This window comes from Salvelinus alpinus, chromosome 2 (genome assembly GCF_045679555.1).
Source record: "Salvelinus alpinus chromosome 2, SLU_Salpinus.1, whole genome shotgun sequence".
Lineage (NCBI taxonomy): Eukaryota > Metazoa > Chordata > Actinopteri > Salmoniformes > Salmonidae > Salvelinus > Salvelinus alpinus.
Genome location: NC_092087.1, coordinates 127,437,543 through 127,581,721, shown reverse-complemented (window position 1 = coordinate 127,581,721; position 144,179 = coordinate 127,437,543). Strand labels below are relative to the sequence as shown.

General features: G+C 44.0%; 3 protein-coding genes across 7 annotated transcripts; all 3 read left to right on the top strand.

The window, feature by feature from the left end:
• Positions 1-58,723: 58,723 nt before the first annotated feature.
• On the top strand, positions 58,724-59,647 carry LOC139542497 (myeloid-associated differentiation marker homolog). Its single transcript, XM_071347977.1, has one exon. It carries the CDS (start codon positions 58,724-58,726, stop codon positions 59,645-59,647), a length of 924 nt encoding a protein of 307 aa, XP_071204078.1.
• On the top strand, positions 59,648-128,986 carry LOC139568709 (testis-expressed protein 2-like). 5 transcript variants are annotated; one of them, XM_071390737.1, is made up of 13 exons: positions 59,648-62,596; positions 64,529-64,618; positions 100,156-101,707; positions 109,807-110,007; positions 111,045-111,369; positions 111,637-111,881; positions 112,040-112,207; positions 112,937-113,036; positions 120,484-120,610; positions 124,093-124,206; positions 124,379-124,588; positions 124,972-125,092; positions 125,209-128,986. In XM_071390737.1, the coding sequence occupies exons 3-13, from the start codon at positions 100,181-100,183 to the stop codon at positions 125,368-125,370; spliced, it is 3,300 nt and encodes a 1,099-aa protein (XP_071246838.1). In that variant the 5' UTR covers positions 59,648-62,596; positions 64,529-64,618; positions 100,156-100,180; the 3' UTR covers positions 125,371-128,986. The 5 variants fall into 5 exon arrangements, with proteins under 5 accessions (XP_071246838.1, XP_071246839.1, XP_071246836.1 ...); XM_071390738.1 differs by lacking the exon at positions 59,648-62,596 and adding an exon at positions 63,560-63,744 and having other exon boundaries at positions 64,526-64,618; positions 124,099-124,206; XM_071390735.1 differs by lacking the exon at positions 59,648-62,596 and adding an exon at positions 63,561-63,744.
• A 274-nt stretch (positions 128,987-129,260) lies between these two features.
• On the top strand, positions 129,261-140,566 carry ccdc40 (coiled-coil domain 40 molecular ruler complex subunit). The gene is made up of 18 exons (XM_071390733.1): positions 129,261-130,129; positions 130,396-130,507; positions 130,662-130,801; positions 130,920-131,003; positions 131,415-131,634; positions 132,220-132,377; positions 132,662-132,784; positions 132,971-133,092; positions 133,556-133,799; positions 134,180-134,362; positions 134,924-135,169; positions 135,434-135,647; positions 136,025-136,194; positions 136,640-136,731; positions 137,000-137,120; positions 137,429-137,617; positions 139,527-139,685; positions 139,962-140,566. The coding sequence occupies exons 1-18, from the start codon at positions 129,941-129,943 to the stop codon at positions 140,229-140,231; spliced, it is 3,036 nt and encodes a 1,011-aa protein (XP_071246834.1). The 5' UTR covers positions 129,261-129,940; the 3' UTR covers positions 140,232-140,566.
• The last annotated feature ends 3,613 nt before the right edge of the window (positions 140,567-144,179 follow it).

The following is a 144,179-nucleotide window of genomic DNA, read 5'->3' as shown; positions in this document are numbered from 1 at the left end:
GGGGAAGAGGAGATGAGAGAAGGATGGTGGACGACTGTCCCGGACAAGGCCCCCTAGAAATGAGGAGATGTGGTTCATACACATGGAGTCATGTCTTTATCAGATAGTTTGTCCTTCTTCTTATTGAAATAGCTGACCTCAGACTCCCTCTTTCCCTCCTCTATAGATCCCTTTCTTTTCTTTCTTATCTCTCTCCGAGTTTTGCTGGTCATACAGACAGAGCTGTCTGTGTCTGGGGCTTTCATATCAGGCAGGGTGCGATGCTGCTTCATCCTCAGTTCTCCCTGTAGCCTACAGTCCTCAATGCCAGTGGCTTGTCTCACAAGTCCGTGGTTTGAAGGCTTTGCTACACCCCCAAGGTCTGCAGACCAGGTGTACTCCCATAGTGGATCAAATGAGTGAGCCTGGAATCCAAGCTATTACTCTAAATGTCTGGGGGTACACATAGACAATGAAGGTCAGGTAACCGCTAGATTTAAGGAACATAGACCTACCTACACTTTGACGATCACTCTACTAATACCCTCGTCTACTTTATTTGACCATAGGTTTAGCATGTGTGATTTCCCCCCCCCCCCCCCCCCCCAGTAAAAACCCAACATTTGGCCATTAGTTTGTTTCGACGAAATGTGCACACGAAGTGGTTCACCTTCACCCACCCCCCCGTCCCTCCCCCCTGTCCACCCAGTCCACTCCTAGTGTGGCACCCCATGGGCAGTGATGGTGGGGAGTGTGGATGAAGGCATCCCACCAAAGTATAATGAGTAGGGGGCCGCTTTGATTTTTCCAACGCTTTCATCTTCAGACAGGGCCCTCCGCTGATAGTCTCCTCTCTCGCTCTCTCTCTCTCTCCTTCCCATTTCTCTTCTTGCCTTGATGTGGGATGGTAAAGCGAGAGAGTAAGTCTCTAATATGGTCCCCTGTTCTTTAGCAGTTACTGCCACGTTTAAATCACATCTATCCTAACCCTGGTTCTTTAGTTGGGGGACTATCGTAAGTCCACAGGAACAAATGTGGTCTGTTTTATGTTGGCACGATGGCCTGTTTTTGCCTGTTGTGAGCTCAAAATCATTCAGATTTTTTTTTTTTTTTACTAATTTGAGGAAACAAAATAGTTTTGCAGTTTTTGAGAGCATAGCGAGACACTTTGAGGCTCACGATTCTGCAAGATTCCCTTATGAAAAAAGATTGCCATCAGAGTTCAGTATAACTGCAATACACTGCAGTATAACTGCAGTTAGAGTGCAGTATATTTACAGTATGCTGCAAATACTGTGTCCAAAATAACACCGTTTTTTTTATGGCAGTAATTTTGCAGTTCAACTGTAGTATACTGCAGTTATTCTGCAATTACTGAGTCCAGAATACCACAGTCAACTGCAGTTACTGCACTTTTACTGCAGTTTCAAAACTACAATCTTCTTTGTAACGGTTTGGACAAAAAATAAGAAAAACTTAAAAGGAAAGCGAGAAAGAAAACATTTGTTCTTTTTTAAAGTCTTGCACCCTCTGTCTCGTTCTAATCCCCCATTGTTTCAGACCCAAAGAGAGGGACAAAGGAGTCGACGATCAAAACAAATCACTATCAAGCTATCAAACGAGCGCCACCCCGCTCTGATTCCCGAACGCAGACTGCGGGAGAGTGAAAGAGAGCAAGGAAAGAGACCAAGAAGAGAGTTGGAGTCAGACGGGTCGCATATTGTTTCCAGTCGCTTTGATGCGGAACTTAAAACGCCGCCAAAAAAATCTAACGACTCGTGGATGAAGAAGGAGAAGGAAGAAGAAGAAGAAAACGAATTGAAAACATGCTAGGGTGCGCCCTCACTTATGTGATGCTGGCTTTTGTTTCATTAGTGTACCGGACGATAACCTTATTACGCCTGATCTGAAATTAAACCCGTGGACTGCTGGCGCTTTGCTTTGAAGCCTCGACTGTCTCTTTCCTGTTTGTGCTGCAAACGCAGGTTGTGGTGCGGTGATAAAATACGTCTGAAGGATATTAAAGACTCGAAAGTCCCTTGGCTATTCACTGGCACATATTTGATGCTGTTCTTTGCACTCATGGCTAAATTAGCATATCGCTTTCAAAGGGCCCCCCTCTGACGAACGTAATCCTTTGCCATCGAGTGTTTGCTAAAAGTCACCAGTGATAGAAGTACACTGTGTTCACCAGTGACACATGAAAGTAACCATAACCCGATTAGCGATGATGACTCAAATTTGTTTTTCTCTCCTCGCCTCTGTTCCCTTTCTTCTCCATCATCATCACCCTTTCTCCCCTCTTTTTTTTTCTCCTCGCGTCTTTGTCTCTTTCATTTTGCGGCACACAATCAGTCCCTTTCATAGTTGTCTTTTCGAGGAGGAGTTTGGGGTGAGGCAACGTAACCTCTGCTCTACGTCGACCTTTACTAAATCGCCCCGATAAATGTACTTTATCTATCTCGTCTATCTGTTGGATCCTTCTCCTTCTTCCCTGTCCGTCTCCTCTTTGAATTCAGGCCGTGTGCAACCCGAGGAGATGAGGGCGCCAAACATGCGGGGGCAAAACATGCGAGGGCAAACGTGCCTAAATTCCACGGTAGACAAACAGAAGATGCAGAGTTAAACTGCGAGGCACATCCTCTCAGTCTCATCATGGTGCTGCTGAGTACATCAAAACAACAGCGGTGACAGGCCCCACTGTGATCTATTATTTAGCCCCTCTCCCTATTTGATCGCGAGTGTGATGATGATCATGCAGATTAGACTCTCGAGCTAGCGTTAGCGTCGCTATCGCTAACCCCATTTTGTATCGTTTCGGTGACAGTTCATCGTTTTTTTTGACACTCGAACAGTCCCAGATCCCACCCGCTTTCTTCTCCGGTCATTTCCAATGTGATAATCCTCTGAAGTGTCGATATTGTCGACCGTTCAATATCACAGTGCTGGCCTTTCAGCACTAGTGTTTGTGGTCAGATCAATAATTGAGGTGTGTGTTTAAACAACGCAAACATGAGTCAACCGGACAGCATGTCCCTGACAGGCATCCTCTGAACTGTGCATGTGCCACCTGGTATGTTGTGGCGACAGTGACATTTAGGTCGTCAGGTTTTGGGCAGCAGAGAATCCCAGATCCGTATTGACTCTCATGGCTGTGGTGTGGGACTGGCTCTTTGCGGTAAGGCAGTGTGAGTCAGACTGACAAGCAGCAGGGGCTGGAACCTGAGGATCAGGGGGAGTGAGGGGCAATGGTATGGGGGCTTGGGTGGAAGGGAGGGGGGTCGCGAGAGGGTGTTGAAAGGAGGCCTTGGGGCTCGATCCCTTCCTTCCTCCCTCCCTCTCTTTCTTCGATGAAAGAGAGTCGCGGACAGTGGCACCTGCCACAGGCAGGGCAATAGGATGGAAAAGTTACGTGCCACCTTGGAAAGGCTGATGAGAAGCAGACACTTTTTGATACTCGGATGCCTGCTACTACTCATTCCCACTCCTACACTTGCACAACCACTAAGTAGTAATAGCAGCATAGTGGTGTCTTAGTACAACACTCTGACCAGTGTTTTTAGGTACGTTAGATAACTGTGAAGCATTTTAAAGTGTCACTGTTTAGTGTGGCGAAGGGTTTGGGGGTTTCACCTCGGTGACAACGTGTAGTTTGTTTTTCTGGTTTCTGTTGGCAGGGCTCCAGTTACTTCCCCGAGTCCACTCTCTCTCTATCAAAAAGAGGCAAAAACATTATTCCAGGTAATTCATTAGAGGAATTATCCCGGAGAGGTTTGAGGGACACAAGAATACAGGCTAATCCCATTTGATTCCAAACTCCAACCCCGTTCCTTTTCACCTTAACTCGGCCGTGCAATTGTTCACTTGGAGAGAGAGAGAGAGAGACAGAGAGAGAGACAGAGAGAGAGGGAGGGAGAAAGGCTCTGTTCATAATTAGTCGAGAACCTCTATGATGAATAGAATTAGCATCATCTTTGTCCTCTCGCCAGAAATATAGGCCTAATTATCTGCATGTCCAAGGGAGGCCCTGTACACAAGGCAAGAGGAGGTAGCTAGCCAGGTCTGTATTCCGGGACCTTCTGCTGCCCCCGAACAAACGCTGCCACCGGTAAAGATGAAAAAGAGAGGTACTTGTGGACGAAACGGGGCCAAAGTCTGAAGTGCTAATTGAAGTTCTGACTGCAGATGGGTCTTGTTAATGTTCCATCAACAGGTCACGACGTAACCCCCCCCGACATGGCCCTTTGTGCCGTTTTAGGGCGAGGGTGGGGGGTGTAAGAGGGGGCGCCCCCCAGATGAAAGTGAGTACCCCTCCACCGGGTGCCCGTGCGCCAGCCTCTGCCTAACCCTCTGATTAAAATGCTAATGTGTCTCCATTGTGCTTTGATGTCTGGCTAACAATGGCGCTGGGTGATGGTGGTGGTGGTGGTGGTGGTGGTGGTGGTGGTGGTGGTGGTGGTGGTGGGGTTTGGGTTAGCGCAAGACGATGTAATTATTTATTTGTCACTGTGCGCTGATGCCCAGCTGAGCGCAGTGACAGTCCGAATCAATCATGTCACATGGAGGGTTTGCCAGCCAGCAGCCCCCCCGCCCCATACCAAGCCTGCGCAACCTTAATTAGCTTCCCATGGCGGCTCCCTCCGTAGCACCATAGCCGGTGAGAAAGAGGGACCAGAAGAAAGAGAGGCAGGAAATTCTTCATCAAGAGGTGTCATGACAAATAACGAGGTGCAAACACATTCGACCAAGTCCCTGGAGTGGGCCAACAAGTAATTACACAAATCTTGACCAAAAATAGTTGAACACACACAGACAGGCACTGCACACATGCTCAAAGCTTGGTTGAGATTTGATTTCTACAATGGCAACCTCACTTTTAAGTCATATTGTGACATGTATCGAGGGATGGGAAACACTCCATCACTCCTCCATGACTGTCACTAATATAGCTTAGCGATCGTAGCACTGTATAAGAATTGACTTGCTTTGAGTACTTCATGTTGAGGCTTCATCCGTCTAGTTTTTGCCACAAAACATCTACCAGCATTACCTGACATGAAGCAAGAGAGTGAGTGGTGTGCATACAGGGCATTTACTTATTTGATATCTATTTCACAGCACTGCTTCTGATATTCATTGAGTAGTTATGCCTAGACACCGATCTCAGCTCAGTTCTGCGTCTTTTCCCCCTGATGGTTAAGGCTGACTAGTGTACGCTCATATCCTACCCTACTTCTACCTTGGGTGTATCAAGGCTTGACATTAAGGCCTGCACGATTGCCCGGGGTAAGTCAACTGAACAAGAAGGGTGTGCTCTGTGGTTGCCTGATTGCATCGTATTATTATACGTATCAAGTTCATGTTAAGGTGAATCTAATTACAATCACAGGGCATATGTCAATAGACCTTATGCATGCAACAGCAGAGGAGAGAGAGAGGAACAGAGTGTCACAGAGGGGTTTTTGTTACCACAGTGCTACGCTGTCCATTTGGCATAATAGCACATCAATGCAACGAGCCACAATCCATCTCTCTCATATCAACACAACAGTCGTGGCCTTTTCTTATGCCTATACGATAGTATTGTGTGTTGTTTTTGTGTGTCTTTACATTGCGTTGTTGTGACCTGGGTTTGACTGTGTGTTTTTCCGTGCTGTTTACGTTGTTGTTTACTCAACTTTCATCAAGGTGTGACTGGCGTCTACAGTGACGCGACTCTGTTTCTGAGACGTGTTCTTAGCTTGAAACTGTCACCATTGTCACATACCTCGGTAGAACTGATGTTTAAGTTTGTTGTGTGTGTGTGTGCGGCGAAGCTTGAAGATATTCTCTACAGAGGTGTGTGTGTGTGTGTGTGTGTGTGTGTGTGTGTGTGTGTGTGTGTGTGTGTGTGTGTGTGTGTGTGTGTGTGTGTGTGTGTGTGTGTGTGTGTGTGTGTGTGTGTGTGTGTGTGTAGGGGGTTATATGAAGTAGGAGAGGAGCTTTTATCAGTCTCTGAGTTGGAAGTCTTTGAGGGCCTCTTCAGAAGCGTTGCATTTCTTTCCATTGTTCTATTTCCATCCCTCGCTTCTCTCCTGTCACATGTGAAATGACAAAAAGCCTCCGCCTCTTTTCCTTCCCCCCTTTCTCTTCCCCCTCCTGCCATGTTCCACCGGTGGTGTGGCACATAACCCACTTAGATTATTTTTTTAAAACACTTCTTCTCTGCACCAACTTTTACAGTGGCCCGCTGAAGGGTGGAGTTTATGATATCGGGGGGGGGGGGGGGTGGATGTGGAAAATTAAGTGTTCAGACGATCAAGAGTCTTTCTGTCTATTCCTTGTTTCACCCTGAATCACCCTGAATTTTGGGAATAGTAACAAAAGTATCCACTTCCTGAGGTTGTCCGGCCGTAGTTGAATGCATCCTCCAAAATCACACCGTCACTCTCCTCCAAGAATATTGTTAGAACTCCTTGCATACTCACCTACTCCCCAGACCATCCCAACTAGGAACTGCTATTTGTCTCGGGTTGCAAAATTCTTTTTTTTTAATCCTGGTTGAAGGATTCCCAGAATCAGGAGGAAATAAGCAGGAAATATCTCTGTACAATCACACTACTCAGCTTGCCAGGGTAAAGTAAGCCCTTGCCTGAGGGAAGGGAGGAGGGTGTGTGTGTGGGTGTTTGTGTGTGTGCGTGCATACGTGAACGCGTATGCTGGTGCATACGTTTGTGTGCTTGTGTGTGTCTTGCTGCAGCTTCTCCCTGACCTAGTCGTCTCCCATTGAGATGAGCCCTCCCTGTTGACGTTGTTGTGTGAGACTTTCACCCCGTGGTGTGCAGTAAACACAGCATCCTGCCAGAGGACGCCGCACTCCCCAACACCCGACACCTTAATGATACGTTGCAGCCGTCTGTCAGCAGAACCTGGCCCTCCCCCCGGCCTCCGGCTACAGATGATGCCAGTGTCATCTCAGAAATCTCTGCAAACAGAGACCTTTGAGAGCTTCCCCCGACTTTTGTCGTCTGCATTATGGCTCCAAGGCAAGAGAGGGTTTCAACACAACACATTTAACAAGGAAATGGATCGTTCGGGCATTTCCCTAAACATGTACTGCAGCAGGTGTGTTAGAATTGGAGCCAGACCTGCTCTTTTGCTTTTAGGCGGGGAATAATGGTAGTGATCAGTGATGTATTTTGTTTTATAAAGCATGAGCCACAACGTAAGTCATCCACGATGGGAGGAGCTGTACTCACACGCGCACCGGCCCCATTTTCAGCCATGCTTCTGTACGGAAACCCACCAACACACACACTTCCAGACATCCTGGTTTTGCCAAGCGACTGTTTCTCGGCTGTGCCCGTCTGCGCCTCTCCGTCCCTCTGCTGCTTCTTTCCCTCCCCCAGCAACCCCACCTGATCTGCTGTCCAACGTAATCAGATATGACACCAGCTTGTGCAAACAACAACTCGGGCATGTTATCTCCAACATTTAACATCCCCCCCCGTACCCCTCCCCCGCTCTCGCTCTCTCTATCTTTCTCTCTCGTTCTCGCTAACTTTCTCTCTCGTTCTCTCTCGTTCTCTCTCGTTCTGTCTATCTTTCTCTCTTGTTCTCGTTCTCGTTCTCTCGTTCTAGTTCTCTCTCTCTCGTTCTCTCTCTCTCTCTCTCTCTCTCTCTCGTTCTCTCTCTCTCTCTCTCTCGTTCTCTCGTTCTCTCTCTCGTTCTCTCTCTCGTTCTCTCTCTCGTTCTCTCTCTCGTTCTCTCTCTCGTTCTCTCGTTCTCTCTCTCTCTCTCGTTCTCTCTCTCTCTCTCTCGTTCTCTCTCTCTCTCTCGTTCTCTCTCTCTCTCTCTCGTTCTCTCTCTCTCTCTCGTTCTCTCTCTCTCTCTCGTTCTCTCTCTCGTTCTCTCTCTCTCTCGTTCTCTCTCTCTCTCTCTCTCTCTCTCGTTCTCTCTCTCTCTCTCTCGTTCTCTCTCTCTCTCTCTCTCTGTCTCTCTCAATGAGTAGATACAGAGGTGATTCAGTGAGCTCTTTAGCTATTTGGAGTGTGTTAGTATCCTGGTAAAGCCCTAGTTAGGTAGGAGAATAAGGGCTCCTTTGTTGGGTACAGGTGTGTGCTTGTGCCAGTCGGCCTCAGTGAAGGATGAGGGGAACAATGGCCCTCTGTTGGGAGACACCTGAGTCAGCACAGGGAGGTGAGAGGGCCCAATCACGGGGAGATTACACAAGAGCACAGACTTCATTAACTGGAGCTGGGGCAGAGAAGAGGGCAACCAGAGATAGAGGGAGAGAGGAGGGTGGAGAGATAGAAAGGGAGGAAGGGCAATGGAGGTATTTTGGGGATTAAGGTGAGGGGGAGAGATAATAGATATGGTCCTGTTTTCTTTGTGTGGTTGTATTTAACTGTGTGTATGTGTGTTACTGCACTTGTACAAAAACACTGCATAGTACTCTACCTCTTCCTTTAAAAATGTTGTGGAGGAGAAATCTCTCCATGGCGTACATCACAACTCCAAGCGGGCATTCCACAGCGAGATCTAAAGAACTATTCCTAGGGAAAAGCTCTTCTAGATCCCAACTCAGTTTTTAAATCTAATCCGTATCAACAGGTTTACCTTACTAGGTGTGGGAGGAATCCAACCACCCCATCTCTGAATGAGAGTCTGTTCTGAGACAGTATTTACACAAGGTCCATTCAGACACTCGGAACCAAAGGAAACGGCTATGTGTCTCTGTGATGTTGACTGTTGAATGTCCATCCCTGTGCAGGAGAGGACATAAACAGAGCTGGGGTCCGTATGGAAAATGTAGAGCGTCAGCTCGTTAACGACAGAGCTTTAGAATAACACCAAGGCCAACGGGAGTGACAAGGTACAGAGCGTGCTTTTCTCCCCAGGCAAGAAGAGAGAATCCATGGTCATAAATACCTAGTATAGACGGTTAGACACACAGCTCGACAAAATAATATAATTGGTTCAGAGTTTGTTTTGATATTTCAACCTGCGTGTGGTGATTGCGTTTGGTGTGGAGGGACAAAATCAATTTGCACACGATGGCGCATGCGGACGCACACGCGTGTCCGGTTTGGGCATGGCGTTAGACACACAGCTAGACGGTTAGACACACAGCACATATACAGAAGGGCATATGTGAGCTCTGATCTATGGAGAGCTGGATTAAATGTCCACATATGGTACCTAGATTAAATGTGTCCGTGTGGACGACAGTTTATAGGCAACACCAGCAGTAGATTAGTGTAGCTCGTGTGGACTACAGTATGTTAGCATTATACAGCATGGGACGCATCTAAAGATGGCGTCAGAGGGTAGGGCTGCCGTCTTATCGGCTCTTAATCAACCATCCTATTTTAATATTATTTTTTTGCGTTGTTCGTTACTTGTTTTGTCATAATGTTGCTTTCGGTCTCTTATGACCGAAAGAGCTTCTGGACATCAGAACTGGGAGTAACGGGTGTCGTCGTCGGATGAGGAATAATCGGACCAAAGCGCAGCGTGGTAAGTGTTCATGCTTTTTATTTAAACTGAACACTATAACAAAATAACAAAGAGAATGAATGAAACCGAAACAGTCCTGTCAGGTGCAGAAACACAAAACAGAAAATAACTACCCACAAAGCATAGGTGGGGAAAAGCTACCTAAGTATGGTTCCCAATCAGAGACAACGATAGACAGCTGTCCCTGATTGAGAACCATACCCGACCAAAACAAAGAAATACAAAACATAGAAAAGGAACATAGAATGCCCACCCAAATCACACCCTGACCAAACCAAAATAGAGACATAAAAGCTCTCTAAGGTCAGGGCGTGACACTGGGATTACTCTCCTCAAATTGGACGAGGAGTTCCTCTTCAATGAGTCGGACACGAAGGATATACTACAGATATACTTCAGGCGACGAGTGGCTAATCTGCCCTTGCCTTCCGTTCTGCTAGCTAACGTTCAATCGCTAGGAAAAAAATGGGATAAACTGAAAGCACGTATATCCTACCAACGGGACATTAAAAACTGTAATGTCTTATGTTTCACCGAGTCATAGCTATGCACTCTATTGGCAGGACAGAACAGCGGCCTCTGGTAAGACACGGGGCGGGAGCCTATGCATATTTGTAAGCAATAGCTTGTGCACGATATCTAAGGAAGTCTTAGGGTTCTGCTCGTCAGAGGTAGAGTATCTCACGTTAAGCTGTAGACCACACTATCTACCTACAGAGTTTTCATCAGTTTTTTTCGTAGCTATCTACATACCACCACAGACCGAGGCTGGCACTAAAACCGCACTCAATGAGCTGTATTCCGCCATAAGCGAACAGTAAAACGCTCATCCAGAGGCGGTACTCCTAGTGGCCGGGGACTTTCATGCAGGGAACCTTAAATCAGTCTTACCTAAATTCTATCAGCATGTTAAATGTGCAACCAGAGGGAAAAAAATTCTAGACCACCTTTACTCCACACACAGAGATGCGTGTAAAGCTCTCGCTCACCATCCATTTGGCAAATCTGACCATAACTCTATCCTCCTGATTCCTGCTTACAAGCAAATATTTATGCAAGAAACCAGTGACTCTCTCTATAAAAAAAGTGGTCAGACGAAGCAGATGCTAAACTACAGGACTGTTTTGCTAGCACAGACTAGAATATGTTCTGGGATTTTTCCAATGGCATTGAGGAATACACCATATCAGTCACTGGCTTTATCAATAAGTGCATCGAAGACATTATCCCCACAGTGACTGTACGTACATACCCCAAGCAGAAGCCATGGATTACAGGCAACATTCGCACTGAGCTAAAGGGTAGAGCTGCCGCTTTCAAGTAGCAGGACTCTAACCAGGAAGCTTATAAGAAATCCCGCTATGCCCTCCGACGAACCATCAAACAGGCAAAGCGTCAATACAGGACTAAGATTGAATCGTACTACACTGGCTCCGACGCTTGTCGGATGTGGCAGGGCTTGCAAACTATTACAAACTACAAAGGGAAGCACAGCCGAGAGCTGCCCAGTGACACAAGCCTACCAGACGAGTTAAATAACTTCAAGTAACACTGAAGCATGCATGAGAGCATCAGCTGTTCCAGACGACTGTGTGATCACGCTCTCCGCAAGAGTAAGAGGAAGGCCCTAAAAATTGTTAAAGACCCCAGCCACTCCAGTCATAGACTGTTCTCTCTACTACCGCATGGCAAGTGGTACCGGAGGGCCAAGTCTAGGACAAAAAGGCTTTTTTGTAAAAACAGTTTTTACCCCCAAGCCATAAGACTCCTGAACAGATAATCAAATGGCTACCCGGACTATTTGCATTGTGTGCCCCCCCAACCCCTCTTTTTACGCTGCTGCTACTCTCTGTTTATCATATATACATAGTCACTTTAACTATACATTCATGTACATACTACCTCAAATGTGCTCCCGCACATTGGCTAACCGGGCTATCTGCATTTTGTCCCGCCACCCGCCACCCACCACCCGCCAACCCCTCTTTTACGCTACTGCTCTTCTCTGTTCATCATATATGCATAGTCACTTTAACCATATCTACATGTACATACTACCTCAATCAGCCTGACTAACCGGTGTCTGTATGTAGCCTCGCTACTTTTATAGCCTCGCTACTGTATATAGCCTGTCTTTTTACTGTTGTTTAATTTCTTTACCTACCTATTGTTCACCTAATACCTTTTTTGCACAATTGGTTAGAGCCTGTAAGTAAGCATTTCACTGTAAGGTCTACACCTGTTGTATTCAGCGCACGTGACAAATAAACTTTGATTTGATTTGAAGACTTAAACAGGTCAACATTCACAATGCCGCTGGGCCAGACAGATTACCAGGACGTGTACTCTGAGCATGCGCTGACCAACTGGCAAGTGTCTTCACTGACATTTTCAACCTCTCCCTGTCTGAGTCTGTAATACCAACATGTTTCAAGCAAACCACCATAGTCCCTGTGCCTAAAAATACTAAGGTAACCTACCTAAATGACTACCGACCCGTAGCACTCACGTCTGTAGCCATGAAATGCTTTGAAAGGCTGGTCATGGCTCACATCAACACCATTATCCCAGAAACCCTAGACCCACTCCAATTTGCATACTGCCCCAACAGATCCACAGATGATGCAATTTCTATTGCACCCCACACTGCCCTTTCCCACCGGGATAAAAGGAACACCTATGGACTTCCTGACGGGCCGCCCCCAGGTGGTAAGGGTAGGTAACAACACATCCTCCACACTTCCTCAACACGGGGGCCCCTCAGGGGTGCGTGCTCAGTCCCCTCCTGTACTCCCTGTTCACTCATGACTGCATGGCCAGGCACGACTCCAACACCATCATTCAATTTGCTGATGACACAACAGTGGTAGGCTTGATCACCAACAACGATGTGACAGCCTATAGGGAGGAGGTCAGAGACCTGGCCGTGTGGTGCCAGGACAACAAACTCTCCCTCAATGTGATCAAGACAAAGGAGATGATTGTGGACAACAGGAAAAAGAGGACCGAGCACACCCCCATTCTCATTGACATGGCTGTAGTGGAGCATGTCGAGAGCTTCAAGTTCCTTGGTGTCCACATCACCAACAAACTAACATGGTCCAAGCACACCAAGACAGTCGTGAAGAGGGCACGACAAAACCTATTCCCCCTCAGGAGTCTGAAAAGATTAGGCATGGGTTCTCAGATCCTCAAAAGGTTCTACAGCTGCATCATCGAGAGCATCCTGACTGGTTCCGTCACTGCCTGGTATGGTAACTGCTCGGCCTCCGACCGCAAGGCACTACAGAGGGTAGTGCGTACGGCCCAGTATATCACCGGGGCCAAGCTTCCTGCCATCCAGGACCTCTATACCTTCGTCATAGACTGTTCTCTCTTCTACCGCATGGCAAGCAGTACAGGAGTCCCAGGTCTAGGTCAAGGAGGTTTCTAAACAGCTTCTACCCCAAAGCCATAAGACTCCTGAATATGGCTACCCAGACTATTTACATTACAAATGCCCCCCCCCCCCCTGCTGCTACTCCCTGTTATTATCTATGAATAGTCACTTTAATAACTCTACCTACATGTATATCATTTCCTCAATTACCTCGACACCGGCGCAGTACCGGTACCCCCTGTATACTGTATTGACACAGTACCGGTACCCCCTGTATATAGCTCCGCTATTGTTTTTTACTGCTGCTCTTCAATTATTTGTTATTCTTATCTCTTACTTTTTTAGTGATTTTCTTAAAACTGCATTGTTGGTTAAGGGCTTGTAAGTAAGCATTTCACTGTATTCGGCGCATGTGACAAATACATTTGATCTTAACTTAATTAACCATTTACAGTTTTTTGCGATTGCTTACACACTTGTTGCGGAAATTGGCTCATTGTGTCAAAACTCTACACACGAGCCAAATAAGACACAACACTTGGAGATAAATATCTCACTTCTATGTCAGAATGAAACTCTGCCATCAAAACCTAACAATCGTTTCTCAAAATGGCATTTTTGCAACAAAATGATTGTCACGTTCTGACCATAGTTTGCTTTGTATGTTTCTATGTTTTATGTCTAGGTTGTCTATTTCTATGTGTTTGGTAAGGGCGTGAGCTGGGGTGGGCATTCTATGTTGTTTTTTCTATGTTTGTATTTCTGTGTGTGGCCTGGTATGGTTCTCAATCAGAGGCAGCTGTCGATCGTTGTCTCTGATTGAGAATCATACGTAGGTAGCCAGTTTTCTCACTATGGGTTGTGGGTAGTTAATTTCTGTGTCTGTGTTTCACCATACAGAACTGTTTCAGTTGTTTGTTCTGTGGTCTTGTTATTTTGTTCTGTGTTCATTTGATTTATTAATAATCTAATTATGGACACTTACCACGCTGCACATTGGTCCGATATTTCCTACTCCTCCTCAGACGAAGAGGAGAACCGTTACAATGATACACACATGCACCATTTGAATTACTCTTTCAAAGCAGCAACAACACACTGATGTACTTTATACAAAACACTGCTGTCTTTAGTACTTTGTATACCTTTCAATTATCATACAGGCTTCTGTGAAAGATTGTTCCAGGACATCTACTCACATTTCAATGAACACAAACATAGAAAGGCTTTAGAAAAATATATACAGCTTCTTTTTTTGCCATTGCAGGTTTTTACAACAACAAAGAAAAGTAGAATTACAGTAGAGTAATCAATACAATATGTTACTGTAATCTCACGGAAACAAAAAGAATTACAGTGCAATGGTAAACAAAAAATAGTACTGTAAGGGATGGGGTGGATGGTTTATGGATCCCGCCTTCTGTTAGGGTCTGGCCACATCACCTCATCACAAGCAATGCCATCCCTGGCTAGGCAACGGGGAAAATATCGCCTTGCGTGCCGTATCCAACCCTGGTCTGACCCCATCTCAATGTCTCTGCGTGCCTCTTCCATTGCTTGCAGAAGAGGCAGGCGAGCATGTGGTTGATGGTCATACACTTTCCAACGCCAAGCCCAAAATAATTCCTTAATCGGATTGAGAAATGGGGAGAAAGAGGGCAAGTATACAACTGTGAAGTTATTGTGGTTGGTGAACCAGTCCCTGAACAGAACAGCCCGGTGGAAACTAACATTATCCCAGATGACAACCAACCTGGGCTGCTCTGGTCCGTCTTGTACATCTGCATTATGTAGTGCATCCAGAAATATGATTATGTGTTGCAGTATTGTAGGGACCCAGGGTGGCGTGGTGATGGAGAACTCCTTGCAGACTAATGGTGTCACACAAGGTGCTATTTCCCCCGCGCTGCCCAGGAAATTCACAACGGCTCTTTGTTCCATAACATTTCGGCCCCGGCGCCTGGCTTTAGCTACATTGAATCCAGCTTCATCAACGAAAATGATCTCATGGGGCTGTGCAGCTGCATCAAAGTCCAGGACTCTATAACAGAAAATGCATACACTGTACCGTGAATATGGTGTAACTAAAAACACAGGACTACAATGTCAACATTTTCACACAAGGATGGGGGTGGGGGGGTGGGTTGGGTCAGACACATTCAGTCAAAACTACAAGCTACAGGCAAGGCAGGTGCCTAGGTCACATACGGCTTGGTCTGAATGCATCTATGCAGTGCCAATAGGACGCAATCTACTGCCATTACTGTAATACAGTATAGTACAGTGATACTCACCTGCACGTTGTCATAGCGAAGGTCTCTGACTCTAACGCTGTTCCTCACAGCGGCTTCATCGCAGGTTGGTGTTGACAAAAGATGCAGTAGAGTGTCGACATACTGACACGGTTGACATTATGGAATGTTGTGTGATCTGCGATGATTTGCTCTCGTAGGCGGATGGTGTTGTTTGCCAACACTAGATTGACAACGGCCAGTTCCTGTTCATGGGTGAACAGACGTTGCCTTCCACACTCAGGAGGTCGTCTGGCAGCTCTGTAGAAAATGCAAGAATATGATGTCATTGGTTAGGTTCTTTATCACATACTGTACTGTCATACTGTGCACAGTAACATCAAAACTGTGTTACATGTACTTCACAGTACTATACCACCTTTTTTGTTGAGGAGCATAGACCTAATACTGTAGGACTACATTGTGTTGTACTGTGATGCAGAATGATTCTTTGTTCTTGTCCTCGTCCTCCTCCTCTCTCTTCCTCTTCCCCTCGCTCTCACTGCCTCCATGTTTACAAAGTTCTCACAAAAGAGGTGAGCTTACCTGAGGTCTATTTGTAGTGCTGAGGCTCAGACCAATTGGTGTTCAATTACTGTATAAGTCTTTTCGTGTGTGTGTGTGTGTGGGAGTTGCCATTTTCAGGTATGTTTATGCATTTTGAATAGAAGTGTTTTCCCGATGATTGCAAGAGATTTCATTCTTGAACGAAGTGTCTAATGTAAGAAACGGCGTGTAGTGTTTTGCAAAGTGCGTTGCAGAATTGCAAACAAAGTGCAAAGCAGAAAATGTGTCTGTACTTTTGGTGCCTTTGTTTAAGGCCCGGTTACAAAAGTTCAGATTTTGATGCTTTTGTCTAAGCATTCACTTTCAGTGTGTATGCCATCAGCAAAAACGGTACATTTTACATTGACGTCAATGGGAGATTTGCACAAACGTTCAGGTGACACGCATGTTTCCCAAGTTAGGTTTCAGCCTTATGTAGACCCTTATTCATGATGAGAGTGCCTCAATACAAGTCTGAAGTGAGTGACACTGGGACTAGACCGAGACAGAGGAAACGCACAGATCAATTTCCCTGAGTGTTATTTGCTACAAGCAGTGGGAGACATCTTGCCAGGAGGAGGTCCCTCTCATTTTGAGCTTGTCTCTCTCATTACAGAGGAACTGATAGTTCTGCCGTCTTGCAGCGTTGTGAGAGGGGTGAAACACACAGGGATATGACAGGAACCATTACACTTACTGTAGATTACAGACACTGATTAGCGTGGCGGGGAAGTAGAGGAGGGGAAGGCATCCTGGGCTTCCACGTCTTTCGTCGCCAAATTATGACAGGTGCGTCACACGAAGACAAGGACTTGGAAGAGGAGGAGGAGGCGTGTTGACAATATGACAAAAGTAAATTGCATCAGACACTGAGGAGTCAGCGGGAACCTCCTACAGTATCTCTTTCCTGAGTCTCTCTCTTTCTCTCTGTCGCTCGATTCTCTTGCTCTCTCCCTCCCTCCCTCTCTCTGCTCAGTTCAGAAAGGCGAAGCCACCTTCCTTTATTCGGAGAGAAAGCTGTTCCTTTCTCAAACTCCTCACACATGAAACGCTAACTGTATGTAAATGTCGTCTTTGATTCTGTTTAATATATCCGGGGTACAAGGTATCAGAATAAAGAGCCTTTTTCTCTTTACCCATAAAGCATTGAAGCGAACGGGACAGTGGCTCCCCTGCTGCGAGGATAATGGGGAGAAATTGTTTTTTTGCCATGAGATGATACGATAAAGTAGAAGTGTGCTTTTCAAAGACTCCCCCCCCCGTGTTCGTTTTTGGAGAGCGAATGAGAGAGAAAATTGTTGCGCCCTAATTGAATGATTGCTGATTGTCGGAGGCTCACCTTTGATGATTAGTTTTTTTTGCATATGTAAATGAGAGCATGGGTAGAAGACAGGTATGTCTAGTTGTGTATTCAAAGTATGCTGGAAGTTAAACTATGTTAGAAGTGAAGTTTACACAGACTAAGGAATGGGTTGGAAGATCATGAGAGAAGTGTGTGTGTGTGCGTGAGCGTGTGTGTCTGCATATGCCAGCGTGCATATTATGTGTGTGTGTGTGTGTGTGTGTCTGCGTGTATATTCCTCGACATCGTCTAAGTCAATGTGTGTGTGTGTGTGTGTCTGGGAGGACAAGGAGCTGTGGGATGAGAGGGTGAGAGGGGTTGTTAAAGCCGTCTGTTTAAAAGGGAGCTGCAGCCGTGTGACCTTTTCAGCCTGGCCAGGGCTTGGTTTACATACAGATCAAGGGGCTGGGCCTCTCATCTGTGGCTGGATGAGGAGAGGCTGTCATGGGGTGCAGGGTGAGGGGGCTAAGGATGAGGGGCAGCGGGTGTGGGGTGAGAGGGGTGGAGGCTTAGGCTGAAGTCAATGGGCATTGCAATATATCTGTCACCACCAAAGCGAAGCGCCATCTATGGATAGCACACACTCAGGAAAAGCTATACAGCGGACTCTGTGTGTGTGCGTGCTCGCATGTGTGGGTCTGTGTGGCTCCATGGGGTTTTCGATGAGAAACATTGCATTTCAAGAACCTCAAAACAAACTATGGATACATATGTTATATACAAACCTCACCAAACAAGGCTTTTGCCCGTCTTGTAATGAAAAACATTGTCATTTTTCTTCGGGACGCCAGGGCTCTGTTAGTAATTCTTCCACTGAGGGGTATTCTGTTCATAACTCCCACAAACCATTTCAACACTCAGCCAATCACAATGGAGACCACAGGGCATGTCTCACAATATATATTTTTATCCATCTTTCTCTTTTTCCTCTCTCTGTTCTCACACACACTTTCCACCACCAGCGTTGGCTTGCTGGTGTTTGATGCCACAGTCTCGTTGACCGAGCCATGGTTGAACCACACTTGATTCAAATGTTGCCATGACACATCTCCTCAATTGACCAAATATGAAGAGAAGGGGTCGGTCAGTCTGCATTTTGATGATGTCATGGGGTCCATTCACAAAAGTCTCAATTCCTATTAAGTCGAAAACACATCACTTTTAATGGGGTGTTGGGCTGGGAAATTACAGTGGAATAGAGCCGCCACCACCACCACAGTATCCTACAGGCACCATTTCTGTTATTGTTTGCTTTCAACAATTACAATAACTGAACTAAGAGTCTGCTTAATATACAGCATGTGTCATTTAGAAAATGTTTTTCTCCAAAGTGACTTCCAGTACAGCGTGCTGATACATTTTCAACATGTGTATGTGATCTTTGCGAGATTTGAACACACAACCTTCACATTGCTAGTGCCACGCTCTTACCAACTGATCACACAGGACGATTACTTCATTTCACAGGACTTGAGTTGAGCTGCTCAGGTGTACAGTAGCTCACAGATATACTATGGTACCACCCCACAGTAACATATATACTGTGACACCACCCCACAGTATCAGATATACTGTGATACCACCCCACAGTAACATATATACTGTGATACCACCCCACAGTATCAGATATACTATGGTACCACCCCACAGTAACATATGTGCTATGATACCACCCCACAGTCAGTATCAGATATACTATGGTACCACCCCACAGTAACAGATATACTATGGTACCACCCCACAGTATCAGATATACTATGATACCACTCCAGGGTAACAGATATACTATGATACCACCCCACAGTATCTGATATACTATGATACCACCCCACAGTAACAGATATACTAAGATACCACCCCACAGTAACAGATATACTATGATACCACCCCACAGTATCTGATATACTATGATACCACCCCACAGTAACATATATACTATGATACCAACAGTAACAGATATACTATGATACCACCCCACACTAACAGATATACTATGATACCACCCCACAGTAACATATATACTATGATACCAACAGTAACAGATATACTGTGACACCACCCCACACTAACATATATACTATGATATCACCCCACAGTAACAGATATACTATGATACCACCCCACAGTAACATATATACTATGATACCACCCCACACTAACAGATATACTATGATACCACCCCACAGTATCAGATATACTATGACACCACCCCACAGTAACAGATATACTATGATACCACCCCACAGTAACAGATATACTATGATACCAACAGTAACAGATATACTATGATACCACCCCACAGTAACATATATACTATGATACCAACAGTAACAGATATACTATGATACCACCCCACACTAACAGATATACTATGATACCACCCCACAGTAACATATATACTATGATACCAACAGTAACAGATATACTGTGACACCACCCCACACTAACATATATACTATGATATCACCCCACAGTAACATATATACTATGATACCACCCCACACTATCAGATATACTATGATACCACCCCACACTAACAGATATACTATGATACCACCCCACAGTATCAGATATACTATGATACCACCCCACACTAACAGATATACTATGATACCACCCCACAGTAACAGATATACTATGGTACCACCCCACAGTATCAGATATACTATGATACCACCCCACAGTATCAGATATACTATGATACCACCCCACATTAACATATGTACTATGACACCACCCCACAGTAACAGATATACTATGAAACCACCCCACAGTAACAGATATACTATGATACCACCCCACAGTAACATATATACTATGATACCAACAGTAACAGATATACTATGATACACCCCACACTAACAGATATACTATGATACCACCCCACAGTATCAGATATACTGTGATACCACCCCACAGTAACATATATACTATGATACCACCCCACACTAACATATATACTATGATACCACCCCACACTAACATATATACTATGATACCAACCCACAGTAACATATATACTATGATACCACCCCACACTAACATATATACTATGATACCACCCCACAGTAACATATATACTATGATACCACCCCACACTAACATATATACTATGATACCACCCCACACTAACATATATACTATGATACCACCCCACAGTAACAGATATACTATGATACCACCCCACACTATCAGATATACTATGATACCACCCCACACTAACAGATATACTATGATACCACCCCACAGTATCAGATATACTATGATACCACCCCACACTAACAGATATACTATGACACCACCCCACAGTAACAGATATACTATGATACCACCCCACAGTATCAGATATACTATGATACCACCCCACAGTATCAGATATACTATGATACCACCCCACAGTAACAGATATACTATGATACCACCCCACAGTATCAGATATACTATGATACCACCCCACAGTATCAGATATACTATGATACCACCCCACAGTATCAGATATACTATGATACCACCCCACAGTATCAGATATACTATGATACCACCCCATAGTATCAGATATACTATGATACCACCCCACACTAACATATGTACTATGATACCACCCCACAGTATCAGATATACTGTGATACCACCCCACAGTATCAGATATACTATGATACCACCCCACAGTATCAGATATACTATGATACCACCCCACACTAACATATATACTATGATACCACCCCACAGTAACATATGTACTATGATACCACCCCACAGTATCAGATATACTATGATACCACCCCACAGTAACATATATACTATGATACCACCCCACACTAACATATGTACTGTGACACCACCCCACAGTAACATATATACTATGATACCACCCCACAGTATCAGATCTACTATGATACCACCCCACAGTATCAGATATACTATGATACCACCCCACAGTATCAGATATACTATGATACCACCCCACAGTATCATATATACTATGATACCACCCCACAGTATCAGATATACTATGATACCACCCCACACTAACATATGTACTATGATACCACCCCACAGTATCAGTTATACTGTGATACCACCCCACAGTATCAGATATACTATGATACCACCCCACAGTATCAGATATACTATGATACCACCCCACACTAACATATATACTATGATACCACCCCACAGTATCAGATATACTATGATACCACCCCACAGTATCAGATCTACTATGATACCACCCCACAGTAACATATATACTATGATACCACCCCACAGTATCAGATATACTATGATACCACCCCACAGTAACATATGTACTATGATACCACCCCACAGTAACATATATACTATGATACCACCCCACATTAACATATATACTATGATACCACCCCACAGTAACATATATACTATGATACCACCCCACACTAACATATATACTATGATACCACCCCACAGTAACATATATACTATGATACCACCCCACACTAACATATGTACTATGATACCACCCCAGAGTAACATATATACTATGATACCACCCCACACTAACATATATACTATGATACCACCCCACAGTAACATATATACTATGATACCACCCCACACTAACATATATACTATGATACCACCCCACAGTAACATATGTACTATGATACCACCCCACACTAACATATATACTATGATACCACCCCACACTAACATATATACTATGATACCACCCCACACTAACATATATACTATGATACCACCCCACACTAACATATGTACTATGATACCACCCCACATTAACATATATACTATGATACCACCCCACATTAACATATATACTATGATACCACCCCACAGTAACATATATACTATGATACCACCCCACATTAACATATATACTATGATACCACCCCACAGTAACATATATACTATGATACCACCCCACATTAACATATATACTATGATACCACCCCACATTAACATATATACTATGATACCACCCCACAGTAACATATATACTATGATACCACCCCACACTAACATATATACTATGATACCACCCCACAGTAACATATATACTATGATACCACCCCACAGTAACATATATACTATGATACCACCCCACACTAACATATATACTATGATACCACCCCACACTAACATATATACTATGATACCACCCCACAGTAACATATATACTATGATACCACCCCACACTAACATATATACTATGATACCACCCCACAGTAACATATATACTATGATACCACCCCACAGTAACATATATACTATGATACCACCCCACACTAACATATATACTATGATACCACCCCACACTAACATATATACTATGATACCACCCCACACTAACATATATACTATGATACCACCCCACACTAACATATATACTATGATACCACCCCACACTAACATATATACTATGATACCACCCCACAGTAACATATATACTATGATACCACCCCACACTAACATATATACTATGATACCACCCCACACTAACATATATACTATGATACCACCCCACAGTAACATATATACTATGATACCACCCCACACTAACATATATACTATGATACCACCCCACAGTAACATATATACTATGATACCACCCCACACTAACATATATACTATGATACTACCCCACACTAACATATATACTATGATACCACCCCACAGTATCAGATATACTATGATACCACCCCACAGTAACATATATACTATGATACCACCCCACAGTAACATATATACTATGATACCACCCCACACTAACATATATACTATGATACCACCCCACAGTATCAGATATACTATGATACCACCCCACAGTAACATATATACTATGATACCACCCCACAGTAACATATATACTATGATACCACCCCACACTAACATATATACTATGATACCACCCCACAGTAACAGATATACTATGATACCACCCCACACTAACATATATACTATGATACCACCCCACAGTAACATATATACTATGATACCACCCCACACTAACATATATACTATGATACCACCCCACACTAACATATATACTATGATACCACCCCACAGTAACATATATACTATGATACCACCCCACACTAACATATATACTATGATACCACCCCACACTAACATATATACTATGATACCACCCCACAGTAACATATGTACTATGATACCACCCCACAGTATCAGATATACTATGATACCACCCCACAGTAACATATATACTATGATACCACCCCACAGTAACATATGTACTATGATACCACCCCACAGTATCAGATATACTATGATACCACCCCACAGTAACATATATACTATGATACCACCCCACACTAACATATATACTATGATACAACCCCACAGTAACAGATATACTATGATACCACCCCACAGTATCAGATATACTATGATACCACCCCACAGTAACATATGTACTATGATACCACCCCACAGTAACAGATATACTATGGTACCACCCCACAGTAACAGATATACTGTGATACCACCCCACAATATCAGATATACTGTGATACCACCCTACAGTAACAGATATACTATGATACCACCCCACAGTAACAGATATACTATGATACCAACCCACAGTAACAGATATACTATGATACCACCCCACAGTAACAGATATACTATGATACCACCCCACAGTAACAGATAAACTATGATACCACCCCACAGTAACAGATATACTATGATACCAACCCACAGTATCAGATATACTGTGATACCACCCCACAGTAACAGATATACTATGATACCAACCCACAGTATCAGATATACTATGATACCAACCCACAGTAACAGATAAACTATGATACCAACCCACAGTATCAGATATACTATGATACCAACCCACAGTAACAGATAAACTATGATACCACCCCACAGTAACATATATACTATGATACCAACCCACAGTATCAGATATACTGTGATACCACCCCACAGTAACAGATATACTATGGTACCACCCCACAGTAACAGATATACTATGATACAACCCCACAGTATCAGATATACTATGATACCACCCCACACTAACATATATACTATGATACCACCCCACAGTATCAGATATACTATGATACCACCCCACACTAACATATATACTATGATACCACCCCACACTAACATATATACTATGATACCACCCCACAGTATCAGATATACTATGATACCACCCCACACTAACATATATACTATGATACCACCCCACACTAACATATATACTATGATACCACCCCACACTAACAGATATACTATGGTACCACCCCACAGTAACAGATATACTATGATACAACCCCACAGTATCAGATATACTATGATACCACCCCACACTAACAGATATACTATGATACCACCCCACACTAACATATATACTATGATACCACCCCACACTAACAGATATACTATGATACCACCCCACACTAACATATATACTATGATACCACCCCACACTAACATATATACTATGATACCACCCCACACTAACATATGTACTATGATACCACCCCACAGTATCAGATATACTATGATACCACCCCATAGTATCAGATATACTATGATACCACCCCACACTAACATACATACTATGATACCACCCCACACTAACATATATACTCTGATACCACCCCACAGTAACAGATATACTATGGTACCACCTCACAGTAACAGATATACTATGATACAACCCCACAGTATCAGATATACTATGATACCACCCCACACTAACAGATATACTATGATACCACCCCACACTAACATATATACTATGATACCACCCCACACTAACATATATACTATGATACCACCCCACACTAACATATATACTATGATACCACCCCACACTAACATATATACTATGATACCACCCCACACTAACATATATACTATGATACCACCCCACACTAACATATGTACTATGATACCACCCCACAGTATCAGATATACTATGATACCACCCCATAGTATCAGATATACTATGATACCACCCCACACTAACATACATACTATGATACCACCCCACACTAACATATATACTCTGATACCACCCCACAGTAACAGATATACTATGGTACCACCTCACAGTAACAGATATACTATGGTACCTCCCCACAGTATCGAGACAGGGCTGCCGACACCATTTGCCATCGTTTGTTGCCACACCGACAAAGACCGCGTGACTACACTGGCAACGATGATCCAGCGGGGCTTGACAGCAGAGCACACATGAAAGGAACGGAGGGATGGATGGAGTGTGGGAGAGGAGGGAGAGAAACGAGGGATGAACAGAAACACACAGAAGGATCATGCTGTTCACAGCAGCAGGTGCAAGCGAGAGCGAGGGAACGGGGGGGGTGAAGAGAGAAGTTTCGTAGAAGAGAGAGGGGGACGCGGGGGGGGGGGCAGGTAACATGTATCGTTCATTGGCTGCAACTACTACACCATCAAGTCCCAGAGAGAGAACCCCTGCATGGGTCGAAATGAAGCCAACCCTGTTTGATGTGGAACCACTGAGGTTTTAGTTATAAATGCTTGAACTTGTGGTGGTATGTGGTGATGACGTTCAATGTCACAAAGGGTGGTGGTGGTTTAGAGTATCAAATATAGAATGATTTTTTGGTTTATATGGTTTATATGATGTTGAATGTAAAAAGAGAAGGCAGCGGATGCCACCAACGTGGACGCCACCAATGTTGTCATCAGTTGCAAATTCATAACTGTTCAGTTTCCACAATATAAAATGGCTGCCGTTTGTCAGACTTGGGTATTGAAGGAGCCATTATCCATTTAATCTACAGTTAGTTTTGCCTACATACGGGCATTTCATCTTTATGAAGTCATTTTCATTGGCTACTACTTTTCTCTGAACTTTTCTGATATTTAGCCCTGCAAAGTAGAACAACGAGTGCTAACGTTTTAGCCTATTCCACTGGGGGAACTGGTGCCCTGCGAAACATACTGAAAACCTACCCAGTGATATGAAGCTAGAGAAGGAAGAAGAAATCAAATTACAGTAGATATCAGTCTGGAGGAGACAATTCTCTCTCAAAGACATGGCGTTGACAGACACCAGGAGAACAGGCAGGGGAGGATAGCTAAAGATCTTTCCCTTTGATGAGACATAACAATATCCAAATCCCCAACCGCCTCTTATTTAAGTTACTGAGGACTCTAAAAAGGGAAGTTCTCCAAAGTGGCTCAGAAGCTTGCGCTTTAGGTGAGGGGAGGGAAGGAGAGAAGAAGAAAAAAACGAAGATAATGTTTATGCATTAGATTTTCAAAGCGCTTTTTTTCTGCAAGGAAATTCTGATTCAAAGGTGTACTTCTTGCAGAAAGATCTGAGGGTTTTTCTCCCTCCCTGTTCTTGCTTGAGTGACAAAGTCTCTCTGTAGCTTAGCTGAGGCTTTGTATGCATATAGTTTCTGTGTGTGAGTATTATATATAGCTATATCAACCACGCGGACTGAGTGATGCATAGCTCCATACATTATGGATGACCTTTTTCAATAGGCAAACTACAATTTGCATGTGACACTAGAAGGAGCAGTAACACTAGTACGTGTGCTTGTTAGGTTATTAGGCAAGGAGGTTCTACTCCCGTACCTAATAAATATCAGTACTGTAATCTTACTCATCTCAATATAACCTCTCACTTCACAATCTCATCACTAAGTCACCACCAACGCAATGTATCCCTTTCCAAGACATCACAAAACTATGTCACTACCATCACAATCACAAAACTGTCACCACCATTGCAATGTAGCCCTTCCATCAGAAATCTATGTCAATTGCATCACAAATGATGCCTGATATCAAAATAATAAAAAAATATACAGTGAGGGAAAAAAGTATTTGATCCCCTGCTGATTTTGTACGTTTGCCCACTGACAAAGAAATGATCAGTCTATAATTTTAATGGTAGGTTTATTTGAACAGTGAGAGACAGAATATCAACAAAAAAATCCAGAAAAACGCATGTCAAAAATGTTATGAATTGATTTGCATTTTAATGAGGGAAATAAGTATTTGACCCCTCTGCAAAACATGACTTAGTACTTGGTGGCAAAACCCTTGTTGGCAATCACAGAGGTCAGACGTTTCTTGTAGTTGGCCACCAGGTTTGCACACATCTCAGGAGGGATTTTGTCCCACTCCTCTTTGCAGATCTTCTTCAAGTCATTAAGGTTTCGAGGCTGACGTTTGGCAACTCGAACCTTCAGCTCCCTCCACAGATTTTCTATGGGATTAAGGTCTGGAGACTGGCTAGGCCACTCCAGGACCTTAATGTGCTTCTTCTTGAGCCACTCCTTTGTTGCCTTGGCCGTGTGTTTTGGGTCATTGTCATGCTGGAATACCCATCCACGACCCATTTTCAATACCCTGGCTGAGGGAAGGAGGTTTTCACCCAAGATTTGACGGTACATGTCCCCGTCCATCGTCCCTTTGATGCGGTGAAGTTGTCCTGTCCCTTTAGCAGAAAAACACCCCCAAAGCATAATGTTTCCACCTCCATGTTTGGCGGTGGGGATGGTTTCTTGGGGTCATAGGCAGCATTCCTCCTCCTCCAAACACGGCAAGTTGGGTTGATGCCAAAGAACTCCATTTTGGTCTCATCTGACCACAACACGTTCACCCAGTTGTCCTCTGAATCATTCAGATGTTCATTGGCAAACTTCAGACGGGCATGTATATGTGCTTTCTTGAGCAGGGGGACCTTGCGGGCGCTGCAGGATTTCAGTCCTTCACGGCATAGTGTGTTACCAATTGTTTTCTTGATGACTATGGTCCCAGCTGCCTTGAGATCATTGACAAGATCCTCCTGTGTAGTTCTGGGCTGATTCCTCACCGTTCTCATGATCATTGCAACTCCACGAGGTGAGATCTTGCATGGAGCCCCAGGCTGAGGGAGATTGACAGTTCTTTTGTGTTTCTTCCATTTGCGAATAATCACAGAAACTGTTGTCACCTTCTCACCAAGCTGCTTGGCGATGGTCTTGTAGCCCATTCCAGCCTTGTGTAGGTCTACAATCTTGTCCCTGACATCCTTGGAGAGCTCTTTGGTCTTGGCCATGGTGGAGAGTTTGGAATCTGATTGATTGATTGCTTCTGTGGACAGGTATCTTTTATACAGGTAAGAAACTGAGATTAGGAGCACTCCCTTTAAGAGTGTGCTCCTAATCTCCGTTCGTTACCTGTATGAAAGACACCTGGGAGCCAGAAATCTTTTTGATTGAGAAGGGGTCAAATACTTATTTCCCTCATTAAAATGCAAATCAATTTATAACATTTTTGACATGCATTTTTCTGGATATTTTTGTTGTTACTCTGTCTCTCACTGTTCAAATAAACCTACCATTAAAATTATAGACTGATAATTTCTTTGTCAGTGGGCAAACGTACAAAATCAGCAGGGGATCAAATACTTTTTTCCCTCACTGTATATATATATTTCACCTTTATTTAACCAGGTAGGCTAGTTGAGAACAAGTTCTCATTTACAACTTCGACCTGGCCAAGATAAAGCAAAGCAGTGCGACACAAACAACAACACAGAGTTACACATGGAATAAACAAACATGCAGTCAATAATACAATAGAAAAGGTCTATATACAGTGCGTGCAAATGAGGTAAGATAACGGAGGTAAGGCAATAAATAGGCCATAGATAATTACAATTAAGCAATTAAACACTGGACTGATAGATGTGCAGAAGATTAGTGTGAAAGTAGTGCAAAGGAGCAAAATAAATTAAATAAATAACAGTATGGGGAATGAGGTAGTTGGATGGGCTATTTACAGATGGGCTATGTACAGGTGCAGTGATCTGTGAGCTGCTCTGACAGCTGGTGCTTAAAGTTAGTGAGGGAGATACGAGTCTCCAGCTTCAGTGATTTTTGCAGTTCGTTCCAGTCATTGGCAGCAGAGAACTGGAAGGAAAGACGGCCAAAGTAGGAATTGGCTTTGGGAGTGACCAGTGAGATATACCTGCTGGAGCGTGTGCTAGGGGTGGGTGCTGCTATGGTGACCAGTGAGCCGAGACAAGGCGGGGCTTTACCTAGCAAAGACTTCTAGATGACCTGGAGCCAGTGGGTTTGGCGACGAATATGAAGCGAGGGCCAGCCAACGAGAGCATACAGGTCACAGTGGTGGGTAGTATATGGGGCTTTGGTGACAAAATGGATGGCACTGTGATAGACGGCATCCAATTTGCTGAGTAGAGTGTTGGAGGCTATTTTGTAAATGACATCGCTGAAGTCAAGGATTGGTAGGATAGTCAGTTTTACGAGGGCATGTTTGGCAGCATGAGTGAAGGATGCTTTGTTGCGAAATAGGAAGCCGGTCCTAGATTTAATTTTGGATTGGAGATGCTTAATGTGAGTCTGCAGGAGAGTGTACAGTATAGCCAGACACGTCAGAACCGTCCAGAGTAGTGATGCTGGATGGGCGGACATGTGTGGGAAGCGATCGGTTGAAGAGCATGCATTTAGTTTTACTTGCATTTAAGAGCAGTTGGAGGCCACGGAAGGAGAGTTGTATTGCATTGAAGCCCGTCTGGAGGTTAGTTAACACAGTGTTCAAAGAAGGGCCAGAAGTATACAAAAATGGTGTTGTCTGCGTAGAGGTGGATCAGAGAATCACCCGCAGCAAGAGCGACATCATTGATGTATACAGAGAAAAGAGACGGCCAGAGAATTTAACCCTGTGGCACCCCCATAGAGACTGCCAGAGGCCCTGACAACAGGCCCTCCGATTTGACACACTGAACTCTGTCTGAGAAGTAGTTGGTGAACCAGGCGAGGCAGTCATTTGAGAAACCAAGGCTGTTGAGTCCGCTGATAAGAATGTGGTGATTGACAGAGTCGAAAGCCTTGGCCAGGTCGATGAATACAGCTGCACAGTATTGTCTTTTATCGATGGCGGTTATGATATCATTTAGGACCTTGAGTGTGGCTGAGGTGCACTCATGACCAGCTCGGATACCAGATTGCATAGCGGAGAAGGTACGGTGGGATTCGAAATGGTCGGTGATCTGTTTGTTCACTTGGCTTTCGAAGACCTTAGAAAGGCAGGGTAGGATATATATAGGTCTGTAGCAGTTTGTGTCTAAAGTGTCTCCCCCTTTGAAGAGGGAGATGACCGCGGCAGCTTTCCAATCTTTGGGGATTTCAGACGATATGAATGAGAGGTTGAACAGGCTAGTAATAGGGGTTGCAACAATTTTGGCGGATAATTTTAGATTGAGAGGGCCCAGATTGTCTAGCCCAGCTGATTTGTAGGGGTCAAGATTTTGCAGCTCTTTCAAAACATCAGCTATCTGGATTTGGGTGAAGGAGAAATGGGGGAGGCTTGGGCAAGTTGCTGTGGGGGGTGCAGAGCTGGTGACCGGGGTAGGGGTAGCCAGGTGGAAAGCAAGGCCAGCCGTAGAAAAATGCTTATTGAAATTCTCAATTATCATGGATTTAGCGGTGGTGACAGTGTTTCCTAGCCTCAGTGCAGTGGGCAGCTGGGAGGAGGTGCTCTTATTCTCCATGGACTTTACAGTGTCCCAGAACTTTTTGGAGTTTGTGCTACAGGATGCAAATTTCAGCTTGAAAAAGCTAGCCTTTGCTTTCCTAACTGCCTGCGTATATTGCTTCCTAACTTCCCTGAAAAGTTGCATATCGTGGAGGCTATTCGATGCTAATGCAGTACACCACAGGATGTTTTTGTAGCTGGTCAAGGGCAGTCAGGTCTGGAGAGAACCAAGGGCTATATCGGTTCTACATTTTTTGAATGGGGCATGCATATTTAAAATGGTGAGGAAAGCACTTTTAAAGAACAACCAGACATCCTCTACTGTCGAAATGAGTTCAATATCCTTCCAGGATACCCAGGCCAGGTCAATTAGAAAGGCCTGCTCGCTGAAGTGTTTTAGGGAGTGTTTGACAGTGATGAGGGGTGGTTGTTTGACCGCAAACCCATTACGGACGCAGACAATGAGGCAGTGATCGCTGAGATCCTGGTTGAAGACAGCAGAGGTGTATTTGGAGGGCAGGTTGGTTAGGATGATATCTATGAGGGTGCCCGTGTTTACGGATTTGGGGTTGTACCCGGTAGGTTCATTGAGAATTTGTGTGAGATTGAAGGCATCAAGCTTAGATTGTGTGATAAGCATGTCCCAGTTTAGGTCACCTAACAGCACGAGCTCTGAAGATAGATGGGGGGCAATCAATTCACATATGGAGTCCAGGGCACAGCTGGGGGCAGAAAGCGGTCTATAGCAAGCGGCAATGGTGAGAGACTTGTTTCTGGAAAGGTGGATTTTTTAAAGTAGAAGCTCAAATTGTTTGGGCACAGACCTGGATACTAAGACAGAACTCTGCAGGCTATCTCTGCAGTAGATTGCAACTCCACTCCCTTTGGCAGTTCTATCTTGTCGGAAAATGTTATAGTTAGGGATGCAAATGTCAGGGTTTTTAGTGGTCTTCCTAAACCAGGATTCAGACACGGCTAGGACATCCGGGTTGGCAGAGTGTGCTAAAGAAGTGAATGAAACAAACTTAGGGAGGAGGTTTCTAATGTTAACATGCATGAAACCAAGGCTTTTACGGTTACAGAAGTCAACAAATGAGAGTGCCTGGGGAATGGGAGTGGAGCTAGACACTGCAGAGACTGGGTTACCCTCTACATCACCAGAGGAACAGAGGAGGAGTAGGATAAGGTTACGGCTAAAGGTTATAAGAACTGGTCGTCTAGTACATTCGGAACAGAGAGTAAAAGGAGCAGGTTTCTGGGTACCGTAGAATAGATTCAAAGCATAATGTACAGACAAAGGTATGGTAGGATGTGAATACAGTGGAGGTAAACCTATGCATTGAGTGACGATGAGAGAGATATTGTCTCTAGAAACATCATTTAAACCAGGTGAGGTCACCGCATGTGTGGGAGGTGGAACTAAATGGTTAGCTAAGGCGTATTGAGCAGGGCTAGAGGCTCTACAATGAAATAAGGCAATAATTACTAACCAAAATAGCAATGGACAAGGCATATTGACATTAGGGAGAGGCATGTGTAGCCGAGTGATAATTGGGTCAGGTGAGTAGCTGGGCGAGCTGGAGACACGGTGATTCAGACAGCTAGCGAGCCGGGGATAGCAGGCTAGCAGAAGGGCCTTAGAGGGACGTCACAACGAAATAAGTCAGTTGTAGCCCCTTCATGCGGTTACGTCAGCAGATCAGTTGTGATGGATCAGCAGGGCTTAATTTAATAGAAGGTTCCAGGCCAATTCGCAAAATCGGTATAGTAGACAAAAAAAATTGGCTGACGGACTTCTTCAGCTAACAGTCCGGTGTGCTCTAGACAGCTAGCGGGCAGCGGCTAGCAGGCTAGCAGATGGGCATTCAGGGGACGTCGCGACGAGAGAGCCAGTTGAAAAAAACCCTCGGACGGATTACGTCGGTAGTCCAGTCGTGAAGGATCGGCGGGGCTCCGTTTCGGCAATAAAAGGGGTCCAGGCCAATTGGCAAAATAGGCATTGTAGCCCAAGGAGTAGCGGATGGACATCTTCAGCTAGCTGGGAGATGGGTCTAGCATAGGCTAGCTCCAGGCTAATTGGTGCTTGCTTCAGGACAGAGACGTTAGCCAGGAGAAGCCAATGGGATAGTAGCTTGCTAGCTGCGATGATCCAGGTGAAAAGGTTCAGAGCTTGCGGTAGGAATCTGGGTATATGGAGAAGAAGAAGTCCGATACGCTCTGGGTTGAATCGCGTTGTGACTCAGTTGGTAGAGCATGGCGCTTGCAACGCCAGGGTTGTGGGTTCATTCCCCACGGGGGGACCAGGATGAATATGTATGAACTTTCCAATTTGTAAGTCGCTCTGGATAAGAGCGTCTGCTAAATGACTTAAATGTAAATGTAAATGTGCAGACTGGCAGGAGTTGTCCGGGCTAAAGGTTAGCTGATGACCGCTAGCAGTGGCTAGCTGACTACTAGCTAGTACTTTCTGTTGGGGGTTCCGGTTCTGAAATAAAGAAAATAGCAGATCCATACCACATTGGGTGAGGCGGGTTGCAGGAGAGTATTTTGAAGTTCAGGTTAAAACTTCTTATGGCTGAAGTCCCATTAACGGGATCAATATGACAACAGCCAGTCGAAGTGCAGGGCGCCAAATTCAAAAAACAGAAATCTCATAATTAAAATTCCTCAGACATTCATGTGTCTTATATCATTTTAAAGGTAATCTTGTTGTTAATCCCACCAAAGTGTCCGATTTCAAATAGGCTTTTCAGCGAAAGCACTACAAACGATTATGTTAGGTCACCACAAAACCACAATAATCACAGCCATTTTTTCCAGCTAAAGATAGCTTCACAAAAACCAGAATAGAGATAAAATGAATCACTAACCTTCGATTATTTTCATCAGATGACACTCATAGGACTTCATGTTACACAATACATGCATGTTTTGTTTGATTAAATTCATATTTATATAAAAAAATCTGAGTTTACATTGAGGCGACTAGATTCACTAATGGGAAAAACATCAAGTGACTTTGCATAGCCACATCGTTTCAACAGAAATACTCATAAATATAGATGATAATACACATGGAATACACATGGAATTATAGATATACCTCTCCTTAATGCAACCGCTGTGTCAGATTACAAAAAAACTTTACGGAAAAAGAAACCCACGCTATAATCTGAGACGGCGTTCAAAAGTAAAACACCACAGCCGCAAAGATGGCGTCAACATAAACAAGAAAATATATGATAAATATTCCCTTACCTTTGATGATCTACATCAGAAAGCACACCAGGAATCCCAGGTCCACAATAAATGTTTGTTTTGTTCGAAAAAATCTGTTATTTATGTCCAAATACCTTCTTTTGTTAGCGCGTCTGGTTTACATATCCAAACGCTAATTCTGGTCAGCGTTATATTGGACAAAAACTTCAAAAAGTGATATTACCGGTCGAACAAACATTTCAAACTAAGTACAGAATCAATCATTAGGATGTTTTTAACATATAGCTTCAATAAAGTTCCAACCGGAGTATTCTTTCTTGTCTTCGTGAGCAATGGAACGCAAGTGAGTACCATGAGGAAAAAGCATGATCAGAAAATGGCTGCTTGATGGACACCTGACTGATTCTGCTATCATTCTCTCCCACAACATCATAGAAGTCTCATTATAATTTCTATTGATGGTTGACATCTAGCGGAACCCCTAGGCAGTGCACAATCATTCATATGTCAAGGGGATTTCATTAGGGACTCTGGTGAATACATACAAGCTCAGATTTCTGACTTCCTGTTTTGATTTCAACTCAGGATTTTGCCTGCCAATATGAGTTCTGTTAATCTCACAGACATAATTCAAACAGTTTTAGAAACGTTAGAGTGTTTTCTATCCAATACTAGCAACTATGACTGAGGAGCAGGCCGTTTGGTATGGGCACCTTTCATCCAAGCTACTCAATACTGCCCCTTCAGCCACAATATTTTTAAAATACAGTGGGGCAAAAAAAGTATTTAGTCAGCCACCAATTGTGCAAGTTCTCCCACTTAAAAAGATGAGAGAGGCCTGTAATTTTCATCATAGGTACACTTCAACTATGACAGACAAAATTAGATTTTTTTTCTCCAGAAAATCACATTGTAGGATTTTTAATGAATTTATTTGCAAATTATGGTGGAAAATAAGTATTTGGTCACCTACAAACAAGCAAGATTTCTGGCTCTCACAGACCTGTAACTTCTTCTTTAAGAGGCTCCTCTGTCCTCCACTCGTTACCTGTATTAATGGCACCTGTTTGAACTTGTTATCAGTATAAAAGACACCTGTCCACAACCTCAAACAGTCACACTCCAAACTCCACTATGGCCAAGACCAAAGAGCTGTCAAAGGACACCAGAAACAAAATTGTAGACCTGCACCAGGCTGGGAAGACTGAATCTGCAATAGGTAAGCAGCTTGGTTTGAAGAAATCAACTGTGGGAGCAATTATTAGGAAATGGAAGACATACAAGACCACTGATAATCTCCCTCGATCTGGGGCTCCACGCAAGATCTCACCCCGTGGGGTCAAAATGATCACAAGACCGGTGAGGAAAAATCCCAGAACCACACGGGGGGACCTAGTGAATGACCTGCAGAGAGCTGGGACCAAAGTAACAAAGCCTACCATCAGCAAGGGCATTGAAGATGAAACGTGGCTGTGTCTTTCAGCATGACAATGATCCCAAACACACCGCCCGGGCAACGAAGGAGTGGCTTCGTAAGAAGCATTTCAAGGTCCTGGAGTGGCCTAGCCAGTCTCCAGATCTCAAGCCCATAGAAAATCTTTGGAGGGAGTTGAAAGTCCGTGTTGCCCAGCAACAGCCCCAAAACATCACTGCTCTAGAGGAGATCTGCATGGAGGAATGGGCCAAAATACCAGCAACAGTGTGTGAAAACCTTGTGAAGACTTACAGAAAACGTTTGTCCTCTGTCATTGCCAACAAAGGGTATATAACAAAGTATTGAGATAAACTTTTGTTATTGACCAAATACTTATTTTCCACCATCATTTGCAAATAAATTCATTAAAAATCCTACAATGTGATTTTCTGGATTTTTTTTTCTAATTTTGTCTGTCATAGTTGAAGTGTACCTATGATGAAAAGTACAGGCCTCTCTCATCTTTTTGAGTGGGAGAACTTGCACAATTGGTGGCTGACTAAATACTTTTTTGCCCCACTGTATATGAGAAGAAGAAAGATATAAAAAGATATATACACGGGACACGACAAGACGAAGACAAAAGAAGCCTGACTGCTACGCCATCACAATGTCACCACCATAACAACATATCACTTTCACTGTATTGCCATCACATCACAATACAGCCACAGTATAAGTCTAATATCTCTACTCCCTATTCCAAGTCATTTCCATCAATACTCCATGATGTGTGGCTTCTGCTAAGTAAAAGTCTTAACTTCGAGACTTCAAGAGGTTGAGCGTACTTTAAAACGGCTGCAAGAACAAGGGAAGCGAGAGCACGCATAGTGCGTAGTGCTGAGCACAGCTACAATGCATACAGTATGTGTGATTAAAAATTCAAATGAGCGCCTTTAGAATCAATGGAAGGCTTTGAGGGCCCCTAATGAGGACGATGTATGAAGTTAAACATTCGGAGTCGCTTGAAGTGCCACCATGGAAGAAAGAAAGACCGAGAAAGCAGGGGAGGAAAAGGGAACGATTCGCAGCTTTGATGCAGGGATTTCACCGTGGGGCAATGGCTGGCTGGCTCCGCTCGGGATCCGGAGATGCTTCGGAGCTGGGATGTTAGCGACTTTCCCCAAGACACCGTTTCTAGCAATCCCTCGCCAACACTCTGGGAGGACTGAGGAAGAAGACGGGAACGAGGCAGAAGGAGAGGGAGCAGAGAGAAAAGAAAGGAAGAGAAATACGAAAAGTAAAAGTAGTGGTTCGTGAGGAAGAGAAAAAGAACAGGGATGTGATGTGAAAAATGAAGGGATGGAAAAGGAGTAACGAAAATGAAGACGGGAAAGGGCACCTTTTCCCGCTCATCCCTACACCCCTCCCATACTCACGAGAAGAACATTGGTAGGGGTGGGCTTGATTAACTGGGACAGAGGGAGAGAAGTATTAGTGCACACACACACGCAGAGAGACTGGGACTGTGGTATACTTCCATCTCTCCTAAGCAGTGGGAGTCTAGTGGCACTTCCAACTTGCCCTCCATTAAAAGCCAGAGAGTTCTGAAGAGGCCTGTTGAAAAGAAACCTGTGTATTTATGATGTAAATAAATGTTGTTCCACTCCTTTATTCGTCCCTTTTCCATTTTGACGGCCTTTGAAATGTCGTATGCACATCCAATTTAACTGACGCAGAGGCTTTCTTTTGCCCCCTTTTAACATATGTAATTATATTTGGCTGCATATTTGCCCTTTGTTTTTCGAATCCGATCGTCACTGTTGAAATATTTGAACCGCGTGTGCATGGAGTTACAGTACCAGTCAAAAGTTTGGACACACCTACTCATTCAAGGGTTTTTCTTTATTTTTTACTATTTTCTACATTGTAGAATAATAGTGAAGACATCGAAACGATGAAATAACACATGTGGAATCATGTAGTAACACAAAGTGTTAATTAACAAATTAAAATATATTTTATAGTTTAGATTCTTCAAAGTAGCCACCCTTTGCCTTGATGACAGCCTTGCACACTGCTTCACCTGAAATGCTTTTCCGACAGTCTTGAAGGAGTTCCCACATATGCTGAGCACTTGTTGGCTGCTTTTCCTGCACTCTCCGGTCCAACTCAGGTGATTGTGGAGGCCAGGTCATCTGATGTAGCACTCCATTACTCTCCTTTTTGGTCAAATAGCCTTTACACAGCCTGGAGGTGTGTTGGGTCATTGTCCTGCTGAAAAACAAATGATAGTCCCACTAAGCGCAAACCAGATGGGATGGCGTATCGCTGCAGAATGCTGTGGTAGCCATGCAGGTTAAGTATGCCTTGAATTCTAAATAAATCCCAGACAGTGTCACCAGCAAAGCACCCCCTCGCTTCACATGGGAACCACACATGCGGAGATCATCCATTCACCTACTCTGTGTCTCACAAAGACACGTGGTTGGAACCAAAAATCTCAAATTTGGACTCATCAGACCAAAGGACAGATTTCCACTGGTCTAATGTCCATTGCTCGTGTTTCTTTGCACAAGCAAGTCTCTTCTTATTATTGGTGTCCTTTAGTAATGGTTTCTTTTCAGAAATTCGACCATGAAGGCCTGATCCACGCAGTCTCCTCTGAACAGTTGATGTTGAGATGTGTCTGAAACTTGAACTCTGTGAAGCATTTATTTGGGCTGCAATCTGAGGTGCATTTAATTGCCGATTTCTGAGGCTGGTAACTCTAAGGAACTTATCCTCTGCAGCAGAGGTAACTCTGGGTCTTCCTTTCCTGTGGCGGTCCTCATGAGAGCCAGTTTCATCATAGCGCTTGATGGTTTTTTGCGACTGCTTTCAAAGTTCTTTACATTTTCTGGATTGTCTGAAAGTAATAATGGACTGTTGTTTCTCTTTGCTTATTTGAGCTGTTCTTGCCATAATATGGATTTGGTAATTTACAGAAATGGGCTATCTTCTGTATACCACCCCTACCTTGTCACAACACAACTGACTGGCTCAAGGCACACCTGTTAAATAAAATGCATTTTAGGTGACTACCTCATGAAACTGGTTGAGAGAATGCCAAGAGTATGCAAAGCTGTCATCAAGGCTATGGCTATTTGGCTATTTGAAGAATCTCAAATATAAAATATATATATATTTTTTTTTACACTTTATTGGTTACAACATGATTCCATATGTGTTATTTCATAGTTTTGATGTATTAACTCTTATTTTACAATGTAGAAAATAGTAAAATAAAGAAAAACCCTTGAATGAGTAGGTGTGTCCAAACCTTTGACTGGTAATGTATATGATTTTAGTCAGGTGGTTTGAGTCGTTTTTCTTTCAGCACCATTACTTCAAAGAAAACTATGTGAAGTTTTCTTTAAGGTCTTTCCTCTATATCCGTTTAAATATTTTATTTCTGTTACCTCTTATATTGAGGGTACATATCCACTTTAACATAACCAGACTGTATTTGACACCATTTAAAGTTAATGTTTAACTGAATATTCCCATGATGTCACATGTACACTTTGGCAACCGTTTATAGGATGGCCTGGATGACCTGTCTGACTGTCGGCCGAGACAAAAACGTCACTCTGACCCGCCTGACACACTCTGACCCCTTACCCCCCTTCGCCGCGATGAAAGACGTGACGTCTATTTATTCTTCCTCCCCCAATCTCTGGACTTATGTGGAAGAAGAGAGGGAGGAGGTGTGGAGGGGAGGGGTGAAGGGGGTTCAAAGCTTCCAGCTGGAGGCAGCAGTGGCTGAAGGAGGAGGGAGGGTGGAGGGCTGGAAGGGTGGAGAGATAGAGGGGGAGATTGGGGTGTGGTGGAGACAGCTGGATCGCAACCGTGGTTCACACGCTCCTGGACCTGATACCCACTTGTCAGGGCCCCCTCTCTCCCCTCCAACCCCTCTACAATGCCTAGATAAAGCTACTGTGACAACCACAAGGGCCACCGGCTGTGAACATGGCCCCAACACACACACACACATACAGTGAACACATGCATACACGAGTGGACATTTCTGATTTCTGGTGAGCTCATTCGCACACCATGGAGTTCTGCACCGCAACAATGTTGTAGGGAAAGTTACAGCGTTATGTTTCATGCTATTGACTGGGTGTAGGATACAGATTGATGCATGGATATTGAGTGAAGATTTGCGGTCTTGTGAAAAAAAAGGCATCATGACAGGAATGTGTGTGTGTCTGTCTACAAATATGATGCTTCAAAGTGAAACAAATGTCACAAACTTCAAAGGATTTTTGAAAGTGATGGCATTTGGAGAATGTGGATTTCATATGCTTCACTACTTGACAACAGAGGGCTAGTGCGTCATTTTAGAGCTTCAGAGAATTAAGCATTACAAAGCCATTTTGTGGAATCTTCTGTTAGAAGAAAGTGTTGATGATTAATTCAGTGGAATAAAGTGTCTCAACCCTGACATTAGTATTAGCAGTTAAACCATCAAAAATCACAGTTCAGGAGAGGAAAAAAAAGGCGTCAAGTTAGGTTAATGGAAGTGTCAGTTTGATAATGAGGCCTTAACGCCGACTCACTCAAAAGGTGGCCATTTTGTTTCTGGGTTCAAATCAGGGTTCAAGATGGTGACAAAGAAACACAATAGCCAGCCACTTATAACAAGTTCACGGCCTAGAGCTTGTCCCAAGACTCCGTTTTCTACAGCCATCTTTGAACAGAATTAGATCTACCAATTGTTATGTTTACCTTTGGCCTCTTATTGCGTTTGTGCGTGCCAACAAAACCCTTGCGCACAATGCACTCCCCCATCTCCTAAACTGTCAGTCATATTAGAGAGTGAGGATGCTAAGTCTGTCCAATCCCTCCATTTCAATAATGTCTCGCTTGCCCCCTAGGGCTGGATATCGTCATGTGCGTATTGTGAGGTGATACTCTCCAAACAGTGCTGCACTGTAAACACTTTGGGATTGAGATACTTATTACAGCTTCCCCCATACACCCCCCCCCATACACCCCCCCCCCCCCCCCCTCCCCCCCCCCCCCCCCCTTCAGAGGACAGCCTATAGATTGAAAGATATGCTTTGTGTCTCATCCCTTCACTCTCCGGCCCAGCAAGACACACACGGTGTGTGTAGCAGTGTGTTTTGTGTGTTTTGTGACTGTTGTCGTGCCCATCCTTCATGATTGAGACTTAATAAAGCCTAATCCGATGCCACGTTGTCCTCTCTCCGTTCGCTCGCTCCCGCTGGCCGCGTGTCTTGAATGTTGCTGTAGAGAGAAACATCTCAAACCGCCGTGGCGCACTAGGGGACACAGCTCCACCGATTCACCGTCACACTCACTAGATCTCGCCCTCCCTGCTTCCTTCCGAACGAGAGAAGAAAAGGCCTTCAGAAATAATAGGAATAGAACTATTTCTCTCTCCCTCAGACACAACAGCAGTTCGCCCAAGCATTGTTTTTTCTCTCTCTCTCTTTTCAGTGAAGAAAAAACAACACAAAAAAAACGAGGATTTGTCGTTGTCGGCGGTTGAAGCTGCCGCAGCCGCACCTGGCGACGCACGACTGCTCTTTGATCACTTGTCGAGCAAAATCCCGCCTCTGGATTAATGCGAGCTCGGGAGGAGGGGATGGAGGGACGTGGAGGGAGGGCGAGAAAGAAGGAGAAAGAAAGAGAACTTGTGCCTGAAAGGGAGCCCCTGTGTGTTTTAGTGCTTTTAATAATACAACACCTACCTCCCTTTGCCTGTAATTAGAATCAACATGAATTTGCTTATGGCTAACCCCCAGCTACCCTCTGCTCTCCGCACAAACTTCGCTTTTGGAGACACATAGAAATGGTCTTGAGAGCTAATGAATGTTACCTTTCACACATGCCACACAAACATCTGTCTTGCGGTGAAGTTGACTGTTGCAAACCACAAGGCATAGTTGTGTGTGGGGCCGTCTCTCTGTCTATCTCTGACTTGCTTTGTCTCGAACTCACACTTAGGCTATGCACTTGCCTACAGATATATGTACACCCATACACACAAATAGTGTATAGGCCTTCAAATCTGGCAGTTCAGTAGGCCTGTACACTAATACATTATATTACACCATGAATATGCAATTCATATAAAAGAAATGGTATGAATTGTACTGTTGACTAGTTTTCTTGATACACTAGTTCAGGGGCAATTTAAATTTGAGCCTGGAGGTCCAGAGTACTGCCGGTTTTATTTATTCCTTGGTAGGTAATTGACCAATTAATGATTGGACTCCTAGGTCTGAATCAGTCCCTGATTGGAGGATAAGAATGAAAATCAGCTGTATTTCTGACCTTGATGTCCAAATTTGAGAAAGTGTCACTAGCTCATTTTGTAATTAAGAAGTGTAAGAAGTGAGAGGACCAGCTGTAAAGGGTGAGTTTGAAGGAGAGAATGAAAGAGAGAGAGGTAGAAAGGCAGAGGTCAGGGCCCTGTTCAGTGGTAGAAAAAGTACCCAATTGTCATAATTGAGTAAAAGTAAAGATGCCTTAATAGAAAATGACTCAAGTAAAAGTGAAAGTCACCCAGTAAAATATTACTTGAGTGAAAGTCTATAAGTATTTGGTTTTACATTTAGTTAAGTATCAAAAGTAAACCGAATTGCTAAAATATTGTCAAAATGTAGTACTTTTGTCGTACTTTTTTTGTAGTACTTTTGGGTGTCAGGGAAAATGTATGGCGTAAAAAGTACTTTATTTTCTTTAGGAATGTAGGGAAGTAAAAGTTGTCAAAAATATGAATAGTAAAGTACATCTACCAAAAAAAACGACTTAAGTAGTACTTTAATGTATTTTTACTTAAGTACTTTACACCACTGCTATTAACGGGAGATATGGAGGTTGATGCCCTGTACTGAAACAATCCAATCTTCTCCAGGTGTCAGTGAGTGTGTTAGTCTGCTCCAGACTGTGTGCGTGTGTGTCACATGTGTGTATGTGCCTGAGTGCATGTTCATCAGTGTCACGGCTGACTAGGTGTGTTGGTAGGAATCAGGTGCAGAGAGTTCCAGGGAAGAAATGCACTTTAATTCCATCACCGAAAATAGTAAATGCCCAAACACAGGGCGCAAAACACAGACCAACCCAAACACAGGGTAAACACGGTCCTGAGCACAACAACACCTTACGACACAAACGTGAACACAAAAATAATCCCGCACAACAAAGGGCGGGTACAACACGCTTACATAGGGAAGCAAATCAAGAAAACACAAATCGGAACAGGTGCAACTAATAAGACAAAACTAACAGAAAAGGGAAAAGGGATCGGTGGCGGCTAGTAGGCCGGTGACGACGACCGCCGAGCACCGCCCAAACAGGCGGGGGAGACAATCTGCTCCGAGAGGTTGCTGGTTCCAAGCCCCGAGCCGATTAGGTGAAAATATGTCGATGTGCCCTTGAGCAACTTAACCTTAATTGCTTCTGTAAGTCTGCTAAATTATTGAAATGTAAAAGTAAAATGAGGAACTTTGAGGATACCCTAGTCCATCAGTCCCCTTGTCTTCTCTTGGTGAGTTGTCTCATGACAGGTGACAACGGCAGGCTACACCCCATGCTGAGGCAAGCTCAACTGGGCCTCTCACAAACGATCCCTTTACGTGGTCTTCAAATTCAAAGAGACAAACCAAGCTTAACAAGTGAGCTCGACAGAGTTAGCGCCTAGCGTGGGAGCGACCTTGGACCTAGCATTGGAATCTAGTTCATTTGACAGCTGCCTCTGAGGCCTCCTGACTTTAGCAGTGCTGATGCTAACAGAGATGTTGAGGATGGATGCGTATGCTATGTAGGCTAGGCTAGCTCTGCTGTCTGTTGAGTGGACAGTGAGGTGAGGACAAGGGGCTAACAGTTGTTCTAGTTGTCCAATCTGCCACTAGGGTGGCATAGGGAGATCAAAGGGAAACGAGGATGGGCCGGATCGGCATGGCAAATGGGGGGGATCGTCACGGCAGCTAGTCCCACAGCGATTTCACCAGGGGGGACTACCATCACCAAGACGGCACGCAAGCAGAAAGGGGCCAGGTCTGTGCACTGAACAGCCTATCCACACGTCCAAGCAACTTCCCTCACTCGTGCAATATATTGGGCCTGTTAAATATTTGAGGTGTCTACGTGCCTTCCTCCCTTTACACCAGCACCAGGCTTCTACAGTACATTATGTCCCTCCTTCCTACCATTCTGGGAAACGCTTTCTCCTCAGAGTGAACGTGGTGAGAGAACGGGGTCCGCGAAGGAGTTCTCCTTTCTTCATTACAAGTCGTCAGAGAGTGTTGAGGTTTGTGTGTACATGGGTACATGTGTTTGTACGTACATGTACGTGCATGTGCGTGTGTGTACGTGGATACAGTGCCTTCGGAAAGTATTCAGACCCCTTGACTTTTTCCACATTTTGTTACTTAACAGCCTTATTCTAAAATTGATTAAATAAATAAAAAAATACTCAGCAATATAACCACAATACCCCATACTGACAAAGTGAAAACAGGTTTTTAGAAGAAAAAAAAACATTTACATAAGTATTCAGACCCCTTGCTATGAGACTTGAAATTGAGCTCAGGTGCATCCTGCTTCCATTGATCATCCTTGAGATGTTTCTACAACTTCATTGGAGTCCACCTGTGCTCAATTCAATTGATTGGTCATGATTTGGAAAGGCACACACCTGTCTATATAAGGTCCTACAGTTGACAGTCCATGTCAGAGCAAAAACCAAGCCATGAGGTCGAAGGAATTGTCGTTAGAGCTCCGAGACAGGATTATGTCGAGGCACAGATCTGGGGGAGGGTACTAAGCAAATTCTGCAGCATTAAAGGTCCCCAAAAACAGTCTTAAATGGAAGAAGTTAGGAACCACCAAGACTCTTCCAAGACCTGGCCGTCCGGTGACCAAGAACCCGATTGTCACTCTGACAGACCTCTAGAGTTCATCTGTGGAGATGGGAGAACCTTCCAGAAGGACAACCATCTCTGCAGCACTCCACCAATCAGACCTTTATGGTAGAGTGGCCAGACATAAGCCACTCCTCAATAAAAGGCACGACAGCCTGCTTGGAGTTTGCCAAAAGGCAAAGACTCTCAGACCATGAGAAACAAGATTCTCTGGTCTGATGAAACCAAGATTGAGCTCTTTGGCCTGAATGCTAAGCGTCACAACTGGAGGAAACCTGGCACCATCCCTAAGGTGAAGCATGGTGGTGGCAGCATCATGCTGTGGGGATGCTTTTCAGTGGCAGGGCCTAGGAGACTAGTTAGGATCGAGGCAAAGATGAACGGAGCAAAGTACAGAGAGATCCTTAATTAAGGTTCACCTTCCAACAGGACAACGACCCTAAGCACACAGCCAAGACAACGCAGGAATGGCTTCGGGACAAGTCTCTTAATGTCCTTGAGTGGCCCAGCCAGAGCCTGGACTTGAACCCGATCGAACATCTTTGGAGAGACCCGAAAATAGCTGTGCAGCAATGCTCCCCATCCAACCTGACAGAGCTTGAGAGGATCTGCAGAGAAGAATGGGAGAAACTCCCCAAATACAGGTGTGCCAAGCTTGTGGCCAAAGGTCCTTCAACCAAGCACTTAGTAAAGGGTCAGAATACTTATGTAAATGTGATTTCAGTTCATCTTTAATAAATTATCAAACATGTTTTTGCTTTGTCATTATGGGGTATTGTGTGTAGATTGATGAGGGGAAAAAAGCATTTAATTAATTTTAGAATAAGTCTTTAACCTAACAAAATATGGAAAAAGTAAACGATCTAAATACTTTCCAAAAGGCACTGTATGTGCATGTGTGCATGCATGTGTGTGTTCATGCGTGTTTGCTTGCACATTTGCGTGTCTGTGCATCCATGTGTGTAACCCCTTTATGATTGATGTGGTGTTGTTTCATGGGAACCTGCGTTTGGGTAATCCCGCATTTGGCTGGAGAGGGCTTCTCCAAACAAACCCGTCCAATCTAAGACCCACTGCTTCTCAAGTGGCTCCTGGCTCTACACGCCAACCCTCACCAAGACCCAAGTCTCCCTTTCTTTCATTCTCTCCCCCTTCTCTCCTTTCTTCCCTCATACGTTTCAATATAAAACAGCAACCTACCATGAGGCAACCCCCCCCCCCCCAATCTCTCTCTTTCTTTCAGGAGAAGAGGGGGAACGAGAAAGGAATGGGGTGCGGAGAAGCCGAGGCAGCGTGGGATTGTCAAACTGAAAAACTAGCTTGCCATTTCTGTGGGCCCCTGAATAATAGAGGCTGGCTGGCAGAGCGGTCTGGCTGCTGGTCAAACAAGAGAGCGGGTGTTGGAGAGAGATCCTATTGGACTTTATAGTGCTGCCAATGTGGATATGAATTCCATGGGACCTACCCTGGCTTGGTGGTAATGCTTAAGGGTGATGTTTACCTTAGAAACAGATCTTGGGTCAGCTCTGTAACTGTGCTGTTTGTCTTGTTACAGTCGACCAGTACATTCTATGGCCACAGAAATATGACAGTCTCGGCAAGCTACAACAGGCTATATTGTCGTTATTACTGTGCTGTAGCCACAGTAGAATTCAATAGATTCTTGACATTATGTGTAGCTAGACGCAACTCAGAATTTGAATAACGTCTATCACAATTCAGAGAAGACAGAAGTGTACATGTGTAGGAGCTTCATTTGATCACTCTTTTGTTGCTGAGGATTTTCCAGTTAATAGCCAAACCATCATTATGGACTCAAAGTACAAAGCCTGTTTCTGCAGGATTATTTTGCTGGGACAATACTGGTCAAATTAAGATCCTGTAGCTAACTTGCCTGAAATCCAGACCTGTTATGTGCTAACATTTCAGTCCTACTCTGTGTCATATGCCAAACATGTATGCTAAGTTTGGCATTACAATGAGTGGAATGTTAGCACAAGCAGGCTGGTACCCAGGCTAGAAATGTACTATATGTCCCTACCATAATGTGGCTATGACTGAGATGAGCGCATCACTGTACACTAGTAGTCTGTGCGGAGACTGCGCACTACTGTGTTCCTCCCTCTCCGACCATGTAACACTCTCCATAAACTAAAGAGCCATTGCGTCTTATCCTCTTGTTCTCATTTTAGTCATTTAGCAGACACTCTTATCCAGAGCAACTTACAGTGCATTCCTCTTATGATAGGTAGGTGGGACAACTGCATATCACAGGGGGGCAGAACAGAGTGCTTGGGTTGGGGTGTAGGGTTTGAGCATAGCTTGAAGGTAGGGAGGGGATGGTTCCTCTTGCTGCTCCGTAGGCAAGCACCACGGTCTTGTAGTGGATGTGAGCTTCAACTGGAAGCCAGTGGAGTGTGCAGAGAAGCAGGGTGCCATGGGTAAACTTGGGAAGGTTTAAAACCAGGTGGGCTGCAGCGTTCTGCATACATTGCTGGGGTTTGATTGCACAAAGAGGGAGCCCAGCCAACAGCGAGTTGCTGTAGTCCAGACGGGAAATGACAAGTGTCTGGATTAGGACCTGCGCTGCTTCCTTTGTGAGGTAGGGTTGTACACTACGGATGTTGTAGAGCATGAACCTGCAGGAGCGAGTCACTGCTTTGATGTTTGCAGAGAATGACAGGGTGTTGTCCAGGGTCACATCAATGTACTTTGCACTCTGGTAGGACGACACCGGAGTTGTCAACCGTGATGGAGAAGTATTTGAGCGGGCAGGCCTTCCCTGGTAGGAGAAGCAGTGCTGTCTTGTCGAGGTTGAGCTTGAGATGGTGGGCCGACATCCAAGCTGAGATAACTGCCTGGAACGCAATGATGCATGTTGCCACCTGGGTGTCAGAAGGGTGGGTGGAAGGAGAAAAGTAGTGGAGCGTCTTCCAGACAGCAATGATAGGAGATGATGTGAGGATACGACAGAGCTGAGTGACTTGGTGTATAGAGAGAAGAGGAGAGGGCCAAGAACCGAGCCCTGGGGGACACCAGTAGTGAGAGTATGTGGTGTAGACAGAGCCTCTCCACGTCACCTGGTAGAAGCGAAGTGTGCAGTTTGCAATCCAAGAGTGTGCAGAGCCTGAGACGCACCGCCCTGAAAGGCTGGGGAGGAGGATCTGATGGTTCACGGTGTCGAAGACAGCGGATAGATCTAGGAGGATGAAAACAGTGGTGAGAGAGTCAGCTTTGGCAGTGCGGAGAGCCTCCGTGACACAGAGAAGAGCAGTCTCGGTTGAGTGACCCGTCTTGAAGCCTGACTGGTCACGATGATCGTCAGTGAGATAACGAGGGAGTTGATCAGAGACAGCAAGCTCAAGTGTTTTGGAAAGAAAAGAAAGGGATACAGGTCTATAGTTTGACGTCAGATGAGTCGAATGTTGGTTTCTTAAGGATGGGAACTTCTCAGACCATTTTGAAGTCAGAGGGGACGCAGCCAGTGGTCAGGAATGAGTTGATAAGGCAAGTGAGGAATTGGGAGAAGTTCTCCAGAGATGGTCTGGAGAAGGGGACCGGGTCGAGGCGCAGGTTGTCGGGTGGCCAGACCTCACTAGTCATAGGATTTCACCTGGAGAGAGGGGAGAAGGCGTAGGGTAGTTCTGTGTGAGTGGAACCAGGGAGGAAGAATCAGGAAGGAAGATGGATTTAGCAGAAAGGAGAGATGATAGGATAGAAGAGGAGAAAGTAGTGGGAGAGAGAACAAAGCTTGCGATGGCCAATTACCATCTGGGTAGGGGCTGTGGCTAGGGTTGGAGGAAAGGGAGAGAAAAGGAAACAAAGTAATGATCAGAGACCTGGAGGGGGGGTTGCAGTGAGATTAGTAGGCGAGCAGCCTCTAGTAAAGATGAGGTCAAGCGTATTGCCTGCCTTGTGAGTTGTAGGGGATTGGGAAAGTGTGAGGTCAAAAGAGGCAAGGAGAGTTGGAAATTAATTAATCAAAGGCAGACGTCAGGAAGTCGCCAAGTACGAAGAGCCATCAGGAAAAAAGCTCTCCAAGGGCACCTGGTGGGTGATAGATGACAACAATGTTAAGCTTGAGTGGACATGTGACAGTGACAGCATGGAATTCAAATGAGGAGATGGACAGGTGAGAGAGGGAGAAAAGAGAAGAAGAAATCTCCAGTTAGGAGAAATGAGTAGCCCTGTGCCACCACCCCAATGACCAGATGCTCTTGGACTATGAGAGAAAACGTAATCCGACGAAGAGAGCAGCTGGAATATCAGTGTTCTCTGTAGTGATCCATGTTCTCTTCAGGGCCAAAAAGTCCAGGGACTGAATGGCAGCATAGGCTGATCGCAGATCGCCAGTTCTAAACGCTGCCAGAGACCCGGAATTCCACATGGGTTGTGTGTGCAGGGTACACTAAATTAGAAGGGTTGCAGCCAAGGGGTGGGGAGCGTCTTTAAAGCCTACTGGAGAATCAACACAGAGTTGCCAAAGCTACAAAAGAGTAAATGATATCATCAGAAAATAACTAAGTAAGATACTCCCGTGAAAGAGTGGTTTGGAGCTTTGTTTTGGCGACGGTCTTGCATTCGTTTTGCCGATGAGACTGACACGACCTCCGCTTACAGCTGCTGCTGAGAAACCAGGGGAGACTGAGGTACTAACACTAATTGCCTAGCAGAGGTGAAGAGCACACCACATTCTACTAATTGCTGATTGCCTAGGAGAGGAGAAACCACTCCCCCTCCAATACAGCCACTGATTACCAAAACAAGTTACAAATTGCCCTGACCCTTAACCCTAGTTGATATGTCAACAATCATCTGCAAATGATGAGCAGTCAACAGTTCACACACCAAGTAGGCTAATGGGAAGACGGGCAATACTGAAAGTAGATGGTCCTAGCGAGCAAAAAGACAGTACTAGACAACAGATAAAGACAAAAATGATACTTATCACTCCTGGTGATACCAGGAGTCCTCTAGCTATAGAATGAAGCACACGTCCTCCATCTCCTCGTCCACGTGGTGCTCGATACATCACTGGTGTTGACTTCACCAGTCAATGTGTCCGTCCCAAATGGCATCCTAATCCTTACATAGTTTTGACCAGTGCCCTGTGGGTCCTAGTTTGCCCATAGTGATTAAATACCTAGTTGGCACGACAGTCACTCACGTCCCCTTACTTCTCCTCCTGTCTGATTTGACAGTTTCCTGTCTTTAGATGGGTTCAAAAGCACACACAGAGCTGTACATCAGTGTAGAGAAACACTGTGACACATTCACACAACCAAGATAACAGAGATGGCAGTGTTTGTCAGTGCTTAAGTCCATTCTGAAATCCATGAGATTGAAACACACCTTTCTGAGGATTCGGCAACGTATGTCAATACGATGTCCAACATGACAAAAAACCTACACGTGGTCCAGAAATCTGGTAAGAGAGAAGATTGTACTATAAACATTTCTGTATGTTAAGTTGAAATATCCAATACACTGGTGTCGTTTTTGGTGAAGGGCTCAGCTTAATCCGGGGAAGCAGACCGTTTTTGAAGTCAGTAACTGCAGTCCAACCATGTTCAGTGGTGCAGGGGCTGTGCCTCAAAATGGCACACTATTCCCTATGTAGTGCACTACTTTTGACCAGAGCCCTAGGGAATAGGGTGCCATTTGGGGCACAGAAGAGTAATGTGTGTGTTGTTCCTCAGGTCCTAAAGGTAGAAGGCTCTTCAGACGTGTGGCTCTCAGCTTTGGACAGCTGTGTGTTCTACCAGTCCCTCTCGACACCTCCCTGCAAGGATTTCTATGTGTCGTGTGGTTTTTGAACTTTAAATACCGTATAGCTAGGCAGAAAAATTTAGACAAATCTCTGGCACAATGAAGATTTTTTTTTGTTGTTAAAAGTGAAATAAATAAAGCAGAACATTATTTGGACCTTTCTTTTTGAGGGTCTTACACGATAAAGCATGTTTTTCTTTCTTAGTGGTGACATAACCGACGAGCTTAAACCCCATTGGATAGCAGCACCAGGCCTGTTGCAATGGACAGGACAGTTTGTGGGTTTTTAAAATAGGTTATCGTCACCTTTCTCTCATTTTAGTCTTGTCACATTTCACCCAGTGTAGGCGGCATTTGATCATTATCGTCTAGGTATCGTCATGAGAAATCAGGGTATCGATGACAACCTTCTTCATAGTCATGGTTGACGAACTTTCTCGACTGATCCACGGCTTCCTATCTTCTCCTGGACTATATTTTTGATGTTCTCAAATGATGTTTGTCTGTCTATTACTCCTCTGACATCGATGCAGTCAATGTCAGCTATGGCTGAATAATCAACGGCGTCAGCTTGTGCAAGAACCATTACTTTAGAAGCTTTGATACTTTGTGGTGCCGAATTGAATGAAAATCAAATCAAATTGTACTTGTCACATGCGCCGAATGCAACAGGTGTAGACCTTAGAGCGAAACGTACAAGCTCTTTCCCAATGATGCAGAGTTAAACAAGAAGATAAAATACAAGACAAATAAAACACACAAGAATTAAGCTATGTACAGGGATTACCAATACCATGTAAAATGAATTGAATATCTCAACCCAGGTAGTCTGGTCTCTTATAAGGCACTGACCAGAAGGGAGGTGAGCGAAGCCACATAACCAGGTTTGAGAGGGTAACTCTAGTGATGTCATAACCCAGGATTGAGTGGGTAACTCTAGTGATGTCATAACCCAGGGTTGAGTGAGTAACTCTAGTGATGTCATAACCCAGGATTGAGTGTGTAACTCTAGTGATGTCATAACCCAGGATCGAGTGGGTAACTCTAGTGATGTCATAACCCAGGGTTGAGTGGGTAACTCTAGTGATGTCATAACCCAGGGTTGAGTGGGTACCTCTAGTGATGTCATAACCCAGGGTTGAGTGGGTAACTCTAGTGATGTCATAACCCAGAATTGAGTGGGTAACTCTAGTGATGTCATAACCCAGGATTGAGTGGGTAACTCTAGTGATGTCATAACCCAGGGTTGAGTGGGTAACTCTAGTGATGTCATAACCCAGGATTGAGTGGGTAACTCTAGTGATGTCATAACCCAGGATGAGTGTGTAACTCTAGTGATGTCATAACCCAGGATTGAGTGGGTAAGTCTAGTGATGTCATAACCCAGGATTGAGTGGGTAAGTCTAGTGATGTTTGGGCCGTCTGATACAGCTGCAGTGTCAGACAACCTAACAGCTGCTGACCCCTAGCTGTGTGTGTGTGTGTGTGTGTGTGTGTGTGTGTGTGTGTGTGTGTGTGTGTGTGTGTGTGTGTGTGTGTGTGTGTGTGTGTGTGTGTGTGTGTGTGTGTGTGTGTGTGTGTGTGTGTGTGTGTGTGTGTGTGTGCGTGCGTGCGTGCGTGCGTGCGTGCGTGTACACTTGCCCCATCCCAGAGGAAGGTGCTGATCTGGTGTGTCATCTGATCACTGTAACAGAACTCTGCTGCGGAACTTCACCATCCACCTTCACTAACCTGTATTTGTTTTATACTGATCCGAGTCCAGTTGTTCTGTAGAGTTGATCCATCCTGTTTTCCAGTGCAGGGGAGACAAAGATCTGTTCTGGTGTCAGTCAATCCTGTAAACATACTTTTTTGGCCCTACCTGTTTTTCAACTTGGGCTACCCTGAGAACATTCAACCATTCCGTAACCACAACATGACGCCACATCACTGATACGGAACCAGAGACTTCACCTTTACATAGAAACAGTATTCCCGCAACACGGCTATAGGAGCCTGCGGCCTAACTGACGATTGCTCAAATATCCCCTTTTCGATCTAAAGCGAAAAAGGGGATATCACCTTTAAAGTCATAAAGGGTTATTTTAAGAACATTTATGTAACGTCTCAAGCAGATCAACTGTCATTATATCACACTGAGGTGGTTACATGAAGCACACCTAGTATTGTTTGTGGTTATTGTGTTTCATTGTGCTATTGTGTGAATATAACTATTTTCGTATTCCAACTGGCGAAACATATTATATCTAATGAGAGAGAAAAATTGTTGTATGTATCATTGGAATCATTACAAAGTACCAGCAGATAAGAGCTGAATTGCTTTATTCAATTAATCATTTTCTGATTAAAAAGACAACGTTAGTTGCTCTCTTCAGTTAGAGGGCGCCCTCTATAGACTGGAGGACTGTATGCGGAAGAATGCCCAATCCCATATCAACCCCTCCCCTACCCCTCAGCATTTGTAGGTCATGATGAAGCATTTACCATATTCCTTATCCAATCCTCTCAGGTCTCCACAAGTGCATGAGAGTCGGGGTAAGGGATAGAAGCTAGTGGCTGTTTTGGGATGAGCACCACATGAATGTTCAGTTACAATGACATCCCCTATTCTATTGTTCTCCCAGTCATCCCTTTTGTCTAAAGCCCTGTTTGTGTTCCAGTCTTTTCAGTGAGAAAGATTATGAAATGCAAAGGAAAAACAGTGGAGCTTTACACTATGATACGCTACTGGAAGCAAGGTGACATCAGACAGAACGAGGACTTTACTGCTTACCCTACCGTGAACACATGCGAACACACACATACATTCACACACAACAAACACACACCTCCTGAAGCCTTTGATTTGATGAAATGAAAGGTTCCTAACAAAACTAAAGGGGGCGGCGTGTTTGTGTGTGTGTCACAGGAGGCTGCTGAGGGGAGGACTTGCTCATGATAATTGCCAGAACAGAGTATATGGAATAGCATCAAACCATGTGTTTGATGTATTTGATACCATTCCACCTACTCCACTCCAGCTATTGCCACGAGCCTGTCCTCCCCAATTAAGGTGCCACCAACCTCCTATGGTGTGTGTGTGTGTGTGTGTGTGTGTGTGTGTGTGTGTGTGTGTGTGTGTGTGTGTGTGTGTGTGTGTGTGTGTATGTGTGCGTGCCTGCATTCGTGTGTGTGCATGTGCACACGTGTTTTGGGTTCACGTGTGTGTGTAATGCGTGTGTGTCGTATGTGCATGTGTGTGTGTGTACGTGCGCACCTGTGTGTGTACGCGTTTGTGTGTGTGTGTGCGTTTACGTGTGTGTGCATGTCGTGTGTGCTTGCGTGCGAGTGTGTGTGTGTGTGTGTGGGAGGTTCTGACCAAACCTGATGCTGCCCTGTGGCCTTATAAGGCCCGGCAACTTCAATAGTGCTCTTCATGTCCGTATCGACCGAAGTAGACAGTGTGTTTACAAGCCCGCCTCACGCGTTCACTATACACTGTGACAAAGCTTTGATGTCCCCTTCCAAAAGCACACACACACACACATGCCTGCTCCCAGCCCCAGCATGCAATACAATGTTGTTTGGTTTAAAGCGGAGAACAGAGGCGATTCTCTGCTTTTAAATGATTAGTTCCTAAGTCGGCCGTAATGATATAGTTTGACTGAAGTGTGCAGTTTATTAACTGCATAAAGACGATGTTATTAGTGCTGGGGAGAAGGCAATCGGCGGGCTTCGCCTTTCAGCTTAGCAGCGGGAGTCTGTGGCTCTTTGATCTGAATCATTGCTAAATGTCTTTGTGCGATAGAGGGAGCCGCTGGAACCAGCACCGGGACCGGGGCCACATCAATTATTCACTCTCCTCTGCTTTTCCTTCCCTTTCTTTCCCTCACCCTCCCTTCTTTCCTCCCTTCTTCTCTCTTTCCCCCTCTCTCTCCAAAATGAAAGAGTTGCTCATCTCTTTTTGTGTGTTAGTTAGGCTAGTGGGGGACAATTCCTCCTCTTTCTGTGAGGTGGCTGTGTCCTTGTGGGTAGTCGGTGGTGCCCTTGTTCGTTGCTGTGTTATACCATCTACGGCCGTCGATAGACATACTCAATAATTAGGGCCCTGATTTTCTTTCCTGGTCAGATCACATGGTCCTGGCAATAGTAGATAGTTAATGATATAGATCAGTCAGTGTCTATGACTCCTTATAATGCATAGCGGTAAAGGATACATAGCACTGACAACTGCAGTGCAGAAACTTGCACAGCATGAGAAACAATTCTACACGACTCATGTGAAAGCCACATAAAGGATACAATCTACTCTCAGTTCTCTGGTTGTGTCTTACATTCGGTTTCAGAAAGACACAGTTCATCTTTACACTTGGTAAACCCAGTTTATTCACTGTTGTCTAATGCCTATAGTCATTGTCTGTATTCATTGGTTACCTATTCCAATCAGTATTTCTATCTGAATTTTAAAACATTTACGTGATGTTATTGTAATGTGTATGAAATATTGATTCAAATAGACTGCATGTCAATATCAAGTTGTACACAGAAACTATGGTTGTCTATAATGAGTACATTTGTATAAGCAGTATGAGAGTTCACCTCATAGTGATACATTGGGGGTCCCCTCCAAGCCTGCATTAGTACGAGGTCTGGCTGTTTTATGAGAGCCCGTGTAATTCATATATCTACCACATTGTGGCACTGTTACCCAAATGACCTCCTTATACACAGGTAAGATGGACCACTTTTAGCATTGTAGATATTGAAGATCAGTCATACAACAGATGCACCTTTCTCGACAAAGTTTCTTCAAACCAAAACTGATACCGATTCATCCTGAGATATTCGACTCCATCCTACATAGAACGAGGGAAGCTCCATCACCACACAGTCAGTTCAAGAAATGAATGAACATGTCAATTCGAAATCAAACTCATTGAAATCAATGGACAATTTCCACTTTGAAATTAAATTCCAATTGAACTAATTATAATTGTTTTAATTCATCCCCAACCTTGAAGTGCTAAAGCCTCATACATTACTTCCACACAGCGCGCTACCTCGCATTGGCATTGGTAGGTGTTTCTGTTGTTTATCTGCTATTGTGTGTCTTTGTGGCGTGTGTCTTCTCTTGTCAGAAGGCCGTTTTTGAACTTGAGCAGTGTGAACACATGGGAATTGATGTATCCCGTGTCTATATATAACACAGAAAGCAGGTTCAACAACGGAAGTGACTGTGTCGGATCGTGACAAGACTCTTTGTGTTTGTGTACAAAGACACACACACACACGCATAAACAAACGGACGCACACGCGCACGCACACGCGCACACACACACACACATCATACACAGAGTACACCAAAGGTGGGACCAATTCACTATTATTCCAGTCACAAGCAAGTCTCAAGTCACAAAGGTTCGAGTCTCGAGTCGAATCCCAAGTAGAACGGGGCGAGACTCGAGTTAAGTCCAAGTCGTGCATTCTAAGAGCAAGTCAAGTCGAGTCCAGTCACACATTTCTCCAAGTCAAGTCTCAAGTCAAGTAAAAAAATGTACACACACACTAACAAACACATAAACACATAAACTTACAAACACACTCAGACCCACTTACTCACAAACACCCAAATAAACACATGCATATGCAGAAAAACAGATGATATACTGTTCGTACACACACACACACACACACACACACACACACAGACACACGCACACACACACACACACACACACACACACACACACACACACACACACACACACACACACACACACACACACACACACACACACACACACACACACACACACACACACACACACACACACACACACACACACAGAGACACTCATGTATCTGCACACCTCAAGCACACATACGAGTGTTGTCAAATGAAAGAGCAACTGAGATATTCTTCTCCACCTCCGGTACCACTCCCCCGAGGACTGTGTAGAATCAAATGTTCCACATATAGCTCCTCTGAAAAGCACTTCAGTCAAATGATCTACGACACCCTCCAATTGTCAATGGGCCTTGGCTTGCATTAGGAGTACGCAGCTGTAAATGCAGACCTGATATATAATACATAGAATCAAACACCATGTAAACAACATTCAGTTCACACTGACCATATTTATGCATCCATAAACGGGGACAAAGGGATTGTGTGTGTGTGTGTGTGTGTGTGTGTGTGTGTGTGTGTGTGTGTGTGTGTGTGTGTGTGTGTGTGTGTGTGTGTGTGTGTGTGTGTGTGTGTGTGTGTGTGTGTGTGTGTGTGTGTGTGTGTGTGTGTGTGTGTGTGTGTGTGTGTGTGTGTGTGTGTGTGTGTGTGTGTGTGTGTGTGTGTACCACATTATTTACACTAACCAGAAACGAAGCTCGCCATAATTCTAGAAAAGGGAACAACATGTCATGCGAACTGTGTCAGGGAGAAAGATAGTGATGTTTTGCGACAGCGTTATTGAGGTCACCTGCAGCTACCTACACTATGAAACTGAGAGTGCTGCAACCATAACAGGAAGTGGAGCCAGTGAAGTGAAGAGGTGGGCGGAGATAGCGGGGTAGGGTGGCGGAGAGCGGTGGGGGTATACAACCTGGTCTCAGAGTATTTCGTAATATTCTCTATGTGAATCCAAGAACCTCCATTTAAAATGTAATTGTATTTGTCACATGCGCCAGAATCAACAGGTGTAGCCCTTACAGTGAAATACAAGCCTAACCAACAATGCAGTTTTAAGAAAAATAAGTGTTAAGTAAAAAATAAAAGTAGCAAATAATTAATTAAAGAGCAGCAGTAAAATAACAATAGCGAGGCTATATACAGGGGGTACCGGAAAGTCAATGTGCAAGGCAACTGTTAGTCGGGGTAATTGAGGTAATATGTACATGTAGATAGAGTTAAAGTGAATATGCAAAGAAAATAAACAGAGAGTAGCAGCAGTGTAAAAGGGGAGGGGGTAATGCAAATAGTCTGGGTAGCCATTTGATTAGCTGTTCAGGAGTCTTATGCTGTAGAAGCTGTTAAGAAGCCTTTTGGAACTAGACTTGGCGCTCCGGTACTGCTTGACGTGTGGTAGCAGACAGAACAGTCCATGACTAGGGTGGAAGCTTGGCTCCAGCGATGTAAGGGGTTGTACGCACTACCCTCTGTAGTGCCTTGCGGTCGGAGGCCGAGCAGTTGCCATACTGTGATGCAACCAGTCGGGATGCTCTCGATGGTGCAGCTGTAGAACCTTTTGAGGATCTGAGGCCAGTGTCCTGAGGGTGAATAGGCTTTGTCGTGCCCTCTTCACGACTGTCTTGGTGTGCTTGGACCATGTTAGTTTGTTGGTGATGTGGACACCAAGGAACCTGAAGCTCTCAACCTGCTCCCCTACAGCCCCGTCGATGAGAATGGGGGCGTGCTCGGTCCTCTTTTTCCTGTAGTCCAGAATCATCTCCTTTGTCTTGATCATGTTGAGGGAGAGTTTGTTGTCCTGGCACCACACGGCCAGGTCTCTGACCTCCTCCATATAGGCTGTCTCATCGTTGTTGGTGATCAGGCCTACCACTGTTGTGTCATTGGCAAACTTAATGATGGTGTTGGAGTCGTGCCTGGCCATGCAGTCATGAGTGAACAGGGAGTACAGGAGGGGACTGAGCACGCACCCTTGAGGAGCCCCCGTGTTGAGGATCAGCGCGGAGGATGTGTTGTTACCTACCCTTACCACCTGGGGGTGGCCGTCAGGAAGTCCAGGATTTTGTATGATATGTTACATTTCGAATGGCATGTATTAATTTGTGGGTGTCCTTCACCCATTTCGTATGATATGTTACGAATTACAATTCGTATTATAAGTTACACATTTGCAAACGTACAATATGTTACAAATTTGCAAAATGTATTATGTATATGTTACGAATTCTAGCTATGTGGCTAGTTGCTTGGCTAGTGGTTAGGGTTAGGGATTAGGGTTAAGTATAGGAGTTAGGTTAAAGGGTTAGGGTTAGGGAAAGGGTTAGCTAAATGAGTTAAATTTAGGGTTAGGCTTAGGGGAAGGGTTAGCTAACACGATAAGTAGTTGCAAAGTAGCTCAAAAGTAATAAGTAGTTGAAAGTTTGCTAATTAGCTAAAATGCAAAAATTGTCCATGATGAGATTTGAACTCGCAACCTTTGGGTTGCTATACATTCGTGTTATATGCCCACCCATCCTCCTCGACCAACCACCCTACTTTAGTTTTTTGCCTCATGTAACCATACTAAACATAATATATCATACTCATTTGAGTGTCCCGGCTTTATGTTTACTATGATACGTCTAGTCTATGAGACCAGGCTGGTGTATAGGAAGCACGAGATAGAAGAGTGGTGGTTTTAATTGTGTTTGCATTGTGAATGGTAATAGTGGTACAGGACAGAGTGGAGATGACCGTTAGCTCATGCGCTGAACTGTCGGTTTAAGTGATTTTTGGGGCCTTTCATTTTGGGCCTACCATATTCTAGTTCCGGAGGGTTCTTTCCTGGATTTGGAGTTAGCAGAAATGAGAAATGTACAAGGGGCTTTGTCATCTGACTGAAAGAGCTCAACAAGACGGCATTCTTTTTCTCGGTTGGTGGGAAATGTTTTTGTGAGTTGACTCTATCCGGGTGCAGTACATTCTCCTGGTTAAGGTTGTTGACATCCTTTCGGAATTTTTGTTTTAACCGAAATAGACGTTACAACTTGAAATTGATCTTGTCCAAACTGCTGCTCTACAGCAAAGCCTGTTACAACAATATAAATCTCTGTCTACAGCCTTTTGGACTTTCCCGTTTTGGACTTTGTTTGGGAACCAACACCATGCCTGTAATTGTACTGGAGGCCAGTGATCTGACCAGCCCTCTGTCGCTGGTGCGTATGTTGGCTCTCCTGTCCGGTTGCCTCACCTTCAGCCTGGTAGCCTCCCTGGTTCCCTCGGAGCTGACCTCTGACACCCACCAGCCCTCCTTCAGGATCCTCTGCATGTTCACCTGGTGCCTCTTCTTCATCCTCACCTTCCTAATACACGTGGTCAACATCATCCAGTTCCACAGCCTGGTCCCCATCTCCTGGAAGAATCTGACCGTGACCGTGGCGGCTCTCGCCACCCTCATGACCTTCAGCGCCACGGTCACCTTTCCTTGGGCGGTCATGGGTCATGAAGGTGTCTGGCCCCGTCCTATCGCCGCCGTCTTGGCATCGTGTCTCACCTTCCTGGCCTATGCAACCGAGGCCTACCTCATCCGCACCCAGACCCAGAACCAGAAGGGCTACATGGCCAGCGTACCCGGCCTGCTCAAGGTGCTCCAGCTCTGGGGAGGATGTGAGATGATCGTCCTGGTGGTGGAGCAGGTCTGTGGAGCTTTGGTAAAAGGAGCTGGGGTAGGGTTGGCAGCTGTGTGTTGGCAGCTATGGGTGTCTGGGGTGGTGTATGCCCTCTGTCTCCTAATGTCCATGGGTACAGTGATGGTGGTTCTAGGGGACTGTGCTGGGCGATGTCCTCTGCCCTTTGACCGCCTGCTGGCAAGCTTCAGTCTGACAGGGGTGCTTCTCTATGTGGTCGCCACCGTACTGTGTTTTACCAGAGTCCTGGAGCTACAAAACTCTGGCCAAGACTTCACAGACAGGAAAACTGGGCCCACCCTTGTTGTCATGGAAGCGGTGATGACCAGCATTACTCTGCTAGCTTACACAGTGGACCTGGCCTTCTCTATCAAACTGCTGCGGGATAGGAGTCATGCCTGAAAAAGACAAGCCTGGATAGTTGACCTTCAGAACATATAACATGTACATTATGGATATGAACAAAGTCATCGTGTATTATAGGAGAAGGGGACACATTGCCAAAGTCCATGAAATATTAAGTTCTGTTGATGTCAATTTTATATTGATTGGAGCCTTGAAAATGAAAAACAAATGTCATAGATATTTTCATGTACGATATCATGTGCACAGTTTTGGGGATTAGTTCCAGTACATGTAATTCAACTAGTAATTTAACTACATTTTGCAGTAGCTTGGTGGTAGTTTAACTAAATTCAAATATTTGTAGTGTTTTCAGTGGTCAATTACTTGTTTGCCATGTAGTGGTGTAGCTTTTTCTGCAACTGGGTAGTTCCACCAATTTGGTGCCTTTTGAGATTGTTTAACTTGGTGAAAAAAACCTGTTTGATTTCAACTAATTTTAACATTCTATCAGAAAAAGCACATGTTCAACTTAATAAAAAGCAAGTTTTCCTATCTCAAAAGGTTAAATAAATAAAAATGATTATAGTAAGTGCCTATTAAGTGCCAAATAAAGTAACAGGGTTGACTGTAACAGGCTTGACTGTAACAGGGTTAACGATTTCATCTTAAATCAGCCATGAATCCCCCTGTGACAAGTGGAATGGAAGCTTGTTGTGTACAACAAGTAGTGCAATTGAACGCAAGCGTCACCCCAAAAATGTAAGTGTTAAAACATTTCTAGCCTATCTATGAGTTACAGGGTTGACGTGTTATGCTCGACCCACTCAATTATCCATCACAAAACACCAGAAAATAGCCAAAAAGAGTGGAACCAGCCCACCTGCTTTTCCAGAGGATTGAATAGGTCACATTCTAAATGTAATCCGTCAGTTACTAGTTACCTGTCCATAATTCTAATCAGTAAAGTAATTTATGGATTACCTTCCCTCAGTAACATAATTTGATTACTTTCAGTTACTTTTGGATTACTTTCCTCTTAAGAGGCATTAGAAGAAGACAAAATGGATCCATCAAATGTATTTTGTGTGTCATCATAGTGGTCTCAGACTTGTGGTCAGACTCAGGTGGAACGAAGTTATGCTGCGTTTGTAACCAAGTGGGAAGTGCGAATTTACCACATACGACTGGGAAAACCCCACTTTAACGACCCTCCAACTGGTCATTACTAGTGGGAAACTCGTCTATCATCCTGAGCTGCCACTTCTTTCACATGCTGACTTCTGACGTCACCGACTAAAGAAATTAACTTGATATCAGCATTTTCTGCAGTTAATTAACAAAACAATATTTATAAAAAAGCAATCTATTCATATGGTTTTGAACACTATAATATGTTTACAAGCATGATAGCTGTACTTTTAGTGTATTAGTTTACACAGCTTGTTGGCCATTAGCCAATCAGTGTTTTAAGTACATGAATGCATCCAACTGGTATTTACAACTTCACAACTGGTAGATTCCTACCTCACAAAGCAGCAATTAACTTGCACCTTTTTTCAATGCTGAAATGAATGTCATTGAGAAAACAGAAAGGTGTCATAAGGTTTTTTTCCTGAAAACACCCTTTCTGAATTTAAAAGTAATCAAAAAAATGATCATCTAGTCTTTCAAAAGTATCTGTTATCTGATTACAATCTTTTTGCTGGCAGCTAACCGATTACAGTAATTTTTTTTGTATTCAGATTACATGCTACAACCCTGCTTTAACACTATTAGATGTTCAATGTTTCTTTTACTCAAAAAATATTTAAATTGAATAGTTTTACCATATTAAAACAAGAGTTCAGTTCATGTAACAAGGTTGACCTTAAAATGAGGCACAGATTCCTTAAAACGAATCACTAATCACATGAAATAAATAACAATCTTCAGAAATGACTGTCAAAGCAACAAAATGACTAAGGCGTTACAATGATGGTGAATACTTGGATATATTTTGGGGTTAAGTGGGTTACAAACTTCCTGGAAGTCACAGAGGATGCATGGAGGGATATTTGAAAATGCTGGATTTTGGCACTTGAGCAAATCTTTATTGAAATAAAAAATTCTGATTGATTGAATTCTCCATGTGGTCTATATTAAAGGGCACTTCATTGAAAATAAGGGGGTTTTAAAATGTAATATTGGAGCACAATTTCTTCTTAAAATATCAAAAGGTACTCATTTCGTGGAACAAGCCAACTGCCCACTACATTTCCTACATTTAAAAAAATATATAGCTAAAAAAGAAAAAGAATAACTCAATATTAGGACGGTGTTCCTAATGTTTTGCATACTCAGTGTATTTTGTATATTTGTATACTCAGTGTATATTTGTATATTTGTATACTCAGTGTATATTTGTATATTTGTATACTCAGTGTATATTTGTATACTCGGTGTAGCTTTACTCTAGCTCAACTTCTTCCAGTGTGAAGTAATTGGTAACTTGGTAAACTATTATATTCTTAGATTTGTAAAATGAATTTGAAATAATCAATCATTTTAATCTATTGAAACTGACATAATACAAAAAGATTGAACTGATCCTGAGACATACACATATACATAAGAAGACTACAGTTGAAGAGTAAAGTAATATTTCAATAACAGTGAGTGGGGCTTGACAGACTTGAGAAGCAGTGAGGACTTATTAAGGGAATAAATGAAAACAAAAGACTAACATTACATTTATTCTGTGTCACAACTCATTACCATAACCCCACTGGGGAGTTGGTAAGCAGACAAACGTCATCACACTGCAGATTTCAGATAGTGTGCCAACTACCATGTTTCTATCTAGGCAGAATTCTCTTTCATCTTGTCTGCATGCAAGGGGCTTAGTGATTTAATTTAGAATACTTTGAGTTTGTAACTTGTCTTGTTTGTGGTTCTGTCTTTGAGAGATGAAAGACACAGAGTTAGGAAGGAAGTGATTGAATTGATTAGACATCTTGAACAAGCAAGGTATGGTGCAGAGTTTTCTGAACACTCTTTGTTTATTTTTGGTATTGCTTAGTATTCTATAAGAGTTTGAATAGAGTCTGTGACGAATCTAAACATAGTCTAAATGTAATTTGTATAAAGTAAACATGTGCATTAAATGTAATGTAGCTAGATTCCGGAGATGATTTTCTGTAGTGGATACAAACATGTCCCAAATGTATTGGGGGAGTAGCAACAGTTATAAGTCATTAACACTAGATGGCGATGCTTTCATTACCATACAAGCCTTTAATTCAAATAATTCAACTTCAAACTAATTGCACTTTTCTCAACCAAGGACGATCTGAAGCTGTGTGAAAGTCATAAAATGGGGAGGTGAAAAAAATCCAACTGTGATTAAATTACATCATGATCTTGATAATATTCAATACCGCATCAACGTCAGGACCAGCAGCAGGTTTAACAAAAAAAAAAAAGATAAAATCCCATTATATTATATAAGAACAAGCAATTCCCACAAAAGTTATGTATATTTTTCTGATGAATCCAATCGATTCAATGACACAAATAATAATCTACTCTTTGAAATCAAGAAACTCAATGATGCATCATTTCAAGCATTTCGTGTGCGTGTTAGTGTATTTGATGGCTAGATAGTCAAGAACAATTATTGCTTATTTTTTGTAGTATTATGAGACAATCCACAGTGGAAAGACCCAGAGACAAAAGTTACAAAGTGTATCTGTGTGCTCCAACTGTGCTCCAGTTCTAACCTATAAAGGCCTATGTCATTTTCATTGCACATTTTTCGTAACCTTTTTATCTGTGACATTTATTTCAAGTCCATTTTATAGTCCTAAAATAATAATTAAAACAATCCGAAAAACTTCTATATAATCAATCCCCGAACGGGTTCGGGTTGACGATCCTACTTATCGACTTTGATTACTTTAGTCTTGGAAGACGTTAATGGGGTTTTTTCACTCAGGAACTCTGTGCTTCCAGCAGTCAGCTGTCAACAGGCTGGGCATGAAATGAGGCTCAGACAACGACGCAGTACTTGGAAGTGATAACAATACAACGTTTTGTTACTGTCCGGTAAACTGTTCATATTCATTCAGTGGATTTTGTAATCTTGCTCGCTCGAGAGGTTATGAACTCGGGACACGGTAAGCTCGCGCTTGTTTAGGCAAAACACACCTCTTTATCGGAGTTTCAGTTTTGACACCTTTGGCTTTATTGTCGAGAAATGTCACGTAGCCAGCGGTTTACAAAGATTGTTGTTTTTTTTTTACAAACGACTTCGTTATTTTGTAAAACAAACCATTTCGAGCAGGGGTTTCACAAGAGTGAATGTTGAAATGTAAAAGCGAGAGTTGTTTTGAGACAATTAACGTTAGCTAGCTAGCAACTAGGTAAATTAGCTAGTCATTAGGTTTAGATGCATCCCAAACTAAACTAGGGAGTTTGCTAGGGCTTTGGTTCACCCATAGCTAAACGCTAGCGAGTTACTGTTAGCTGGCAAAGTTACTGTTAGCTAGCAGTGTATGCATAGTTTATTATGCAACATAAACTTACTGATCGATACAACATTGCCCGTGTTTCCTTATAGTTCATAACATAAGCAGGAAGTTGCTTTCATATGTTTTAAACTGTTCTTTGAAGCAACTAAAAAGCCAGATGGGCAACGTTAGTCATTGTATACGTACAGTAGCTAGTTATACTGTTCTGGACAACATTTATCTCAAATGCAGACTGTGGGTAAGTTGGAATACATCTTTAGAAACATTTCTCACCTGAGCGAATGTTTGAGTGATGACAACATGATGAAAACTGCTTAGTTACACAGCAAGTCCAATGTGGCGTTAAGTTAGTGTGTGTGTGTTGTGCGATTGCACATGTTTGATGTGCAAAAATCTATATGACCATTATTGATTTTGTTCTATTTAGCAGATCATTGAACACGATGGACATGTGAGAGTCGACTCTACATGAATGCAGACGCTGAGGCGATGCTGGATTGAATGGCACTAAGGATACGAGGTAAGCACTTTGCCAGTAAATTTGGAACTGATCATTGATCCATTCTCTGACACAACTGACCATTGAGAGAGAGAGAGAGGGGGGGGGGGGAAGAAAATAAAAGATGATGAGAAAGAGAGACACTGATTTCTGTAACACACTGCCTTTATTCTATTGGAACAGATTGAGATTGCAGCAGCAGTCAAGGACAGGTTCTAGGGGAACCATAATAAGACAGACAGGGCTCGTGGTAATGACTAGAGCAGAATGAGTGCAACGGTATCAAATATGTGTTTGATGCCGTTCCATTCGCTCCTTTCCAGCCATTATTATGAGCCGTCCTCCCCTCAGCAGACTCCACAGATCAGTATGTCTATTTTCAGCCCAAACAAATACAAGGAAATAGACGTTGTCACTGACGTTCACTGCTGCTGAGACGAATGCCCTCTGCTGTTAGTCTTTTTGAGCAGACCTGAGGTATTTGTCAGGTACTTTGACATGGATTTGACTAATTGGCCAAGTGAAAAGTAAATGGCTGTCTGTGGCTGCCATTCAGTACTGTGATAAAATAAACAAGTCCTGTGAAATGATTGTTCAACTGTTTTCCTTAAACAAATGTATCCCAAGAAAGACTCAACAGTTTTGGTTTAGCAACCCTTTGCACTTCTTGTAGGCCTAGGCTTGGCCTTCCTATTTTGCATAAACAATTTGTTTTCCATGGTGTTTCCCATAGGCCTATGTGTAAGGGATTATCTGTTTGTGCTATTTATCATATGTTTGTGCTATTGATCATTATTTGATGTCCTGATAGTGTGTGCGAAACCTCTCAAAATCGTATTTCACCATGGAAACGGTTTGGGTACAGTGTCATTGGTTAATGATCCACTGTTGGTTGCACCCTTTTTACACTGCCCTCTAGCATGAGTCATTTCAAGGGGCCTCATGTGTACTCAATACAATATTGTATGTGCTAGGCAAGCTACCGTTAGGCAAATTCTGAAATCAAATTCTACTAAATCCGTCTCCACATCCTTTACTTAACTCTCGCAACACATCACCTAGCCTAACACTAAGGCTATTAATAGAATTGCTCAGTGTTTTAGTCAAAAGCACTTTCCCCACATCCGAAAACACCATCCACACGAGACATGGCCTTGAGTAGTGTGAAATCCTCTGGATTTATGTGTCGAGTTATAACGTGTGAAAGCGAGAGAATGGATAGAGTGCAGAAGCACCTGTTTAAGACTCACTAAGCTTAGCCTAATTTCTGTAGCAGGTGCATCAGAAAGAGAAGTCACGCTTGTCTATCTACAGCAAAACACCAGAGGCATAGTGAAATGGATGTCTGTTATACAGTAGAAAGGAAAATCAAAGCAAGCTGTCTGTTCCTGTCAGGCAAAAGCTGCTGTGAAACAAATCTGTTTTGATTTCCCTCTGGTAATCGTGGCGACTGTTCACTTTGACCACATTGGCACATGTGGTCGTGAGGTCGAGGTCTTAGAAGGTCTCACGTTAATTTTAGGCCGGATAGCGACCCCCTCCATAACAAGTTAGCAGAAAGCTAACTGATTTGAGTACAGGCTGAAATGTTATGTATTTGTTTTCTAGCCGAACATCCCCTGCTTGTTGTTTAACTTTGGTGACTGACGACGGATCTCCATCTATCCTGTTTTGTAATGTCATAGAACAGGTGTGTGTAGGCTGTTTTCTTCACAGTGCAGAGGCCTCCCTGTAGAATGCTGGTAATACCACACTGCGTTATTGTTCGTGAGACTGGGAAAATGTGCTGCTTATCACAGTTTTATGCTGGGCCAACGGATTACACCCTGTTGACTCGGCACCTGTTCATGGCTTTGCCCCTGACTCACTACTTGGCCACCTGCTCACCTAAATATTTCCAAGATGTTGGTCTATTTTTATACTCAAGCTCATTTCTCATCCTTCATCAGTCACCAAATTACCGTTCATACCATTTTGTAATGGCTCTTTATTAGGGTTGCACATTTTGGGGGATATTCAGAGGTAGAAACGTTCCATGGGAATTAATGGAAATATATGCATATTAATACCATTTAAATGTAGATGTTTTTGGCATTGGATATATTTACCATATCTTATGGAGACAGAAACATCAACTGTTTACCTTATCATAAGTAGACATAATTGCAAATGATTAAATACTTCCAATAATATATATTTTTTTTAACGATTTAGTTATGAATTTAACTTTAATTAAATGAGTTGACTCTTCACATGGGATGATTTCACTGAACAACAAAATAAATGGAATATTGAATGATCCCCAATGATCCATCACATCTCCCAAAAACATTTTCAACATACATCTGTAAAATGATAGTCTAGAAACTAAAGCTTTGGTTGTCTTCCTCTAAGGCTTCCATGTCTTCTCCCTGGACCTCCTCAATGTCCACCTCTTTAACATCAGACTGAGCCCTCATCTTCACTGTCACTTTCCAACCTTGAGGATGGCTCGTTGTCAGGCTCAAAAAGCCAAACATTTTCCCGGGTGGCCACCAATTTTTCAACCCTTGTATTGGTCAGCCTGTTGCGTGCTTTGGTGTGTGTGTTCCCAAACAAGGACCAGTTGCGCTCTGAGGCGGCTGATGTCGGTGGGATTTGGAGGATGATGGAGGCAACAGGGGAAAGAGCCTCAGATCCACAAATCCCTTCCACCAGGTGGCTGATGAGATATGTTGGCATGACTGCCATATTGCATCTCCATCCTAAAGCCCTTGCTTGGAAGTGTACTTCGCCAGACTGCCAAGAACCAGGCCAAGGTGGCGAGACACGGTAGTGATGACACCATAGACCTTGTTGATCTCTGCACCAGACAGGATGCTCTTGCCAGCATACTTGGGGTCCAACAAGTACGCTGCGGCGTGTATTGGCTTCAGGCAGATGTCTTCACACTTGATGTATTTCAGAACGGCAGTTTCCTCTGCTTGGAGCAGCAGTGCAGTACAGATTTCTTCTCTTACATCTGCAAGCAGAGACTGAAAATCAGACAGGATGGCATTGTTTCCCTCAATCTGTGCAATGACTACTGCTATAGGTTCGAGGCTGCTTACCACTCTCTCCCAAAATACATCATCCAGGAGGATCCTCTTGATGGGGCTGTCCATATCGGCAGACTGTGTTATGGGCATTTCTTGGAGAGACTCCTTCCTCTCCAGGAGACTGTCAAACATGATGACAACACCACCCCAACGGGTGTTGCTGGGCAGCTTCAATGTGGTGCTCTTATTCTTCTCACTTTGCTTGATGAGGTAGATTGCTGCTATAACTTGATGACCCTTCACATACCTAACCATTTCCTTGGCTCATGTAGATTCTATCCATTGTTTTCAGTGCCATGATGTCCTTGAGGAGCAGATTCAATGCATGAGCAGCACAGCCAATGGGTGTGATGTGAGGGTAGGACTCCTCCACTTCAGACCAAGCAGCCTTCATGTTTGCAGCATTGTCTGTCACCAGTGCAAAAACCTTCTGTGGTCCAAGGTCATTGATGACTGCCATCAGCTCAACTGCAATGTAGAGACCGGTTTGTCTGTTGTCCCTTGTGTCTGTGCTCTTGTAGAATACTGGTTGAGGGGTGGAGATGATGTTGTTAATTATTCATTGCCCACGAACATTCTACCACACATCAGAGAAGATGACAATACGGTCTGCTTTCTCTATGATTTGCTTGACCTTCACTTGAACTCTGTTGAACTCTGCATCCAGAAAATGAGTAAATAAAGCATGTCTGGTTGGAGAGGTGTAGAACATTCAGAAATCTCTTCCAATACACATTGCCTGTGAGCATCAGATGTGAACCAGTTGAATACACAGCTCGAGCAAGACATTCATCAGCATTTCTCTGATTACGTTCTTCCATTGAGTCAAAGAAAAACATGAAATGTTGCTATCGGTAAGGTGTCTGTAGTAGAGGGACTTTTCTCAGAGGTTGTGAGAGCTGAGGGAACTTTATGCACTTGGCCAGATGATTCTGCATGTTTGTTGCATTCTTCACATATGATTTGGCACACTATTTGCAAAAGTACACAGGTTTTCCTTCTACATTAGCTGCAGTGAAATGTCTCCACACATCAGATAGTGCCCGTGGAATGTTCCTGTAAAGATTAGAAAAAAATGAGTAAAATACAATTCCATGTACAGATAAATAGTTAAGCAGTTAGATTAAACAACTCCTTTGTAAGATACATGTTTTAAACTGAAACAGGTGAATGTTATGGAAGCGGGTGAACAGGGATGGAAACGTGAATTTACACTCAGTTAGCAGGCTCAAGCAAGCTAAAACCCACATGGTAGCAGAAACTAACTAGTAGAAAGTGTTAACAAGTTAGAAATTATTTAAATTTGCTGTAGGCTACTATTTACTAGTTAACAAAAATAATGTATGTCATATAAAATATATTCACCCCACCCAGTATTGTAATCAAAACTTACCAGACAGCATGTAGTCCTTGGCTCAGACAGTGTAGTAGTGTGGGCTCAATAGGATCTCATTAGTGTGCAAGATCTTGAGAATCAGCCGTGCTGGAAGAATGCACTGTGCATGCAGAGGGTTGCAATTCCATTGAATTGGGGATAGTTTAACCAAAATATGCCACAATACCTAGAATTGCCTTGCGTAACCCACAAAAAAGGTTCACTGTTATAAGCCAACTTTTTTTGATGAATTTAAGCAAAATACCCCAAATTTCCCATGAAAATTTTTCGTATAAAAATCTGGAAATTTACCGGAAAGTTTCTGACCCTTTGCAACCCTACTCTTTATAGAGCAGAGCACTGAGTTGTTGACTCAACTGTAGTGTTGTGTGTTGTTGCGTCATGGTCCATGTCACAGATTAGCCGTTCAGAGGCCGTAACAGGTGTGGCAGAAAGCTGAGCAATTGTGGAAACTCACCACATTGCCCTGCCACAGTTGATCAAGTCCAACAGGCTCTTTCTATCAACCCAAACATGTCGATGCAAATACAGGTCAAAGCTGGTGGAGTTTAACTCCATGGAATGGCATTGTTGTTGGTTTTGATCTAAACAGGTTTGACTGGGGTTAAGGCAGGAGGGCACAGGAGTTCAATAAACAGGCTTTTCTTTTGGCCTTGTTTCCCATTGCCCTAGTATCCTCAAAATGCACTCTCTTATCAGATCAGACAGACAACAGTTGTAGCATTAGGCACTTAGGCTAACTGAACCTTCATCTGCAGTGCAACCCAAAACAATTATGTAAATCAATCAGTTTGTCTCTCATGAGGAAAAATACTTGGCGATGTTTCACGATGACTCGTCGTTGTGATTTGTGAATCTGGAATGTGCTCTGCGGAATGTGCTCTATGCAGAGCGAGAAATGGCGGCAGAAGTGCCCGTGCTTGAGTATTTATTTTGAAATATTTTTGATGCTAGTTGTCGGCCGTTTCTATCACCATTATTCTCCTCTTGGCAAGACTGACATTCTTCCCGGGAGACAGTGGGCTTACCCAGATGAAAATGTAGGGCATTATGATTTCGGTGATGCGGAAAACATGGACGCAATCACGGAATTTGGTAATAAAAATGGAATCAACTGTAATGTAGAATATTGCACAATTTTCCATAATTTGGCTGAAATCGATTTTTTTATTTTTATTAAAAAATTCTGCATTAGGCCTAATTATTGTAGTAACCTAAATTATTTCATAATTGTAAAATTACGGACGAGTAGGCCTAGAGAAATAATTCAGTTTTCGATTGGGGTGTTTTGAGAGAGGGGTCGGTCGTGTGTGGGACCCTTACGTCAACTCACAACTTGGCTGTCACTTTGAGAAATATATCGAAGAGGGTCAAGAGGGTCAGAGGGTCAAGTCATCAAAAAAAACGTACAAATTTGACGTCAACATACTATTGATTGGACCTGTAAAAATAAGTGTGAAGACTACTTAAATTTTAAAGCCCATGTGAAGAACAAGGAAAAGCACTGTGTTAGCCAGAGCATGCCTCTTCAAATGACCATTACTAGTGCAAGGCGCATCAACAGATTCAAGTCGAGAATTTATTCAGGACTTTGTGGCTGTGTGCGCCGAGTCTGACATCCCCTTAGAAAACCTAAGAAAGCTACGACCGTTTCTAGTGAAGCATTGCAAACAGGGAGGAGCGTTGCCCGAAAATGAGAGCAGCCTCCGTCAAATGCGCCTGCCCCGTGTGTTTGACCAACATTGCTGTTCTACAGAAGATCCATGGGAAGAAATTTGCTCTGGTTGTTGACTAGACAACCGGTGCAAGGGATTGCAGCGTTCTAAACATTGTCATTGGTGAGTTAACTTAACATCCTATTAATATACCGTTGCAATAGCCTACATTTACATTCTGCAATGTGAATTGTACGCATGCAAATTGTGATATTCCAAATGACGAGCTATCGTGGTGAAATATAGGATGCATAATGTCAGCAGCTGTCTGCCTCTCCATCCAGCTGACTATCGCTGTATCTATATTGTGTTTACACTTGAAATTTAAATAACACTTATTTTGTCACAATATTATTTTAGGTTAAAACATAATTCAAGTTTTTCCTTATCTTTCATTGCAGGTGTTGAAAACCAGTACTTCCTGGTGGATGTCATTTTCATGGACAGATGCATCTACTCAATGTCCCAAGCTATACTAGCCTCCCTCCACAGCAACGATCTGAACCTAAATGATGCCTGGGAAGTGGTCACAGATGAAGCCTCCTACTGCCTGAAGGCATACAAGGACGTTCTGAAAGGAGTGATGCCCAACAGTGTCCGTGTAACCTGTCTCTGCCATGTCATCAATCTGGTGGTTGAGACCTGGCAGCACTACAAATGTCTCTGAAGTTGCATCACTTGTGACATGGATGAGATCTGCCTTCAAGAAGCCTGCCAGAAAGAGAAGATAGGTGAGCTTCCTCATTATGAAGGAGTTTGTGCAGGCCAAGGCTCCTCCTGAAGCAGTGAGCTCCAGATGGAATAGCTGTTTTGAGACAGTGAAGTACCATGCAGAGCATGTTCATCTGTACAGAGTTTGTTGCAGAAAAGTCATCATCCCAGGCAGTCACAAACATCCTCAGCCAGCTGGAAACAGAGAATGTTGCTGCATTGTTATCTAGATTCTTGCATTACTTTTTTGATTTAATGAAACACTTAGTAGAACTCTGTATTGAAGCACTTGCCTTAATAAAAAATAGTGCAATATTATGTTGCAACATTACAAATTTACTGTTATATCTTATTAAATTGTTGACTTTTTATTCAATCACATTATTAGACACACTTTCTGATGATACAATTTGCATACCACAGAATTGAATTTGGGAGAAAATTGACAGACACGTTGATCAGAAATGTTGATTTATAGTCATATTCATTGATTGAGAGGCGGTGAGTTGCTCAATTAGGCCCACTTTTCCCACACGCCTCACACGGGGCACCAATAGCCTCTGGAGGAGCCTCTATACAAAGATCAGTGTGTACTGATGGATGGACGGACAGACCGGACAGTGGATGTGGTGGGTCTAGAAATTCTCACTGGGGTGTCAGTGGACATCTGCTAAGATGATTGTCTGGATAGTAGGGCTGACCCCATTTAGTCGACTGGTCAATAGGCTGTTGGTCGACAGAATTCTTTAGTCGAGCAATAGTAAAATAATGGTCTACAGGACACCCGTCTGAGTGGACTAATCCATTGTGGAGGCCGTGGGGATGGCACAGTCCATCACTCTAAGACATGCATTACTGAAATTGTATATGGTTCTATTACATTAGAACAATAGTGCAACGCTAATAAAAAATAATATTATTTTTTACAAATGCGCTTTCTCCCGTGTTGGATTGCGGTCGCTGTTCTGAAACATCAGTGCGCTGTTGAATTGACGCCTTTCCCTAGACCATGTTGCTATGTGCATAATTGCAAAGTTAACCAGCATATTGGTGTTTAGAACAATGCGGCGGAGGCAGCAGCGGAGTTAGGAGACGAGGAAACAGCCCTTGCCTTAATTGTCTAAGAAAAGTGAGGAGAGAGGAAACCAACTTAATTTGGTCTATGATCAACAACCTAACTGTTAAATGTGCCTGGCTTTATAAATCATCCATATACACTATATATACAAAAGTATGTGGACACACCTTCAAATGAGTGGATTCGGCTATTTCAGCCAAAACCTTTGCTGACAGGTGTATAAAATCGAGCAAACAGCCATGCAATCTCCGTAGACAAACATTGGCAGTAGAATAGCCTTACTGAAGAGCTCAGTTACTTTCAATGTGGCATTGTCATAAGATGCCACCTTTTCAAACAAGTCAGTTCGTCAAATTCGTCAGCCCTGCTAGAGCTGCCCCGGTCAACTGTAAGTGCTATTATTGTGAAGTGGAAATGTCTAGGAGCAACAACGGCTCAACTGTGAAGTGGTAGGCCACACAAGCTCTTATAGTGCGTAAAAATTGTCTGTCCTCGGTTACAACACTCACTACTGAATTCCAAACTGCCTCTGAAAGCAAAGTCGGCACAAGAACTGTTCGTCGGAAACTTCATGAAATTGGTTTTCATTGGCGAACAGCCGCACACAAGCCTAAGCTCACCGTCATTGGACTCTGGAGCAGTGAAAACGTGTTTTTTGGAGTGATGAATCACGCTTCACCAGTCTGACGGGTGAATCTGGGTTTGCCGGATGGTTGGAGAACGCTACCTTCCCAATGCATAGTACCAACTGTAAAGTTTGGTGGAGAAGGAATAATGGTATGGGGCTGTTTTTCATGGTTCGGGCTAGGCCCCTTAGTTCCAGTGAAGGGAAATCTTAACGCTACAGCATACAATGACATTCTAGATGATTCTGTGCTTCCAACTTTGTGGCAACAGTTTGGGGAAGGCCCTTTTCTGTTTCAGCATGACAATGCCGCCGTGCACAAAGCGAGGTCTATACAGAAATGGTTTGTCAAGATCGGTGTGGAAGAACTCGACTGGCCTGCACAGAGCCCTGACCTCAACCCCATTGAACACCTTTAGGATTAATTGAAACGCCGACTGCGAGCCATGCCCAGTCGCCCAACATCAGTACCCGATCTCACTAATGCTCTTGTGGCTGAATGGAAGCCCCCGGAAACTCTTGTTTTCCATTAGAACAGCCACTCTGGTGTTATTTATTTAGCGTGTATACTGTTCCAAATTGTAAGAGAAACAATATTTATAAAGTAATGATCTCTTTCGTATTGGTATTGTTACTATTATGATCATCATTATAATAAGTAGGCTAATGTCATTATCATTAGTATAGCAGCGTTCTATAACCACCATTGAGCTGTAACTTACTTAGGCCTTTATTTCAATACTTACAGTGCATTTGGAAAGTATTCAGACCCCTTGACTTTTTTCACATTTTGTTACGTTAGTCTTATTCTAAAATGGATTCAATTTGTTTTCCCCCCCTCATCATTCTACACAATACCCCATAATGACAAAGCAAAAACAGGTTTTTAGATATAAAAAAACTGATCACATTTTACGTAAGTATTCAGACGCTTTTCTATGAGATTTTAAATTGAGCTCAGGTGCATCCTGTTTCCCCTGACCATTCTTGATGTTTCTACAACTTGATTGGAGTCCACCTGTGGTAAATTCAATTGATTGGACATGATTTGGAAAGGCACACACTCATATAAGGTCCCACAGTTTGTTATAACCAATTTAGTAATGTGGTTGTGATACGCAATAGGTCAGGCCCTATTGGTCACGTGCATGCAATGCATTCATGTGTCACGTGAAGAGAGCAAGGGTTGAGTGAATAGGGAATGTTTTGCCTAAACAAATGAGGGATTTCAGTAACAGTCAGAAATGATTATGGTGCAGCTTCAGCAACACCGACAGCGCGATAAACACTGATGTTCTGTGGTGGACGCTGCAGCAGGGAGCAGAGAGAGACAACGGGTGCTAGTCAGTCACTTGTTGTCATTTAATATTTTTACAGCAAGCCTGAGCCTGACATGGCACAATCAAATCAATTGCGGTCGGACTACCTTTAGTCATCTGTGTGTCTTCATTATTTTTATCTAACCATGCGCTTAAAGCATCAGACAAGCTCAGTGGATATAGTTGATTTGATTGAAACACGTCTATATATGGAAACATACACATTTTAAATATTTCGATTGGTCTACTGGACAGCAACTGAAGACACCCGGCTAAGACTTCTGATCACATTGTCCATTCTGTTAACAGGCCCATGGCTCCTCCGGCACGAATGGAGTTCGCCAAATTATTTCAATATGGCAGCTGTTAATTTTGTATTCATTGCTCAGTGATTCCTCGTACTCCTGAGAGCGCTCTTGTCTTTTCCCCAGGAAAAGTCTGAAGACAGTTGTTTGTGCAGACAGGGTCAATAGCCTCTGATATTCCTCAGAAGTAATGACCATTTATAGAAACATGTCAACCTGTCAGCTATGAACGATAACCGAGGTGGGTCAGGCATAGTCTCTGTAACTAGCAACAGGCACGTCCATCCCTACCTCCAGGATATATTTACTTGTTTACTAGGAGAAACAGGGCTGATACAAGGAGGGTGGGAGGGAAATAAATCTAGAGTATATATTTCTTCTTTCCAATCCAATGTCTATTGCTTTTAAAAACAGATATGGCGAGGCAAACTGTGATTAGTTGCGTCTGGGCTTGAGTTCTGGTTTCGAGCCGAAAGCAGACCGAAATAGAGATGTCTCATATCAGAAAGCCGAAGCACAGACAGACTGTCATTTTGGACCCGAGCTGTGGCATTCCAGCCTTTCCAGATCCTCCAGTACATGAGGCCGCTACGTAAGTGATTAGTCATGGATATTTCTTGGCAGCTCAGCGCTTTTGACCACATTAGTCAATTTCACTATCGATCAAAGTACCGGAGTTCATCATTAACAGTCAGTTTAGCAATGTCTAACCCCTTTGGTTTCTGCTACATACAGCATTATTAGCAGTGCAGTATCACAAACTATTGATTGTTCCTCATTTTCTACAGTCTGTCTAGCTAGGTATCAGTTCTTCTTCAGCACTGTTGTGCTGTAGCGTACGGTTGCCTTGGAAGTTAGCCGTTGTGGACCTATGTCGAAGTGGCAGGAAAAGACAATTACTTGAGACAGATAAGGCAGCCAGGCAGATATCCGGCATGCGTTGTCTGCCAAGGAGAAAAAAACATCTGCAGAACTCAGTTAGGCTTTCTCTTTCTTAGGTGTGTGTCTGTGTTTGCACATTTTCAGTTGTATGCGACTGTGTACCACTGTGCGTGCGTGTCCTTGTGTGTCTGGATGACTGAGTGTGTTGGAAGCATTAGAGCCAGTGTTGGTGAACACTGCAGCAGTAGACGGCTGGACAGAAAGGCCAAGAAGATCATCAAGGACCTCAGCCTCCCGAGCCATGGCCTGTTCACTCCGCTACCATCTAGAAGGGTGAGACAGTACAGGTACATTACAGCTGGGACCGAGAGACTGATAAACAGCTTCTCTCTCCAGGCCATCAGAATTAAACCGTCAACACTAGCCGGCCTCCGCCCAGTACCCTTCCCTGAACCTTAGACTCTGTCACTAGCCGGCTACTACCCGGTACTTTACTCTGCACCTTAGAAACAGCTGCCCAATGTACATAGTCATTGAACACTGGTCACTTCAATAATGTTTACATACTGTTTTACCCACTTCATATGTATTTAGTGTTTTCTAGTCAAGGCTCATCCAATATAACTACTGTTGTACACATATTTTCTATTCACATAATGTCCATGCTCGAAGGCTCAACGCTGACTTTTTAAAATGTTTTTTAAAAAAAAATTTTTTTTTTTAACAAGGGTCACGTGTGCCCCCAAGTTGAAAAATGTAGGGGTATACAAAGAAATTTAGGAGCACAATTAAAGATATTTGCGCGAACATGACAACAAAGAAATTGTTGTCATGGTACAAGCATGACGGTCATGAATCTGCGCTCAGTGTATTCTCCATGGTAGGGGCTGGGGTACAGTGTAGTAATCATTTCAACAATTATCACGTCGTTTAAAAATTCCAGATATTTAGGTGCAGATGCGAGTAAAATGGTCGCACTTTAGAGCCCTGATACTGTCTATATACACCATTCACATACAAATACAGTACCAGTCAAAAGTTTGGACACACCTACTCATTCCAGGGTTTTACTTTATTTGTACTATTGTCTACATTGTTGAGTAATAGGGAAAACACAAACTATGAAATCACATATATGGAATGATGTAGTAACCAAAAAAGTGTTAAACACTAATGACAGCTTTGCACACTCTTGGCATTCTCTCAATCGGCTTCATAAGGTAGTCACCTGGAATGCATTTCAATTAACAGGTGTGCCTTGTTAAAAGTTAATTTGTGGAATTTCTTTCCTTATTGCGTTTGAGCCAATCAGGTGTGTTGTAACAAGGTAGGGGTGATATACAGAAGATGGCCCTACTTGGTGAAAGACCAAGTCCATATTATGGCAAGAACAGCTTAAATAAGCAAAGAGAAACGACAGTCCATTACTTTAAGACCAGAAGGTCAGTCAATCTGAAAACCTTTGAAAGTTTCTTCAAGTGCAGTCGCAAAAACCATCAAGTGCTATGATGAAACTGGCTCTCATGAGGACCGCCACAGGATAGGAAGTCCCAGAGTTACCTCTGCTGCAGAGGATACGTTCATTAGAGTTAACTGCACCTCAGATTGCAGCCCAAATAAATGCTTCAGAGTTCAAGTAACAGACATATCTCAACATCAACTGTTCAGAGGAGACTGCGTGAATCAGGCCTTCATGGTCGAATTGCTGCAAAGGAACCACTACTAAAGGACACCAATAAGAAGAAGAGGCTAGCTTGGACCAAGAAACACAAGAAATGGATATTAGACCAGTGGAAATCTGTCCTTTGGTCTGATGAGTCCAAATGTGAGATTTTTGGTTCCAACCGCCGTGTCTTTGTGAGATTTGCATTTATTTTATTTAACTAGGCAAGTCAGTTAAGAACAAATTCTTATTGTCAATGACGGCCTAGGAACAGTGGGTTAACTGCCTTGTTCAGTGGCAGAACGACAGATGGATTGTAGGTGAACGGATGATCTCCGCATGTGTGGTTCACACCGTGAAGCATGGAGGAGGAGGTGTGACGGTGTGGGGGTGCTTTGCTGGTGACACTGTCAGTGATTTATAATTCAAGGCACACTTAACCAGCATGGCTACCACAGCATTCTCCAGCGATATGCCATCCCATCTGGTTTGAGCTTAGCGGCACTATACTATTCAAAACACACCTCCAGGCTGTGTAAGGGCTTTTTGACTAAGAAGGAGAGTGAGTGCAGCATCAGATGACCTGGCCTCCACAATCACCCGACAACTACCCAATTCAGATGGTTTGGGATGAGTTGGACCGCAGTGAAGGAAAAGCAGCCAACGAGTGCTCAGCATATATGAGAACTCCTTCAAGACTGTTAGAAAAGCATTCCTCATGCATGTCTTGTCTAAATTCATTGTATGTGTTTGTCTAGATTGCGTTTCAATTACTGTTACAGTAATGCAAATGTTTGTTTTTTTGTGTACTTGGACATTTTACTGCATTGTCCGGAGCTAGTAACAAGCATTTTGCTGCACCCGCTATAACATCTGCTAAACTGTTTACACGACCAATAAACTTTTGTTTTGATTTGAGATGGATGCCCATAAAGCTTAGACGGGCAGGCTGCTGCCGGAGCTACGCATTGAACTCTCCTAAACAAAGCCAGGATTCTTAACACAGCTAGAAAGCTAGAAAGCTAGAAAACTAGAAAACTCCTAGGTTTGCTTGAAGTTGACTAGTTGAATATGGTAAACTTGAGTAGGCTTTCTTATGTAACTCCTGGTGTAACATCTGTATCCACAGCCAATTAGACACAGATCTGAGTTTTCCACCTCATCAGAATGAAGTTGTTTTGGAATCAGTTTCAGTTAGCATCTGAATAACAGACGCATCAAAAAAGTGTTTTATAACACGCAGGGAGTGATTCGTCTAAGAGTTGTAAAATACATTGTTTTACCGTGCCAAACGAGTAAATCCAGTCAGTTTTTTTATACGGATGTCTGATGAAGTTTATATTGTTCCACTTGGTTTTTAAGTTGTTGGATTTGAAACATGTCCACCTTTTAATTTATTGCCTTCGTCATCCGTGTCAGAAAAACGTTGTACCCGTAAAACTGTTTTACAGTACCACTTTCCAGTGCATAGTTCCCACCCTGGTACAGCAATTAAAACTGCTCCAAGTTTCTAAGTCGTAACTAAGCTCCCATATCACAATAATTAGCCTATGTTGACCATGCCCCCTCAAACGAGAACTGCAATTGTTATGTCTGTAATTATAGCTTCAGTTCAAACGAGCTCAGCTGTGAGTGACAGCGTGAACACTTGGTTCAACTTGGTCGTCAGTAGCAGACCCAAAAGGCTCTGGGTGTTGGCTCAGCCATAGGGAGAAAAAACTAACATTGCAGCCTACCTGTAGCCGTAATGGCTGACTGGCAACAGCCAAGATTGTCTAGCTGCGTCGGTCATGTAACCAGAGCAGTGGAACAAGATCACTGTGTGGCGGGCAGCGTAGCAGATATGTCGCTGTCAAGGCCGTGTAGCTCATTCAAAGATAATGAGGGCCTGTTTAGGAAGTTGAGTGGCGGTTAAGTGAGGAGTGCATTATTTATCATGGACGTCATGAGGGGTCAATGAACCGATATAGCTCACATTGATTCAGCCTAAAGTGTGCATGTTAAATCCTTTCCCCTCCACTGGGGCCATGGAATTCTGAAAGTGACAGAATGGGAACCCTGATTTTGTTATTATTCTCTTTTAATTTAATCAAATACATTTTTATTTGTCACAGGCGCTGAATACAGCAGATGTAGACCTTACTGTGAAATGCTTACAAGCCCTTAACTAACAATGCAGTTTTAAGAAAATGGGAATAAGAAAATATTTACTAAACCCCCCCCTCTTCCATTAACACATTGTGCTGACTGGTAACTCTAGCAGTTATTGTCTGTGAGGCGTGAAGTTTCATTTGCCTTTTGGCCTGAACAATTAAATCTGCCATCAACACTGGGCTGCTTTCAGAGGGAGAAAATACACACTGTGTGTGTGGGCAAGTGCCTGTTTCTGTGGAATTGTATTGTTCTTTTGAAAAGGTAAATCAAATTTTATCCGTAACATGCGCCAAATACAACAGGTGTAGACCTTACTGTGAAATGAATACTTACGAGCCATTAGCCAACAATGCAGTTCAAGAAATAAAGTTAAGAAAATATTTACTAAATAAAGTAAAAAATGAAATAAAAAAGTATCACAAAATAACAAGGCTATATACAGGGGGTACCAAGTCAATGTGTGGGGGTACAGGTTATTCGAGGTAATTTGTACATGTAGGTAAGGGTAAAGTGACTATGCATAGATAATAAACAGCGAGTAGCAGCAGTGTAAAAACAAAAGGGAGTGTCAATGTAAGTAATCTGGGTGGCGATTTGATAGAAGCTTGGGGGTAGAAGCTGTTAACCTCTCTAGGATAGGTGGGACGGTAGTGTCCCACTTGGCCAAAATCCAGAAAAAATGTAGCGCGCCAAATTCAAATATATTACTATAAAAATCAATCTTTCATGAAATCACTAACCTTTTGAACATCAGCATTTTCACTTTGGATGACTAGTGTGCCCAGAGAGAACTGCCTCCTACTCTGTCCCAGATGCTAATATATGCATATTATTATTACTATTGGATAGAAAACACTCTGAAGTTTCTAAAACTGTTTGAATGGTGTCTGTGAGTATAACAGAACTCATATGGCAGGCAAAAACCCGAGAAAAAATCCAAACAGGAAGTGGGAATTCTGAGGCTGGTCGATTTTCAACTCATCGCCTATTGAAATCCCAGTGGGATATGGATCTGTTTGCACTTCCTACGTCTTCCACTAGATGTCAACAGTCTGTAGAACGTTGAATGAAGCTTCTACTGTGATGTTGAGCCGGATGGGAGCTGTTTGAGTCAGTGATCTGGCAGAGAGCCAGGTCCTGGTCACGCGCATTCCACATGATATCGACTTGCGTTCCATTACTTCTATAGACACAAAGGAATTCTCCGGTTGGAACGTTATTGAATATTTAGGATAACAACATCCTAAAGATTGATTCTATACTTAGTTTGACAAGTTTATTCAACCTGTAATATAACTCTTTGAAGTTTTCGTCCGAAGTTCGCGTGGACCTGCACGAGCGTTTGGATATGTGTACTAAACGTGCTAACAAAAGTAGCTACTTGGGCATAAATAATGGACATTATCGAACAAAACAACAATTTATTGTGGAACTAGGATTCCTGGGAGTGCATTCTGATGAAGATCATCAAAAGTAAGGGAATATTTATAATGTAATTTTGTATTTCTGCTGACTCCAACATGGTGGAGAAATGTTGTTTCTATCTGAGCGCCGTCTCAGATTATTGCATGGTTTGCTTTTTCCATCAATTTTTTAAAAAATCTGACACAGCAGTTGTATTAAGAACAAGTGTATCTTTAATTCTATGTAAAACCTGTATCTTTCATCAAAGTTTATGATGAGTATTTCTGTTATTTGATGTGGCTCTCTGCAATTTCTCTGGATATTTTGGAGGCATTTCTGAACATGGCGCCAATGTAAACTGAGATTTTTGGATATAAATATGCACATTATCGAACATAACATACATGTATTGTGTAACATGATGTCCTATGAGTGTCATCTGATGAAGATCATCAAAGGTTAGTGATTCATTTTATCTCTATTTCTGCTTTTTGTGACTCCTATCTTTGGCTGGGAAAATGGCTGTGTTTTTTGGACTTGGCAGTGATCTAACATAATCATATGTTGTGTTTTCGCTGTAAAGCATTTTTTAAATCGGACACGATGGGTAGATTAACAAGATGTTTATCTTTCATTTGCTGTATTGGACTTGTTAATGTGTGAAAGTTACATATTTAAAAAAATTTTTTTTTATTTATTTCCGTGCTTCCTTTTCAGCGGAATGTTGTCGGAGTTCCGCTAGCGGAACGTGTGTCCTAGAAAGGTTAAAGGTCTTGCTCACATTGGCTACGGAGAGAGTGATCACACCATCGTCCTGAACAGCTATTGCTCTCATGCATGCTTCAGTGTTGCTTGCCTCGAAGCGAGCATAAAAGGCATTTAGGCCGTCTAGTAGGCTTTATTACTTACATCTTGAAACCAATACCTTTGGCTTGCTATAGAAATGTAGTGCCTCGTGTTATATATATATATATATATATTTTTTGTCCTGATTCCATTTTTTTTCCTTCCAGGTTTCAGTTTGTTTTTCACTCTCATTTAATGTTTTTAGTCCAAAACAATACTTAAACAATATCAGGAGACCACTTTTGAGGTCTGGGAAAAATCAATGAAAGTGATCTTCTGCCAGGTAGGCATAGGCTACTTTGTAGTTAACATTTCATTGAGAAGGTTTTTGGGAAAGCCTTTCCATCTACCAGAAGATGGTTTTAGTATTTTTTGTGAAAAGAAAAATTTGCACCAAAGAAAACAAGTGCAAGACAACAGTACAAATAACCAGTTTTTTTTAAATCATTAGCATTATCGCTAATGGCTATACAAAGTGTAGACTTGACACACACTGACGGGCATTCCTGTACCGTTTCAGAACGTTGCAGGAAAATACGAATCACTGATGCATTTTATTCGTATTTTGTGATTAACTTAGGCAAATTCAATGAATTTTCAAGTTAGTTCAGTACATTTAGGGCTCCATCCGATCCGCTTTAAGCGACATCGGCATAGCGGTTGTGTTGGCGGTGTCGAGGGGGAACTGCATTAGAGCTGTCAAATCCACAAGCGGCTCCTGTCATTAGAGGACATTTGCCATTGCCTGCACTGAGTCGCATTATGTGAAATCCCATGCGGCCTTATTTACACGTTAGAACACTGGAATGTGAGATATAATCTACACCTCAATTAGGTTGTTAGAAATCCAAATTATTTAGTTAAAAGATTTTTCAATTTGATTGTAATTTTCTATATAGTCTACATTTTCTTGTTCTGAACTTCTAACACGATTGGGTGATCACCGGTGTGGGGTACTGCTATGCAGTTACACCTCCAAAACATCTTGTTTGCGGGTTGGTGTCTGCTATCGCCATGTAACGCTTGCCTACTAAATTCAATAAATAAAAAAAAATGTAATGTTGAATTCCATTTTTAATGTCTGGATTCTGTGAATCCGTCCCGCGTTTTCCACAATGCAGTTTTTATAGGGCCCTAGAAATGGTCTGATGAATTCACCTGCAACCTATATCTTTACCTTGAGACAGACTTCGGCTCTGTTGTGTTCATGCATATCCAACATTACTAGATACACTGTGGACTTGGAATGCCAGCGATACGGATGTTTTGGAAGATGCAAGTAGAGAGACAAGCCAAGAGCATGTTTTTGGGTTTGTTAACCTCGAGTGACAGCTTGTTTTATGTTAGCATATGGTCAGGGTCGTCACGAAGGACCAGTGAACCGTACCGGAGGCCGCTGGCGAGCGAGAAGAGATCGGACATAGAGGACCACCCTCCAGCTCTCTCTGCCCTTCTCACTCTGCCTCTCTCTCTCAGCCTCTCTCTCTCTCTCTCTCTCTCAGCCTCTCTCTCTCTCTCTCTCTCAGCCTCTCGGTCTCTCGCTCACTGATGGGCACTTCATGAGCACTTTCTCTCTTTGCCTCTCATACTCTCTCACATCTGGCGTCCTGCACTAGGCTAAGTGCCCTAAGTCTTAGTGGGCACTGGGCATGGCGTCACATACTGGACCCATGCCAGCCAGCCCCTTTCTCACTGACAAGAACAACTGAACCAGAACAATACCAGAAATGTTTGGAATGTATCGGAAATCTATTGAACCTTTTTAATCTGTGTAATACTGTAGCCATTTGGAAAGGAATAGGCTACTGTTATGTAAGTAGCAGCTCAAACATGGATAGGCTACCGTTAGGCCTGCAGCATGTTTGTTAATGCCTTTGGGCTTTTGTATAGACCAGTGGGTAGGTCCTATATATAGTGTGAATGTTCGGTACAGTATCGGGCCTGGGGGAGAAGTATCAGGCCCTCACCCGGACATTTCCTGTTTAAAGAGAACAAGACAGAACTTCTCTAAACATCAGGTCCGTTTACATATATTTTTATTTCTACATAGACTTCTAACTATTCTGGGTAACTGAGCACACTCTACAATAAAGCCCTGGCCCAGAGCATTGCCCCCCAGCAGCAGTGACACAGCTTTTCCCTGGAAGTTGCCTCAGGAACACAGTCGGCTCCTTGTTTACAAGTGTCTCTTTGAATTGGCAGTTAGTGAGGGTTGAAGAAACTTCCTGCAAGACCGCTGTACCCCCACCACCACCACTGCATACCCATTCCAAAAATACTGTTTTAAGCCTGACTGAGTTCTGACTGTATTGACAGGCTGCCCTGTGGTGACCCTGTCTCATTGACTGGGGTATTTTTACCCAGCCTGTTAGCACTGGCCTGTGCATCAGAAAACACACACACACTGGTTTTAAACTGGCTTGTGTGTCAACACATTATCTCTCACTCTCTCACACACACACAGTCTTTCTCCCTTTCACTCTCACACAAACATGTTTATTCATGCACACTAGTCGACACTTACTGGTAAACACAACATATGCGAACAATCAGGCCTCCAGCTCTCTGATCCTCTCATCTAGTGTTCTCTGTGGAGACACACACACACACACATACACACACACAGAGCCAGGCCTACAGCAGGCAGCCATGGGCAGGTGTTTCAGCGTCTGTGTGGGAGTGTGTGTGGGGAACTGTCAGGTGCTCTCGAGTTTTCTAAAAGTGTCAAACAACAATGTCCTTAGCATGTGGGTGGTAGAGCAGCTTGTGCTCTGTCCCCTGTATTTACTGGCTGACGCTGTCTTTCTTTTCTTTTTTTTTAGCAGTGTCCTAGTTTAATAGCTGGCTGTGCTCAAGCATTAGTCAATGAGGCTTTCACTTTTAGAGGAGTGCAATCCATAGAAATGGAGTTGGGACATCTCTGAGCGTATTCTTCACTTTTCAAGCGGAGCCGTGTATAGTAGGTCGACCGATTAATCGGAATGGCCGATTTTAATTAGGGCCGATTTCAAGTTTTCATAACAATCAAAAATCGGTATTTTTGGACACCGATTTGGCCTTTTTTTTTTTTTTTTTACACCTTTATTTAACTAGGCAAGTCAGTTAAGAACACATTCTTATTTTCAATGACGGCCTAGGAACGGTGGGTTAACGGCCTTGTTCAGGGGCAGAACGACAGATTTTTACCTTGTCAGCTCGGGGATTCAATCTTGCAACCTTACAGTTAACTAGTCCAACGCTCAAACCACCTGACTACATTGCACTCCACGAGGAGCCTGCCTGTTACGCGAATGCAGTTGCTAGTTGCTAGCTAGCATTAAACTTAACTTATAAAAAACAATCAATCATAATCACTAGTTAACTACACATGGTTGATGATATTACTTGTTTATCTAGCGTGTTCTTCGTTGCATATATTCGATGCGGTGGCATTCGCGAAAAAGGACTGTTGTTGCGCCAATGTGTACCTAACCATAAACATCAATGCCTTTCTTAAAATCAATACACAAGTATATATTTTTAAACCTGCATACTTAGTTAATATTGCCTGCTAACATGAATTTCTTAACTAGGAAAAATGGTGTCACTTGCAAGAGTTAGGGTATATGCAGCAGTTTGGGCCGTCTGGCTCATTGTTAAGACTATTTCTTCCTAACAAAGACAGCCCCTTTCACCAAACGGGGGATGATTTAACAAAAGTGCATTTGCGAAAAAAGCACAAGGGTTGCATGAATGTACCTAACCATAAACATCAATGCCTTTCTTAAAATCAATACACAGAAGTATATATTTTTAAACCTGCATATTTAGTCAAAAGAAATCCAGGTTAGCAGGCAATATTAAACTAGGGAAATTGTGTCACTTCTCTTGCGTTCATTGCACGCAGAGTCAGGGTATATGCAACAGTTTGGGCCGCCTGGCTCTTCGCTGTGCTTCAAGCATTGAGCTGTTTATGACTTCAAGCCTATCAACTTCCGAGATTAGGCTGGTGTAACCGATGTGAAATGGCTAGCTAGTTAGCGGTGGTGCGTGCTAATAGCGTTTCAATCGGTGACGGCACTCGCTCTGAGACCTTAAAGTAGTTGTTCCCCTTGCTCTGCAAGAGCCGCGGCTTTTGTGGAGCGATGGGTAACGATGCTTCCAGGGTGGCTGTTGTCGATGTGTTCAAATCAAATTTTATTTGTCACATACACATGGTTAGCAGATGTTAATGCGAGTGTAGCGAAATGCTTGTGCTTCTAGTTCCGACAATGCACTAATAACCAACAAGTAATCTAACCTAACAATTCCACAACTACTACCTTATACACACAAGTGTAAAGGGATAAAGAATATGTACATAAAGATATATGAATGAGTGATGGTACAGAACGGCATAGGCAAGATGCAGTAGATGGTATAGTGTACAGTCTATACATATGAGATGAGTAATGTAGGGTATGTAAACAGTATATTAAGTGGCATTGTTTAAAGTGGCTAGTGATACATTTTTACATAATTTCCATCAATTCCCATTATTAAAGTGGCTGGAGTTGAGTCAGTATGTTGGCAGCGGCCACTAAATGTTAGTGGTGGCTGTTTAACAGTCTGATGGCCTTGAGAGAGAAGCTGTTTTTCAGTCTCTCGGTCCCTGCTTTGATGCACCTGTACTGACCTCGCCTTCTAGATGATAGCGGGGTGAACAGGCAGTGGCTCAGGTGGTTGTTGTCCTTGATGATCTTTATGGCCTTCCTGTGACATCGGGTGGTGTAGGTGTCCTGGAGGACAGGTAGTTTGCCCCCGGTGATGCGTTGTGCAGACCTCACTACCCTCTGGAGAGCCTTACGGTTGTGGGCGGAGCAGTTGCCGTACCAGGCGGTGATACAGCCCGACAGGATGCTCTCGATTGTGCATCTGTAGAAGTTTGTGAGTGCTTTTGGTGACAAGCCGAATTTCTTCAGCCTCCTGAGGTTGAAGAGGCGCTGCTGCGCCTTCTTCACAACGCTGTCTGTGTGGGTGGACCAATTCAGTTTGTCCGTGATGTGTACACCGAGGAACTTAAAACTTTCCACCTTCTCCACTACTGTCCCGTCGATGTGGATAGGGGGGTGCTCCCTCTGCTGTTTCCTGAAGTCCACAATCATCTCCTTTGTTTTGTTGACGTTGAGTGTGAGGTTATTTTCCTGACACCACACACTCCGGGGGCCTCACCTCCTCCCTGTAGGCCGTCTCGTCGTTGTTGGTAATCAAGCCTACCACTGTAGTGTCGTCCGCAAACTTGAGGATTGAGTTGGAGGCGTGCATGGCCACGCAGTCGTGGGTGAACAGGGAGTACAGGAGAGGGCTCAGAACGCACCCTTGTGGGGCCCCAGTGTTGAGGATCAGCGGGGTGGAGATGTTGTTACCTACCCTCACCACCTGGGGGCGGCCCGTCAGGAAGTCCAGGACCCAGTTGCACAGGGCGGGGTCGAGACCCAGGGTCTCGAGTTTGGAGGGTACTATGGTGTTAAATGCTGAGCTGTAGTCAATGAACAGCATTCTCACATAGGTATTCCTCTCTTCCTGGTTCGAGGCGAGGGACGGAAGCTATACTGTTACACTGGCAATACTAAATTGCCTATAAGAACATCCAATAGTCAAAGGTATATGAAATACAAATGGTATAGAGAGAAATAGTCCTATAATTCATATAATAACTACAACCTAAAACTTCTTAACTGGGAATATTGAAGACTCGTGTTAAAAGGAACCACCAGCTTTCATATGTTCTCATGTTCTGAGCAAGTAACTTAAACGTTAGCTTTTTAACATGGCACATATTGCACTTTTACTTTCTTCTCCAACACTTTGTTTTTGCATTATTTAAACCACATTGAACATGTTTCATAATTTATTTGAGGCTAAATTGATTTTATTAATGTATTATATTAAGTTAAAATAAAGGTGTTCATTCAGTATTGTTGTAATTGTCATTATTACAAACAAAGCAATTTTTAAAAATAAAACAAAAATAATCGGCTGATTTTAATCAGTATCGGCTTTTTTGGGCACCCAATAATCGGTATCGGTGTTGAAAAACCATAATCGGTCGACCTCTAGTGTATAGTAACAATGACACACAGGTTGTACTCTCACAAACACTTCATGTAAGGCAATGGATGTCGTTAGTTACTATTACACAACTTCTTTAGTGCTAACAGGAGTAGGGTGAAGGGGAGCGTAAGCTGATCCTAGATCTGTGCCAACTGCCAACTTCCAACCCAGAGCATAGAAGGTTCCTATACTTCACTTACTAGAGCAAAACAATTGACAATTGATAGCCGTGATCTCATTTCACTGCCCGGCATTTCTCTCTCTCCTTGCCCCGCCAGTTTTGACCACAGCAGCTCCTAGTCTGTTGGGTGAGGGAGGCTTGCTAGACTAAGATTGTCCAGACTCCACAGTGGTCAGGTGTAAGCACACTCACTGGCCTCTCTCTCTCTTCCTTTACCTCACCTGTCTATTCCCCCTCTTCTTTCTCTCCTCTCTCTCCCTTCAACACCCTCCTTCACTATGCTCTCTCTTTCTCCATTTCCCTACCTCCAGTCACATCCTCCCTCTCTCTCCCAGGTTCTCACCTAATACTTCAATAAGACACACACACACACACACACACGTTGCTATCAGCTCAGTCAGTGTTAGCTAAGCTCCAGCATACTGCGCTGTTTACACCTATTCAGCCCGCCTCCCCTCTCTCCCATAATCCCCTCTTTCTTATCCCCTGCCTGTGCTCTGTGTCAATGGCATTAGCACAAAGGCATTTTCATACCCGGCAGACTCGCACCCACCAATTCAACAGAATTGGAAAGATTATTACGCCACATGTTTTTATTCTACATTCTATCTCTCTTCCCCCCCAGGTTGTAGGGGCCCGTCTCGCAGTTTATTGCGAATTTGCAGTGTATTACATCATGTAAAAGCACAAAAGCATCACTGCGAGTGATTCACAGGGAGAGAGAGCTACAAACATGTTTTTACTTCCCATTTCCTCGTTTTCAACACCTTTTTAGGTAGTGTTATCTTAAATACCCTGGTAAATTGCCTTTTCAAAGGCGGCAGCAACAGGAACTGTTCACGACACATGGGAAGAGGAAGATGCTTTCACCGTTCACCAATAACCAGAGGCTTTGGCTTTGGGTTGGGTTGTGTGGGTTGACATTGCTTTGGGGGTTTCAGTAAGCGACTCAGCAGGTAGTTGCGGTGGAGAGGTTGAATAAGTAAACAGAGGGAAAGTAGTGTGGGGGGGATTATTGCTAATCCCTGCCTAGGATACATGGGCTGGGATTACACAGTCTCTCCAACAGGCCCTGGAATGTTGGGTGTGTCATCTCTCTGACAGAGAATGAAAGTTAAGATCTCTAGGCTTTATCGTTTTATGTGTGTCTCAAGCAAGCTTGGTTGGTGAGCTACAGTATCCATCGGTCCCATTGGGATTGGTAATGGAAGGTAGGTTTGACTCCAAGGACACTCAAACGCTTTGCTTTGGCCAATCGTGTCTTCCTCTGAGTTGCGTATAGATTTCAATTTTCCGGCTCATCTTAATACATTTCTCCACATGATCTTGAGGACAACCGCCAAGCGCCTGTCAAGCCTCCGCGAAACAATGATGGCGCTGCACGTTCTGACTTCATCTTGACTCACTCTCTCCCCCCCCCCCCCCTCCTTCACACGGACTTATTCTCTCACCACTTTCCTAATGTCCCCTGAACGCTAGCTGCCAGAATGATCATGTTTATTCTGGATTGCCATTTGGAAAAACAGCGTTTTGACATTTGTGAAGGCCTCAGAGGGGGCTAGTGATGTGAGGCTATTGTGCCATCCCTCCTTCTAGCAGCCTGTTATTTCTGTCACATGGCAGACACAAGATGACTTGCAAAAAATACCCCTCTCCTGAGGGTTAAACAAGCTACCATGGAAACAACATTATTTCAGAGGTTTATGGCCGTCAGACCCTAGGCAACATGCTATTAAGCCTCAGAAAGAATGAGACTAACTCATTCTATCTTCACCCATAGAGCATTATCAACAGCTCTGGGCTGTTTTTTAACCCAGGATAATACTACTATTAACATGCAGTGTAAGCCTATAATGCTGTCCCTAGTGGTTGAACTACAGGAAAGAACATAAAACAATGACATGCTGGTGGTATTCCCTGGGCAGTCCCTCCTATGTCATCAACCCGAGGGAACCTTTTCCACTAGATACCAGCTCAGACTGGTTTGATGTGGTTCAGTGTTAAATGTGAGACCAGGGCTGCTGATATTTGATATCCTTACTGACCTGAAATCACATCCTTTTTTTGTTGTTGCATAATTTCTAGCACCAGCTCCCACACATTGACCGTCTTATTGTCTAGCCCTTTTTCTTTGACTGCAATTAGCAGTCCAGCTAGCATGAACAGTGAAGACCTCAAACTCAGCAGGGCCCATTTATCTTGCTGCTGGGCGAGCTAGCCGCTAAATCGATGTGAAAGCTAAGCAGATGCTAACATGCTAATTGGATTAGGGCCAGCAAATGAGATATCGGTGAGCGTGATGGTTTTCCTAATGGCCGAGTTAAAGCTAATTCCACGTGTTGTCGTGGTAGGAAAAAAACAATGCATCACCATAACAACAAGTTAATTCATTCCAGGAAAGGTTTGTTGCTAGTGGGAGTTGTAGGAAATTGTTAGTCGGCATGACGACTGGATATCAGATTTTCTTTTTAAGTAGCTTGCTACTTAAACTGCTGGTTGCACAATCCTCCATTAAGGAATATAGAATTATCTGTTGTTCTTGCTCCTTCGACACAGCTTGTTGATGCATTACGGTAAGAACGCATACAAAAGTTGCTATTGTACAGGTTATCACCTATGCTGGCGAAAGGATGAATAATATTGAAACTATTGGCATCACATTACCTTGTATGATTCTGATGGGTTGAAGAGAAGGGGTCGTTTTGTGTCGAGGTCAGAGCGAGAGACGGGATAGAGGTCAGAGGTCACTGGAAAGCTTACCAAGGAGGAAATTAGCTGCAGCAGGAGAGGTCAGTGCATCAGGCAGCTCATTGCCAAGCCTGTTCTGCCGGACTAAATCCTCTTCTTTTCACTCCCTATTATTGTTTTTCTTAACAGGGGCAATGTTAAATGTTTTTTTTAGTGCTCTCACCTTTTACCGTTATCTTGAAAGGAATTGCTTTTTACCTAGGCCTATTTATGGTTTCCTTGTTTGTGGGTTTCCTTAGTAATGCGTGTGCCCCTGTTAGCAATTAGATGAGCTTATAGCCTCAGAGAATTATAGTAGGTTGTATAGTTTTGTCACTTGTTTGAATTACATTTAATAAGACCTATATGGGCCCCAACAATCTCAGGAGTTTTGGATAGAATTTCAAGAATGTGCCCTTCGAGTCTGAGAACTCAACTTACATGACTCAGCATCACCCCACTATGGTCATGCTTTCCCATGAAGTCAATCACATAGATGATGTCATTACTCAACTATACACCCTCTTCACTCACTGTAGCAGTATGATAACTCTATATTAAGGTCTGTCCTTCCTATTGTGTGTGTTATCTGGTGAGAGTGTGACTATGAACACCTAAGCCATTTCCACTCATTGACATCACCTTTCCAGATTTCTCTTTAGGCCTATATGACAAATATGTCGAGTCTCCTGTCATTCCCACTAGTGTTGTCACGATACCAGACTTATGACTTCGATAACAGGTTTACTATCACGATACTCGATACCTAACCATACTCGATAACCAAAACAATACCACAGCAAAATAATACCCTCTTTTTTTTTCTGCTTTCCAGACTTTCTTAATAGAACATCCAATTATGTTGTTTTTCTATCTCCACAAAATTGCTTAAACCACATCAGCGAATCACTTGTCTTAAAAATTATAGAAATGTAGATTTTTGAGTGTACTCACCCTTTTAATTCAAGTGTGCATGCACTCAGCACTGCTGTTTGGTAAGCTGTCTTTCTGTAGCGCACATGTGAGGGAGTTTGTAAAACAAATGGCCATTGGATTGATGCAAAAATGAATGGTTCTGCCAGGTAGGCATAGGTTACTTTGTGGTTAACTTTTAATTGAGAAGTTTTTTGGGGGAAAGCCTTTCCATCATATTTATTTTATTTAACTAGGCAAGTCAATTAAGAACAAATTCTTAATTACAATAACTACATACACAGGCCAAACCCGGAAAACGCTGGGCCAATTGTGCACCGCCCTATGGAACTCCCAATCACGGCCAGTTGCGATACAGCCTGGATTCCGAACCAGGGTGTCTGTAGTGACGCCTCTAGCACTGAGATGCAGTGCCTTAGACTGCTGCGCCACTCGGGAGCCCGAAGGCGGTCGTTCATTAGCATCGTTAACGGCTAGACAGTGGTAGATGTACGTGCACCGCTCACACTAGATGGGCCATATCCTCTTCAGGAAGTTGCAGGGAATACGAATCACTGATGCATTCTGTTCATGTCTTTTTTTTAATCACAAAGCAAATTAAACTGAAAGTGCAAACCACTGCATTTAACCATGGCAAGGTGACTGGGAAAATTGGGTCAATCAAACAGGCGAAACGTCAGTATAGAGAGAAAGTGGAGTCGCAATTCAGCGGCTCAGACACGAGACGTATGTGGCAGGGTCTACAGACAATCACGGACTACAAAAGGAGAACCAGCTACGTCGCGGACACCGACGCCTTGCTTCCAGACAAGCTAACACGTTCTTTGCCTGCTTTGGGGATGACACAGTGCCACCGACGTGACCAGCTACGAAGGACTGTGCTCTCCTTCTCTGTGGCCGACGTGAGTAAGACATTTAAATGTGTTAACCCTCGCAAAGCCGCCCGGCCCAGACGGATTCTCTTGCCGCGTCCTCCGAGCACGCGCAGACCAGCTGGTTGGTGTGTTTACGGACATATTCAATCTCTCCCTATCCCAGTCTACTGTCCCCACATGCTTCAAGATGGCCACCATTGTCCCTGTTCCCAAGAATGCGAAGGTAACAACTAAAGGACTATCGCCCCGTAGCACTCACTTCTGTCATCATGAAGTGCTTTGAGAGACTAGTCAAGGATCATGTCACCTCCACCTTACCTGTCACCCTAGACCCACTCCAATTTGCATACCGCCCCAGTAGGTCCACAGACGATGCAATCGCCATCACTCTGCACACTGCCCTCTCCCATCTGACAAGAGGAATACCTATGTAAGAATGCTGTTCAGTGACTATAGCTCAGCATTCAACACCATAGTACCCTCCAAGCTCATCATTAAGCTCATGGCCCTGGGTCTGAAACCTGCGCTGTGCAATTGGGTCCTGGACTTCCTGACGGGCTGCCCCAGGTGGTGAAGGTAGGAAACAACTAGAGGTCGACCGAATATGATTTTTCAACGCCGATACCGATTATTGGAGGACCAAAAAAAGCCGGTACCGATTAATCAGCCTATTTTTTTCCCTATAGGTTTTTTTAATCGTTTATTTTTTTTTTATATATATTTGTAATAATGACAATTACAACAATACTGAATGAACAATGAACACTTATTTTTAACTTAATATAATACATAAATAAAATCTATTTACATTTACATTTAAGTCATTTAGCAGACGCTCTTATCCAGAGCGACTTACAAATTGGTGCATTCACCTTATGATATCCAGTGGAACAACCACTTTACAATAGTGCATCTAACTCTTTTAAGGGGGGGGGGGTTAGAAGGATTACTTTATCCTATCCTAGGTATTCCTTAAAGAGGTGGGGTTTCAGGTGTCTCCGGAAGGTGGTGATTGACTCCGCTGACCTGGCGTCGTGAGGGAGTTTGTTCCACCATTGGGGTGCCAGAGCAGCGAACAGTTTTGACTGGGCTGAGCGGGAACTGTACTTCCTCAGAGGTAGGGAGGCGAGCAGGCCAGAGGTGGATGAACGCAGTGCCCTTGTTTGGGTGTAGGGCCTGATCAGAGCCTGAAGGTACGGAGGTGCCGTTCCCCTCACAGCTCCGTAGGCAAGCACCATGGTCTTGTAGCGGATGCGAGCTTCAACTGGAAGCCAGTGGAGAGAGCGGAGGAGCGGGGTGACGTGAGAGAACTTGGGAAAGTTGAACACCAGACGGGCTGCGGCGTTCTGGATGAGTTGTAGGGGTTTAATGGCACAGGCAGGGAGCCCAGCCAACAGCGAGTTGCAGTAATCCAGACGGGAGATGACAAGTGCCTGGATTAGGACCTGCGCCGCTTCCTGCGTGAGGCAGGGTCGTACTCTGCGAATGTTGTAGAGCATGAACCTACAGGAACGGGTCACCGCCTTGATGTTAGTTGAGAACGACAGGGTGTTGTCCAGGATCACGCCAAGGTTCTTAGCACTCTGGGAGGAGGACACAATGGAGTTGTCAACCGTGATGGCGAGATCATGGATCAAATATTTAGTCTCAAATAAATAAGGAAACATGCTCAATTTGGTTTAAATAATGCAAAAACACAGTAAAAGTGCAATATGTGCCATGTAAAAAAAGCTAAAGTTTAAGTTCCTTGCTCAGAACATATGAAAGCTGTTTGTTCAATATTCCCAGTTCTTCAATATTCCCAGTTAAGACGTTTTTAGGTTGTAGTTATTATAGGAATTATGACGCTTCAACTATTTCTCTCTCTACCATTTGTATTTCATATACCTTTGACTATTGGATGTTCAAGTAGGCACTTTAGTATTGCCAGCCTAATCTCAGGAGTTGATGTGGCTTGAAGTAATAAACAGCGCTCTGTTTCAAGCATTGCTAAGAGCTTCTGGCAAACACAGTAAAGTTTGAATGAATGCTTACGAGCATGCTGCTGCCTACCACAGCTCAGTCAGACTGCTCTATCAAATATCAAAACATAGACTTAGTTATAATATAATAAACACACAAATACGATCCTTTGGTCATTAATATGGTCAAATCCGGAAACGATCATTTCAAAAACAAAACGTTTATTCTTTCAGTGAAATACGGAACCGTTCCGTATTTTATCGAGCGGGTGGCAACCCTAAGTCTAAATATTGCTGTTACATTGCACAACCTTCAATATTATGTAAAATTCTGGAAAATTAGTTCACAACGAGCCAGGCGGCCCTAACTGTTGCGTATAGCCTGACTCTGCGTGCAATGAACGCAAGAGAAGTGACACAATTTCCCCGAGTTAATATTGCCTGCTAACATTCATTTATTTTAACTAAATATGCAGGTTTAAAAAATATACTTCTATTTATTGATTTTAAGAAAGGCATTGATGTTTATGGTTCGGTACATTCGTGCAACGATTGTGCTTTTTTCGCGAATGCACTTTTGTTAAAACATCACCCGTTTGGCGAAGTAGGCTGTGATTCGATGATAAGTTAACAGGCACCGCATTGATTTTATGCAACGCAGGACAAGCAAGTTAACCTAGTAATCAACCATGTGTAGTTAACTAGTGATTATATGAATATTTATAGTTTTTTTTATATATATTATAAGATAAGCCCCCTCCTATACTCCCTGTTCACCCATGACTGTGGCCAAGCACGCCTCCAACTCAATCATCAAGTTTGCAGATGACTAAACAGTAGTAGGCTTGATTGCCAACAATGATGAGACAGCCTACAGAGAGGTGAGGGCTCGGAGTGTGGTGTCAGGGAAATAACCTCTCACTCAACATCAACAAAACAAAGGAGATGATCGTGGACTTAAGAAAACAGCAGAGGGAGAACCCCCTGATCCACATCGCCGGTACACCAGTGGAGAAGGTGGACGTTTTTAAGGTCCTCTGCGTACACATCACTGACAATCTGATATGGTCCACCCACACAGACAGTGTGGTGAAGAAGGCGCAACCGTGCCTCTTCAACCTCAGGAGGCTGAAGAAATTTGGCTTGTCACCTAAAACCCTCACAAACTTTTACAGATGTACAATTGAGAGCATCCTGTCGGGCTTTATCACCGCCTGGTACGGCATCTGCACCGTCCACAACTGCAGGGCTCTCCAGAGGGTGGTGCGGTCTGCACAACGCATCACCGGGGGCAAACTACCTGCCCTCCAGGACACCTACAGCACCCAATGTCACAGGAAGGCCAAGAAGATAATCAAGGACTGCAACCACCCAAGCCACTGCCTGTTCACCCCACTATCATCCAGAAGGCGAGGTCAGTACAGGTGGATCAAAGCCGGAACCGAGAGAAGCTGTTTTTCAGTCTATCTCAAGGCCATCAGACTGTTAAATAGCCATCACTAGTACAGAGAGGCAGCTGCCTACCTACAGACTTGAAATCATTGGCCACTTTAATAAATGGAACACTAGTCACTTTAATAATGTTTACATATCTTGCGTTACTCATCTCATATGTATATACTATATTCTATTCTACTGTATCTTAGTCTATGCCGCTCTGATATTGCTTGTTCATATATTTATATATTCTTAATTCCATTCCTTTACTTAGATTTGTGTGTATTAGGTATTTGTTGTGAAATTGTTAGATATTGCTGCAGTGTCGGAACTAGAAGCACATGTGATTGTGGGTGCAGCGAAATGCATCTGCTAAACACGTGTATGTGACATATAAAATGTGATTTGATTTGACATTCCTCCATTCTTTTCCTTCATTAAACCAACTTCTCCTGCAGAGGCACAGAGGGCAGCTTTTAGCAGCCAAGACCAATCCATAACAATCTGGCAGTCTGCTGAAATCATGCATTATTTATAGAGGGAAGGAAGCTGATCTCGGAACAGCGGCTCTCTGTCGGTAACTGTGAGCGGGGGAACAGCAGGGTAGAAATTATACTGACCTAAGAGCAGCACTTTGACCACACCTTGTGTTTAGCCGTCAGGTATGTGCATGTTTGCCTGTGTCTGTGCTTGCATGTGTGTTGTTAACTCGTGCGCATAATGTGCACCGTAGGGCTGCACAATATGGGGAAATAATCAAATTGCCATGTTTTTGTTAACCAAATATTGAGATTTGTGATTTTAGTTGCGATTTAGATCGAAACACTTTGGTGAACTGTTGGCACCATAGAAATTAAATCAGTATTGCGATTCTATGGTTGGTGTTTGGCATGACAACTAATGAAAAAACAGGTAGTTAAAAGTTGTTGTGACAGGGTAGGAACCAAAGTGTTGGTCAGTATCCCAGGGGACCCTTGTTACATTGGTGTAATAAAATAATAATAAGCCTCTTGCGACATATATCAATATTGCAATTTAATTGTGCAGCCCTAGTGCACTGTATGCATGCAACGGTAGATGTGGCAGTTAGCCTAGTGGTTAGAGCATTGGACCAGTAACCGAAAGGTTGCTAGATCGAATCCCTAAGCTGACAAGGTAAAAATCTGTTCTGTCCCTGAACAATGCAGTTAACCCACTGTTCCTAGGCCGTCATTGTAAATAAGAATTTGTTCTTTACTGACTTACCTAGTTAAATAAAGGTTAAATTAAAACATTTATTAAAAAAAAAACGGTTAAACTGTGCTTGTGTGTGCACGCTGGAGGGCCATAGTAGGTGTCCATTTCACCTGCAGAAGACTTGCTCTCTCCAAAACCATTGCTCAATGTCTGGACTTATCTAAATATGGCACTTGCATTGCACTCAATGCTCTATCATGCACCCCCTCTTCTCTCTTTCTGAAACACTGTTTTTTAAATGTAAATCCACATTTACATTGATCCTAATGGCAAGGCTTTCCACCACTGTTTTGTTAACCATTTCTTGTTGAAAAATGTTAATCGTGCTATTCAAGCACTGGCCTTACACGAGAACCGATCCATTATGTAGCCTAGGCTACTGTCAGACAACCCCTTTGAAGTTGACTACAGTCATAATGTAATAACCGTCAAACGGGTTTGAAGTGGTAATGGCTTTCACTGTCATGTTGTAAAGGTCATGTTTCAAGCGTGTCACTGTCTTAAATGGTTTAGTATTGAGGGGGTTGGGTCGGTTGCAGTTATAGACTATCTCTCATACAGAATAAGTTAAACCGTGTTTTTGTCCTTGGCTCTGAGGTAGGCCTATATCTTTAGGCCTAATAACCTTCCTCCCATAAGTGAACCCTTAGGCCTACTACATCATCATTGTGCGACGTGTGATTGAGCTGCCCTTGCTCATCGACTCACTGGCTTCATTGAATTAGGACCATTTGCCCAGAGGCCTACAGTATATGCTGACATGAGGTCAGTTTTGCTTTCTCCCTTCTAAATGATTAAGGCTATGAATAGAGAAGGGTAGGCTGATCTTAGATCTGTGTTTACATGTAACTTCTAGAGCTGTTCCGTTGGTCACTTCCAGAGATATCACCTGACAACTAGGGCAAATAACAAGCGCAAGTGTCTAACCAGTACCTTGTTAACCTGGCTTCCAAAGCTATCTCCATCCCTTTAGTTTGTACCATAGACGAAACCCAGTCTGGGCATATTAATTGGATGAGCACTCTCTCCGTGACTTCTCTTGTGACTGTAAGTGGGATACCGTGGTCATGTGACGCACGCAGTCGTAGCGTCTTAGCCTAGTGGAAACATCACCATTCGCCTTGTTACATCATTCGGAGACCATTGCCCAGGGTCTTGCTCTAATAATGGTTAAATGATCATTGAACCACAAAGGTATACAGTTAAATGATAAAGCCTAGGAAGCTTGAGATAAGGATGGACTATATTCGTTAAAGGATAGCATAAACAACAGTATACCAAGGGTATGGTTGTCATTCCAGTACGATTATCCTACCTATAGGCAAAAGGTAGCCTGTGTTTGGTCCATTCTACACAGTCTACATTGTTTTATCACTTGCTTGCCATTTATTTCCAAAACAACGTCTCTTGTTTATGGTCAATGACACAAGCGGTCATAAGACAAGCCTGTGTGTTGTGCGTTGTCATGTGTGGGCTGGATGATGACCTCATCGTTTGCTCTCTATCGACATCCAGACCAAGGGTCATATGATGAACCAACCAACCAGTCCCAAATGTCACTCTGTCCCACACTGTTCAATCCATTCCCAGAATTACAGCTTTGAAATTAGGCCTAGATGGGACGGTCTCGTTATGTGGGTATTTTGGTCCCTCATAGCTTGTTGTGAAAGTGTTTGTTCCCGTTCTGAGGCAATCGCAGAGAGTACATCCCAATTTGTTTCTATTACCGTCAAAAAGTTTCAAACAAGTTCCACTTTCTCCTTTTATAAAGGATTTGTTTATCTTCAAATAATTAGTCAGGCATTTTATGTATTGCTCTGAGGGGTGTGTGTGTGTGTGAGCATGTGAGAGAAAGACCCAGAAAAGGAGGGATAGTGTGTCACACACACATTTGAATGCTTTCATATGATGTGTGTGTGTGTGTGTTAGTCTCTCACCTGGTGGTGTCACAGTGGGGTTATAATCACTAGGTGTGGGTGGGGTTATTGGCCTGCTGGGAAGGCTGACGCTGAACAAGCACAGAGAGACACACAGCATGGCATTCTGTCAGCCTCTACCCACTCAACCCTTTCTCTCCGTCTGGGAATGGGAAACGGTGATTTATATTCAGATAACCATGCAGTCATCTATTCATCCATATAGCCATGCATTCATGTCAACTTGGTAACTTCCAGGAAAGCCTGCATTGATTTTGACGACTCTACCATTCCCTGTCTTCGTTTATGAGGCTACCTTCTAACCTTCCTTGCTTCTTGTATTCTTGTGATATCGTAGACTGTCTGTAGACTCTTACGATCGATTCAGTGCCATTTTATAGGGATCGCCTTGTGATTTTGCTCCCATTTGATCATTGCTATAGTAGCCATGATTTCAGCATTACCCACCCAAAGACTAGGACATAGGATCAGCCTCCAGGTTGGTATTTTAGGTTCTCTTTCACCAGCCCTGCAAGCCAGCTGGTCCCTCAGTGTGGTGGCAATGCTTGTCACGGAAACTGTGGGTTTCCTGTCAGAGCTGTGTTGGACTCCATCCCCTATCAAAGGACAGAGCTCAGCCAGGGGAAGTCTTTAAGGGCTTAATTAAATTCCCCTCTCATTGATTTGGCCCTGCTTTCAATAAGGATATTGTAGGAATCGGCTACTGTAACTCGGCCTGATTTAACTTTTTGTTAATTGCTTAGTGACACGCCTTCGAGTCCTGCTATTGGAGTAGGTTCCTCCTCCAAACCTTGATTTAACAGATTTAACAGTCAATGCCCATTGAACCCATTCTTTGTTCTGGCTGAGTTGAGGTTGTTCGATAATGACACACTATGGGGACATCGTGGACTAAATTGCCTACATGTCTAACATTGCCCTCCTGTTTGTGTAGGTTCATCTGTTTGTAGTTGGGAGTTTGTTTGGTGATGATACAGTATGGGGACGTGTGTAACCTTTGCCCTCTCCCTGTCTATCTCCCTAGGCTGTGACCCAGCAGGAGCACTGCGATGGCCAGCTGCCACAGTAGCCATGCAGACACCGCCAAAGCTCCTCCTCCCTCAGCCTCACGGCCGCCAGCCTTGCCCAAGCTCCACGTCCAGGGCTCGCTGTCCCGGAAGTCCATCACCATCCACTTCTCGCCCCTGGGCGAGGAAAAGGAGGAGGAGGAAGAGGAGCTCTATGGGGCAGTTGTGTCCTCTCCTCTTCCCCCTGCTGGACCTATAAAGGACCCAGGCATTGTGACGGCCCTGGAGGCCAGCGAGGATCTGATCCTTGATGGAGCCGGGTTGGACTCTGAGGATCAGGCTGCAGTTCTGCCTATGTTGTCCTCAACTGGTCCTCAAAGCTCCATCACCTCCACATTACCCTCTGAACTGAAAAGCTCCTCTCCTTCCCCTGCCTACACCTCTAAATCCACTTCCTCCAAGTCTAGCGACAAACCTTTCTTCAGCCTGGTCAAGTCTCTATCCTCTGACATCATTGAGCCTTCTGAAAATGTCTCCATCTCCCCCGCTGCCCCCACTTCCGTGAGCCACTGCCACCTAATGAAAACCCTGGTCAAGTCACTCTCCTCTGACACCTCCCAGGAATCCCCCCCTTCCTCCTCCTCCTCGCCCTACCGCCTCTCGGACTCCCGCCTCAACCTGCACCTCTTCAAGCAGTTCACGCAGTCCCGTGCCCCAGTAGGCGTCGTTGCCGGGGGTGACTCCAAGACTGCCCCCTCCTCGATGCTCACCTCCCCAGACAGCCGCAACTTCTTTAAGGCGTCCGTGGAGGCGAGCATTGAGGACACTAAGCGCCGTTTCTCCGAGGCCATCTACGAGCCTCTCCAGCTGTTCAATAAGATCATGGAGGACAAGAGCGGAGGCATTGGCAGCAGTGCCTTTCGGTCCAAAGCACTCTCGTCCAGTGCTTCGGAGCTCACCTGCCTGGCCTCCCTCAACAACGGCCAACCGGAGAATAACTACAGCATCAAGGAGGAGGAAAACGGGGACGACTGGGAGTCTGAGGGAACTGGAAACGGAGCCAGCTCTCCAAATCCCACCTCTGACACCAGAAGTCCTAAAATGTCTTCCTCCGCTTCCGCCTCTCTCGGCCTGGACAAGTGCTCCATGTCAGCCCTGGCCAAGCTGGAGGATGAGGACTTCTGCATCCTGTCTAGTGAGGACTTTGAGGATACCGAGGGGGATTATGGAGACACAACGGACAATACATGTAGCCAAGTCAGACTGCCGCCTAGTGGCAGTTCGGAACTATGCAGTGACGACAAGTCCGAGGGAGAAGATCCACCACCCAGCATTCCACACTACACCCTGATCATCATCACAGCGCTGGTCTACGGGTACTTCGTGTTGCCCCTGCCCACCTACGTTGGGGGTATGCTGCTGGGAGTGGGACTAGGGTTCATGCTAGCTATCGCTGTGGTGTGGTTGGCCGGACCCAAGCCTTCTGGCAATCGCACCAGACATCCCAGACACCAGGGGAAGCTGAGGAACATGGCCCAGCTGGGCATCAAAGAGCCAAGCATCTTCAAGGTGAGGAACTCCATGATCTTCTTCTAACCTATTGGTTCTCTAACCCCTCTTCAGGGACCCCCAGATGTTTCACAATTGAGTTGGACCCTGGAACTACCACTCCTGATTCACTAAACAAGGGCTTAATGATTAGTTGAGAAGTGGAATCAGTAGTGCTAGATCTGGAATAGAGCAAATTCATTGGACAGGCTGGGGATCGCCGAGGAGAGGTTTGAAATCACTGTAAAACCAATTAACTGAAGATATGCGGAAATCTATGGTCACACGAATAGGCAGTGGTGCTGAACACAGCCCCAAAAAGGAATGATTCATAAGACCATGTTATTATTACCTAGCTAATGGCCAGATTTCTGTTCGTTAACAATGAGAGACCTGCTGTGGTAAGGTATCACGTTGAACTTTCCCAATACTTGTGTTATCAGAGCAAAGCAGCTTTTAGACCGACCATTAGAGATCGATTTCTCAAGGTTGACCTGTAATTCACTAGCCTTGATCCCGTTGGTGTTCATTGTACATTTTTAAGAAGAAGCCGGGTGACCATCTTGTAGCCTGGTCTTAATTGCAACTAATTATTATTTTAGCTCCTGCTGTGCAATACTGTTTTCATAAAAGCACCTTAAAAAACGTCCAATGTTCTCAGATTTTTCAGAAATCGCTGCTGGAGGATTCCCTCCCTGCATATTCCCTCCTAATTCCAGGAATCCTCCAACTGGGACTTCTTAAAAACCCGTGAACTTTGGGAATTGTGCAACCCTTGTAGAGAATGAATTGTAAGGTCACCGTGAAGTAGGCCTAGATCAGGTCTCCTTTATTACTGACTGATCACCTACATGTAACTGCCAAACTAAAGGAAACACCAACAAAATGTCTTAATAGGGCGTTGGGCCACCACGAGCCGCCAGAACAGCTTCAATGCACCTTGGCATAGATTCTACAAGAGTCTGGAACTCTATTGGAGTTCTTACACGAGAAATTCCATCATTTGGTGTTTTATTGGTGGTGGTGGAAAATGCCATCTCAGGAATCTCCAGAATCTCCCATACGTGTTCAATTGGGTTGAGATCTGCTGACTGAGACACACACAGACGCACACAGACACCCTATGCTCCTTTGAACCCCCTCTTTCAAAGTCACCGAGGTCTCTTCTAGATATTGTAGCCAAAATAATGGGCAAAAGGGGATTTTAATATGTGACACTAAGCATGATGGGACGTTCATTTCTTAATTAACTCAGGAACCTCACCTGTGTTGGCAGCACCTGCTTTAAATATACTTTATCCCTCATTTACTCAAGTTTCCTTTATTTTGGCAGTTACCTGTACACCGTTTCAGCACCCATCATGATCCGTGACTGGCTTAAAGTCATACTCTAGGATTTTCGCAATGAGGCCATGTATCTACTTTCCCAGAGTCAGACGAACTAGTGGATACCATTTATATGTCTCTGTGTCCAGTATGAAGGTAGTTTTGCGAACCAATGCTAACTAACGTTAGCGCAATGACTTGAAGTCTATGGGTATCTGCTAGCATCCTGTCAAAGCCTCTTATATTATCCTCTTCTAGTCTCTCCTCTAGACAAATACAGACGACTGTCGTGACAGCCCACATAAAGTGCCATTCAGAGAAGAAATACGCCTATTTGAGCAGTAAATGAGATCGTCCACGCTTCGACTCCCTCAACGCTTTGATGTCAGAGGGAACAAAAGAGCGAGCCTCCGAGGCAAATATACCTCATCCTCCATTGTTAGCACTAATAGACAATAAATTACCTGAGGGAAGCCAGCTGTGCATTTAGCAGCATTAGCACTCAAATGGATCAGACAGACCATAGCCACTGTGGCTGTATATCATACTCAAAGCCTGTTAGCCTACTTTCTCTTCGCTGCTAATGCCCTCCATGGCTTGCCAGGCAGTAGTAGACCCTGTGGAAGAGTGGTCACCCCATGTCCCGTGGCCCTCCTTCCAAATGATGTCACCTCTGGACTGTCAACGAAAGCCAGTCGGTCAGTCACAATATAATGGAGAGGGTTCACTGTCTTGTTTGACCCCCACATATTGGAAAGCTGATGATAACATCACCAGCAGGCAGCACACAAGCACATTAACTGTCAGGCTTTACTGTCCTGGGCTTGGCCTTGTCAGTCAAAGGGACAGTGAATGGTGGTGTTATGGACACAAAGGGGATAGGCTTTGTTCAGGGCTATAATATGAGAATTTGGTGACAAGTGTCTTCTCTCTCTCTCTTTCTGTCTCTCGCTCTCGTTCTCCCTCATTCTCTTATTCTCTCACATGCCCTCTCTCCCTGTCTCCTTCTCTCTTTTTTTCTCTCTTTATTTCTGTCATTCTCTCGCTCTCTCCCATCTCCCTCTTCATATCTAGCTGTGGTAGCAATAGAACCAGCACATCTAGGCCTATATCAAGTTTCCTGCAGGAGACTTGTTTGTCTGTGATGGCAAAGCTCTAGGGGCCGTCTTGATCTCTGCGAAGAGGAAGGGACGAGATGAGTCTGGAGGGTTGCATTCTATATGGCACCCTATTCCCTATATAGTGCACTACTTCAGACTCAGCCGTCGAGGAGGCAGCACGTTACTAGATGACTGCTGTCGCGATTTTACTATCCTCTTCAATCTACTGCCGTTGGATGAGGCTTTTTATTAGTGGTTCAAGGCTAAACCAGTGGTGCAATATTTCTCTACGTATGTTGGAGTTAAATAACGTGAACAATACACTGGTGGTAAAAGTGATGATAGCCGCTAGGAGCAACCAGTTTCAATCATCACCATACCTAACCCACAGTGCAGACCATCAGGGTTGAGGTCAAGTCGTGGATTGTTGTGTGTTTGAATCTGTGACGGCATCACCGTTCTTTTGAAGCGTTTTAGAAGTTACTGGTCCCGTCTGTGGCGTAGGGCATGTCCAGGGATTTAGACTGACTTCATTTCCACCCCTTAGAGTTGATTATGCCTAGTAGTTTAATGAAGCTGTTGGTAGCAGTGACATTAGAAGACACACACACACATAGCCAGCATGAGTAATTTAGGAGGAAAATACAGCTAGATAAATCAACAGTTAATTTTCTACCATAAAGTTTTGTAATTGACCTCAACACCAAATATATATTTTGGAAACTATTTTTCAAAAACAAATTATGACTTTTTGACCCACCCACTACATCATTTTGGTCTAACTACACACATAGGGCGCCCTAGTTCACAAATAGACTGGGTTTTCGTTTTAATACATATTGCCTGTTCATAAATTGAAATGAGAACGCAAACAAACCCAGGAAAGGAGCTGAAAGGCTATCTACTAAGTCAAAGAGACAAAGAAATGATTGACTCGGGACTATTGGCAAGACATGCATCATACTTCTCAACAGCCTACTATGAGCATTACCAAATCCTTCTGATCTATCTGTTCTTGACCAACACAGGAGTTGTGATCTCAATTTTGACACAATGATTGTGATTTAGTTTCTATACATATAGACGGAATCAGATGTTCATGCATTTAACATTAATTTGCTTTGTCAGGTGCCTAAAATCATCGTAGTGTCTTTCCGGAAGGGTTCAGCAGTACAGAAGGTTCATACAGTGCATTTGGAAAGTAGTCAGGCCCCTTGACCTTTTCCTCATTTTGCTATGTTACAGACAAATTCTAAAATTGATAAAATTATACATTTTTCTCATCAGTCTACACACAATACCCCATAATGACCTATATCTATCCTACCCTGCCTTTCTAAGGTCTTCGAAAGCCAAGTCAACAAACAGATTACCGACCATTTCGAATCCCACCACACCTTCTCCGCAATGCAATCTGGTTTCAGAGCTGGTCATGGGTGCACCTCAGCCACGCTCAAGGTCATAAACGATATCGTAACCGCCATCGATAGGAAACAATACTGTGCAGCCGTATTCATTGACCTGGCCAAGGCCTTTGACTCTGTCAATCACCACATCCTCATTGGCAGACTCGACAGCCTTGGTTTCTCTAATGATTGCCTCGCCTGGTTCACCAACTACTTCTCTGATCGAGTTCAGTGTGTCAAATCGGAGGGTCTGTTGTCCGGGCCTCTGGCAGTCTCTATGGGGGTGCCACAGGGTTCAATTCTTGGACCGACTCTTTTCTCTGTTTACATCAATGATGTCGCTCTTGCTGCTGGTGATTCTCTGATCCACCTCTACGCAGACGACACTATTCTGTATACTTCTGGCCCTTCTTTTGACACTGTGTTAACAACCCTCCAGGCGAGCTTCAATGCCATACAACTCTCCTTCCGTGGCCTCCAACTGCTCTTAAATACAAGTAAAACCAAATGCATGCTCTTCAACCGATCGCTGCCTGCTCCTGCCCGCCTGTCCAACATCACTACTTTGGACGGCTCTGACTTAGAATATGTGGACACCTACAAATACCTAGGTGTCTGGTTAGACTGTAAACTCTCCTTCCAGACTCACATCAAACATCTCCAATCCAAAGTCAAATCTAGAATTGGCTTCCTATTCCGCAACAAAGCATCCTTTACTCATGCTGCCAAACATACCCTTGTAAAACTGACCATCCTACCAATCCTCGACTTCGGTGATGTCATTTACAAAATAGCCTCCAAAACCCTACTCAATAAATTGGATGCAGTCTATCACAGTGCCATCCGTTTTGTCACCAAAGCCCCATATACTACCCACCACTGCGACCTGTACACTCTCGTTGGCTGGCCCTCGCTTCATACTCGTCGCCAAACCCACTGGTTCCAGGTCATCTACAAGACCCTGCTAGGTAAAGTCCCCCCTTATCTCAGCTCGCTGGTCACCATAGCAGCACCTACCTGTAGCACGCGCTCCAGCAGGTATATCTCTCTAGTCACCCCCAAAACCAATTCTTCCTTTGGACGCCTCTCCTTCCAGTTCTCTGCTGCCAATGACTGGAACGAACTACAAAAATCTCTGAAACTGGAAACACCTATCTCCCTCACTAGCTTTAAGCACCAGCTGTCAGAGCAGCTCATAGATTACTGCACCTGTATATAACCCATCTACAATTTAGCCCAAACAACTACCTCTTTACCTACTGTATTTATTTATTAATTTATTTTGCTCCTTTGCACCCCATTATTTCTGTCTCTACTTTGCACTTTCTTCCACTGCAAACCAACCATTCCATTGTTTTTTTAGTTTTTATTTTACTTGCTGTGTTGTACTCACTTCGCCTCCATGGCCTTTTATATTTTTATTTATTTATACATATATTTGTTTGCCTTCACCTCCCTTATCTCACCTCACTTGCTCACATTGTATATAGACTTATTTTTTTTTCACTGTATTATTGACTATATGTTTGTTTTACTCCATGTGTAACTATGTGTTGTTGTATGTGTCGAACTGCTTTGCTTTATCTTGGCCAGGTCGCAATTGTAAATGAGAACGTGTTCTCAATTTGCCTACCTGGTTAAATAAAGGTTAAATAAAATAAATAAAATAAAAATGACAAAGCGAAAAGTTTTTTTTTTGTTGCATTTTTTTACATTTATTAAAAATAAAAAACAGAACTTAGACTTGAAATTGAGCTCAGGTGCTTCCTGTTTCCAGTGATCATCTTTGAGATGTTTCAACAACTTGATTTGAGACCACCTGTGGTACATTTAAATTGATTGGACATGATTTGGAAAGGCACATACCTGTCTATATAAGGTCCAATAGTTGACAGTGCATGTCAGAGCAAAAACCAAACTATGAGGCCGATCGAATTGTCCTTAGAGCTCCACAACAGGATTGTGTCAAGGCACAGATCTGGGGAAGTGTACCAAAAAAGATTCTGCAGCATTGAAGGTCCCCAAGAACACACTGGCTTCAATCATTCTTAATTGGAAGAAGTTTGGAACCACCAAGACTCCTTCTAGAGCTGGTCGTCCGGGCAAACTGAGCAATCGGGGGAGAAGGGCCTTGGTCAGAGATGTGACCAAGAACCTGATGGTCACTGACAGAGCTCCAGAGTTCCTCTGTGGAGATGGGAGAACCTCCCAGAAGGACAACCATCTCTGCAGCACTCCACCAGTCAGGCCTTTATGGTAGAGTGGCCAGACGGAAGTCACTCCTCAGTAAAAGGCACATGAAAGCTCATTTGGCATTTGCCAAAAGGCACCCAAAAGACTCTCACACCATGAGAAACAAGATTCTCTGGTCTGATGAAACCAAGATTGAACTCTTTGGCCTCAAATGCCAGGCGGCATGTCTGGATGAAACCTGGCACCATCCCTATGGTAAAGCATGGCGGGGGCAACATCATGCTGTGGGGATGTTTTTCAGTGGCAGGGACTGGGAGACTAGTCAGGATCAAGAGAAAGATGAACGGAGAATAGTACCTTGAGAGAGCCTTGATGAAAACCTGCTCCAGAGCGCTCAGAACCTCACACTGAGGAAAAGGTTCACCTTCCAACAGGACAATTACCCAAACCACACAGCTAAGACAACGGAGGAGTGGCTTCGGGACAAGTCTCTGAATGTCCTTGAGTGGCCTAGCCAGAGCCTGGACCTGAACCCGATCGAACATCTCTGGAGAGACCCAAAAATAGCTGTGCAGCGACTCTCCCCTTCCAACCTGATAGAGCTTGAGACGATCTACAGAGAGAATGGGAGAAACTCGCCAAATATGTGTGCCAAGCTTGTAGCGTCATACCCAAGAAGACTCGAGGCTTTAATCGCTGCCAAAGGTCCTTCAACAAAGTATGAGTAAAGAGTCTGAATACTTACAGTACCAGTCAAAAGTTTGGACACACCTACTCAGTCAAGGGTTTTCTTTATTTTTACTATTTTCTACATTGTAGAATAATAGTGAAGACATCAAACAATGAAGTAACACAGATGGCATCATGTCATAACCAAAAAAGTGTTGGCTGCACTTGTTGGCTGCTTTTCCTTCACTCTGCGGTCCAACTCATCCTAAACCATCTCAATTGGGTTTGAGGTCGAGTGATTATGGAGGCAAGTCACCTGATGCAGCAGTCAATCACTCTCCTTCTTGGTCAAACAGCCCTTACACAGCCTGGAAGTGTTTTTTGGGTCATTGTCCTGTTGAAAAACAAATGACAGTCCCACTAATAGCGAAAACCAGATGGGATGGTGTATCGCTGCAGAATGCTGTGGTAGCCATGCTGGTTAAGTGAACCGTTTAATTCTAAATAAACCACTGGCAGTGTCACCAGCAAAGCACACCCACAACATCACACCTCCTCCATGCTTCATGGTGGGAACCACACATGCAGAGATCATCTGTTCACCTACTATGCGTTTCACAAAGACACGGCGGTTGGAACCAAAAATCGCAAATTTGGACACATCGGACCAAAAGGACCGAGCTGTTCTTTTACCAAGTAGGTCTGTGTTCTGTATACCACCCCTGCCTTTTCACAACACAACTGCTTGGCTCAAATGCATTAAGATGGAAAGAAATTCCACAAATTAACTTTTAACAAGGCACACCTATTTATTGAAATGCATTCCAGGTAACTACGTCAAGAAGCTGGTTGAGAGGATGCCAAGAGTGTGCGACGCTATCATCAAGGCAAAGGGTGGCTACTTTGATGAATCTAAAATATTACATATTTTGATTTGTTTAACACTTTTTTTGGTTACTACATGATTCCATATGTGTTTTCATAGTTTTGATGTCTTCACTATTATACTAAAATGTAGAACATAGTAAAAATAAAGAAAAACCCTGGAATGAGTGTGTCCAAACTTTTTGACTGGTACTGTATGTTAATGTGATATTTCAGTTTTTAAATTTTTATACTTTTAGTAACATTTCTAAAAACCTATTTTTGCTTTGTCATTATGGGGTATCGTGTGTAGATAAATGAGGGTAAAAACTATTTAATCAATTTGAGAATAAGGCTGTAACCTAACAAAAATGTTCAAAATGTCAAGTGGTCTTAATACTTAACGAATACACTGTATAGTCTACTGTACAAATAATTTTATTGCGCCATACAATGTAGATGTGTTAATTGATTGATTGGTTTAATGTGTCATTGGTTGATTGTTCCATTGGTTTGTCCATTGATTGATTGACCTGGCTGATTTCTCTATCTCCCCCTGCAGGGCTGGATGAACGAGATAGTGAACTACGACCCGGAGACGTACCACGCCACTCTGACCCACTCTGTGTATGTGAGACTGGAGGGCTCCATCCTGCGCCTGTCCACACCCAACCGCAACATCGCCCGGCGGGCCACCCATAACGAACCCAAGCCCGATGTCACCTATATCAGCCAGAAGATCTACGACCTCACTGACAGCAAGGTGGGTGCATTTCCCCTAGGTACAGATCTAGGATCAGCTTCCCCTTCCCAATCCTAATCCTAACCTTAATTAAGGTGACTTATCTGCAGAATATTCTTATATGATTTAACTGTTGAACTCTTGTTATTAGAATGTCTCCCTTCGGACTCTGGTGTCGGCAGCTGCACTTCCTCCCTCAAATGGGCCTCAGTCACCTGGGGGCCCAGAGAGGGGAGAAGTCAGGCTTGTCTGTCACATGTCCCTGTTGCTAAGCAGAATATCAAAAAGAGAATAGGGCAAAGGAGGTCAGAAGGGAACATTGCTTTCATATGTGAATATGTGTCTTTACCTGTTGCAAACCATGTGAAGGGATTTTTTTTATTTAACTAGGCAAGTCAGTTAAGAACAAATTCTTATTTACAATGACGGCCTACTGGGGAACATTGGGTTAACTGCCTTGTTCGAGGGCAGAACGACAGATTTTTACCTTGTCAGCTCGGGGATTTGATCCAGCAACCTTTCAGTTACTGGCCCACCGCTCTAACCACTAGGCTACCTGCTCCCCAGGGGATGGCGTGAGTAATGGGGAACCAATCACTTGTCTCCACAATGTCTGTGCGTCAGTCACCCCCTCCTTGGGCCTTGGGGGATATTGTTCTCTCCCCTCGTTCCCTTTTTAGCAAGGTGGCGACTAAGTAACAGCAAATGTTCTTAGTACTGAACAAAACAACACGGTCTTTGCATTTGGGGACAAGGTCTGGCACAGGATGTGCGGGGTTAGTGTCCGGAACCATTGTACGTCATCTGATGTTGCACCTATATAGTATGTAACCCAGAGGCTCAATCCACTCAGTGGACTCTCACTCTATTCACTGTGTGGGTGGTGTGACCAGATCCCTTTATCGATACGTTTTTAATGATGTTAATATCCTGATTGGTGATTGATCTTGTCTCACCTCATTGTTAACTTAAAATATCCAATACAGTTCAACTTCAATTTAAGTTCCCATTCAACCCACACAGACACACCCAACTCAAACATTCTATTCCCTCTCTAGATCGATCTGGTGCCCCAGAGTCTGGCCAGGAAGCGCGTGTGGAACAAGAAGTACCCTATCCGCATCGAGCTGGCCAAGCAGGACGACTTCATGTCCAAGGCAGAGGGCGACCGCAGCGAAACCACACACGAGAGAACCACAGCCATAGGAGAGGCGACCGTGGGGACGGAGGAGGCCAAAAGGTCTGGTGGTCCAGAACTGACCCTGTACCTGTTTGGTCGGACGGGGAGGGAGAAGGAGGAGTGGCACCGGAGGATCCTGTTGGCCTCCAAGCCCCCCAAGACGGGGATAAAGAGAGTCACCGGTCTGCAGGGGAGTAAGACTGGTGAGTGGATGGATCCAGGGGCCACACACACTCACTCACGGACCAACACACACACTTACACACACATTCTTCCGTACTAATTATTTACAGGAAGTTATCGCTTGACTCAACATGTCTGGCGCTAGCATGCTTGCACAAATATAGTGTGACAATGTGAAAGCGACTGAGGAAAGTGCAAGACCACATTTGTATTTCATAATGCACATGCAGTATATTGATCCAGCTGCATCGTTCTAATATCTTGTTGATCTTTGACCCCTGTGGCAGCCTTGAGCTCCCACAGCCGCAGCAGCAGCCGGAGCAGTCTGGACGAGGTGCTAGCCTCTCAGCCCAGGACCAGGGACTCAACAGCAGGCATAGCAGCCAAGACCAAGTCCTTACTGGACTACAGTGTCTACATGGCCACCCTGGTAGCACCCGAGACTGGCACTGCCACTGCTACTGCCACCCCCATCGCTGCCACTAGTCCCGTAGTTCAGAGTCCACAGAGTAGCCCTGGGTCGGGCAAGAAGGTATACCTTCAACCCCCTCTCTTATTTCTTTCTCTCTTTTTTTTTTTTACTGTACTATACTCTGTTGTTATACATAATTTCTGTAAATAAATCAAATCACAGTACACAGTTGTGCTTAAGTTAGTATTTATCTCACTTCTTGTTTACCCGCCTACCAGTTGCAGAGCAGCAGCAGCAGCTATGGCCCTGTCGTTACGCTGGGGGAGGAGGAGCCTGTTGCCTGGGTGAACTCTGTGATTGGCCGGGTGGCATGGGACTTCCTGGGCGAGCCCTACTGGGCCGACGTGGTCTCCAAGAAGATCCAGATGAAACTCAGCAAGATCCGGGTGGGTGGCCTTTGACCTCTCATCTATGGCCCTGTTGTGACAAAGGGCTCGTGTGTTTAAAAGAGCATTCTTACACTGTTGTATCTGTACTGTATTCTGTTACCACTGCGCTGCATAGGTTCAACAGAGCAGATCAAAGGACAACAACAAAAAGAAGGGATGAAGAAGATGAGGTTTATTTGGCTCGGAAGGAGGGAAGAGGGGTAGAGAGCGAGAAGGAGCCATGCATGCCTAAATATAGAAACAAAAAAACACAAATAAAAAGAGACCAGGGGACTTATGCCTCACAGTGTATCCTTACGACTCTACAGGGACACACACACACACACACTCTAAATGTCAGCCACGTCCGCTGTGCAGCCCCGCCACAGGACTCAGAGAGAGAACCTCATTCCTCTCTCTCTCTCCATCCCTGTTTTGTATCCTGGTCCTTCGATTATCCCCAATGTTTCATCTTTGGCGTTGTTACTAGCCCCACGATAGTCCTTCGTCTGGTCCTATTCCCAATGTCGTGTGGTGATGTTGGCTGTTAGTCTTGTTGTCTCAGCTAGCCGGCGTGAGGGAGTCGATAGGGGCCTTTGTGGCAGATGAGAATGACTGGTAGAATGTGGGAGATGTAGAATGAGTGAGTGGCCTGTCACCATCAACCTCTAACTTGCACTTACTATGCAGCTGCAGCTGCTGATCCTTTGTGTGTGTCATCTACTTGACTGTTTCTTTCTCCCCCAGCTCCCCTACTTCATGAACGAGCTGACCCTGACAGAGCTGGACATGGGCGTGGCCACTCCCAGAATCCTTGGCACCTCCAAACCCTCAGTTGACCATCAAGGTAAGAACCCTGGACGTGTGCTACTGTACTGTCCATCAACCAAATCCTGACCAGTGAAGAAAAACTGCAATGCATTGTATTTATACACGCACTCAAACACGCATCCTGTGCAACTAACACACACACACACACTCGCTCAGCCAGGCTCCCACTGTGCAATGTGCTATTAGCAGGCTTGAATTCCACTTCACACAGACCCCATCGTTGGAATTGATCCCCTCCGCTGCGTGGTGCCATCATGGCAGAGGCATCATGTAGAGCTGTGCTGTGTAATCTGTTTATTAGAATCACTCTTTCCTTACGAGAAGGCATGAACCGTAGATTCAGTCTAGCACGGCTCTCTATAAGCATAAGGGCAGTATTGTGAGCGTGGGTGTTTTGTATGTCTGTGTCTAATATGTTGACAATTTGGTTGGAGTCATATCAGTACAGGAATTCCAAGTTTTCTTATCTGCGGTGTGGTCTCATGTGATATGAGTTAGTGCTACACAGGTCCAGGATACACACAGTCTCTCTCACACACGCACACTCTCGCAGCCGCGACCCACACACACACACACACACACACACACACACGTATGGCGCACTGTTTATTTACATCCTCTGATTACTCGCACACGTCACGCTACTGTTTAACACCTGTACATTTTCTCTCTCTTTTCACACACACTCCATACTTGGCTCTGTCCTGGACCAGGGGACAACACCACCACTGACAGACACGATGTACTGCTAACTGACAGCATGAACAACAACCAAGAGACCACAGTGACAGCAGATATAGCAATGCTAACAATGCTAAGTGCCAACAATAAAACCACTGACAGAAACAATGTCATGCTAGCTAACAACAACCAAGAGAACACAGTGACAGCAGATATAGCAATGCTAACAATGCTAAGTGCCAACAATAAAACCACTGACAGAAACAATGTCATGCTAGCTAACAACAACCAAGAGAACACAGTGACAGCAGATATAGCAATGCTAACAATGCTAAGTGCCAACAATAAAACCACTGACAGAAACAATGTCATGCTAGCTAACAACAACCAAGAGAACACAGTGACAGCAGATATAGCAATGCTAACAATGCTAAGTGCCAACAATAAAACCACTGACAGAAACAATGTCATGCTAGCTAACAACATCCAAGAGACCACAGTAACGGCAGAGATAACAACGCAAACAACAACCGTGACAATGGTGAGGGCCACAACGCTAACGCTAACAACTGCAGCAACAAGAACAAAAGACAAGTGTCTTTTTACATAGCCACTTAGCCAGTCATGCTAACAGCAATGATCACAACGACATGCTATAGGCTGGTCATTCATTCAGCATTAGAAAAAGCTATGATGGCGTAGGAGGATAAATATTTGGAAATGGTTAGTGCTGCACACACACACACAAATTAGACCATCATATGATTGATAAGTCATGGGAATAGATGATTAATTGAACAAGATGCCAGACTGGTCCGTGTCGGGGATGACTTAATGCTTCCATTCTATAGTGTAAGACTATCTAAGAATAAGAGTTCTAACATTGCGTTCATCAATAGAGGGAGAATGTGCAATCCCAGTAGGGGCAATAGCTCAACTCAATACCACAAATTGACAACATTATCAAGGAATATATCTAATAAGAAGAATTAGATCATTATGTTCCACAGGAGTCAACCCAATCCTGATAGGCGTTTACTCACTCAGTATCACTCATTGACAACATTATCGATGAATGACATACTATGTTAGTGAAGCTCTTGTACAGCGTGTTTTGCTAGTGTGATGGAATGTGTGTTGTGGGCAAATGCCTTGCTAAGTAGAATGTAATCAAGTCCTGAGCTGTTGAGTGGCTCACATGGTTATCTGTTAGACCTGAGTAAATAAAGGCCGAGGTACACTACAGGGGTCATAGACTTGGCTGTTAGTTGCACAACCAGCTTCTCATTACAGACACGCTGCAGTTTGTATAGCACAGTCGAGCGTAGGTTTGGACAATACATAATATTACTAGTAGTAAATGCCTTCACTTTGGTAGAGTGACAGTCGGTTGGTTGCTTTCTAGCAGAAGCAGTGTATCTCTCGTAACATCTAACCATCCAGCACCTTACCTTCCGTATTTGCACAGTAGGTAATCATTATTGGGTGCATACACATCACATGTCATTCCTGGGTACATACACCCTTACGCCCCACAGTATAGATTTTCCTGCATCTTATTAGTGTGTAAATATTAGGAGAGATGGCGTCATATGATATGTAGATTAGATGCTTTACGTCCTAGTAATGGCCAAAGATGACTGGCCCACTGAATGCCCCCACTCCATTGGGGCATGGCCCTCCTATGGCCTCTAAATGGCTAGGGCCCAGTCTTGAATCTGCTTCTCCATGGGCTTGAGTTAAAGACAGGAAGAGATGAACACTAGTGAAATAATGTGCGTTTCTGTGTCTGGCATTCGGATTGTCGCTTCTCTCTCTCTCTCTTTCTACACATCTCTGTCTTTCTACAGTACCCATCTTTAATTCTCCCAGTTTCTCTGTTCCCTCTCTCTGTTCCTCTCATTCTGTTTCTTCCTCTTTTTGCCAAACACTCTCTGTCTAGGTCTCTCGGTGTCTCCCTGCTGTTCCTCTGTGAGTCACTGCCACCATTGTTTTGTCATTTCTATCGCCCCGCGCTCCGATGTGACTTAATGACAGAGGAAATGGATTCCACCACAGGCTGAGATGGGAACAGATTCTGTTGGATCAGAGTTGGAGGAATGCACTTCCACTACACTCAGGGGGACTGGGTTATGTTCATTAGTCACCAAACAGTAAAGCATTGAGTGAAATGGGGAGCGGCTACTTATACTTGTCCAATAAGAATGAACACGAGCCATTTTTTATTTGTGGATTGTTAATTTCGTTTTTTTGTGAGTTATGGGTTTAAGGAGTAATCAGCTTTCTGGGAAAATATTTTTTTATTGCCTGACGTTATGCAATGTATTGTTTTGCAATGTAAGACGTCGTCAATAATATGGTGGTTCGATCCAACTAGGTTACAGAGTCCCACTATCTTGCAACCAAATGTTACTTAGTAATGATCATATGCTGCAACGTGGTTAACCGTTTCAAAATAGGCCCCCAAGTAAGTAGGTCAATATTTAACTCTCACTAACAGTAGAATTTGCTGTCGAATATAGCTGGACAACATCATTTTATATCAACAAATAACCTTTCATTCATTACATTTTCGTCTCTCAAACATGTTTCAATATTGTTTTTATTTTGGCAACCCCACTGTAGTGCCAATCCCCCCCCAGCCTGACCACTGACTACCACTGTTCTAGACTGAGGCTAACACACAGCTTGAACTGGCAAAGTGCAGGTTAACAGACAAATAATTGCTAGAATTCACCAACGTTTGAATAATTTGCATTGGAACAAGTGTATGCAACTATAATGTTTGTTAAGGAAAAGATCCTCTAGTTTACGTTCTAAAGAAACATTTATATAATCCAGGGAGTTAGAGAGGCCCAGTTTGTAGTGTGCAGCCTGCCTGTCCTCCAGGCAGCTCAAGGTCTCTGCCTTCTGCCCTTACTGGAACTGCTGGGCAACCACGATCAATAAAATTCACTGGCAGTGGAATAGAGAGTGGACCAACGTCTGTCTCTCTCTCTGTGTGCTTGTGTGTGTGTGTTTTGTGCCAGTGTGTGTACTTTCCTGCGTGCTTTCACATTGGCATCCTTCCTTCCTCTGAGCCTGTATGCATGGGAGTGCTCCGCTCGTCTGACTCGTCACCAGGCCAGCTCACCCCAATTAAGCCAGAGTTGGCCTTTCTATACTGCTCTCGCAGCTAGCGATTTGGGGTTCTTCTCCCCACGCCATCAGCCCTGCCTTCCCTAACGCTGTCGGACACAGCCTTATTATCGCCAGGGCTCGCCAGGGCCACACAGGGTTAGGCAAGGGCCACAAGTCTCCGTGTTCTCTCTCTCTCTTTCACACCATGGGGATGTGGACGGAGTAGGTCTGATTGGACAGGGAAGGGGTGTGTGCGTTTGCGTGCCTCTGGTGTCGCAGGGCTGCCTTGCGGTCACTTAGCACAGCTAGCGTTCAGGCTTGGAGAGGACGGTGTTGAGAAAGAAGCACAGCTTGTCCAACCCTTCCCTCTGGGAGTGTTCACCCCGTAGGCGAATGGTGTCACTAGTTGGTTGTCATGCATAGTTCCTTGTTTTCTCAACCTGCTATGTTTCTGTGAAAGCAACACAAACAGTGAGGCTAAAGGTCAGCCCGGCACATTGATGGCTTGCTGGTTTATGAGCTTTCAACTCGAATGCTACTCTCTTTATGATTTTCCTCTCACTCAAGCATAGTCCTAGATAAATTACTTTTGGATGAAAGCCCACAAAAAAATTGGCCTACAATACGAATTGAAAATGAATATAATACTCAATGCTAATTACATTTGTACCGAAACCTTGTCTGTCTAGCTATCAAGTTTCTTTTAAGTGCAAGTAGGCCTAACATCTGTCATTTCAAAGGACCTTCAGTGGTCTTTCTGTACACAGTGTTCTGTGACATGCCATGATAAAGAAGACCATGTGATGTAGAGAATGTATGTTATTCAATTACAGACTCCTACAGAGCTTCGCTGTTTGGAGGGGGATATGAGTCTCCAATTGTCTAGTGTGTGTATACTATGTACAGTGCATTCGGAAAGTATTCAGACCCCTTAACTTTTCCCCCCACATTAATGTATGTTACAGCCTTATTTTAAAATGGATTAAATTGTTCCCCCCCCCCCCCTCATCAATCTACTACACACACTACCCCATAATGAAAAAGAAAAAACGTTTTTTTGAAGTGTTTGTGTATACACTACCGTTCAAAAGTTTGGCATCACTCAGGCCAGCATCCCAGAGTCACCTCTTCACTGTTGACATTGAGACTGGTGTTTTGCGTGTACTATTTAATGAAGCTGCCAGTTGAGGACTTGTGTAAATGTAATATTTCATTTTTTTGTTTTTATAAATAAATGAAAACAAGAAATATCACTTTTACATAAGTATTCAGACCCTTTGTTGAATCACCTTTTGCAGCGATTACAGCCTCAAGTGTTCTTGGGTATTTCTCCCATTCTTCTATGCAGATCCTCTCAAGCTTTGTCAGGTTGGATGGGGAGCATCGCTGCACAGCTATTTTCAGGTCTCTCCATAGATGTTCGATCTGGTTCAAGTCCGGGCTCTTGCTGTGCCACTCAAGAACATTCCGAGACTTGTCCCGAAGCCACTCCTGCGATGTCTTGGCTGTGTGCTTAGGGTCGTTGTCCTGTTCGGTAAACCTTCGCCCCAGTCTGAGGTCAAGAGCAGGTTTTCACCAAGGATCTCTCTGTACTTTGCTCTGTTCATCTTTCCCTCGATCCTGACTAGTCTCCCAGTCCCTGCCGATGGGAAAAACATCCCCACAGCATGACGCTGCCACCACCATGCTTCACCGTGGGGATGGTATTGGCCATTTGATGAACGGTGTCTGGTTTCCTCCAGCCTTGAGGCTTTAAATTCAGGCCAAAGAGTTTAATCTTGGTTTCATCAGACCAGAGAATCTCGTTTCTCATGATCTGAGAGTGCTTTAGGTGCCTTTTGGCAAACTCCAAGCGGGCTGTCATGTTCCTTTTTTTACTGTGGCTTCCGTCTGTTAGAAGGTGAACCTTTGACCTAGTCTGAGGTCCTACCCTAGCCAGAAACCGTGAATAGATGGTAGCATTCGCGCGAAACTGGAAGTGTGAACCACCGCATTTAACCATGGCAAGGTGACTGGTAATATGGCAGAATATAAACAGTGTAGTTATTCACTCTGCAAGGTAATAAAACAAGCTAAATATCAGTATAGAGATAAAGGTGAGTCGCAATTCAACGGCTCAGACATGAGAGACATGTCCTGAAGGTCCTGAGCGCTCTGGAGCAGGTGTTTCCATCAAGGATCTCTCTGTACTTTGCTCTGTTCATCTTTCCCTCGATCCTGACTAGTGCAAAGTTTCACCTATCCGTCACATCTCAAGGAGAATCAATGGAAACAGGATGCACCTGTGCTCAATTTCCAGTCTCATAGCAAAGGGTCTGAATTCTTATGTAAGTAAGGTATTTCTATTTTCACTTTGTCTTTATAAGTTATTGAATGTAGATTGAGGAAAGAAATGTTAGGAAATCAATTTTAGAGTAAGGCTGTAATGTAACAAAATGTGGGAAAAGTGAAGGAGTCTGAATACTTTCCAAATTAACTGTATGTGTCTGTTTCGTCTATTGATTGACTGTCTGATTAAGACGGATAGAATTCCCATCATTCCTGCTGTAGGAGAGGTACAAGTGGTGTGTTAGTGGGAAGTCTTACTGTGTTGCCAAGAGAAAGTGTGTGTTCTCTCTAGCTCTCTGTCTTGCTCTCTCTCTCACACACACACACACACACACACACACACACACACACACACACACACACACACACACACACACACACACACACACACACACACAAGCCTGCATCATCTATCAACCCATGAGTGCCCCCTAGTGGTGTAAAGTAGCACTCTCCCAAAGTACAGTTCCATGATGTGTGTGTGTGTTAGCGTGTATGTGCTAGTGTGTGTTCACGTACTGTGCTGCTGTGTAATATTGTGTGTGATGGGCCCCCTGTCGGAGAACCCAGGCCTGCCCCATGCGAGGGGGGCTTTGGGCCGGGGCCTTGATAGGAGATTTCTCTAACCCAGATTAGCAGGGCTGGGGCTTTCAGAAGAGAACCATGTTTATACAGCGAGCAGCACCCCGCTGACATCAAACGAGCCCTATGAGGGGTATCGCACGGTGTCCAACTGTTTCCCCTCTGTTCAAAGGGTCCTGTGATCTCTCCCTCTTTCTCTCTTTCTCTCTTTTTGTATCCCTCCCTTCGGTTCTCCTCCACTGTCAGGCAATGAGAGAAAGATGGAGGGAGATTTGAGAGAGGGATGAACGTGGGGGTCCGAGATGCTAGTGGGAGAGGACGAGGCAGGGGAGCGAGAAAGACTGTGCGAGGGAGGGAGGCAGAAGTGAATGGCAGACTGAAGGCTAGTGTCCTGGAGCATTCGCCACAGACTGAGAACCTTTAGCCATGTCTACTCAACTTTTAGGCTCTGCAGATCTGGAAAGTTCATCACTTAGTGTCGTTTCCAATTGCTTCACCTGAAGCGCTGCTTTTAAGCGCTGATATTTTTCAAACTACAGTCAGTGGTGGTAGGTTACTGATCAAAGCTGGTTGAAGTAGTTTGGTTTGTCAAAATGGTCATCTGATGTGCGTTCTTCCACTCCATTGTGATTCTTCTAAACGCACACTGAGATGTGTCATTGCGACTCCACACACGGACACACAAACTTGTCGTCCCCCGCCCCACACAGATACTCACACTGGCCTACGTCTGTGATGTCTGTCTCCCCCAGGTCTGTGGTTTGACTTGGAGATTTCGTACAGCGGCTCCTTCCTGATGACCCTGGAGACCAAGATGAACCTGATCAGACTGGGGAAGGACGGAGATGGCGTGCGCATCAGAGATATCAGCAAGGATGGGTAAGGGGAAGGAACGGTCCTCACTAACACAACACTGACTGGTGTGTGACCTACTCTAATAATGATTCTAAACGTTCATGATAGGTTTACGGTGTAGGGTTAACAGTATTTTAACTATGAAACATTTAATGAACATAATTGCTCTCAAGGGTGGAATAACCTTGTTTTTCCACAGTAAACGTTTGTGTAGCCTACTCGGTGTATGGGAAGTATGAGACATTCTCTTCACTATCCAGTCGGATATTAACCTTATTCAAAGCTGCTTTGTCGACAAATTTGCACTGACTGGTTTTCTTGAAACAACTGTTAAAGGTTTACAATGTTTTCCTCCTCTGAACACATGATAATGACAGAATTAGCTTTCCACGGGGTCAGGGGTTAGCTACAGTTCTCTTTTAACTCGTCTTCTGTACACTCTACCCTTTTCTCTCTCCTTCCTTCCTTCTGTTCCTGGACGCACCCTTATATGGATATTTTCTTCACCTGGTGAGTGCAGAGTTTCTCTGGGGCCTTCTCGTTTCCATTTTCGTTCCATTTCAATCTGTTTTTGTGGTAATTTCATTACATATAGCTTCCGTCCTATCTAACTGGCATTGTGAATGGGTTCAATTTGTCAGTGTTCAGAATCTGTGTGTCCTCATGTGAATTCTAAAACAAAGGGGATCTCAAGAGGACGCATCAGTCCATACTCAGTGTTTTCCATTAAAGCCGGCTGAAGCTGTCGGCTAATCAGCCCATTAGACTCATTTTCAGCTTGCTACATTTTCCACTTCATATTAACTACGTTACTTTTCATTTAAAAGTTTAAATTCGCTAGTCCGTCGAGCCCTGTCGCACTTGAAGGAACGATATGCATCTTCTAAAGAGCTGTTGATAGGATGGGCTCCTGTCAGTCACGAAGCGAGCGATGACAGGGAAACGCAGCAGAGAGGAACATGCAAAGCGAGAGGTTTCACTCTCACAAATCTTTCCAAAATAATCCCAATGCGTTTATGCGATTATTTTGGACCTATGCTTGTCGCCTGTCTTACTTTGTTTGGGATGACGACTCCCATTGTTAGGGCGGAGACATGAGAATCTCGTCATTATATACAGATCTCTGGTTGCAGTCGAATTTCTTTACACGGAGTAGGTAGAGAGCGTGATGCTCGTGAATTTGCATATCCTATGTAATATACAGTTGAAGTCGGAAGTTTACTTAGGTTGGAGTCATTAAAACTCATTTTTCAACCACTCCACAAATCTATTGTTAACAAACTATAGTTTTGGCAAGTTGGTTAGGACATCTACTTTGTGCATGACACAAGTCATTTTTCCAACAATTGTTTACAGCCAGATTATTTCACTTACAATTCACTGTATCACAATTCCAGTGGGTCAGAAGTTTACATACACTAAGTTGACTGTGCCTTTAAACAGCTTGGAAATTCCAGAAAATGATGTCATGGCTTTAGAAGCTTCTGATAGGCTAATTGACATCATTTGAGTGAATTGAGGTGTACCTGTGGATGTATTTCAAGGCTTACCTTCAAACTCAGTGCATCTTTGCTTGACATCATGGGAAAATCAAAAGAAATCAGCCAAGATCTCAGAAAAAAAATTGTAGACCTCCACAAGTCTAGTTCTTTTGGAGCCATTTCCAAACACCTGAAGGTACCACGTTCATCTGTACAAACAATAGTACGCAAGTATAAACACCATGGGACCACGCAGCTGTCATACCGCTCAGGAAGGAGGCGCGTTCTGTCTCCTAGAGATGAACGTACTTTGGTATGAAAAGTGCAAATCGATCCCAGAACAACAGCAAAGGATCTTGTGAAGATGATGGAGGAAACAGGTACAAAGTATCTATATCCACAGTAAAACGAGTCCCATTTTGACATAACCCGAAAGGCCGCTCAGCAAGGAAGAAGCCACTGCTCCAAAACCGCCATTAAAAAAAGCGAGACTACGGTTTGCAACTGCACATGGGGGAAAAAGATTGTACTTTTTGGAGAAATGTCCTCTGGTCTGATGAAATAAAAATAGAACTGTTTGGCCATAATGACCATCATTATATTTTGGGGAAAAAGGGAGAGGCTTGCAAGCCGAAGATCACCATCCCAACCGTGAAGCACACGGGTGGCAGCATCATGTTGTGGGGGTGCTTTGCTGTAGAAGGGACTTGTGCACTTTCCAAGCTGTTTAAAGGCACAGTCAACTTAGTGTATGTAAACTTCTGACCCACTGGAATTGTGATACAGTGAAATAACCTGTTTGGAAACAATTGTTGGGAAAATTACTTGTGTCATGCACTGAAAAACGAGTTTGAATAACTCCAACCTAAGTGTATGTAAAACATCTGACTTCAACTCTGTGTGTATGTATATATATATATATACACTGCTCAAAAAAATAAAGGGAACACTTAAACAACACAATGTAACTCCAAGTCAATCACACTTCTGTGAAATCAAACTGTCCACTTAGGAAACAACACTGATTGACAATAAATTTCACATGCTGTTGTGCAAATGGAATAGACAAAAGGTGGAAATTATAGGCAATTAGCAAGACACCCCCAAAAAAGGAGTGATTCTGCAGGTGGTGACCACAGACAACTTCTCAGTTCCTATGCTTCATGGCTGATGTTTTGGTCACTTTTGAATGCTGGCGGTGCTCTCACTCTAGTGGTAGCATGAGACGGAGTCTACAACCCACACAAGTGGCTCAGGTAGTGCAGTTCATCCAGGATGGCACATCAATGCGAGCTGTGGCAAAAAGGTTTGCTGTGTCTGTCAGCGTAGTGTTCAGAGCATGGAGGCGCTACCAGGAGACAGGCCAGTACACCAGGAGACGTGAAGGAGGCCGTAGGAGGGCAACAACCCAGCAGCAGGACAGCTACCTCCGCCTTTGTGCAAGGAGGTGCACTGCCAGAGCCCTGCAAAATGACCTCCAGCAGGCCACAAATGTGCATGTGTCTGCTCAAACGGTCAGAAACAGATTCCATGAGGGTGGTATGAGGGCCCGACGTCCACAGGTGGGGGTTGTGCTTACAGCCCAGCACCGTGCAGGACGTTTGGCATTTGCCAGAGAACACCAAGATTGGCAAATTCGCCACTGGCGCCCTGTGCTCTTCACAGATGAAAGCAGGTTCACACTGAGCACATGAGCACATGTGACAGACGTGACAGAGTCTGGAGACTTGCTGAAGAAAGTCACCACGGACGAGTGGCTCGCGTCAAATTCGTCATTGGAACCACTCGATATGATTGGTCATATAAAAACCTTGGGACCCAAATGCATAATGAGTGCTCTAACTCCCCCTTGTGGTGGTCTGGAGCAATGAAGCAGTGACGCTGGGTACCTCTAAGTCCCGCGGTGTAAGCTCGCATCTTTTAAAGGAGGAACCACTCTATGAACAGGCTTTGTAGTTCAAAGAGTCAGCTTTCCCTCTGAAAACAATGGGGATGAATCCATACTGAATCGTGTGTGTGCGCCAGGTACAGACCACGGACGTACTGCCTAGCTGACAGTGATGAGGAGTCATCCAGTGCTGGGTCCTCAGACGAAGAGGATACTTCAGAGGTCACCAATGACGTCCCTGGAGCAGAGGGGTGAGTATTTACTTTTACCCTGATTATTTACCTTTTAAAGTACCTTTCTGTACTACTTTCATGTAATCCAGACTTGATCTTAATGTAGACTTTCACGTAATTCAGACTTTTACATAAATCAAGGTAGATTTGCACGACAAAGTACAACCCCTAAATCTCTCCTCTCCTTTAGATACATGGGGGGCCGCCAGCCCAGTAAGATCATGCGCTTCGTGGACAAGATCGCCAAGTCCAAGTACTTCCAGAAGGCCACCGAGACGGAGTTCATCAAGAAGAAGATGGAGGAGGTGTCCAACACGCCCCTGCTGCTCACCGTGGAGGTACAGGAGCTCAGGGGCACGCTGGCCGTCAACATCCCACCCCCGCCCACTGACAGGATATGGTATGTTCTAAACAGCTTCATATAGTTATACATCATACCTCTGCCCAGCAACAGGATATGCTACACCCCAACACATTAATTTCCACCACAATACATAATGAATACACTTTAATATTATATTATCGGGGTGTCAATCAAACACGTGTTGGCATACTTGTGCATTAGTTAATTATGTTCTGCAATGCACTTGTGCCCTCTGCTGGTGACTGATCACATCCCTAGAAACTGATATTTTGTGTGCCTTATTATTCTGAGTAACCTTTACCATTAACTTGCCCACATAGTACAATAACAAATGGCTCAGTGCTGCATGATCTGTTATAGTTGAAATCTACACTCTGGTGTTTCTCTAGTGTGTTTGTTGACTCTGTTTTGAATTGCAGGTATGGTTTCAGGAGTCCACCCCACCTGGAGCTGAAGGCTCGGCCCAAACTGGGGGAGAGAGAGGTCACACTGGCCCACGTCACCGACTGGATCGAGAAGAAACTGGACCAGGAGTTTCAGGTTTGTGTGTCTGCATGCCTGTGTGTGCGTAATACCGTACTTTGTCCAAACTGTATGTCAGCATACTACATCAAATGTAACATCTCTGAATCTCTCCCATCTTCTCTTCGACGTAGAAAATCTTTGTCATGCCAAACATGGACGACCTGTGGCTGACCATCATGCACTCTGCCATGGACCCCCGCTCTTTTGGAACGCCCTCCACCTCCACAGCCGATACGACCCAGAGGGAAACGGAGCCCTCCGAAACAGAGGGGGGCGCCACTAGCGGCATATGAAGGATTGTTTACAGTATTTGCCTGAAACGTGTGAATTAGAATGGGAGCCAGGGGGCCTTGGAGTAGTATAAGGCCTATTGGTGCATAAGGACATACAAAAAGACTTCTGTTACCACATTGACATTCCAATAGCTCTTTTTTGTCACTGGCAGAACAGGATGACCTCAGTCATCAGATGAACTTTGACCTTTAACAAGCTCACTGACCGAACGAGACAGAGGTCAGTCAACCAACCAGGAAGGAGAAACACTAAAAATAAAAACTCACTTTCTGCTCTGTTCTTTAATTTGTGTAGGATGAACAGACTTAGAAAAGTAGATTTTTCTCAGAATGGCACAAATGTAACAGTGATACAACCTTTGACAGGGGCAGGTTAGACGCTAGGGGTATAGGTGGAGCGGTGTGGAGAGTTTTTGTGCGTTATAAGGTTACACAGTGTCCTATGAACACATGGTTATTTCACATTCACCGTTCACCTTACGTCCTAGATAGACAACAACTTTTGTTTGGGGACCCAAATCAAGAGAGAGAATGAGGTGAAAAGAAATGTTTGAATGAGACATGCCACCGCTAGATTATACTTTTGTTATTGTACGGGTGTGTGCAAGAGAGTGCATGTGTGTGTGAAGCCTGACACTAGAAGCAGGAGTGCATACTTTTGACAATGTCACATTGGCATCAAATGCACCCTATGCTTTGTCCAGGTGAACACTAACAGTATATACACATATATTGTGTTGTGACCCCACATCTCTTACTGCTCGGGATAGAAGTTCCCCTTTACCACAGGCCTAGAATCAGATTACCCCAAATCCTAACCATTTCGGGGATGAGAACATGTCTGGCCCTATAGCAGTGGTAAGGGGGAAAGTTCCCCTCTTAACTGTACACCACACCTCTTTATATGCAAATGATCACTGTGTCCGTATCTGTATGGAAGCAGCTATATGAAGCCCCTCCCCTCAATTTTCTCTGGAAGCCAATGCTATAGGGTTAGCCGTCATTACCTAGGCAACACGTGTCTTTAATTCACTAATGCCTATGCAAATTCCTTGCTAACTATGGACATGAGGTGAGCAATGAGAAAATAGTATACAGTAATCCCTCGTTTATCGCGGGGGTTACGTTCCGAAAATGACCCGCGATAAGTGAAATCCGCGAAATAGAAAACTTCTTTTTTTTTTACAATTAGCAACTATTACATGTATACAAATACAGTGACTCACGTGTAGGCCGTTTCACTGCTCTTCAGACTGGGCCGCTGCATCCTGACTGCGCTCTGCAGTGTTCTCTTCTTCTGAAGCCCGCGGTGCAGGTGTGTTTGTTCGGGAGAAGAGCATAGTGATAGGCAGCTGTTGTCGCTCTTTTTTCTTCTTTGCAAAAAGATCCTTGTACACCGACATGCCACCATCGATTACGTTGGAGAACTGTAATGAACGGCTCATCAAAGGGTCCCATTCCTCAGCTACTCGCTTAAGTTCAGTGGCCATTCGCACCATGGTTGCTAAGCGACCAAGCGTTAGTCCTTCCTTCCTTCCTGGCCAACTTAATGTAAATTTGCCAAGCTGTTTTATGTACGTACACATAACTGCACGAGACGACAAAATGATAGCACAATTCGTAGCATGTTTTGATACAAGAAGCGGGAGTGAGTTTTTAGCGAATCAGAATGCAGAGCACAATGCACCAAAAAAAAATAAAAAATGCATTATGAAAATCCGCGAAATAGCGAATCCGCGATAAGTGAACCGCGAAGTGGCGAGGGATCACTGTATATATATATATATATATATATATATATATATATAATCTTGTAAAGATGTGTATTTCTGAAAAGATGTACATAATGGGCCTAACACTTTTGTTGAATGTATGTATGGCTACATTGACATTGGACTGTTTTATTGTTTGTTGTATGGAAACTATTCCTAACCAATCACATGGATTATGCTGATTGGGGTATGCCAAGTATTGCACAACTAAAACAGAAGTTTTGATTTATGTTTTCCTTGTAAACGCTATTAATGAAATAGTATCTACAGACATGTATTGCATATTTGCAGTGCTATTGTGTTATGCTCTCTCTAGCATGTACAATACCCATGGCACATGTTGAGACCATTCCTGTCGTACTCGGCACAACTTAGGTTTTCATGTATTTTTTTTTCAAATGATGTAGGAAGTGTTATGTATTTTTTTTAATTAAAAAAAAAATGTTTTTTCAAATGGCCATCATCAACAGTTGCCAATGCTTGGAAATGAGCCCCCTTGCCAGACGTGCTAAATGACACTTGGTAGAGTCAAACTAAATGATGCAGTGTGCCCTTTGCCAAAACCATCATTAATATTAAAATAAACGGTTAACTGTCTCAAATCATCACTATTGAAGTCTGAATCACCTTCTATACTCTACTGTTATGTTTTCTTCATTTTGAAGTAAAGTTTTAAATGCACAGTTTTAGCATTGGATTTGTTTACATGAATTCCTATTTGTGTTTCGTTTCGTTCCATTTATTTGTCAGGACGCTAAAACACTGTTGTAGAATGTCCTTGATGAAGGAATCTCCTTTTTAACTTTCCTTTTACTTCTAATTGGTTTCTTGTTTAATTTTCGTTTTATTGATCGTTCAGTTGGTAATATTATTATTGGAACCCTTGATAAAGATGAGCCAAAAATACTAAAATAAATGATACAAATACTGCGCCATATTGCATGTAATTTTATGTTGAAAATGCGATTATTGTATATTAACACAATTGCTCAGAGAAAGAGATTTAGTTTAAAAAGTAATAAAACAATTCTCAAAAAGATAGGCGTCAAAGTTATTGGCACCCCTGTTTTCAGTACTCCAGCATCGTACCTTTGTGAGGATAAGGACACTGAACCTTTAAAGAAAAAGATTAGAGAACACAGTGGGAGGGATCTTGGACCGTTCATCCATACAGAATCTTTCCAGATCCTTGTTAAGGGGAGGGTGCTAAGACTATTGAAAACAGGGGTGCCAATAATTTTGACCCCTCTTTTTTTTAATGTTTTATTAATAAGGAACATCTCGTTCTCTGAGCAATTTTATTAGTATAAAATAATAGAATTCCCCAGTTTTTGAGTGTGCAATATAGCTCAGTATTTTATATTTATTTTATATAGTATTTTTGCTCATCTTTATCAAGGGTGCCAATAATTATGGACCTGAATGTAGGTCTAGTACCAGGTTGGAATTAGAAGTTTTTGTAACGCTTTGTCTGCTTTTCTGAAATACAATGACAGAATGATGATATGAATAGCACATCAGATTTATATAATAAGAGTTGATGAGTCTGCAAATAGATGGATTATTTAGATTTTTAAGGACAAATTTGTTGAGCCTCATCCATGTCTACTGCTTGGCTGAAACTTGGTCTCTTAGTTGGGAGAGACCAAGTTTCCCTAAAGGAAGTTCTTTAAAATAATGCCTTTTTATTTTTACAAATGTTGATTTAGCAGGCCTTGTTCTTTTCTGTTATCGATTTTGTACGACTGAATTGAAATGGTATTGTGGTACAAATGATAAAAAATATCAACTTGCTTTGCAATTATTTGCTCTTGATTGAAATAAAGATTTTTTTAATGAACCAATTTTTTGTCATATACTGAAGTTATTTTAATTGCCATGCATCTATATTTAAAATGTTCAAATTCCATTTCTGATAATCCATGTACTGCAAAGCTTGAATAGTCCACAAATGTCAATATTCAATAGGGGCGGCACTATCCAATGACTAGGCTCTACCCCTTATCCCTTCACGGAAGTTAATCGTTTCCTAGCAACGCCTGGCCGGCTGACAAACAGAGGTGAGTAGCTTTTTTTAGTTTGCAAATTCAATTTCGTATTTCGAGCTACAGGATTATTTGTTGTTGCTGAAGAGGTGATAAAGCAGGCGTAAGGTTTAGTAACTTATGCATTCGAGAACATTTAAAACATTCTGGTATTTTAAAGCTGTTAGGCAATCTAGCTAACGTTAGCGTTAATAGCATATTAACGGATAGGCACGCTAACTTCAAGACAAGTGGATAGCAGCATTCCACGAGAAATAATGCGCGTAGTAGGCATAGCCATCATAGGTATCTGTCTTATTTCATTTTTAAGCAAAGGTACAGTATGAGGGCCTAATGAATGATTGTCTTCAACTTCATAACGTTAGTGAATATTTAAATATTTGTGTCTACTCTGTCATGTCTTCCCAGGTGATGACAGGAGGCTTTGTCGGCCAACTTTTAAATTTGCATTATTGCTTCAATACATTATTTTCATTCTCTGACCTTTCAGTTCTGAAGAGAACTCCTTAATAACTCAAGAAGCAGGTAAGGCTTTCAATGAAAGGGTGTTAAAAGAGCAGGTGACATTATTTAGGGTACACTCTTATCCAGAGCGACTTACAGGAACAATTAGGGTTAAGTGCCTTGCTCAAGGGCACATCAACTGATTTTTCACCTAGTCGGCTGGGGGATTCAAACCAGCAACCTTTCGGTTACTGTCACCAAAGCTCTTAACCGCTAGGCTACCTGCCTACATGACTGCAATGAAATCCAATGTTGTTGTCACAAAGGCAACCTTCTTGGTTCCCACCGAGTCCAATGGAGGGTGGAGCAAGTGAGGGAGGAGGAGAAGAGGAGAGGAGGGGAACCCCGCCACAGGAGGAGGGGAGGTACGATAAACAGCCAGGTGGTGCTGACGAGGCAGCAGAGGACTCTGGGGTTACTGTGCTACCTGTGCAGGAGGTTTGTGAAAGATACTACTCTACAGTACAGGATACGTTTTTTCACACGTTTCTCAAGTTAGGATTTGTGACTCTCGTGATATTGTATCATCTGCGTTTTATTTGTAATCATTCAAAATCATGAAATTATTCCCAAAAGACGATATAGACATGATTTAGGCAATGGTCCAATGCACATAATTAAATATAACACTTTATTATTTGTATTGTAACTTTATGGGTCAAAAAGTGACTTCCTGAGTGTCCTCCTGTCTGTCCTCCATGCAGGGTGGATCAGCAGAGCAGTCAGACAGAGAGCAGGCTGAGGCGGGGGCTGGTTACCCAGTGTCACAGTCAGGAAACAGTGGTACAGGCGCAGCCAACCCCGCCAGCAACTCAGGTCAGCTGGGTTTCAATAAGAGGGAGGGATAGAACAATGGTGGACATTTTTAACTGATTTCTATCCCCTTTGTAATTGACTCGGGCACTGTGACTTGTCAAGCACGGTATCTGTTGAGGAGTGATCATGAAACATTGTTTTTTTGGGGTGCCAGATAACGGAACGATGCCCTTGCCGCCTCACCCCTCATTGCACCTCTCAGTCCGCCTCTCTGACAGCGATGGGGACGGGTTACGCAGGGCGGCGGAAGAGAGCGATGAGGAAGATGAGCTAATCGTGCTGGACCCTGAACACGTAAAGCAGTTTTCCCGCTTAACATCACTGCTAACATGGTTTTAAATAACTTAAGGTTTAAACTCCGTTATGGTTATCAGATGAACGTCTTACTGTGGTTTCTCCTATCTGCCTGCAGCCGCTGATGAGAAGGTTCCAGACTGCACTGAAGAACCACCTCCATAAGCAACTGGAGAGACTCAACATGGATTTGCGCGAGAAGGTACAGTAGCTCTCTTCTTCTGAAGCAAAGTCTCTTCATCCTTTACAATGGTACACAATCAAATCAACATGGACATCCACTTTACAGTATACATGCAGTACGATTCATACCATTCGTAGGTCCCCTTTTTGAAGTCACTCCTTTTTCCCAGGAGAGGGCGCCCTTGACTTGTTTTGGCTCAATCTCGAAACGTGACCCTGTGCTTTCGTTTCAAAAAACAGAATAAGCTAATCGGCAACTAGAAATGATCTATAAGCGACAACAATTGATTCACAAGGATTAATCACTATTGTTATAACATTAAAAAAAACATCCACTGGCCTTGCAGTGCATTTCTAATGCATTTGCCCTATGCAATTCTGACCCCAACCTATGATCTCTTTCCCTCCCCTCCTCCACCCATCTCCCTAGATGGCCATAGAGAGGTCTGAGAGCGACCACCGAGAGGAGCTGGGCGTGGAGCTGTACGGCATACAGCAGGAGCTGGCCAGACTCCAGGCCTGTCTGGAGGGCCGTCACGAGACCAACGCGCAGGCGGCCGCCCAGCGCAGACAGGCCCAGGATCAGCTGGAGGGGGTCCGAAGCCAGTACCGCACCACAGCCAGCCAGGCCGGCAAGCAGAGGTCACACGGTGAGACCCATGAAGATACACAGTTAGTATGTCTTTTTTAATTCTGTGCTGAGACCACTCACTGACTTTATGGGGACAGACACTATACAAGGATTGTATTAATACTTAACAACTGTTCAGGAAACATAGACACATTGACTCATCAACTGTCATAAAGCACAAGTTTCTGTGAACGTAGGGTGTTGTCACTTTGTTACAGATGTAGGATCTTCATTTGATCACTCTTTTGTTGTCTGCGCCACAGGAAATGCAGATAAGCTTTGGGATTTACATCAATTCACTGAAAACCCACACTAACACCAACACAATTGCACTTTTCAGGTAACCTACTTTTGGCCAGCTAATAGCTTAACCACCGATCAAGCAACATTATGCGCTTATTTTGCTGTGACAATATAGGTCAAATTAAGATCCTATATCTGTACTATGGCTCGGGCCAGGAGTTTTTCTTGACCTAATCAAGGGAAAAAATCAGGATCCTAGCCTAGTTATAATAGTCCATAACGATATAAAGGTTTTCCTGGTCAGGTGACATAGTCAGGAAAAACTCCTGTCCCTAACTACGTCTATCACCTCCTTCCTCAGTGTCCCAGCTGCAGAGTGAGGTAGAGAACCTGGCACTGCGTCTGTTCTACATGCAGGAGGTCAACGCCGACCTGCGCTCTGACATCACGGCCATGAAGAACGCCTCGCGCAAGGCCTACTCCGAGAAGACCCAGGCAGAGGAGCAGAAACACAAACAGGTCAGGACACACGCCTTCCTTCTTTTACAACTGATTCAAGATCAGCTGATTGGCATGATAGTTCTAATGTTAACCGTGCTGAGCCAAACCTCAAAACTGGTCCTGGACCAGTTGCTAAGGGTCTAGAAATAGAATTTCAAATAATTCTTATTGCTGTGGCTAAATCTTCTCAGGCAGTGTATTATAGGTGATTCCCTATATGACCCTCTCTCTCTCTCTTTCTCTACCTCCCTCCCCCTCTACCCCCTCTCTCTCTCTACCCCCCTCCCCTCTCTCTCGCTCAGGACTTGTATGTGGAGCGGTTGACCAAACACATGGAGCGGCTGACGGAGCAGATAGCTCTGTATGAAGTCCAGACCATCGCCCAGTCTGAGGAGACCCAGGCAGCCAAGGAGGCCCTCTCTGAGGTACACTACTGTCCACTCCAGGTTGGGTACAGGCTTTTGATCCAGCCAATCAGTATGACACCTGATTCAAGTATTTAAATAAAAGAAATGTGTTACTGCTTAGGCTGAGACAAAAGCTGTACACACAGAAGGAATGGGGAATGGTGGTGAACGGTGTGCCTTTTGCCTGTGTGTCTCTCGATACAGGCCCAGATGGAGATGGACTCTTTGGGGATGGAGAGGAGGCAGCTGCTGCAGCAGTGGAACAGCAGCCTGGTGGGGATGAGGAGACGAGACGACGCCTACACCGCCATGCTGGAGGCTCTACGGTGAGGACACGTAAACGCCTAGCACTGTGTAGAGTCTACACACATCACAGGAGGCTGCTGAGGGGAGGACGGCTCATAGTAATGGCCATTACTATGAGCCCGTCCTCCCCAATTAAGATACCACCAGCCGCCTGTGACACACACACACACACCTCAACACACAGTGTAGAACAGCAGCCTGGCGGGTATGACGAGACGAGGCCTACACCACGGTGGAAGAGAATACACACTGGATAGACTTAAAATGGCAACCCTATTCCCTATCTGATGCACTACTTTTGGCAAGATGTACATTGGCCACTGTCCAATGTCTATTTACAATACAATTTGTATTTGCTGTACATCAGTCCTGCTGGTCTGCTCTGGTCAAACGTTCTCCTTGAGACTGGACATGCTGTACACCTGTGTGATGCCACCGTGTACACGTCTGTCAATCTCCCTCCCTCTCCCTGCCTCCATGCAGCACGGCCACCCACCAGGTCCGCTCTTTAGACACCGAGATCGAGGGCTTCAAGAAGTCCATCACGCGGGAGGGGGAGCGCAATGAGCTGCTGACAGTACTACTGAACCGGACCCAGCTGGACAGCGCCACCTCCAGGAAGCTGATCTCCCACAGCCACAGCCAGCAGGAGATGCTGCAGGTCCAGTACAGCATCTACGCGAGGACCCTGCAGGAGACCGAGCAGACACTGCAGCGCGTCAACACAGTGAGTGGATGAATTGGTTTTATTTGACACATTTGAAATGCGTATAGGTTGCTTTAACCAAGTGGAATCAACAATGCACACATCGAAATGAATCATCAAGGATAAAAACTCAAGGAAGTCAAAAGACTTGCGTTTATTGTGGTTTGTTTCTTCGATTTCTTTCTCAAAAGTCAGCAGTTGATTTGTTCTTGGTGTGTCTTCTGTTCTTTCCCTATGCAGGCTCCTCTGAATGCAATATCCGCTCAATATGAAGTGACTGAGGGTTGTATTGTTGTTGTCGTGACTCATGTAAGTGGATGATAGTACGAGGAAACACTTCTAACCTCTGTCCCCCTCCCTCCCATCTCCCTACCTCTCTTCTCCCCCCTCCCCCTCTCCAGGAGTGTGGGGTGCGCCAGATGGAGGTGTCCTCCCTGAGGAAGCAGACGGAGAAGGAGTGGGTGCGGCGCATCGAGCTGGAGGACCGCATCATGTCCAAGATGCAGGAGCATCTCACCCACGACAAGGCCACCAAGTACTCCCGACGCCTCACCGACAAGATGGCCGCCCACAAGAGGGAGAAGGTGAGAGGGTTGGTCGCCGTATTTTTGGGGATCCTGAGTGGCGCAGCGGTCTAAGGCACTACATCGCAGTGCTAGAGGCGTCACTACAGACCCGGGTTCGATCCCGGGCTGTATCACAACCGGCCGTGATCGGGAGTCCCATAGGTCGGTGCACAATTGGCCCAGCGTCGTCCATGTTAGGGGAGGGTTTTGCCAGGGTAGGCCGTCATTGTAAATAAGAATTTGTTCTTACCTGACTTGCCTAGTTAATTTAAAAAAAATGTGGGGCTCACATAAGTTTATTTCGGGAGTTTTCAAGTAATTCATAATATTACAACAACTATTTAGCAGTGTATTGTCAATCATATTGTGGAGATGTGTTAGGAATGGGATACTTTGTAGAATTACCGTACAGAAGGAGTTTCATCTGGTTGTTATTTAATATGAACATTGGTATAACTTGAGCTAGTCAATTGAAAACCACAACAACCGCAATGCTACATATGAAACGTTGTTAGTGCAATGTATCTCTGTGTTCAAACCAATCTCTGTGTGTGCGTCTCTCTCTCCTCACCCTACCAGGAGACCCAGCTGTCCCGGCTAGAGAACGAAATGGCAGCGGTGACGCTGGAGAGCAGTGACGTCACCCTGCGTCTGGAGGGTCTGGCCCGCACCCTCGCCTCGCTGGAGACGGAGATGAGCCGCCGCAACGAACTGCTCGGCGCCAGCGAGGCCAGGATCACCAAGCGCGTCACCGTCATCGAGCGCAAGCAGGCCACCATCAACGTTTACAACAAGAAGATTGAGCAGCTCATCGCCAGCACTGGGGTGAGAGTTAACTTACAACCAAGCACTGACCAGTAACCAACTGAACATTTTGGGTTTATTTCCCTAAGAATAAAGGACTATAGGTACTGAATCTAAAATAGGTGGCACCTACAGATCTAGAATGGTATTCTATTTCTATGTTAGCACCATCCTCTACAATAAGACTGGAGCTAGAATGGATTTGAAACGTTTCAGCTTTGGAAAAAATGCACATTTTCCTGACTTTCTATGTTGTCTTGATCGCATCCCTACGTACGTCAACAGCACGAGGACCTGGGCCCGTTGGAGATCCAGGCCAGTACTCTGACCAAGCAGCTGGAGGGGGTGGGAGGAGAGATCAAGGAGCAGCAGCAGCTCTGGCTGCGGCAGCAGGGGGAACTAGTGAGACTGACCCAGGAGAAACAGGCCCGGAGCGCCGCCCTGCTCACACTGCAGACCCAATTCACCATCCTACAGCAGAGGAAAGTCCGCACCGAGAGTACGGTAACACACACGGGCGCGCACACACACTGACCATGGAGAAATGGGCCCGGAGCACCGCCCTGCTACACTAGTGTCATACACCTACCGGTACCCAGCCACATGGGCTTACAAGACACTACAGAATAAAATAACATTTTACAAATTATGAGCATAGAATAATCATGGCCAGTACAGCTACCATCTAGCCCCACTACACAAATAGTACATGTACCCTTCTCCTCCAGGCATTGTGAACGAACTGAGCAATTTCAAACACGCCCTGTCTGAAACAAAATTCAAGACACTTCACCATTTTTGGGGTCTTTGTGACCCTACCCTAACAAACACACGCTAGCCCATGGACTCCCCACCTCTCCGCTGCCTCCCGTCCAGGTGAGATACAACAGGAGCAGCGTGAGCAGGCCGAGCTGGAGAGACACATGAAGGAGCTGATGGCGGACATGTTGAAGCTCAACTCCCTGCTGAGTGAGAACAGGCATCTCCACCAGGCCCTGGAGCAGGGCAACGTCGTCATGGAGACTGACTTCCTGCACAGACTCAAGGTCAGACTGGTGACCGGGTGCGGGGGGTGTTCATGGTGGGGGCTGTTTCTGGTGTTCATCAGTCCCTCAGTCAAATACACACGCATACAAAGTTTCAGTCCTCAACCACTGCATTCTATATTGCCCTACAAAAGCAAAACGCAGTAACTAAGTAATTTTTTTTTACTACAAAATCTGACTTCAAAGTCTTTTTCTGTCTAGACAGAAAGCACTTTCTGATACTCCATGATAGATTTTGATCAACAGTCTTATTCCTGTGTCAGGAAACTAAATACCACATTAATCAGATATACCTGGCCATTACAACAGATCAAAGGCTCTTTACCAAATCAAAGGGCAGTACGCGTGACATACTGTATATAGACTTAAATATGACGTATAGAAATGCCGCCACACCATTGTACTTCATGTAAAACAGTGTGTTCCTGTAATGTTGTGTGTTCAGGAGGCAGAGAGAGACTCCATTGAGATGCAGATGAAGCTAGAGAGGATCCAGGAGGAGAAGGACAGGCTGTTCAACAGTCTGGTGGAGTCCGAGTGAGTCAAACAGTAGCAAGTAGTCTGGTCTAGAAACATGAGCCTCTGTCTGTCTGTATCTTGTCCTCGTGCGAGTGTACGTGTGTGTGTATTTCACATGTTTGTGTTATGTGTGTGTGTGTTTTTGTTTAGTTCACCCGTGCTTCTGCATCTGCGTTGTTTGGGGTTTTAGGCTGGGTTTCTGTACAGCACTTTGTGACAACGGCTGGTGTGAAAAAGCATTTAGAAATCCATTTGATTGATGTTTATCTGTGTGCGTGCATTTCAGGCGTCAGATCATGCTGTGGGAGAAGAAGACCCAGCTGGTGAAAGAGACCAGGTCGGCTGTGGACTCTGAGGTGGGCCAGGGAGACATCCGCACCATGAGGGCTGAGATCCACCGGATGGAGGTAACATCACACACACACACTGGAGAAACCAAGTGCAACTCTCACATCACACAATCTTTCCCTCCTATTGTAGATCGATACACTCTTTTTCCATATAGAAAACGACAACATTTTGTTGCTGCCTTGTACGAAATGTACTATACAAATCATGTTTGATTTGATTCCTTAGCGCACTAAATGTGTAATCGTTAGGACACCTCACATACTCATGCACCTGTTTCACCCCCTCCAATGCTTTCACTGGGTAATGAATCAATGCTGTGTGCTGGGAGTAACAATCAAGTGTCAATGTGGATGTGTCCCTACAGGTGCGATACGGTCAGCTGATGAAGCAGCAGGAGCGCCTACTGAGGGAGATGGAGGGAGTGGTGGCTCGCAGGGAGACTATCGTGATGCGCAGTGAGACCCAGGCACGCACCGACCGCAAGCAGCCCACTCACACCGACTTCCACGGCATCCTGCAGGGCCTGCGTCGGAAGATACTGGACACACAGAAGGTGGGGGTGTGGGTGTGTGGAAGTGGGTGTGTCGGTCGTTGGGTCAGTTGGTGTGTTGGTGGGTGTGCGTTCCTGTGTGTATGTACAGTACGTACAGTACCAGTCAAAAGTTTGGACACCTACTCATTCATGATTTTTCTTTATTTTTACTATTTTCTACATTGTAGAATAATAGTGAAGACATCAAAACTATGAAATAACACATATGGAATCATGTAGTAACCAATAAAGTGTTAAACAAATTTAAATATATTTTATTTTTGAGATTCTTCAAAGTAGCCACCCTTTGCCTTGATGACAGCTTTGCACACGCTTGACATTCTCTCAACCAGCTTCATGAGGTAGTCACCTGGAATGCATTTCAATTAACAGGTGTGCCTTGTTAAAAGTTCATTTGTGGAATTTCTTTCCTTAATGCGTTTGAGCCAATCAAGGTAGGGGTGGAATACAGAATAAAGTCCTATTTGGTAAAAGACCAAGTCCATATTATGGCAAGAACAGCTCAAATAAGCAAAGAGAAACGACAGTCCATCATTACTTTAAGACATGAAGGTCAGTCAATCCAGAAAAGTTTATTCAAGTGCAGTCGCAAAAACCACGAAAAGCATTAAACATGTATGGCAATTTAGCTAGCTTGCTTGCACTTGCTAGCTAACGTTAATTTGTCCTATTTAGCTAGCTTGCTGTTGCTAGCTAATTTGTCCTGGAATATAAACATTGAGTTGTTATTTTACCTGAAATGCACAAGGACCTCTACTCCGACAATTAATCCACACATAAAACGGCCAACCGAATCGTTTCTAGTCATCTCTCCTCCTTCCAGGCTTTTGCATCTTTGAACTTATATGGTGATCGCATCTAAACTTTCATTGTATTACCACGAAAACCGCCAACAAATTTCGTCTTTCAATCACCCACGTGGGTATAACCAATGAGGAGATGGCACGTGGGTATCTGCTTCCATAAACCAATGAGGAGATGACTTTAAGCGCAATCTGCGTCAGAAATAGGAACGACTTCTATTTTAGCCCTTGGCGTCGCAGACACTCGCGAGCAGTGCAGGTGCAATAATTGAATAACATGGATTTCTAAATTTATTTTGCAACGCTCGCGCACGCGACGTGTCCGGTCTGGTCAGCATGTTAGAGTTACCAGCCTCAGAAATTGCAGCCCAAATAAATGCTTCACATAGTTCAAGTAACAGACACATCTCAACATCAACTGTTCAGAGGAGACTGTGTGAATCAGCCCTTCATGACAAAGAAACCACTACTAAAGGACACCAATAATAAGAAGAGACTTGCTTGGGCCAAGAAACACAAGCAATGGACATTAGACCGGTGGAAATCTGGTCTGATCAGTTCAAATTTGAGATTTAGGGTTCCAACCGCTGTGTCTTTGTGAGACGCAGAGTAGGTGAACGGGTGATCTCTGCATGTGTGGTTCCCACCGTGAAGCATGGAGGAGGAGGTGTGATGGTGTGGGTGTGCTTTGCTGGTGACACTGTCTGTGATTTACAATATACGTATACTGTAGTAAACATGGGAAAGTGCCTAATTCCTTACATAAGGGAGAGCAGGCCATGTCTGTACTATAGAATGCGGTGCATGTGGGAGACCGGGTTTCAAATCCCCGTTGGGGAGGAAGGAGTAGGCTGTTCTTGTAAATAAGAATTTGTTCTTAACTGATTCCATATGTGTTATTTCATAGTTGTGATGTCTTCACTATTATTCTACAATGTGGAAAATAGTAAAATAAAGAAAAACCCTTGAATGAGTAGGTGTGTCCAAACTTTTGACTGGTACTGTATATGCTTAATGTGTGTGTGTGTGTGTGTGTGTGTGTGTGTGTGTGTGTGTGTGTGTGTGTGTGTGTGTGTGTGTGTGTGTGTGTGTCCCCACCCTAACAGCAAGCTGAGGAGTGTGACAGGGTCCTCAGGGAGCTGCAGCAGGGCCAGGCCAGTCTGAGCAGCAGTCTGAGGGACAAACAGCTGCAGCTGGGAGAGCTCCACAGTGCCAGAACTGTCCTCACCTCAGACATTCAAAGTCTGCAGGACACCAAGGAGAGGGTACCCGATGTAGACACATTCACCCATTCACTCTCAACATTATTCCTGCCCAATGTATTGTTATCCATAGTTGAGAAGTGGTTTGCACTGTGCATAGCTATTTGAATATCTCTTTTCATCGCATGTCTTTTTTAATCCCTTATCCATCCTTCTTTTCCTTTCTCGGTCTGGTTCTCTCGCTCGTTCTCTTTCTGTCTCACACCTAATCTCTCTCTCTATCCTTCCTTTCTCCCTTCCTCTCTCTCTCTCTCTCTCTCTCTCTCTCTCTCCCTGTAGAACCTGGCCCGTCTGGTCTCCCTCCAGGGCCGGGCCAAGCAGCTCCAAGCGGTGCGTGAGGGCCGCTACAGCGCCCTGTCCACCAGCGAAGCCTTGGAGCCTGCGTTGCAGCGGCAGGAGGAGCGTCTGCACGCTGTGACCACCATCCTGCACTGCGTCCAGCAGGAGTTTCCCCAGCACCAGGGGGCGCTACGACGCCTCTCCCTAGCCCTGGCCGCGCGCCTGCAGACGCCGATTGGTCAGGAGACCCACAGACTATTACATGACTGAAAACCCCCATCATAGGATTACCCACAGAGTAGATTGGAGATAGAGATCCATCATAGTTGAAGGGTATTACTGCTCTATGGTGTTCTATGTTACTCTGGCTGTTAGGATTAGGGAGCTGGACTTGGGGTGGAAGCTCTCCCCCTGGCCATGTTTGGGCAATTTTGGTTTTCAGAATATTTCTGTTTATTTTGTTTCAGTTTATTTTCAGTTGATAGAATGAAGAGTTGATTTAATATACAGTATACACGGATATCCTACCAGCGTGTGGAAATATTATTGTCCATGGATAAACTGAAGATACACATATATAAACAATAAAAGCAACATTTGCAATTCTTTCTTTAGTTAATATCCACAAACTAGCTAAATCTTAAGTATGGAATCACTAAAGCCAGCCTGTGAATGATCATATGTCATAATAACAGAGAAACATCATACAATGCCATTAAGCATCACTTAACATAAATCAAAGGTTCTGTCCATCAATGTCAAATATCAGATAATATTGGATAATAATCAGTCAGTTGGCTGGTTCCCCCACCCAATAAGCAGTCGCTGACATCATAGTCAGGAAGTTGTCCCAGATGGTTGTCACGGATCGCTAGAAGTGGTGGGTGTGGAGTCAGGCGCAGAGAGCAGTGCTTTCAATGAATACATTTTATTCAGCTGGGTCCAGCCAACAACCAGGCAAAATGACCAATAAACCGATAAGTCCCTCAACCAGGGAAAATAACGGACAGCAAACACGTAAGAGCAAAACAATAATACACCACTGACATAAAGGATAAGCCCGCACAACAGAAGGCGGGACCTGGGAGTTTAAATAGCCCCTAATTAACCACAAATAAGATACAGGTGAAAACAATCAAGACAAAACCAACAGAAAAGAAAAAGGAATCGGTGGCAGCTAGTAGAACGGTGACGACGACCGCCGAGCGCCGCCCGAACAGGAAGAGGAGCCACCTTCGGTGGAAGTCGTGACAATGGTCCCCTCCAGGGTTTTCTTTGTGAATCAACACCAGGCCCCTTTGGAGTTGATTCTCTATTCACCTCTGGATGTCTAATCCATTTATATAACCAGATTATCACCCCTAATCTCATGCGTTCCTGAAGTGCCTTTTGTCACGGTTTGGGGCTCCTTCAAGGGAAGGGAATTCCCGAACTGTCAGTGATGATCTGGAACCAGGCCAGTCACCAATTACATTCCCCCTCTTTTCAACAGCTTTTGTTATTATATGTTTCACTGACGAATCAAAAAGTAGTTTGTGTACTTACTGTCATAGAAACCTTTGTTATAGGAATCTTTATTGTCAGTGATGGCTGTTATTTAGAGGCTTGGCCTCAATCTCTCAGATAGCTTTGCCAGTGGCTTTGTTTGCCTGTTACATGCCCGGTTAGGTACTATTATAATACACACAGTGAATTTAATTGAAAGGGTGAGGCCTGGCCAGGTTACACATCAGTGAGGCCATAGTCCTTCAGTTGGTACAGATCAATATCAGCTGGTGGATCATCCACTAACCTGTTATGTTCCGTCCTAGTATGCGTCTCAATAGTCTATAAAGGCTTCCTTTCCTCGCATCCTCTCGCTCATCTGCTCTGATCTAAGGATACATGATAGGTGAAAGCATATAGTGGATGCCTACTAGGAATTTGCTTTCAAATCAGTGAATTACAGTTTTACAGCACAAGCACAGGAAATGTATTATTTTGATTGAATTCCTTTCAGTAACACTTTACTTAAAGCACCCAGGTATAATTCTTTATAACTTTTTATAATTATGTATAACCCTTTATAATGTAATTTAACAAGGATTATAATGTGTTTGTGTATGACCTGTATTCGAAGGCCTATAGCTGCACGTGCAATGTGGTCTTACAGGTATTGTCAACATAAGTACTTGGAGAGGTGTACATTAAGGCAGCCCAATTCTGATCTTTTTTTCCTCTAGTTGGTCTTTTGAACAATCCCATCAGATCTTTTCACATCAGATCTTTTTCAGAGCTGATCTGATTGGTCAAAAGACCAATTAGGGGGAAAAAATATATACATTTGGCTGCCTGTGTAAATGCAGCCTTCGGACACATACCGAATTGTACATATTTTTTAAATATGTAGTTGGTATGTTCTGCACTTCCACTGTCACACCAAATGACTGTATACCAGTCTAGTCAGTCTCATATATGGGCATCTGTCGGTGTTGATTGAGAAATCAGTCACAGGGAGGTGGATTCATATTGTTTCTCATAACTTAAACTTGAGAGAACTGCTTGTTGTTGATGGTTTCATTGGTTGTTACAAAAACATCCTCGTTCCATTGGTCTTTGTACTACTACACCCATGTATAGCACACAAAGTGTCTAGGTTACTTTACCTAAAAACCTTTCATAATTCAAAGCAGCTCCAAGTAAATACCCTACATAGGCCGTAAGGAAGTAACTCAATGGAATGAATGTGGTTTTGGAGGGGCAACCACTGATGTGTCATCTCAGTGACCGTTTATTTTCCAGTTAAGTTCTGACATCATTGCAAATGTCATATTTAAATAGCAACCAGGATTCCACATTATTCAAATATATTTGGCATGTGGCATCACATGAGCTAAAAATGGATACACTCTACAGTACCAGTCAAAGTTTGGACACACCTATTCATTCAAGGGTTTTTCTTTATTTTTACTATTTTCTACGTTGTAGAATAATAGTGAAGACATCAAAACTATGAAATAACAAATATGGAATCATGTAGTAACCAAAAAAGTGTTAAACAAATAAAAATATATTTGAGATTAGTCAAAGTAGCCACCCTTTGCCTTGAAGACAGCTTTGCACACGCTTGGCATTCTCTCAACCAGCTTCACCTGGAATGCTTTTCCAACAGTCTTGAAGGAGTTCCCACATATGCTGAGCAAGGCTGCAGGGCCAGATGGATTACCAGGATGTGTACTCTGAACATGCGCTGACCAACTGGCAAGTGTCTTCACTGACATTTTCAACCTCTCCCTGTCTGAGTCTGTAATACCAACATGTTTCAAGCAGACCACCATAGTCCCTGTGCCCAAGAACACTAAGGTAACCTGCCTAAATGACTACCGAACCGTAGCACTTACGTCTGTAGTCATGCAGTGCTTTGAAAGGCTGGTCATGGCTCACATCAACACCATTATCCCAGAAACCCTAGACCCACTCCAATTTGCATACCGCCCCAACAGATCCACAGATGATGCAATCTATATTGCACTCCACACTGCACTTTCCCACCTGGACAAAAGGAACACCTATATGAGAATGCTATTCATTGACTATAGCTCAGAGTTCAACACCATAGTGCCCTCAAAGCTCATAACTAAGCTAAGGACCCTGGGACTAAACACCTCCCTCTGCAACTGGAACCTAGACTTCCTGACGGGCCGCCCCCAGGTGGTAAGGGTAGGTACCAACACATGCACCACGCTGATCTTCAACAAGGGGGTCCCTCAGAGGTGCCTACTCAGTCCCCTCCTGTACTCCCTGTTCACTCATGACTGTACGGCCAGGCACGACTCCAACACCATCATTCAATTTGCTGATGACACAACAGTGGTAGGCCTGATCACAGACAACGATGAGACAGCCTATAGGGAGGCGGTCAGAGACCTGGCCATGTGGTGCCAGGACAACAACCTCTCCCTCAACGTGATCAAGACAAAGGAGATGATTGTGGACTACAGGAAAAAGAGGACCAAGCACGCCCCCATTCTCATCGACGGGGCTGTAGTGGAGTAGGTTGAGAGCTTCAAGTTCCTTGGTGTCTACATCACCAACAAACTGGTCCAAGCACACCAAGATAGTACAACAAAACCTATTCCCCCTCAGGAGACGGAAAAGATTTGGCATGGGTCCTCAGATCCTCAAAAGGTTCTACAGCTGCACCATCGAGAGCATCCTGCCTGGTTGCATCACTGCCTG

What these genes read in the sequence shown, in the direction of transcription:
- LOC139542497 (XM_071347977.1), top strand. Translation starts at nt 58,724, where the DNA reads ATGCCTGTAATTGTACTGGAGGCCAGTGATCTGACCAGCCCTCTGTCG.
- ccdc40 (XM_071390733.1), top strand. Translation starts at nt 129,941, where the DNA reads ATGTTGTTGTCACAAAGGCAACCTTCTTGGTTCCCACCGAGTCCAATG. An exon ending in TCGTGCTGGACCCTGAACAC is followed by an intron (nt 130,802 to 130,919) that starts GTAAAGCAGTTT and finishes ATCTGCCTGCAG; the next exon opens with CCGCTGATGAGAAGGTTCCA. An exon ending in CTGAGATCCACCGGATGGAG is followed by an intron (nt 137,121 to 137,428) that starts GTAACATCACAC and finishes GTGTCCCTACAG; the next exon opens with GTGCGATACGGTCAGCTGAT.
- LOC139568709 (XM_071390737.1), top strand. Translation starts at nt 100,181, where the DNA reads ATGGCCAGCTGCCACAGTAGCCATGCAGACACCGCCAAAGCTCCTCCT. An exon ending in ACCCTCAGTTGACCATCAAG is followed by an intron (nt 113,037 to 120,483) that starts GTAAGAACCCTG and finishes TGTCTCCCCCAG; the next exon opens with GTCTGTGGTTTGACTTGGAG. An exon ending in CCGCCCACTGACAGGATATG is followed by an intron (nt 124,589 to 124,971) that starts GTATGTTCTAAA and finishes TTTGAATTGCAG; the next exon opens with GTATGGTTTCAGGAGTCCAC.